Here is a 144,179-nt window from a genome sequence, read left to right as displayed (position 1 = left end):
ATGCTTTAAGAAAAGCTAGAGAAATCTCACAGCTTCCAACGAAGTCTGTATTTTTCAACCAATAATCTCAAGATATCCAAACATGCAACATACCTATACATCTGTCATTCTTGTTAGGGCCAAAAAATGTCCCCGACCTCAGTAGGCCCGAAGATGAAAACACATTCAACAAAGCTCAAAGCCACGACCCAATTCCGATTGGGCCTATAACATAATTCACGTATTGGGTCCGCTCATTACACCTACTAGGTCGCTCACTGCTTGAGCCCAATCAATAAGGCCCCGATTTGCTTAGGCCTCACCATCAGCTTATCTAGGCCTAGGCCCGTTGATCCAAGATCACCAACTGGACCTAGGGTTTACTTAGACCCCAAGGCCATCTACTTCCTATTTCAGTACTATCCGAATACTCTTGAAGAGATCCATCTATATCCTAATTCGTCTAAGATCCGAATCTTAGGCTAAATAAGACTCATTCCCTTGCTAAGGCAAGGGAATCAAAGGCTTTCCTATTCACTAAACCTTAACCGCTATGGACTCGTAGTCCTACTAGGATTCAAAGATCTTACAACTACTATATATGTTGAGGCATGCCCTCTCACAATTCATTCAGTATTACACCTTAAGACCCCTAGTTCTCACCCTTGAAAGCTTTACATCACTGCCGTAGTTCTAGTCTTTGACTAAACTTTTTCGGTAACCCTCTCTTTCCCTTACCTTCACTAAATTAGCCTCATTCAGCCTTGCTGACTTGAGCGTCGGAGTGCCTATGGCAAACACCACCCCGGTTTTTTCTATTGGCTTCATGCTTGTTTCTTTGTGTGTCCAAGTGTAGCGGATTGCTAGTGGCCTCAACTTCACGGGATCATACCACCCATTCCGTAACTGTAGATTTTACTGTCTACAGTTTGGCACCCATCGTGGGGCCTCTGGCAATCATTCATCTCTCAAACACGGCTTAACAAGGAAATTCCTTATGGATGAAAACTCAGACAACACCAACCCTAGTCTCGAGGCCAGGCTCAAAGCTCTCATTGCTTTTATGCAACAACACTCGGACAAAGTCGCAGCACTAGAAGCCGAAAATGCCACCATCCATACTGAAAACGCCTCCATCCGGGTCAAAAACCAGATTCTCAAAGAAAAGGTAAATCAATTCTATAATCTTGAGCTTCAACCTTACCAGGTACAGACTAATCGCTTCCACACACCAGTCATGCCCATGCAGCCTTTCCAGACTCCTAATCCTAGACCGTCTAATGTGGACACCCATTCATCCCAACTCTATTCTTCACAAATGGATGGTTCAGTCCAGAATCAATCTGAATCCGGATAACAAACAAGGCCGCTCTTGGCTGACCCTTTCCAAGCACATGATCAAGGCAACCAAGTAACCCCAAGCCTACCGCAACAAGAACTCATTCTTAGCCTCCCAACTCATCTCCAACCAATCCATCCAGATCAAAATCCACTCGGCTCGACTCACCCTCACGGAGCGAGTGGACTCCCACACCTACAATCCGCCTTGCTCGAGTCCATCGATCCTCACAGACCGAGTGACTCCCAAATAACCCCCCTCACTATTCATGCTGGCTAAAACACTCGATCAATCACGCTCGGAATCACTCAACCCGAAGGGATGAATGGAGATCCAAACTACCAAGTAGCCCATGATGAACGATTCCCCAAACTGCTCCATATAACTCGACTCATCCCAACATGTTGGGTGTGAGTCATATGTGAAACCAAGCCAACTAAGCCAACCTGATGGCCTCTGCCTCACCCTTGGAGCAGATACTGGCTAAAAGACTGGTCGACATGGAAGCAATGATGAGGCACATACCTAGAGTGTCGATCCCAACCAAGAAAAGCCAACCCCACAACTATTCTGATTCACCCTTTGTGGATGCGATTGCTCTAGCAAAGATGCCAAACAAGTTCACCATCCCTAACATGAATCCCTACGGTGGCACAACTAACCCATATGCCTAGTTAGTAAATACGGGTACGGCAAAAAAAGGGTACGGGAATTTTATGGTATAATATGGAAAAGATGAAAAATACGTTTATAAAAATTTCGCTATAAAATTCGGATACGGGAAAAATACGGTATGGGTATATACGGGTTTAATACGATACATTGTCAATAATATGTTTTGAAAAATACGGCAAGATCAATCTTAGTTTTAACACTTTTATGGACTATCTGGTTAAAATCAATATATCATTTCAAATGCAAAGTATTCAATTAACCAATAACACAAATACACAATATATAACTGATATTCAAATTATAGTCTCCAGACTCAAACACAATATTTAGCCAAGATTAAACTATAGTGTCAAACCAAACACATAAGTCATAACAAAACCAAAATTCAAAGTCGAATCAGAGCTCCAAACAAATAAAATACACAAATAATACAACCAAGATTCAAATTATAGTTTATAACAAAAACTCACAAAGTACATAAATAACAATAAGTCAATAACAACTCAAAAAAAAGCACCAGCAATGTCATCATTATCCATTAAGTCATCCATGTAACCCTCAACTGTTGGTGTAGAATTAGCATCTTCGTCCATATGAATTTCTTCATATTCATAGTCTGGAAGCTTCCCCAATTTCTCAAGATCTATAGGTTCCAAGTCGTGACTCATCGTGGAAGTGAACTTATCCATCATCATCGTGTTCATCCTCACATACACAAGTGTGTCTAGCATTTCATGTGACAACCTATTCCTTTTTTTTTTTTGAGCAGCTTCAAAGGCACTCCAATTTCTCTCACATGATGAAGCGCTACAAGGTTGACTCAGAATTCGAATGGCATACTTCTTGAGCATAGGAAGATCATCCCCATTGTAATCCCACCATATTCCTGCAAATGACATAAAAAGCTTTCTTGAATATAAAGAGAGACGCAATGTACAAAAAAGATATTGAAAATTTTTAAAACACTTACGAGGATGACTTGTTTGTAACATCGTTTTTGCCGTTGCAGTAAATAAGGTAGCTGGCCTACTACAATACAACTGAACCTCTCTCATAAATGGATGCTTTTCTTCTATTAGAAGCAGGTTTTCATAAATGAAATTGATGTCATCTTTCGTCTCCCTATCCCCTCTAAAATTTTGTGAGAAAAAGTAAGATGGATTGAGAAAGGCAACTACAACATGTATAGGATGAATGATGTTTTTGACCCAGCGATTCTCAAACAATTCCCAAATTCTCCCATACTTGCTTGCCTCACTATTACATCTTTCTTTGATTGCAACTTTTGCCCTCATCATTGCTTCATATAAATAACCAGCAGTAGATCCATCACCATCAACCAAATGAAGAACTTGAACTCGAACTCGAACCAATGGCTCAATAGTTTTTATAACCTCCTTTCCTCTAGTCCAAAAATCACTCTGGACAATTTCAGTGACCCTTTTACTTGATTCGGTCTTACAATAATCAAAACTCCTCCATTCAGATGAAGCAACAAAGAGTCGAAGTTCATTTCCCAAATCCAACACAGATTGAAGCATTAAAAAATTTGAAGCAAATCTTGTGGCACAAGGTTGTCTCAATTGTCTATCTTTGGTGTACTCTTTCATTGCTGCATGAAGAACTGTGTACCGTGTCATGAACATAACTATTATTCTTGCTTCATCTGCAGCAACTTTTACCCAATTAACTTCTTCATATATGTCTTTCAAAAGAAGCTAAATTCCATGAGCAACACACTTGTCTTATACATTCGAGGATACAATCCAATGAGTATGTCACCAGCAGATGTGAAATTGCTACCATTATTAGTTATGAATTGCACAACATGTTCTTGTCCAATTGATTCAATCACAGAAGCAACAATTTCTTTCAGATAAATCCCAGTTTTTATTTCTCGAGAAACATCCAATGATTTTATAAACACTGCACTGCCAGGTGAATATGCCACAGATTAATGAAAGATCGGTGCCTTATATTAGTCCATATATCAGACATTATAGTGCAACCAGATCCAGATGTATCCTAAGAACGCTTCACTATAGTAACATACTCATCAACACCTTTTCTAGATTCTGGAATTAACTGAGTTCGAAGAGTTGAATAAGATGGAAGCTTGTATGTTGCACCATATTCAGCCACTGCCTTAACAAATTCTCCAAAAGCACTAGTTTGAACAACATTAAAAGCGATATTATTCACCACAAAACACTTAGCAAACATTTTATCAACAAACTCCTTGTCTTTTTTCTTATTCATTAATAGTAAAGATGCTTGACTTTGACGTCTTTGGCTACCCTTAGAAAGTGGTGAAAAAGGTGAATCTGTTTCCTCCTCATGATCATTAGAGTTTAAAGCAGTAGAAGAACCGGCTGAACTTTTTAATTTTTTGTTACTTCCACTTCCAGACATAGCTAAGAATGCACATGCTTGTGTCTCATGATTGACTTCACTACAAATCTCAACATCATGGCCAGTAATTCCCGACAAGTGTGCTTTAATTCTGTAAGCCCCACTACTAAATACTTTTTGACAAAATTTACATTTCCATTTATTCCCTTGGAGCTCCTCAACATGCTCCCGAATTTTATCTTTTTTTCGTACCATATTGGTTTGAGTCTGTATTTACAAGAACATAAAAGAGAACATCATCAAATACAAAAGGAAAAAAGATTGATAAAAAAAAAAATTAATACTATTATTTTTCCGATTTGCTTATTATCAATCTCTACATCTTACTTAGTGTCATAAGGATAAAATATGATTTTGTAAATTATTTTCATGAAAACACTGAATTTATATAAATTGTGTGTAATCAAAATGTCTTTGAAAACACTTTCAGTGTTCGAATTTATAAGTTAACTAAAGAACAAATCATCCCAATTAATACACCCCATCTCAACTCCTAATTAAATAGCCAAATAAGGGCATTAAACCAATGAATTATAGTACCTACTCTTTAATTTCTTCTTTTTAATCATCCCTTGAATTCATTTAAAAAGCACAACTAGCAACTAGCTAAGTAGTAGCTTCTTTTCACATTTAATTTCTTCTTTTTAATCATCACTTTTTCTTACATTCATTTAAAGCAAAACTAGGCAACTAGCTAATTAGTAGCTTCTGATTCACGTTTAATTTCTTCTTTTAATCATCTCTTTTCCTTAAATTCTTTAAAAGCAAAACCAACTAAGTAGTCTGCTTCTGCACCTTTACAACACACAAAAGTCTAAGTGTCTAACAAGAACTGAACAAAGTACAAGAAGCCTTACTCGCAGGAGCACGCAATGGTGTTGCTCAAGGGAAGAGCTACGGCAGACCACAGGAGTGGACTGGATCTCAGTCTGAGAGACGGCAGAAGGAACTTTGTCTGCTGCTCAGTCTGATTTGGCTCACTGGCAGGGACAACACCCTCTTGAGGGACTGCAAAGCAACATATTGATTTGCCTTTTTCGGTTTACTTGATCCTTTACTTACTAGCCTTGTCTGTGCATGTAAAATCACAATCAAATATAAATATAACTCTCACAAGCATTTCATCAACTTTTCAAATAAATCCATCAATCCACCAGCCCTCCTACTACTACTACTCACACACCAACACAAACACAAGCAATCAACCAACGAGATCAAAGAGAAGAGAAGAATGTGTACCTTGAAGTCCCGAACTTGAAGCCTGGAAAGGGAGTTAAAAAGAGAAGAGAAGAAGAGATCAAGACCACGAGATAAAGAAAACTAAAACAACTTTAAACTTTAAAGAGAGCAATCCATTGAAATTTGAAGATTTGATTCTGATTATTTGAAGAAAAGCTGAAAACGTCAAAAGAGTAAAGAGTTACAAAACTGAGGATGAGAGAAAGAGATTTTGTTTAATTTGATTTTGTCAAACCCACCTAAAACGACGTCGTTTGGGGGTGACCAATCAGTTTTTTTTTTTCTTTTTTTTTGGTAATAATTCGCGAATTATATGGATATTCATATTATACGCGTATAATTCGGCAGCCCTTATAAAATACGTAAATATGTGTTTTATATGCGTATTTACTAACTAGGCCCAGATGACCACATTGCCTTGTACACACAGCAGATATTCACAACATCTATACCTCGACAGTTAAGGGAAGCCTGCATGTGTAAAAACTTTGGTTCCAACCTCTCTAGACCAGCCATCCAATGGTATACAAATCTCCAAAACAACTCAATTAGCTCATTTGCTTAGCTCACTAACACCTTCGTCGAGCAATTCGCCAGTAGCAAGAAACTTGAGAAGCTATCAACTCCTATACAGAGTCTACCAAAAGAGGGGAGAGCCCTTGGGAGAGTATGTTAGCAGGTTTAACAAAGGAAAATTCTTCATCCCATCTTGCAATCCCCAGACAACAGTTGATGCCTTCAGAAATGGTCTTCTTCTAGATGGGGAATTATACAAAGACCTCACAAAACTCAGTTGAAATACAATGGAGGATGCCCTAGCTAGAGTCGTAATCCAAATCAGATGGGAGGAGGACAAGGTGAATCGAATGAGGCACACCAGATATGATGACCATCACCAAAGACGGAGTGAAAGAAGGCCAAAATCTGGGCCGTATGAGCCCCATTATCAACCCTCACCTCGCAATTCGAGCAAAAACAAGAAACCATATGATTGCCAGTCAACTAGAACCACAAACAGATCATCTGAATCAAATCAATTCAAGATTTCAAAGTACAACCTCAACATCAAAACATCTCAAGTTGTGGTGATCATGAAAGGGATGGGACCCACCGTGAAGTGGCCAGCCAAGCTCAACCCTGATGTGAAGAGGGACACATCCAAGTGGTGCGAATTTCATGACGACTATGGTCATAACAACGCTGATTGCATTGCTTTAAGATTAGAAGTGGCAACTCTATTAAAGAGGTGACATCTATGTGATTTGTTTACACATAAAGGGAAGAATATAGTCAGCTGGAGAAACTTTAAAGAACCATCTCCCCCTCTTTGGGAACTGACACCAAAAGGTTTCTGCTCCATTATTTTTGGAGGGTTTGAAATTAGTAGGGTGAGTTATTCCTCAATCAAGCGGCACACCCGAGCTAGCCATCACCTAGGAGTCTAGTCTATTCATCCACCTTCTCCGGCACATACCAACCAGATCTTCTAGTTTGAAGATGATGAGCTAGCCACCTTAGCCACCCTATATCACGATGCTCTAGTCATCTCTCTCCAGATTGGCAACATCCCAGTCAAGAGAGTATTTGTAAATGAGGGATCCTCAGCCAACGTCCTCTTCCTTGAAGCAGTGAAAGCCATGGGACTGGATGAGTCAAACATCAACAAACGCCCAACCATCCTGGTTGGGCTTAGTTGGTTTAGTTTTGAACAGAAGTATACCATCGAAGAAATTGCCTTGCTTGTCTATGCCAGTGAAGTCAACAAATAAACAATCTTCCTAGTACTCGATTGCCCCTCCCTTTACAACGTCATCTTGGGTCGACCTTGGATCTATGACATGTGAGCTGTCCCATCCACCTTCCATCAAACCATCAGGTTTCCAACTAAGTAGGGAGTAAGAAAGATTAAGAGCGATCCCAAGGCCTTAAGAGACTGCTACAAGAACAACTTCAAAGGTAAAAGCCACACTTCATAGCAATTACAGAGCCATCCAACCCTTTCGACCAAGCTAGATCAACCAGCCATGGAGGAGTTGGATGAAGTGCAGATGCACCCGAACCACCCTGACCGTAAGACTCATCTAGGCTCTCGGCTCAGGCCTGAGATAAGAGAACGACTCATAGACTTCCTCAAGCAGAATCAGGACTGCTTTGCTTGGTCCCATGCAGACATGGTGGACATTAGTCTAAAGGCCATTGTCCACCACCTTCATGTAGATCCTGATCACCCTTCAGTAAAGCAGAAGCGAATAAAGTTTGCTAAAGAATGCAACTGGGTCATTAATAAGGAAGTTGACAAGCTGCTAAGTAACAGATTAATCAGAGAAGTCCATTATCTTGATTGGCTCGCCACCATGGTAGTTGTGAAGAAAAAGAATGGAAAGTGGAGGGTCTACATAGACTTCAAGATCTAAATAAGGCATGTCCTAAGGATTCCTTCACATCCCCCACATTGACATGATGGTTGACGCGACAACAGGCCACGAACTCCTAAGTTTTATGGATGTCCTCTCGTGTTACAACCAGATTCTGATGCATCCGGACGACCAAGAAAAAAACAACTTTCATCACAGAGAGGAGAACCTATTGCTACAAAGTAATGTCATTCGGCCTTAAGAATGTCGAGGCCACTTACCAGCGGCTGGTCAACAAAATGTTTGTTGAACACCTTGGAGACACAATGAAAGTGTATATCGATGACATGCTCGTCAAGTCTCTCATGGTTGAGCAGCACCTCGACTACCTCAGCCAAGCATTCACTGTCCTTAAAAAATACAACATGAAGCTCAATCTGGCCAAGTGTTCATTCGGGGTCTCATCCAGTAAATTCTTAGGATACATGGTGACTCAACGTGGGATAGAAGCCAACCCTAACCAAATTCGAGCGATCCTGAATATACTATCATCGACTTGCATCAAAGGTGTCTAGAGCCTTGTGGGGTGAGTGGTTGCTTTGAGCCGTTTCATCTCCCGATCTGCTGACAAGTGTCACATTTTCTTCGCCGCACTCAAGAAATCCAATAAGTTTGAGTGGACCCCTGCCTACAAAGAAGCCCTATAGTAGATGAAAAGGTACCCGACATCTCCCCCACTCATTTTCAAGCCTGTGGCTGGGAAAAAGCTCTACACCTACCTAGCAGTCTTAGAAACAACCATCTCAACAATATTGGTCCAAGAAGACAATGTGAAACAGCTACTAGTGTACTATGTAAGTAAATCACTCCTTGATGCCGAGACTCAATATAGTCAGCTGGAGAAATTGGCGCTTGTTCTCATCCAGACATCTAGGAAGCTCAGGCTTTATTTTCAGTGCCACTCCATAATCGTCCTCACCTCTTTCTTGCTTAAGAAGATACTTCACAAGCTAGAACTATCAGGCTGATTCACCCAATGGACAGTAGAGCTCAGTGAATTTGATATATCTTTCCAACCACACACTGCCATCAAATCCCAAGTGTTAGTAAAATTCATTGCAGACTTCACTCCTAACACTTCCGTTCATGCAAAAAAAGAGCTACTATGCATGACTAGTAAGACATCTTCAAAGTGGACTCTCTTAGTGGACAGCTCAAGCAATGTGAATAGGAGTGGGCTTGGCATCGTACTTATTACACTAGAAGGAGACATCATCTAGCATGTCATTCGGTGTGGGTTCAACTGTACAAATAATGAAGCACTAAATGTAGAACTCTTTCTAGCCAAGGAGATTGGAGTGAAAAAGTTGGAGGTGAAGTCTGATTCTCAACTCGTAGCCAACCAGCTGAAAGGGACATACCAGGCCCAAGACTAGAAAACGACAACTTACTTGAACCTGGTCAAAGAACTCCAGTCTGCCTTCGAAGAATTCTCCATCACCCAAGTCCTAAGAGCAGAGAACTCCTATGTTGGTGCCCTTGCCAACCCTGGGTTAGCCCTTCAAGGCTCCTCCCAGTTGTCCATCCCACTATTGTTCCTCCAATGGCCAACTGATTAGAAAAAACATCCAACGAGTGAGTCGCCCAACCCGAAAGAGCCCATAGAAGTAATGGATGTGAACCAGTTGACTCATAAATGACCCACATAATCAGATACTTGGAACATGATAAGCTCCTAGCTAGAGGTGGAAAAGTGACCCGACCCGACCCGGGTTACTAAATTTGGCGGGTCAGTCCTAACCCGCTCGCCAACAAAGGTAGGCTGGGTTAGGGCCGCCATTTTTTGGGGATTGGCTGGCCCAGCGGGTTAGGTTGCGGGTCGGGCCGAGTTAGCCCTTTTATTTTTTTAGTTTTTATGCATTTTTATCTTTCAATATTAAAAGCTATGTTTAAAGTTTAATTTTTTAATGTGAAAACATTTTATAAATATAATATCAACCACGTTTTCAAATACCAAAAATATTGTAATAAAACTAAAAAATTGAAAAATATTTTAGCTTTTGAAATTTATTTTTAAATCATAAATCAAACCCTGCCTAATTTTTTTATCAATCAAAGAATTTCCCTGAATTATCTACAAAAATCTTTTTCATAGATGCAGATTTTGTAATAAATTTTAATGACAACCATTTATTTCCACTCCATAATTATAAATATTTAGTTTTAATTGTCATTTAGTTATTATATGTGATAATTAATTTCATTTGCTTTATTCATTTAATAACAATAATTACTTTTTTCCTTTTATGGTAGTTTATTTATTTAAAAAATTTCAGAAGGCAAAGATTTAAGACACTTTTTAACCAGTGACTGAGGCATGAACTTTTATGTTACCTGTTATCATGTTGGTTACGTGTCAAAATGTCATTGATTTAAGAGGTTGTGTCTCATTAAGCCTGATAACATGTCACATTATAAAAGTTTTTTTTATGAGAATGACGATAAATCAAGATAAAAATGTATAAAAAACATTAAAGGCAACTACCAACCCGGTGGGTTGGCGGGTTCTTTAAAAAAAACAAAAAAGCAACCCGTCGGGTCGCCGGGTTGCCATATAACAACTCGGCCCGCCCGGGGGTTGCATGCAGGTTGGGTTCAACCCGGCCCGCCTATTGAACCCTCTTTAATGCGGGTCGGGTTAGGGTTGACCCGTCTAACTCGGCCTATTGTTCCACCTCTACTCCCAGCCGACAAAAATGAAGCACGTTGCCTGAGAGCCAAAGCTACAAGATTTACCATTTATGAGGGCCAACTCCTTAAGAAATCATTCTCTGACCCCTACTTCAAATGTATAAATCCAGAGGAAGCTAAGTATGTTCTTGGCAAACTCCATGAAGGCGAATGTGGGAACCATGTAGGGCGACGCAGTCTTGCCCACCGGGTCATCACCGCTGGTTATTATTGGCTTATCATGCGTTTTGACTCAGCGTCTTATGTGAAAAAATGTGATAGCTGTCAAAGGTTTGCCCATGTCTCACACCTCCCGTTTGAGCGACTCAATTCCATCCTCACACCTTGGCCATTCATGAAGTAGGGAATGAACATAGTTGGAAAACTCTCTACCGTATCCATGCAACGAGTCTACATGTTGACGGTCACCAACTATTTTACTAAGTGGATCAAAGCCGAAGCACTCACCCAAGTCAGAGACAGAGAGGTAAAAGCCTTCATCTAGAAGCATGTTATTTGTCGATTTAGAATATCGAAGGAAATAGTCACAAACAACGGGTCTCAATTCATCAGCTCAGGCTTTAGAGACTTCTGTGACACGTGGGGAATTAAACTCAACTTCTCTACCACCTGAAACCTCTGGTCGATGGCCAGATTGAATCATCCAACAAAACAATAATGCAATCTTTGAAGAAGCGCCTCTAGAAAGCAAAGAGTGCATGGGCAGATGAACTACCAAGAGTACTTTGGTCTTATCCAACAACAACCCACTCTCCACTAGCAAAACTTCTTTCTCCCTCACGTATGGATCCGAGGCAATCGTTCCCATCGAAGTATTGATCCCCTCCACAAGACTACAATGGTTAGATGAAGAAGCTAATAACCAGAACCTTTGTCATAACTTGGACACAATCGATGACCTTCGTGAGCAAGCCAACATTCACAATGCCATTTACCAACAGCGAACCGCTCGACACTACAACCTTCCTGTTAGAGTGAGAACTTTCAAAGAAGATGATTGGGTCCTCCACATAGTCTTTCAAAACACTAAGGAAATCAACTCTGACAAGCTTGCCCCTACCTGGGAGGGGCCCTACAAGATCACCAAGGAAGTAGGAAAAGGCACGTACAAACTTCAGTCCCCCGAAGGCAGGGATATCAAAAATAGTTGGAATGCAATCCACCTCAAATGCTACCACTTCTAATAAGATTTGTCTTAACATCACTCTTTATTTTTTGTTTTTTGTTTTCAAAGAAGATGAGCGGGTTTGTCCACCTCCTTCACCTTCACCTTCAGTCGACCTCATGGCTAGATTCAATAAAGGAACTATTCAGTGATACAATTACATTCACCTTCTATTTACATCGACTCGGCCACATTGCCGCCTAATTCACCTCTAGTCGGCCTCACAGCCTGGTTCAACTAAAGAATCAATTAAGTTTCACCGTTAGTCGACCTTATGGCCTGGATTCAATGAAAAATTTAACTACAAACTTTCACCTTCAGTTGGCCCCATGGCCTGAGACAATAAAGTATAATTAACAAAATTTCACCTTCGGTTGACCCATACTGACTCAGTACATACGCTTTCACCTTTAAACAATTCAAACTAACTCGGTTACCAGATCACAACAACCAAGCTTACACCTTCAGTCAACTCAGACTAACTCCGTAGTTCATACAGGTTAACACCTTTAGTCGGCTCAGACCGACTCAGCGATTCATAGGCTCACCTTCAATTGGCTTAGACCGACTCAGTAGTTCATACAGGTTAACACCTTCAGTCGGCTCATACTAACTCAATGATTCATAGGCTTACACCTTCAGTCGACTCATACTGATGCAATCTTATAAAATCACCTTCAAATGACACTGCCGACTTAGTTACTTGGCTTCAACTATATCACAAACCTAATCAGTCGACTCAGGCCAATCGAACCAATGTGTAAACTCGGTCAAACTACACTAACATAGCTATAACAATTCACCTAGACAAATTACATCTACAAGGCATTACCTAGGAAAGGGGGTGCAACCCCCACACATCTACTATCAATCAATTCATTCATCCACGAAGAAAACAACATAATGGAAACGCATGTTGAATCATAAAAAGCCTCAAAAGGCTAAGTGTCAAATACAAAAAGGCATGTGCACCCTGGACAAACAAAGGAAACTCAAGCCCTAAAAATACAAGAGAAAAATAAATACAAGTCTAAGAGGCATCGCCCCACATCATCAATACAAGTTGTCTCATCAATCTCCGACTCGGTCACCCTGTCACCTGCCCTGGCAGTCATCCTCACAGCTTGGTCACCAGCATCATTTGTAGTTGACCACCCTAACTGACTGGCGAGGTCAAGTATTTGTTCATCAACCTACTCCTCCGTGTAATCTCCTTGCCCAGCGGCCTCCTTCTCTTCCATCTCCCGCCAAAGCTAGATGTCTTCATCCGAGTTCTAATAGGCAGTGTTCTCGATCTTGTAATCTAGAATCAGCTCTCCTCTGGCCCTGATGATTGCATCATTCCCAATGGTAAGGCACTACCCCCTCAACGACTCAATCTTCGCATCCTTTTTAGCCAGCTCCTTCTTCAGTCACTCTAGTTCAGCTTCGACTTCCTTTAACCACTACTAACTCTCCTGCTTGGCCTTCAGGGTCGTCGCCTCTCTAAATCGCAGGTTGGTATTGAATTTAGAAATTTCTTGGATTTTCTTCTCCTACGCCACGACAAACTTCTTGAAGTGCAAATTGCTCATGAAAGCCTACACCAAATCATTCAGTTAGTGTTTAGTCACACAATGAATACAGTAAAAATAAAAGTCCAGTTCATACTTGGAAAGCGTGGGAAACCCCCCAATCAGCAGCTGCAACTGTGCCCATCTAACTCAATCGACTCTCATTAGTTAGGAACATGAATAAATCGACCAACTTGCTCATAGAAGCCGCATCCAAGTAAGTCGACGCAGTGGCTGGGATACTGAAAGTCAACATCTCGTTCTCCTCATCCAAGACCATCGTCCTAGATGACTCGGCCTCGGTTACAATAGGCTGCCTGGGTGGAGTCACAACCATATCCTCCACCCTCCTCTCTTCCCTAGTCGAAGAGTCCATTTTCCTCTTTTCATAACGTTGCATGTTGAATTCGCTCGTACTCGGGATTGTTAACTTCTTCATAATTCCTTCTGTAATCATAAATTTCTCAACAGTTAGTGGCTTCAGGCTCAACTTGCTAAACAAAACATGATTGCAATTTGCAGTAGCGAATGAGCAGCATGCTCCATGTTTGCTTCAACAAGGGGAAGGGGATACCTAGCTAAACCACCCTAACTCCAACCCACAGGTGACTCGCCCTCAAATTGGCCTCCTCCAATACCACTCGCTAATCTCTCTGCTCCTTGGGAATGGCAAGAATCTTTCTAGTCAACACGTCCAAGCTATCCCCACTCTGCCTTGCTCGATTGAAGTCAGGGTCTACAAAGGAAAAATAAAATAAGACTTTAGTAAACAAAGCATAAGTCAAGAATAAGTTTCTCACCAGTTGCTCGCCAAGTATTCAAGATCTTGCCCTGGCCCCTCTCTCCAAAGACTGCTTCGCCCCGCAAGTAGAAAAAGTGCTCTTTCTAGTTTTTGTCACTCGACCGGAGGTTGGTCACAAGATGGGTCTGGTCCGGTCATGTTTGAAAGTAACCGCATATCTACCCTTGTCCTTGTCACTCTCCTATAGGAAATATGAGTACAATAGCTCGTGCAACCTGAACATCACTTGGTTTTGCACGCAGGGGACCTCTAAGGCCATCAACAGCTTCCACTCATTCGACATGATTTGAGTCGGCGTGATCATGAAGTAGTTCAGCACCTCCTAGACGAGACGAGGTATTGGAAGTCTCAGCCTGTCATGGAACCACTTCTCATAAACACTCACCCAACCTTTTGCCTCTCAATCAACCTTCTCGTACGATTTAGGCACCATAATCTCAACGGAGTCAGGAATGTGGTACATCGTCTTGATCCACCATACATCGTTCTCCTTCAGCAAGGGTGGATAGTCAACATTTAGTATCTCGCTGTCGGGCCGACTCAGCTCGTCCTCGGAACCACCACTAGTAAGATTCATCAAAATCTTCGGACCCATCAGATTCATCAAAATCTTCACCACTCGTCCCTTGCCCATCTGAACTATCTTCACTAGAAGTGGCACCACTCAGCCTAGGGGCAGCCACACTCACTCCTCTTGGTATACCACCCTTGCCCATCTGAACTATCTTCACTAGAAGTGGCACCACTCGTCCTGGGGGCAGCCACACTCACTCCTCTCGGTATGCCAACGGGAATGTCTCCACCCTCTGGCATCACTACCATCGTTAGGGTTCTCTCGTACTCATTTTCATCCTCTATACTTGCCCGACTCGACTTGTCCAACTCTGACTATGACATCAAAATTTAACAACTCCTTATTCCACTAGACCCCAACGACCGAGTGATTCCATGCGATGATGACCAAAAACACTTAGTCAAACAGTCTAACCACTTTGCCCGGTCAGGACAATCGATAGACAATCTCAACCACTTAAAAGTTCTACTTTAGGTACAGAACTGCCCACTCGCCCCGATCGATCGAGTACTCGAAATTTGAACCTGTGGATTAATTCCTAACTCTCAAACATATTCGACCCGGTCAGGATGATCGAGCGGCCACGCCCAAGACTCTAACTCACGATTTGGTCCACCTTACTTGGTCTGGATGACCGAATGCCTTAGCCCCCAATTATTTTGATATGCATCCTTATTCTATCACGGCACTTGACTTGGTCAGACAGACTGAGACGAGCCAAATGAGAGTATCCAATAAACCGAATTCATCTTCTATCCTCCCTAAACCTAAAGAACCCAGAATTTTCAAACTCATACCAAATTCCTTTGCAAATCCCAAATCTCAAATCAAACACTAAAAGAAACCACACCAAATCGATCCTAAATGCACAAAATCTCCTAAACACCAAACCGAAAAACTAAATCACCACCGATTCTACCGAGTTCAAACTAGACAACGTCACGTCTCTATTTTTCAAACTCTTTTAAAAAATCTACCAAACCTCACCTAAACCTCTTCAAAAACACCAGAAAACACAAAGCAAGGCTAGAAAGAAACAAAAAATAGTAGAAGAAAGCAATCTTTACCGTGAAAATGGCCAGAATCTTAAAAAACTTTTCGTTGCTGCGGAAAGAAATTGAAATTGGAAAAGAAAACTCAAAGAAACAGAAATGAGAATGAAGCGAAATGAACAGTGACCTCGGCAATTTTATTGACAAAATCTAGCAAAGGCTACATGTGGCAACCTTCGATTGGTCATCAACCAATACGACTCTCCATTTTCCCACTCAAGCACAAAAAAGAGCTCTCGACTGTACACGTGTCGCGAGATGAGTCACCCAACTTTGTATTACCCATTCAGAATTCAAGACCGCCATGTCGTGCGAACCTTGCAAAACCATGAGGATGTTAACCAGTCGCTCAATTTGACCGACCGAATGGAGTAACCACCAGACGAATAAATTATTTTCCCTCAGCATTCCCATTTCATGGTCAACGCTGTCAAGTCAAACACATCACTTCCACCACTTGGTCCACCTGACCGAGTGAGGTGGCCATGAAGAATTAACTAGCCTCTCCCTGCTTGTTTGGAAATACGCATACACCAACTTGCTTGGATTAGATCAATCAATCGAGGGCACCTTTATGGGATTTTTCGCACATCCTCTCACTCGGTTTGATGCACCGAGTGAGGACACGTTCAAGGGATGTGCCTCACATCCTCTCACTCGGTTTGATGCATCAAGTGAGGACACCTTCATGGGATGTTCCACACATCTTCTCACTCGGTTTGATGCATCGAGTAAGGACACCTTTATGAGATGTTCCGCACATACCCTCCCTCGATTTGATGCACCGAGCGAGGTCTCCGCTTATTGCATTTCCTCACTCAGCCTAATACGCCGAGCGAGAATAGACTCGGCCCACGCTTCATACTATGCACTCGGTCTGGCTCACCGAGTAAGCCACTTACATACAAAGAGTTTTAACTTAGGACCCAGTTCCATGAACTAAAAACTAGCATTTACGTTGGCACTCGCCCTGCCGGATAGGTAGACCAAGCATCCCTTCATGCAGCAATAACTACTCTCTAAGCTAAGTATCCTTAACTTAAGAATGGGGGGAAAACTGTTAGGGTCAAAAAATGTCCTCGGCCTCAGTAGGCCCGAAGACAAAAACACCTTCAACAAAGCTCAGAGCCACGGCCCAATTCCGATTGGGCCTATGACAGAATTCACATATTGGGCCTACTCATTACACCAACTAGGTCGCTCACTACCTAAGCCCAATCAATAAGGCTCTGATTTACTTAGGCCTCACCATCAGCTTATCTGGGCCCAAGCCCATTGATCCAAGATCGCCAACTGGACCTAGGGTTTCCTTAGACTCCAAGGCTACCTACTTCCTATTTTGGTACTATCCGGATACTCTCAAAGAGATCCATCTATATCCTAATTCGTCTAAGATCTGAATCTTAGGCTAAATATGACTTTTTCCCTTACTAAGGCAAGGGAATCAAAGGCTTTCCTATTCACTAAACCTCAACCACTATGGACTCGTAGTCATACTAGGATTCTAAGATTCTGCAACAACTATATAAGCAGAAGCTTACCCTCTCACAATTCATTTCGTATTACACCTTAAAACGCCCCAGTTCTCATCCTTGAGAGCTTTACATCACCGTCGTAGTTCTAGTCTCCAACTAAACTTCCAGTAACCCTCTCTTTGCCCTTACCCTCACTAAATTAGCTTCATTTAGCCTTGCTGACTTGAGCGTCAGAGTGCCTACGGCAAACACCACCCCGATGTTTTTTGTTCGCTTCATGCTTGTTTCTTCATGTGTGCAGGTGCAACAGATTGCTAGTGGCCTCAACCTCAAAAGATCATACCCCCCATTCCCCAACCATAGATTTTACCGTCTACAATTCTCAAGAGAAACCTTATTCTTGAGACACAATGTGCTTCATCACACACACACACACACACACACACACACACCTGCTAACCTAAAATATCAAAAGACTCTAAAACATATGTGTTCTGTACATGACGTTTAAAAACATTAGGTCGTAGTCCTTTAGTTAGGGGATCGGCCAACATAAAATCAGTACTGATGTACTATACAACAATGTCTCCCTTCTTTATTAGGTCATTGACTGTAAGATACTTTATCTTCATATGCTTTGACTCACTACTGATTTTATTGTTCTTAGAAAAGAACACTATCACATTATTATCAAAGTGGATCATTAGTGGTCTTCTGATGGATTTGACCACAGGAAGCTCAAAGATATAATTGTTCAACTATATAGCCTAAGTGGTTGCTTCGTAACAAGCAATGAATTCAGCATACATCGTTGAGGATGTTATCAACTTCTGCTTGACACTCTTCCAATATATGACCCCACCTGTGAGCATCAAAATGTGTCAACAAGTAGATTTCAAATCATTCGAACAACTACCATCTGAATCGAAATATTCAACAGTGATAAAAGAACTTTAAGGTTGTTACATTTATATACTTTAGTTTATACATGTAATACCTCTCATACATTTTATGTTTTTATAAATAAGAAAAGTGGTACTACTCATAAAGTTTATGTATAAAGTTAAGGTGACATTTCCCTTTAATTAATTAATTAACTTCGTATTTTCACTTTTCAATCATGGCTTTGTATATAAACTTTAGAAGAACAGTATTATTTAAATAAATAATTATGAAACAAATAATAATATACAAAGTCTAAGGATATAAAGTATAGTATGATTGAGAGAGTGAAATTATAAAATCAACTTGTTAAATAAAGATAAATGAATTATTAATTAAAAGATAATATCTTGTCGCTTTGTATACAAACTTTATAAGAGCATTACTACTCTATTTAAACAATATATAAAATTTTAATATTACATTAGTAATCATGCGTGCCGTACTAGAAATTTCAAATTTGGTTATAATACTGTATTCCAATATTTCTTACTTCTATTGGAAATATTTAACTGTTAATGTTAGATCATGATAATAATGTTTTTTATATAAAAATAAGGAAGCGCTCATTTGATAACGTTGTTAGAGTTTATACTATCCACTAATGTAAGTGTGCATACAAATTTCCAATGCAAATCTTCACACATAATCAAGATCATAACTTGATATAATTAGCATGTTAAAATCAAAGCATAACCTCTTTGATTACTCTTCTCTTCAACGAAGATTACAGTAGTTTCATGTTCTAATCAAAAGCTACAGAAATATTTCATTTCTAATTGATCCAAATCTATTTTTCCGCTTATGGTCTCTATACATTGATCAATTTTTGCCGCTTTGGTCATCTTCCCTGGTATGTTTATCTTCACTTACTCGTTGTCTTTTACTCTCTAAAATATGTAATGAATTTATGGTTAAGCTAAACCTGAGCAATGGGTTTTCTTGTGATGTCAATTGAGATTAGATTTTATGAGAAACAATTTTAATGAAAAAAATTATAGGATTCAAATTAAAATTAGTAATACATAATAATCTATAAATTAGGGTTTGAGTATCTGCAAATTTTGAAATTTAGTAAGTATGAAAATTATAATATGAATTATGATTAACAATATCATTTTCGGATTTATTTATTAGTTTGATTTTTATTTTTCATTTTGCCGTGCAGTTTACGGGAAGATGGCTGCCAAAGTAACAAATAATTTCTCAAATACCAAGGCTTACATAATTGAACTGCAACAAAACTCCTAATGAAACATCCATTTTCGATTTCTGTTTCTGATCATTTGTGAAAATAGTTGTTTTAGATGAGTATTAAAGATGAGATTTTCCAGTAACTTATGCTACTCTATTGGAGTTACTGTAGTCTGTAAATATATATATTCAACAATGATAAAAGGTTACATTTAGGAGGCGTTTGAATCATATAAACATAATTACTGAGAATATTTAGAAAATGTGTTTGGTTGATTCGAATAAATTGGTGAATAATATTTTGGTTGGAAGAATAAATGCGTGGGTATGTTATATAGATTACTAAATTGTCATCCTTTTTAAAAATTAATATAATAGTATTTATTATTATTATTTTTTGAATCATTTCTTTTAACCCCCTACATTTGAAATTTTGCTAAAACACCACAGCTATATAAAACTTTAATTTGTAGCAAAATTACTCTCACCCACCCCAAGCTCCTGCCGGCAGCTAACCACCACCGTCGGCTGCCGCCAACAGTCAATGGAATGGCGCACGATTGGCCATATATGGTCGACCGTGTGCCAGCAAAGCCAAAAATGGCCATGGATCACAAATCCATGGCCGAAAAACGGCCAGATCTATGGCCATTTCACGGCCAAAGATGTGGCCATGGCATTTCAAGGCCAAAAGATCTAGTCTTTTCACGGCCACAGATCTAGTCTTTTCACGGCCATAGAAACGCTAGGCTAGAAAAGGCCTTACTAGCGCATGACCGGCCAGATCCTGCCGGTCGTGCACCATTACGATGACTTACGCTAGCAGTCGACGATGGTGAGTCACGGCCGACGGTAGTCTTGGGTGGCTGGGGGTATTTTATTAATTTGTAAACTTTTTTTTGGCTAGAGTGTTTTAGCTAATTTCTCAAATGTAGGGGGTTAGGCTAATTGTTATTTGGTAGACATTTGAGGGCAATTATGTCTGAAATGCTTTTTAATTAAAGGCAAAATGGGTAGAAAAATTAGATTACCCCGATAATATTTTAATAACACCCCTTAACAAGGTAATAAGGTTACCCCCCACATTACCAACAATAAATACTATTTGCAATAAAAGATTACCGTAATATTTTATTACTTGCAAACCATACACCGGAATCTTGCAAAATAAATGAAGATTATCCCCATTATCTTATATACCCTCGATCCAAACGGCTCCTCAAATATGATGTCAACTCAACATCAATCATCACTATTAGATCAACAAAGATGAGCAATTCATAAAAAATCTGACCCAATGAATCTGGCCTTGTCATTTAGTCACATTAAGAGTGCGTTTGGTTCAAGGAATGTTGGATTACTGAGAATGTTATATTAATGAAAAGTTAAATTACCTTGAAGATTATTAGGAATTTTTAGGAAAATATGTTTGGTTAGTTGGAATAAATTGGTGGGTATGTTATTTAAATTACCAAATTGCCCTCTTTTTAAATATTAATATAATATTATTTTTATTATTAATTTTTGAATAATTCGGTTTAACTACCAACATTTTAGATTTAGCTAAAACACCTCAGTTTATATAAAATTTTAATTTATAACAAAATCACCCCCACTGTCAACCGCCAGCCACCACCTTCCGCCATCGGAAGTCGTCGAAAGTCGTTGGAAATCGTCGGGAGTCCCCGTGAGTTGTCGATATTGCCATTTTTGACCATATTGATGGAAAAAAAAACGGCCATATTTGAGTAGATCTAGCTGTTAATTGCCAAATCCATGGCCGTTAACAGCCAAATCTGGCCCAGATCTGGCCGTTAACAGCCATGGATCTGGCTATTAAATCCTAAACCCTCTGGCTGAAGATGGCCATAATAGATTTGGCCATTTCCGGCCAGATCTACTCCGATATGTTCGTTTTTTGCCATCAATATGGCTAGAAATGGCCATATCAAAGCCTCTCAGCAACTGTCAGTGAGTCCCGGTGACTTCCGAAGAATTTTGGTGGCAGCTGGTGGTGGTTGGCCAACTATCGATGGTGGTGGCTGGGTGGTAGTGGTGGTCTGTATTTTGTTTTAAATATAAGGGTATTATTGTCTAAAAACTTAATTAAATAAGAGTAAAATTGTAATAGTGGATTAATGTAAATTGATTTTAAAATAAAGGCATTATTGTCTAAAAAGTTTATTAAAAGAAAAAATTTTAAACAAAAATAAGATAACAAAGTAATCTTACAATACCTAAGTAAATGGAGGTAATCAAATTACCTTCAATATTACCAATAGTAACTACTATTGGTATTGGAAGATTACCATAATCTTATATTACTTGACAACCAAACATGATAATCAAATAATATAAGATGACATTACCTAAGTAATCTCATATAACCCCTAACCAAACGCCCTCTAATAGTTTAGGGTGCATTTGTTTTAGTATTTTGGATAGTATTTTTGAAAAAATAAGAGTTAGGTGGTAATAACGAGGTAGATTTGAAAATTACTAAAAACACCCCCTAGGTTTGTTAATTTACTAAACACCCTTATAATAAAAACATTAAAAATTACAAAAACACCCCCACCCACCCATTAAATACCAACAGCCAGCCACCACTGTCGGAGGGTGGCCAGAGTCACCGTATTGACCCACGACTAGATGGATCTGGTCGGTCGTGCGTCGAGATGACCTTTTCTAGCCAAATCCATTGTGGATCTAGCTAAAAAATGCCATATCTACGGCTAGATCTGGCCATTGACGGCCAAATCTGGCCACGTTTGGTCGTCAACAACGGCCAAAGAATTGGCCATCAACAGTCAAATCTTTGGCTGTAGATCTGGCCTTTTCTAGCCAGATTCACAGTGGTCTGGCCAGAAAAGGCTATCTCGGCACACTACCGGCCAGATCTAACCGGTAGTGTGCCATTATACTAGATTCCGACCACCTTTCGACTATGGTGGCTAGAATCTGGCAAATGTGGGTGGTGGGGGTGTTTTTATGAATTTCTAAACTTTTTTTTGAGGTGTTTAGTTAAATTAAAAAACTTAGGGGGTCTAAAAATAATTAAATATAATATAATAGTATTTTCATAATAGGAAAACAAATGTGTATTTTGGAAATGATGGGAATAGGATAGGGGAAAAATATGGAAACAAACGCACCCATGGTATTTTCAGAATAGGGAAACAAATGTGTATTTTGGAAATAATAGGAATAGGAAAGGGGGAAAATAGGGAAACAAATGCACCCTTAATATTTCCCATTCTCTCTATGCTTCTCTCATACACTTAAACTCTCTTTTAACCTTAAGGATGTCGCAATATTCTAATAATGGTGAGAATAACAAAAAGAACTCACATAGTTTGTAAAACTGCCATATCATCCTTTATATTTCTAATGTGCTACTATTTCCACTAGCCCTTCTTAGATGATGTTAAAATGTGCGTGGGTGTATGTGTGTGAGGGATAAGAGGAGGGTCTTGACCATAGATTCGACCGATCACCATATTGATCGACTATCTCCGAGTAGGTCGACTATCATAATTTCTCACATGTATAAACTCCATAACCTTCTGGCACCGTCGATTGAGGGCTAGTAACCCTTTTGGTAAATAAGAATCATTAAGTATCTATATAATTCTGAAGCCCACCTTTGTTATTGATCGCCATTTGGATTCCTTGTAGGATTCTAGTAGGATATTGCTCGCCACGTAGGATCCGGAAGCATACCTTGGTTGAGTGACACATAGGATGTTGGTTTAATGAGATATTAATACATTGCATTGGTATTCTTGGTTTAATAAGATATTAATGTATTGCATTAGTATTCTAGGGTGCGTTTGGTTTATTATTTTGGATAGAATTTTAGAAATAATATTGGGTAGTTGGATAGGGGAGTATTACGAGATAAAATTTAAAAATTTATGAAAAAGCCCATAAGTTTGCTAATTTAATTAAATACCCTAATATATAAAATGACAAAAACACCCTTACCACCTGCAGTGCCAGATTCCGGCCACCACCGTCAGAATCTGACCAGAAAATCGCGTTATGACATAGACCGGTCGGATCAGTGTCGTAACGCGTCGTTATGGCCTTTTCCGGCCAGATCTATGGCCTGCTGTGGCCGCGACGGCCGGAAAAGGCCAAAACGATGGCCATCTTTGGCCGTTAGCTACGGCCAAAGATATGACCGTCGTTTTTGGTCAACGATGGCCAAGATTTGGCCGTCGTTCACAGCCAGATCGATGAACTTCCGACCATATTTGGTCGGCAGGTAGGCCGCTGTACAGATTCTGGCTACCACAGAAAGTGGTTGCCGGAATCTGGCAAGTATGGGTCGCAGGGGTGTTTTTGCTAATTTTTAAACCTTTTTTCAGGGTATGTTTAATGAAATAAATAACTTTATGAGGTCTAAAAGTAATTAAAAAAAATAAGGTAATATTTCTGAAATAATGTGCCAAACATTATTTAGAGAATATGATTGAGAATATGGGCAGAAATAATAAGCCAAACATGCCCCTAAATATTACCACAATAGATACGTGGTTTAATGTGATATTAATGCAGTATTCCAAATGTTCACTTGAAGTTACCAAAAAGGATTTAATATTTAGTTTTAGGGTTTAGATTGAGCCTTTGGGTTGGTCCTTATTTTGCTCGGTTAGAAGTTTTTCCCAAGCTTAATTATGTGTTTCAGATTCCTATTTTGGCTAACAATTTTTCTTTTTTAATGTTTATTAACTTTCTTGCTTTTTGACTATCTCTAAGAGTTTGATATTGTAGAAATTGTTTGAGTTCAATATTTATGGTATCTCAGTTATGATTTTCTTTTGTAAGACTCAAAAAGAGGGTTACTTCTTTTTGCAATGCATAGCTGATTCTTCGTATTCTGTGTTGTAAAGATGGCAATGCAGGCAGATTCTTCTGCCTTAAGTCCCGAAGTAGTTGGGAATGCCTTTGTGGAGCAATACTACAGTATTCTTTGTCAATCACCTGATAATGTTCACAGATTTTATCAGGAATCAAATATGCTAAGCCGGCCAGATCCTTCCGGTGCTATGAGAAGACCATCAAAGTAAGCTGACTGTAACAATATTTGTATATAGTTACTGCTCTTTTAACTGGGTTCACACCATATCAACAAGTCAAACTAAGTCAAATTTCAAGTTAGGGCATAATTGAACCACACAGAAGCACATTCATGTTTGTCCGTATATTTTTATTTTTATTTAATTTATAAGGCGGTTAATTTTGATTTTTTCTTTGTTTTTTTTATGTTAATTGATTTTAATTAATTGGTGTTTTTCCTTTCTGGAGCAGGGCATAAATGACAAGATTTTGTCTATGGACTATCAGAATTTTAAGGTCCAGATATTTTCTGCTGATGCTCAAGGTTCGTATAATAAGGGATTGATTGTTTTGGTAACTGGTTGTTTGCTTGCAAAGGATAATTTGAGAAGGAAATTCACTCAAATCATTTTTTTTAGCTCCACAAGACAAAGGATACTTTGTCTTAAATGATGTTTTCAGATATGCGGATGAAAATCATTAAATGGAAGACAACGAAGAATCTAGAGGGGTTGTAAATAATAAAGCTGATGAAAGTGCTCCAACAGCTCCTTTGGCTGCTGATCCTGGTAGGTTTCTCTGTCCTAAGTTGCATTTTAATTTTTCGGTTGCTCGGTTTCAATTGTGGCATTGCTTTCTTTATTAATGTGTTTGAAAAAAAAAATTATTGTTCTGGTTTTGTCACAGAGCCAATTCATGCTCCCAATAACCATGCTGTGAATCACAATTCACCAACCCCTGCAAATGAGGACACTGAAAACGGCAAAGAAGTCAGTCATCCATTGGACAATGGAAAAGTTTTGGTGGCTGAGAAAGTGGTTGTTCCAGAGCATCCAATCATTTCAAGCCAGAATGATGCCCCTCCGGTCACAAAGACCCTTGCTTCTAAAACACAAGACGAAGTCCCCAAGAAATCTTTTGCATCAGTGGTATGCTAATATATATAGGCATCTTACAAATATCATGATCATTTAACATTTTTAAATGTGTCTTTTCTTATTGATATTTTTCAGGTACATGATTTGAAAAAGAGTAATTCTCCATTTGATGTTGTTCTGAGGGTTCCACCTGTTAAACTTGTGGAACAATCACGGGTCACTGCAGCAGCAGCTATAGCAACTGCTCCTAATAGCAACAATTCCGTGGATAAAAACAATAATAATGCTGGTTTTTATTTCATTTCGTCTACATCAGTAGATTCTTATCTTGTGTGATTTGGGAATTATACATGTACACAGTCATTTCTCTACTGCTTCTGTCTTAATGATTTTCATTGTACATATAGCAGTTAAGGGTCACTCCATATTTGTCGGAAACTTGCTTGATACTGCAACAGTTGGACAACTTAAGGTGGTTTTTGAGCAATTTGGGCCTATTAAACCAGATGGCATTCAAGTTAGAAGTCAGAAGGTCTTTTTCAAACTTATTTTGAGCCCTTCTATATTTTTGGCATGATACTCATTCACATGTTGACATACTTCTTTCTACAGCAAACAGGGAACTGTTTCGGTTTTGTAGAATTTGAATCTGCCAGTTCAGTGCAAAGTGTGCTCAAGGTACAGCCTTTTTCTTCCATTGGTTGTATCATATTTCCTGGTAGTTTGATATTTTTGCTGTCAATAGTTGGGTTCGCCAATCTCTTTCTGCCTTTAATTAACCTTAAGTTTATGGCGTGCAACCTCGCATAGATTCCGTCTTGCCCTTTGTAACTACTTGCTTGAAACTGGCTTATATTCTATAGTCTGGTTCTGTGATCTCCTAATGACTTTTATTAGTTGTGTGAAAGCTAAAATTTGGGATATTTTAGGGCCATCTACCTTTATTAAAGAGTAAACTGAAAACTATTGTTTCTATTGCTTTCTGAGTTGAGAATGGTTTGTTTACATTTTTAGGTGATAATTTCAGATACTTTAAAATCTTTATAAAAAAATTTCTTTGCAAGAGTTGCATCTTTTCAATGCTTGGTTGGATTTTTGTAGGTGCTTTAACCAAAATTTTGAATGTAATGACAAACATAAAATTGAGATGGAGAACATCTGTGGATAATAAGAACTCTGAGAACTTTAAAGATGTTCATAAAATGCTTGTGGACCATAATTTGCATAATGTAGCACATTCTTTTTTTGCCCCTTTTTTTTTCTGGTAATCCTCAGCTGGATGTGATGTTTGTCTTGAAATGAAAGTTTAGAAATGTAATGCATTTTTTTTTTCCTTCAATTTAATGACGTTGCTGCTGAGACAAAATTTGCTATATTACTAATATAAGATGTCCTTTTCTGTGTATATTTATGTTATGTCAGTTATCCTTTTCATGAATTTGTGCTCTATGCACTAAGAATTTTTTGAAGAATGTTGCAAAGCTTCAACTGCTATAATATTATTAGCATCTCTGATTTTTGAAGTTCCTTGATGGTGCTTTGTCTAATATTGAATTGCATTGCTGTCTTAGGCTTCTCCTATTTCAATTGGCAATCGAAGAGCTTCCATTGAAGTAAAGCGAGGTTAGTGGAAGTTCCAAAAATCCATCTTCGGCTCTTACAATCACACCTCTGTCGATTCACTCGCTCTCCATCTCACATGCCACTGCTCTATCACCTCCTTCATGCGACACCAAAATCACCTCCAGATGCGTCACCGTCGTCCTACTTCCGGCACTTGCCGTTGACCTCTCAATTCTTCCACTCCGGTCTTGTGATTTACCGTATTGGTGGCGCAGCTAGAGTCTGTAGTCGCCTCCGCATCGCAACAATCGCCTGACCCTTTCCTCTGCGTCGATCTCCTCTCCGATCTCATCTCCGCCATCGACAAAAAGCCCAAGGTCGGTCGATCTAAATGGTGCGTTTTCTTTCTGTACTCATTATTACTCCAAATGTGATTTTAACTGTTCCCATTTATGAATTATCATTAATTAATTATAACATAAAGTCTCTTTCGTTAGGTGTGCTGGGAGAAATTTGCAAGGCACTTTGAGGTGGAGCTGAAGGAGGTGAAGCTAAGAGATGGATACAATGTAATGGATCCTCAAAAAGCAGTTTAAATGGTAGATGAGACACTATTTCTTTATTCGATTTTGAATCTGCATATTTTGTCTCTTTATATAATCTTATCTACTAATTTTGATGATTAAATAACAATGCAACTATTAGATTACTAATATAAACATAATAGCAAAACTTAAGAAAGAACTTTCATGCTCATATAATGAATTAATCTGAACTTTATATAGGTCAATGTTAGAAAGAAAAACCTAGACCATGCTCACAGATAGCTAAATAAAACACAATAAGTTTCCTTATTTAATTGAATATGCCTTTTGGATGAGCTAATAGCTTGATATCCAATTAATCCAAATTTATTCTGATGTGTATAATACACCGAACAGAATGATGGAGGCCCAGATTGTTTCGCATACTGTCAAGTCTCATGGAGTTAGAGTTGCAAGGACACACATGCATGATTGGCTGATACTTTTGCTTCTTGTGGTGATAATTTCCATCCTCTTGCTTATGCAACCATTTTACCGTTTTGTTGGGAAGGATATGATGATTGATCTTAGATACCCCTTGAAAAGTAACAGAGTACCCTTTTGGGCAGTTCTAGTAAGTTTCCTGCATGGTTGTGCCTACTTTTCAAAAAATAAACCCTTTAGTTTTAAGAATTTAATATTTGATTAATGATGGCCTTTCCTTTCCCTGGGATTATTAGTCGTATGCAGGTGTCTTTCCTTGGTGACATTCCTCATTGTCTATTACCGTAGGGATGATGTATATGACCAGTTTTAGCCACTCCAAACTTTCTTAATGTTTGTATAACACCTCAATAATTGTATAACACCTCAATATCTTATCCATGTTTTAGGAAAACGAATATATATTCCCTTATGAGTGTTTGTAGGAGTTTTGACATGGGTGGTCATGACTGTTGTGTATGCCATTATTTTTGATAGAAGTGCCCTACAACTCATAAATTATACAACTTCTACTGTTCCCTCATTGCAGGTTGGCAATAAAGAAGACATATATAAGCCAACAAATCTTCAATGAATTGATATCTTCTCATGGTCTTACTGATGCTTCTGTGGAAGCTTTCCGAGATTGTGCTCTACAGGTAAGACTTTGTGGGTGGTTTGAGCATTGAAGTACTGATTATAATTAAGCTGCTATACTTTGTTTAGCTCTTGATGGAGGCTTTCCGTTTTAAAGTAGCCGCGTTATGTTTGTAGGTTGTTTTGTTGGGTGAATATCCTGGAGTGAAGGATAGTTGGATGGATGTTATTGCTTCACCAGGGTCGTCTTCTTTACTCTCTGTTGATCTTCGTGGTTCTGATGTCACGGATACTGGGTTGGACCTCTTAAAAGATTGTACCAACAACCAAGCATTAACCTTTAACAATTGTGACATCCTTTCTATTTTTTCCTATTACACGCAGCTAGCTTAAGTTTAATGTATGGGAATTTATATTCGTAAATTTTCTAAAACAGTTATTTAAGAGCTCCTTCTCAGCGATGATTAATGCCCGAATAAAAAAAAAGTACTTATGGTATGTGCATGTTTATGTACTGCAAAAAGAGTGTGATGTGATTAAATTGGTGGTCTGTTTCGACCCTACTGTAAAACTATATATAATTAAAAAATGATTTCATTAAAACAAACTCGACAGGACAGTTTGTAATTAGATCAGTTCATAGATAGATATTGTTTGCTTGTTATAGGTCTTTCTTGCCAATTTGTGAATTATCATATTTAAGATTGTGAGAGAAGGTTGTAGATTAAGTTGTGAACGAAACATTACTTATTACATGTAATACCCCTCATACTTTTTATGTTTTTATAAATAAGAAAAGTGGTACTACTCTTCTGAAGTTTATATATAAAATTAAGTATACAATTAAGGTGACATTTCCCCTTAATTAATGAATTAACTTCGTATTTTCACTTTTCAATCATAGTGTGCCATGTTACTGTATATACTAAGCTTTCGTGTATATAAACTTTGTTAGAGTAGCATTATTTAAATAAAAAATTGTGAAACAAATAATAATAAATATGCATTAGAACAAGTTAAAAAAAAAATCAGTTTTAATTAATATATATATATAAAAAGGCATTAGTTAGATGTTGGATATATCTACTCATATATAATACTTCGATTCACTACTATTAAACTACTAATCAACCAAAGTCAACTTTGATCTATCCATAATATAACACCAAATTAAAAATATTAGTAAATTTTTTATATAGATACAAAAACTTATTACTATAAAAAATATTATAACTTTATAAAGATGTAGTTATAAAAATTGTTATTTTGATTTTTGATTTTATAATTTATGTTTTTAGTAATATATATTAATTTATAATTTATGTTTTAATAGTATATATTAAAACTTCATTTTATTGTTTTAATAATCATTATTGCTGCAATTAAAACAAAAAGAAACGGAAGAAAATAATCCGAACGGAAATACAAGAAACTCCGATCATAATCATTATAATCACCCACTGTCACTTGGACTCGTTCCTCTCCTCAATCTTGACCGGAAACCCACCTTTCATCTTGGCCGTCAAATGCGCCACAAACTCCGGCTCAACACCCTCCTCTATCACTGGCACCACCTTAAACCTCTTCAAAACCCCACTTACTACTCTCTTCATTTGCAAGAACGCCATCTCCTTCCCTAAACAAATCCTCGGTCCTGCCTGAAACACCGGATATGTATATGAATCCCTCCCCACAAAGCTCCACGTGTCCTCTTCTTCCCTCTTCAACCACCTCTCTGGCTTGAACTCGCTCCAGTCTTTTCCCCACAGCTTCTCCATTCTCCCCATCGCGTACGGATGATACGCCACTCGCATGCCCTTCTTCACAACCGTCCCGTCCGGCAATACGTCGTCCTTCTCCGCTACCTTGGAGTCTACAGGAACAGGTGGGTAGAATCTCATGCTCTCGCAGAGTGATGCGTGCGTGTACACCATATCTTTGATGTCTTCATAAACTGGCGTGTTTGATTTTTCTTTGATTTCTTTGAGAATTTCTTTTTCGGCTTCAGGGTGTTTTGAGATGAGCCAGAAGAACCACGTCAAAGCGGCTGAAGTAGTGTCTCGACCGGCGAGTGTGAAGCTGATGACTATATCAGTTACAAAGTCATCGTCGTATTGGCCCGAACTCAAGAATCGTGACAAAAGATCCATAGACTCACCAGGATCTAGTTTCTTTTCTTTTATGATGTTCTTTGAGAATTCTCGGACTTCAGAAGCTGCAAGTTTTAGACGCTTTTCGGAGCCAATATTGAGAAGCCGTTTAATTTTCCAGATTATTGGTAAAGTCGCTCGAAATCTTTCGCTGCTTATTTTAACACCCTCGTCAAAAGCTTGTGCGAATTTGGCTTCTGGAAAAGATGGCAATAGATATTCCGGATCGTACCCGAAAGCGATCTTGCATATATTATCAAAAGCAAATCTTTGAAGAACATCTTGAAAATCGAGCACTTGTTTATTGGCAGCCGCCGTTTCAAGAATGGGAATAAGGCGATCGGAGAGTTCAGTTTCGACTACAGTTTCGACAAATTTACGGAGGGATTTGGTATTGAATTCGTGGCTGGAAATTTGTCTTTGAAACTTCCATTCTTCGCCGTCAATATTGAAAATACCATGACCCAAAAAATCGAATAGAGTTGATCGAAATCCGTCGCCTTTTGGGTAATTGTAGAAGTTAGTTTTGAGGATGTGTTGGACATTAGCCGGATTGGCTGTCAAGATAGTGACCTGGCCTCCTAACCTCTGCAAGGTAAATGTTGCAGAAGGAACATTTTGCAGAATAGAAGTTACCCACTGGAGTAACTGGTTTTGGTTGGCTAGAAAAGAGAAAAAAGAGCCCACTATTGGGTAGGACTTTGGAAGAATTACATTAGTGGAAGGATATGAAGATGATGAACCTTCAGGTTTGGAGTTTCTAGTTCTGGTTATGAGAAAGAAGACGAGTGAAGTGAAAATTAAAAGGAGAAATGAAGTAAGAAGATGAAGCGACATGGGTGATAAAAGATTAAAAATTTGTGATGAATATGAGTTTGATTAGATTTGGATGTGAGGAAAAAGAGAAAAGTGTTGGATTTATAAATGGGGAGAAAGTAATTGATTATTGGAGATTATAAGGTCTGGTGGGGTCTAAACTTGGATATTGAGAATTTGAAATGGGAAAACAAAAAAATCATATTCATATTGATCAAAAGGGAAAACTAAAAGTAAAATAAATTATCTGCATTTTCAATTAATATGAAAAGGACCTGGGTTTCCCCTCTTTTCTAGAAAATATATGCAAGAAACGTATGCAAGATCGTCACTTCCCTGCCACGTGTCTTTCCAAATTCTCTATTTCGACAAGGGAAGTTTTAAGGGTGTCTTTGATAAGAGAATAGTGTATTCCCGAATATATTATAGTAATTGAAGGTAGATTTTTTTAAAGAGTATTAAGAATGTTTTGAGAAATATATTTGGTTGATTAAAATAAATTGGTGAGTATATTATATTAATATATTTGGTTGGGAGGAATAAATTAATGGGTATATTATTAAATTATTAAAGTACTCTCATTTTTTTAATATTAACATAATATTATTTTGTGAATAATTTTTTTGACTTTCTATATTTCAGATTTAGTTAAAACACTCCAACAACAATAAAAGTTTAAAACTTAACAAAATATCTTACCCACCGTAAGCCATTGCTGGTGATTTGCCACTAATGTCGATAGCGGCGATAGTGGAGATCTAGCCGTGAAACAAACAAAAAAATCAACTAAAAAAATCAAAGAATATTAAAAAAAAAATCCGTCAAACCCATCTGCCAAATAAATATAAAAATATTTTGTTTTCAAAATATATAAATTAAATAAGTTATATTAGTTAATTTTATAATTGGTTACAATTAAAATAAAAATCTGAAGAGTCTCTTAATGCAGCAGAGGTTCTGTGGGTCTTGATCGAGGCCACCTTTCTTCTGGGCTTCTCCATCCAAATATGGACATTACTCTCCGCTTCCACCAAGCCCCATTTTACATTTCAAACCCTAGGACCCTAACCCTAACCTCCACTTTCACTGCTACTCCCCTCTCTATCTTTCTCCACCTAAAAAACAAACCCTTCAAGGCCTCCCTTCAAACATTCAAAATCCCAACTCACCGATTTGCCTCACACAATCGCAAAATTTCATCTCACTCAATAGCCGAATTTTATCTCTAATATTTACTGTCTTAAGGTTGTTTGCCAAGTCCCATCCAAAACTTTGCTCTCCCTCAAATTGTCAACCAATAGAACATCCTCAACTGGCTATTATTGTTAGAAAACACGGAAATTCAACACCTAAATAATTACAAATCATGCATAGAAATAGAACACTAAATCAATAGATTTAGGGCTTTAGGAATACATGTCCGACCCATGATGTGTGCAAGATTTGTTAAATCCTTGACTGGTCTTCCTCTCTAGAATCTGCTCTCAATGACGACTTTTAAATGGGTAATGCGTACGCTTTGTTTGGGAGAGGAGAGGAGACCTAACCAATATATAACGTTTTAATGATCCCTTCCATTACGGGGCCAAAAAACCCAAAAGCCTACACTTCTATCATCAACCCAGATTATTAAACAATGAAGTGTATTGACCTATAATATATGATCACATTAAGCCCAATAACATATCTCGTAGGACTAAGTGTGCATTTACTCGGTTTGATTAAACCAAAATAGAATTAATGTTAGCCCATAATTAGAAAATTTTCAAACATTCTACCACTTGGGCTACATTAATTATTTTATTTTATTTTTTTTTTATCTTAAGAAAACAAAACAACTTTGACTCTTGAGTAAACAAAACAGATATTTTATTTTAGAGTAGCCATTGTTTGAATAAAACAAAATAGTCCACATATGATATTTCAACCAAACAATTCAGCCATTATGATTATCAATAATGAACCAAAGTAATCTTTACATCTTTCATAGATATAAGATCAATCCATGATTACAATTACTAATAATCAAATTAACACTGATCACTAATCTGGAAGTGTGGGAAGAAAAACACCCAACAAGCAAGTGATCATAACATGTGAAATTTTCCTGTTAGTCCTCATCAAGATTCCTCTTTAACCTTTATGCTTTAAGAAAAGCTAGAGAAATCTCACAGCTTCCAACGAAGTCTGTATTTTTCAACCAATAATCTCAAGATATCCAAACATGCAACATACCTATACATCTGTCATTCTTTTTGGGCCAAAAAATGTCCCCGACCTCAATAGGCCCGAAGATGAAAACACATTCAACAAAGCTCAAAGCCACGACCCAATTCCAATTGGGCCTATAACAGAATTCACGTATTGGGTCTGCTCATTACACCTACAAGGTCGCTCTCTGCCTGAGCCCAATCAATAAGGCCTCGATTTGCTTAGGCCTCACCATCAGCTTATCTAGGCCTAGGCCCGTTAATCCTAGATCACCAACTGGACCTAGGGTTTACTTAGACCCCAAGGCCATCTACTTCCTATTTCAATACTATCCGAATACTCTCGAAGAGATCCATCTATATCCTAATTCGTCTAAGATCCGAATCTTAGGCTAAATAGGACTCATTCCCCTACTAAGGCAAGGGAATCAAAGGCTTTCCTATTCACTAAACCTTAACCGCTATGGACTCGTAGTCCTACTAGGATTCAAAGATCCTACAACTATTATATAGGTTGAGGCCTGCCCTTTCACAATTCATTCAGTATTAAACCTTAAGACCCCCAGTTCTCACCCTTGAAAGCTTTACATCACTGCCGTAGTTCTAGTCTTCGACTAAACTTTCGGTAACCTTCTCTTTCCCTTACCCTCACTAAATTAGCCTCATTCAGCCTTGCTGACTTGAGCGTTGGAGTGCCTATGGCAAACACCACCCTGGTTTTTTCTATTGGCTTCATGCTTGTTTCTTTGTGTGTCCAAGTGTAGCGGATTGCTAGTGGCCTCAACCTCATAGGATCATACCACCCATTTCGTAACCGTAGATTTTACCATCTACAGTTTGGCACCTACCGTGGGGCCTCTGGCAATTATTCATCTCTCAAACACTGCTTCACAAGGAAACTCCTTATGGCTGAAAACTCAGACAACACCAACCCTGGTCTCAAGGCTAGGTTCAAAGCTCTCATTGCTCTTATGCAACAACACTTAGACAAAGTCATAGCACTGGAAGCCGAAAATGCCACCATCCACACTGAAAACGCCTCCATTCGGGTTAAAAACCAGATTCTCAAAGAAAAGGTAAATCAATTCTATAATCTTGAGCTTCAACGTTACCAGGTACAGACCGATCGCTTCCGCACACCAGTCATGCCTATGCAACCTCTCCAGACTCCTAATCCTAGACTGTCCAATGTGGACACCTATTCATCCCAGCTCTATTCGTCACAAATGGATGGTTCAGTCCAGAATCAATCTGAATCCAAATAACAAACAAGGCCGCTCTTGGCTGACCCTTTCCAAACACATGATCAAAGCAACCAAGTAACCCCAAGCCCACCACAACAAGAACCCATTCTTAGCCTCCTAACTCATCCCCAACCAATCCATCCATATCAAAACCCACTCGGCTCGACTCATCCTCACGGGGCGAGTGGACTCCCACACCTACAATCCACCTTGCTCGGGTCCATCCATCCTCACAGACCGAGTGACTCCTAAATAACCCCCTTCACTATTCATGTTGGCTGAAACACTCGATCAGTCATGCTCGGAATCACTCAACCCGGAGGGATGAATGGAGATCCAAACTACCAAGTAGCCCATGATGGAACGATTCCCCAAACTACTCCACATGACTCGACTTATCCCAACATGTTGGGTGTGAGTCATATGTGAGACGAAGCCAACCAAGCTAACCTGATGGCCTCTGCCTCACCCTTGGAGCAGATACTGGCCAAAAGACTGGTCGACATGGAAGCAATGATGAGGCACATACCTAGAGTGTCGATCCCAACCAAGAAAAGTCAACCCCACAACTATGCTGATTCACCGTTTGTGGATGCGATTACTCTAGCCAAGATGCCAAACAAGTTCACCATCCCTAACATGAATCCATACGATGGCACAACTGACCCAGATGACCACATTGCCTTGTACACACAGCAGATGTTCACCACCTCTATACCACGACAGTTAAAAGAAGTCTACATGTGTAAAATCTTTGGTTCCAGCCTCTCTAGACCAGCCATCCAATGGTATACAAATCTTCAAAACAACTCAATTAGCTCATTTGCTTAGCTCACTGACACATTCGTCAAGCAATTTGCCAGTAGCAAGAAACTTGAGAAGCTGTCAACCAACCTATACAAAGTCTACCAAAAGAGGGGAGAGCCCTTGAAAGAGTATGTCAGCAGGTTCAACAAAGGAAAATTCTTCATCTCATCTTGCAATCCCTAGATAACAATAGATGCCTTTAGAAATGGTCTTCTTCTAGATGGGGAATTATACAAAACCTCACAAAACTCGGATGAAATACAACGGAGGATGCCCTAGCTAGAGTTGTAATCCAAATCAGATGAGAGGAGGACAAGGCGAACCGAATGAGGCACACCAGATATGATGACCATCACCAAAGACGGAGTGAAAAAAGGCTAGAATCCAGGCTGTATGAGCCCCATTATCAACCCTCACCTCGCAATTCAAGCAAAAACAAGAAACCATAGGATTGCCAGTCGACCAGAACCATAAACAGATCATCCGAATCAAATCAATTCAAGATTCCAAAGTACAACCTCAACGTTGAACCAGCTCAATTCGTGGCGATCATGAAAGAGATGGGACCCACCGTGAAGTGGCTTGCCAAGCTCAACCCTGATGTGAAGAGGGACACATCCAAGTGGTACGAATTTCACAGCAACCATGGTTATAACAACGCCGATTGCATTGCCTTGAGATCAGAAGTGACAACTTTATTAAAGAGATGACATCTATGTGATTTGTTTACAGATAAAGGGAAGAATATAGTCAGCCAGAGAAACTTGAAAGAACCATCTCCCCCTCTTTGGGAACTGACACCAAAAGGTTTCTGCTCCATTATTTTTGAAGGGTTTGAAATCAGTGGGGTAAGTTATTCCTCAATCAAGCGACACGCCCGAGCTAGCCATCACCTAGGAGTCTGGTCCATTCATCCACCTTCTTGAGCACATACCAACTAGATCTTCTAGTTTGAAGATGATGAGCCAACCACCTTAGCCACCCCACATTACGATGCTCTAGTCATCTCTCTCCAGATTGCCAACATCCTAGTCAAGAGAGTATTTGTAAATGAGGGATCCTCAACCAACGTCCTCTTCCTTGAAGTAGTGAAAGCCATAGGACTGGATGAGTCAAACATCAACAAACGCCCAACCATCCTGGTTGGGTTTAGTTGGTTTAGTTTTGAACAGAAGTACACCATCGAAGAAATTGCCTTGCTTGTTTATGCCAGTGAAGTCAACAAATAAACAATCTTCCTGGTACTCGATTGCCCCTCCCCTTACAACGTCATCTTGGGTCGACCCTGGATCTATGACATGAGAGCTGTCTCATCCACCTTCCATTAAACCATTAGGTTTCCAATAAGTAGGGAGTAAGAAAGATTAAGAGCAATCCCAAGGCCTCAAGAGATTGCTACAAGAACACCTTCAAAGGTAAAAGCCACACTTCATAACAATTACAGAGCCATCCAACCCTTTCGACCGAGCTAGATCAACCAGCCATGGAGGAGTTGAATGAAGTGCAGATACACCCGAACCACCCCAATCGTAAGACTCATGTAGGCTCTTGACTCAAGGCTGAGATGAGAGAACGACTAATAGACTTCCTCAAGCAGAATCAGGACTGCTTCGCTTGGTCCCATGCAGACATGGCAGGCATTAGTCTAGAGGCTATTGTCCACCACCTTCATGTAGATCTTGATCACCCTCCAGTAAAGCAGAAGCGAAGAAAGTTTGCTAAAGAATGCAACTGGGTCATTAATAAGGAAGTTGACAAGCTGCTAAGTAACAGATTAATCAGAGAAGTCCATTATCTTGATTGGCTCGCCAACATGGTAGTTGTGAAGAAAAAGAATGAAAAGTGGAGGGTATGGATAAACTTCACAGATCTAAACAAGGCATGTCCTAAGGATTCCTTCCCATCCCCCACATTAACAAGATGGTCGACGCGACAACAGGCCACGAACTCCTAAGTTTTATGGATACCTTCTCGGGTTACATCCAGATTCTGATGTATCCGGACGACCAAGAAAAAAACAGCTTTCATCACAGAGAGGGGAACCTATTGCTACAAAGTAATGTCATTCGGCCTCAAGAATGTTGGGGCCACTTACCGGCGGTTGGCCAATAAAGTGTTTGTTGAACACCTTGGAGATACCATGAAAGTGTATATCGATGACATGCTCGCCAAGTCTCTCATTGTCGAGCTGCACCTCAACTACCTCAAGCAGGCATTCACTGTCCTAAAAAAATACAACATGAAGCTCAACCTGGCCAAGTGTTCATTCGGGGTCTCATCCAGTAAATTCTTAGGATACATGGTGACTCAGCGTGGGATAGAAGCCAACTCTGACCAAATCCGAGCGGTCTTGAATATACTATCGATTGCATCAAAGGTGTCCAACGCCTTGTGGGGTGAGTGGCTGCTTTGAGCCGTTTCATCTCTCGATCTATTGACAAGTGTCACCTTTTTTTTGTCACACTCAGGAAATCCAATAAGTTTGAGTGGACCCCTGCCTACAAAGAAGCCATATAGTAGATGAAAAGGTACCTGACATCTCCCCCACTCCTTTTCAAGCCTGTGATTGGGGAAAAGCTCTACACCTACCTAGTAGTCTCAGAAAGAACCATCTCAACAGTATTGGTCCAAGAAGACAATGCGAAATAGATACTAGTGTACTATGTAAGTAAATCATTCTTTGATGCCGAGACTCGATACAGTCAATTGGAGAAATTGGACTTGTTCTCATCCACACATCTAGGAAGCTCAGGCTTTATTTTCAGTGCCACTCTATAATCGTCCTCACCTCTTTCCCGCTCAAGAAGATACTTCACAAGCTAGAACTATCAAGCCGATTCACCCAATGGACAGTAAAGCTCAGTGAATTTGATATATCTTTCCAATCACACACTGCCATCAAATCCAAGTGTCAGTTGAATTCATTGCAGACTTCACTCCTAACATTTTCATTCATGCAAAAAAAAGCTGCTATGCATGACTAGTAGGACATCTTCGAAGTGGACTCTCTTGGTGGACAGCTCAAGCAATGTGAATGGGATTGAGCTTGGCATCGTATTTATTACACTAGAAGAAGACATCATCTAGCATGCCATTCGATATGGGTTCAACTATACAAACAACGAAGCACTAAATGTTAGACTCTTTCTAGCCAAGGAGATTGGAGTGAAAAAGTTGGAGGTGAAGTTTGATTCTCAACTCATAATCAACCAGCTGCAAGGGACATACCAGGCCCAAGACTAGAAAATGACAACTTACTTGAACCTGGTCAAAGAACTTCAGTTTACCTTCGAAGAATTCTCTATCAACCAAGTCCCAAGAGCAGAGAAATCCCATGCTAGTGCGCTTGCAACCTTGGCTCAGCCTTTCAAGGCTCCTCCCAGTCGTCCATCCCATTATTATTCCTCCAATGACCAATTGATTAGAAAGAACATCCAACGAGTGAGTCGTCCAACCTAAAAGAGCTCATAGAAGTAATGAATGTTGAACCAGCTGACTCATGAATGACCCGCATAATCAGATACTTGGAACATGATAAGCTCCCAACCGACAAAAATGAAGCACATCGCCTGAGAGCCAAAGCTACAAGATTTACCATTTATGATGGCCAACTCCTTAAGAAATCATTCTCTGACCCCTACTTCAAATGTATAAATCCAGAGGAAGCTAAGTATGTTCTTGTCAAACTCCATGAAGGCGAATGCGGGAACTATGTAAGGGGACGCTGTCTTGCCCATCGGGTCATCACAGTTGGTTATTATTGGCCCACCATGCGTTTTGACTCAATGTTATGTGAAAAAATGTGATAGCTGTCAAAGGTTTGCCAATGCCTCAGACCTCCCGCCTGAGCGACTCAATTCCATCCTCACACCTTGGCCATTCATGAAGTAGGGAATGAACATAGTTAGAAAACTTTCGACTGCACCCAGATAACGAGTCTACATGTTGACAGTCACCACCTATTTTATTAAGTGGATCAAAGCTGAAGCATTCACCCAAGTCAGAGACAGAGAGATAAAAGCTTTCATCTAGAAGCATGTTATCTGTCGATTCAGAATATCGAAGGAAATAGTCACAGACAACGGGTCTCAATTCATTAGCTCAGGCTTCAGAGACTTCTGTTACATGTGGGGAATTAAACTCAACTTCTCTACCACCCGAAACCTCTGGTCGATGGCCAGACTGAATCATCCAACAAAACAAGCATGCAGACTTTGAAGAAGCGCCTCCAGAAAGCAAAGAGCGCATGGGCAGATGAACTACCAAGAATACTTTGGTCTTATCGAACAACAACCCACTCTCTACTAACAAAACTTCTTTCTCCCTCACGTATGGATTCGAGGCAATCATCCCTGCCGAAGTATTGATCCTCTCCACAAGACTACAATGGTTAGATGAAGAAGCTAACAACCAGAACCTTTGCCACAACTTGGACACAATCGATGAGCTTCGTGAGCAAGCCAACATTCACAATGCCATCTACCAACAGTGGACTACTTGACACTACAACCGTCATGTTAAAGTGAGAATTTTCAAAGAAGGCGATTAGGTCCTCCACAAAGTCTTTCAAAACACTAAAGAAATCAAATTTGACAAGCTTGCCCCTACCTGAGAGGGGCCTTACAAGATCACCAAGGAAGTAAGAAAATGTGCATACAAACTTCAGTCCCTAAAGGCAAGGATATCAACAATAGTCGGAATGCAATCCACCTCAAATGCTACCATTTCTAGTAAGATTTGTCTCAACATCACTCTTTATTTTTTATTTTTTGTTTTCAAAAGGGATGGGTGGGTCTGTCCACCTCCTTCACCCTCAGTCGACCTCATGGCTAGATTCAATAAAGGAACTATTCAACGATACAATTACATTCACCTTCTATTTACATCGACTCGGCCATGTTGCCGCCTAATTCACCTCCAATCGGCCTCATGGCCTGGTTCAACTAAAGAATAAATTAAGTTTCACCGTTAGTCGGCCTCATGGCCTGGATTCAATGAAAAATTTAACTACAAACTTTCACCTTCAGTTGGCCCCATGGCCTGAGACAATAAAAGTATAATTAACAAAATTTCACCTTCGGTCGACCCATACTAACTCGGTACATATGCTTTCTCCTTCAAACAATTCAAACTAACTCGGTCACCAGATCACAATAGCCAGGCTTACACCTTCAGTCAACTCAGACTGACTCAACAGTTCATACAGGTTAACACTTTAGTCGGCTCAGACTGACTCAGCGATTCATAGGCTCACCCTCAGTTAGCTCAAACTGACTCAACAGTTCATACAGGTTATTCAGTCGGCTCATGCCAAGTCAATGATTCATAGGCTTACATCTTCAGTCGGCTCATACTAATGCAATCTTATAAAATCATCTCCAAATGGCAGTGCCAACTTGGCTGCTTGGCTTCAACTACATCACAAACCTAATCAATCAATTCAAGCCAACTGAACCAATCCGTAAACTCGATCAGACTACACTAACACAGTTACAACGGTTCACCTGAACAAGTTACATCTACAAGGCATTACCTAGGAAAGGGGGTGCAACCCCCCACACATATACTATCAATCAATTCATTCATCCACGAAGAAAACAACATAATGGAAACGCATGTTGAATCATAAAAAGCCTCAAACATCTAAGTGTCAAATATAAAAAGGCATATGCACCCTGGACAAACAAAGGCAACTCAAGCCCCAAAAATACGAGAGAAAAATAAATACAAGTCTAAGAGGCATCATGCCCCATATCATCAGTACAATTTGTCTCATCCATCTTCGACTCGGTCACCCTGTCACCTGCCCTGGCAGTCATCCTCACAGCCTGGTCACCAACATCATTTGTAATTGACCACCCCAGCTGAGTAGCGAGGTCAAGTATTTCTTCATCAACCTACTCCTCTGTGTAATCTCCTTGCCCAGCGGCCTCCTTCTCTTCCATTTCCAACCAAAGCTAGATGTCTTCATCCGAGTTCCAATAGGCAGTGTTCTTAGCCTTGTAATCTAGCATCAGCTCTCTTTTGGCCCTAATGATGACATTGTTCCCAATGGTAAGGCACCACCCCCTCAACGACTCAATCTTCGCATCCTTTTTAGCCAGCTCCTTCTTCAGTCGCTCCAGTTCAGCTTCGACTTCCTTCACCCGCTACTGACTCTCCTGCTTGGCCTTCAGGGTCGTCGCCTCTCTAAATCGCAGGTTGGTGTTGGACTTAGAAATTTCTTGGATTTTCTTCTCCTGTGCCACGACAAACTTCTTGAAGTGAAAATTGCTCATGAAAGCCTACACAAAATCATTCAGTCAATGTTTAGTCACACAATGAATACAGTAAAAATAAAAGCCCAGTTCATACTTGGAAAACATGGGAAACCCCCCAATCAGCAACTGCAACTGCGGCCATCTAACTCAGCCGACTCTTATCTGTTGGGAACATGAATAAATCGACCAACTTGCTCATAGAAGCCGCATCGAAGTAAGTCGACGCAGTGGCTGGGATACTGAAAGTCAGCATCTCGTTCTCCTCATCCAAGACCACCATCCTGGATGACTCGGCCTTGGTCACAATAGGTTGCCTGGGTGGAGTCACAACCATATCTTCCACCCTCCTCTCCTCCCTAGTCGAAGAGTCCTTTTTCCTCTTTTCGCAACGCTGCGTGTTGAATTCACTCGTACTCGGGATTGTTAACTTCTTCATAATTCCTTCTGCAATCGTAAATTTCTCAACAGTTAATGGGTTCAAGCTCAACTTGCTAAACAAAACATGATTACAATTTGCAGTAGCGAATGAGCAACATGCTCCACGTTTGCTTCAACAAGGGGAAGGGGATACCTCACTAAACCGCCCCAAGTCCAACCCACAGGTGGCTCGCCCTCAAATTGGCCTCCTCTAATACCACTCGCCAATCTCTCTGCTCCCTGGGAATGGCAAGAATCTTTCTAGTCAACACGTCCAAGCTGTCCCCACTCTATCCTACCCGATTAAAGTCAAGGTCTATAAAGGAAAAACAAAATAAGACTTTAGTAAACAAAGCATAAGTCAAGAATAAGTTTCTCACCAGTTGCTCACCAGACATTCAAGATCTTGCCCTGGCCCCTCTCTCCAAAGACTGCTTTGCCCCGCAAGTAGAAAAAATGCTTATTCCAGTTTTTGTCACTCGACCGGAGGTTAGTCACAAGATGGGTCCGGTCATGTTTGAGAGTAACCGCATATCTACCTTTGTCCATGTCACTCTCCTTTAGGAATTAGGAGTATAATAGCTCGTGCAAGCTGAACATCACTTTGTTTTGCACGCAAGGGACCTCTAAGGCCATCAACAGCTTCCACTCATTCGATATGATTTGAGTTGGCGTGATCATGAAGTGGTTCACCACCTCCTAGACGAGACGAGGTATCGAAAGTCTCAGCCTGTCACGGAACCACTTCTTATAAACACTCACCCAACCTTTTGCCTCTCAATCCACCCTTTTGCATGACTTAGGTAGCCTAATCTTAACGAAGTCAGGAATGTGGTACATCGTCCTGATCCGCCATACATCGTTCTCTTTCAGCAAGGGTGGAAAGTCAACATTTAGTATCACACTGTCGAGCCGACTCAGCTCGTCCTTGGAACCACCATTGGTAGAGGGCAAATATTCGGAACCATCAGATTCATCAAAGTCTTCCCCACTCGTCCCTTGCCCATCTGAACTATCTTTATTAGAAGTGGCACCACTCGACCCGGGGGCAGCCACACTCACTCCCCTCGGTATGCCAACAGGAACGTCTCCACCTTCTAGCATCACTACCATCGTTGGGGTTCTCTCGTACTCATTTTCATCCTCTATACTTGCCCCACTCGACTTGTCCAACTCTGACTATGACATCAAATATTTAACAACTTCTTATTCCATTAGACCACAACAACCGAGTGATTCCATGCGATGATGACCAAAAACACTTAGTCAAACAGTCTAACTACTTTACCCGGTCAGGACAACCGACAGACAATCTCTACCACTTAAAAGTTCTACTTCAGCTACAAAACTACCCACTCGCCCCAACCGATCGAGTACCCGAAATTTGAACCTATGGATTAATTCCTAACTCTCAAACACATTCGACCCTGTAAGGATGATCGAGCGGCCACGCCCAAGACTCTAACTCACGATTTAGTCCACCTTACTTAGTCTGGATGACCGAATGCCTTAGCCCCCAATTATTCTGATATGCATCCTTATTCTATCACGACACTCGACTCGGTCAGACAAACCGAGACGAGTCAAATGAAAGGACCCAATAAACCGACTTCATCTTCTATCCTCCCTAAACCTAAAGAACCCAGAATTTTCAAACTCATACCAAATTCCTTTGCAAATCCCAAATCTCAAATCAAACACTAAAAGAAACCACACCAAATCGATCCTAAATGCACAAAATCTCCTAAACACCAAACCGAAAAACTAAATCACCACCGATTCTACCGAGTTCAAACTAGACAAAGTCACATCTCTTTTTTTTCAAACTCTTTTAAAAAATCTACCAAACCTCACCTAAACCTCTTCAAAAACACCAGAAACCACAAAGCAAGGCTAGAAAGAAACAAAAAATAGTAGAAGAAAGCAATCTTTACCGTGAAAATGGCCAGAATCTTAAAAAACTTTTCGTTGCTACGGAAAGAAATTGAAACGGGAAAAGAAAACTCAAAGAAACTGAAATGAGAATGAAGCGAAATGAACAATGACCTCAGCAATTTTATTGACAAAATCTAGCAAAGGTTGTGGCAGCCTCTGATTGGTCATTGACCAGTACAACTCTCCATTTTCCTGCCCAAGCACAAAAAAGAGATCTCGGCTATACACGTGTCGCTAGATGAGTCACCCAACTTTGTATTACCCATTCAGAATTCAAGACCGCCATGTCGTGCGAACCTTGCAAAACCATGAGGATGCTAACTAGTCACTCAATTTGACAGACCGAATGGAGTAATCACCAGACGAATAAATTATTTTCCCTCAGCATTCCCATTTCATGGTCAACGCTGTCAAGTCAAACACATCACTTCTACCCACTTGGTCCACCTGACTGAGTGAGGTGGCCATGAAGAATTAACTAGCCTCTCCTTGCTTGCTTGGAAATATGCATACACCAACTTGCTTGGATTAGACCAATCAATCGAGGGAACCTTCATGGGATGTTTCACACATCCTCTCACTCGGTTCGATGCACCGAGTGAGGACATGTTCAAGGGATGTGCCTCACATCCTCTCACTCAGTTTGATACACCAAGTGAGGACATCTTCATGGGATGTTCCACACATCTTCTAACTTGGTTCGATGCACTGAGTAAGGACACCTTCATGAGATGTTCCACATATACCCTCCCTTGGTTTGATGCACCGAGCGAGGTCTCCACTTATTGCATTTCCTCATTCAGCCTAATACGTCGAGCGACAATAGACTCGACCCACGCTTCATACTATGCACTCGGTTTGGCTCACCGAGTAAGCCACTTACATACAAAGAGTTTTAACTTAGGACCCAGTTCCATGAACTAAAAACTAGCATTTACGTTGGCACTCGCCCTATCAGACAGGTAGACCAAGCACCCCTTCACGCAGCAATAACTACTCTCTAAGCTAAGTATCCTTAACTTAAGAATGGGGGGCAAACTGTTAAGGCTAAAAAATGTGTCTGGCCTCAGTAGGCCCGAAGACAAAAACACCTTCAACAAAGCTCAGAGCCATGGCCCAATTCTGATTGGGCCTATGACAGAATTCACATATTAGGTCTGCTCATTACACCTACTAGGTTACTCACTACCTAAGCCCAATCAATAAGGCCCTAATTTACTTAGGCCTCACCATCAGCTTATCTGGGCCCGGGCCCATTGATCCAAGATCACCAACTAGACCTAGGGTTTACTTAGACCCCAAGGCTACCTACTTCCTATTTGGTACTATCCGGATACTCTCGAAAAGATCCATTTATATCCCAATTCGTCTAAGATCCAAATCTTAGGCTAAATAGAACTCTTTCCCCTACTAAGGCAAGGGAATCAAAGGTTTTCCTATTCCCTAAACCTCAACCACTATGGACTCGTAGTCGTACTAGGATTCAAAGATTCTGCAACAACTATATAAGCAGAAGCCTGCCCTCTCACAATTCATTCGGTATTACACCTTAAAACCTTCCAGTTCTCACCTTTGAGAGCTTTACATCATCGCTGTAGTTCTAGTCTCCAACTAAACTTTCAGTAACCCTCTCTTTCCCCTTACCCTCACTAAATTAGCCTCATTTAGCCTTGTTGACTTGAGTGTCAGAGTGCCTATGGCAAACACCACCCTGATGTTTTTTGTTCGCTTCACGCTTGTTTCTTCATGTGTGCAGGTGCAGCAGATTGCTAGTAGCCTCAACCTCACAAGATCATACCCCCCATTCCCCAATCATAGATTTTACCGTCTAAAATTCTCAAGAGAAACCTTATTCTTGAGACACAATGTGTTTCATCACACACACACACACACATACTAACCTAAAATATTAAAAGACTTTAAAACGTTTGTGTTCTCTACATGATGTTTAAAAACAGCAGGTCGTAGTCCTTTAGTTAAGGGATCGGCCAACATAAAATCAGTACTGATGTACTATACAACAATGTCTCCCTTCTTTATTAGGTCATTGACTATAAGATACTTTACCTCCATATGCTTTGACTCACTACTAATTTTATTGTTATTAGAAAAGAACACTACCACATTATTATCATAGTGGATCATTAGTGGTCTAGAGATGGATTTGACCACACAAAGCTCAAAGATATAATTTTTCAACCATATAGCCTAAGTGGTTGCTTCGTAACAAGCAATGAATTCAGCATACATCGCTGAGGATGTTATCAACTTCTGCTTGACACTCTTCCAATATATGACCCCACCTGCGAGCATAAAAATGTGTCAACAAGTAGATTTCAAATCATTCGAACAACTACCATCTGAGTTGAAATAGTCAACAGTGATAAAAGAACTTTAAGGTTGTTACATTTATATACTTTAGTTTATACATGTAATACCCCTCATACATTTTATGTTTTTATAAATAAGAAAAGTGGTACTACTCATAAAGTTTATGTATAAAGTTAAGGTGACATTTCCCTTTAATTAATTAATTAACTTCGTATTTTCACTTTTCAATCATGGCTTTATATATTAGGCTTTGTATATAAACTTTATAAGAACAATATTATTCAAATAAATAATTATGAAACAAATAATAATATACAAGGTCTAAGTATATAAAGTATAGGATGATTGAGAGAGTGAAATTATAAAGTCAACTCGTTAAATAAAGATAAATAAATTATTAATTAAAAGATAATATCTTGTCGCTTTGTATACAAACTTTATAAGAGCATTACTACTCTATTTAAACAATATATAAAATTTTAATATTACATTAGTAATCATGCGTGCCGTACTAGAAATTTCAAATTTGGTTATAATACTGTATTCCAATATTTCTTACTTCTATTGGAAATATTTAACTGTTAATGTTAGATCATGATAATAATGTTTTTTATATAAAAATAAGGAAGCGCTCATTTGATAACGTTGTTAGAGTTTATACTATCCACTAATGTAAGTGTGCATACAAATTTCCAATGCAAATCTTCACACATAATCAAGATCATAACTTGATATAATTAGCATGTTAAAATCAAAGCATAACCTCTTTGATTACTCTTCTTTTCAACGACGATTACAGTAACTCCATTACAGTAGTTTCAAGTTCTAATCAAAAGCTACAGAAATATTTCATTTCTAATTGATCCAAATCTATTTTTCCGCTTATGGTCTCTATACATTGATCAATTTTTGCCGCTTTGGTCATCTCCCCTGGTATGTTTATCTTCACTCACCCGTTGTCTTTTACTCTCTAAAATATGTAATGAATTTATGGTTAAGCTAAACCTGAGCAATGGGTTTTCTTGTGATGTCAATTGAGGTTAGATTTTATGAGAAACAATTTTAATGAAAAAAATTATAGGATTAGAGGATTCAAATTAAAATTAGTAATACATAATAATCTATAAATTAGGATTTGAGTATCTGCAAATTTTGAAATTTGGTAAGTATGAAAATTATATTATGAATTATGATTAACAATATCATTTTCGGATTTATTTATTCGTTTGATTTTTATTTTTCATTTTGCCGTGCAGTTTACGGGAAGATGGCTGCCAAAGTAATAAATAATTTCTCAAATAACAAGGCTTACATAATTGAACTGGAACAAAACTCCTAATGAAACATCCATTTTCGATTTCTGTTTCTGATCATTTGTGAAAATAGTTGTTTTAGATGAGTATTAAAGATGAGATTTTCCAGTAACTTATGCTACTCTAATGGAGTTACTATAGTCCGTTAATATATATATTCAACAGTGATAAAATGTTACATTTAAAGGGTGTTTGGATCATATAATATTTTATTATAGGGGTATATTATATTAATAGAAAGAAAGATCACCTTGAAGATTACTGGGAATGTTTAGAAAATGTGTTTGGTTGGTTCGAATAAATTAGTGAATAACATGTTTGGTTGGGAGGATAAATGTGTGGTATGTTATATAAATTACTAAATTGTCATCCTTTTTAAATATTAATATAATAGTATTTTTTATTATTATTTTTTTAAATCACTTCTTTTAACCCCCACATTTGAAATTTTGCTAAAACACTCCAACCATATAAAACTTTAATTTATAGCAAAATCACCCATACCCACCCCAAGCCCCTGTCGGCAGCCAGCCACCACCACTAGTCACCGCCTTCTGCCATCAGAAGTTGTTGAAAGTCGTTGGAAATCGTCGGGAGTCGCCGTGAGTTGCCGATATGGCCTTTTCTGACCATATAGATGGCCAAAAATGACTATATTGGAGTAGATCTAGACGTTAATGGCCAAATCCATGGTCGTTAACTGCCAAATCTCGCCCAGATCTGGTTGTTAACGACCATGGATCTAGCTATTAAATCCTAAACCCTCTGGTTAGAAATGGCTATAATAGATTTGGCCATTTCCGGCCAGTTCTACTCCGATATGGCCGTTTTCGGCCATCAATATGGCCAGAAACAGCCATATCGGAGCCTCCCAATGACTCTCAGTGACTTTCGACGACTTCTGACGAATTTCGGTGGCAATCAGTGGTGGTTGGGCAACTATCGACGGTGGTGGCTAGGTGGCGATGGTGGTCTGCAATTTGTTTTAAATATAAAGGTATTATTGTCTAGAAACTTAATTAAACAAGGGTAAAATTGTAATCGTGAATTAATGTAAATTTATTTTAAAATAAAGGCATTATTGTCCAAAAAATTTATTAAAAGATAAAATTTTAATAAAAATAAGATAACCAAGTAATCTTACAATACCTACGAAAATGAAGATAATCAGATTATCTTTAATATTACCAACGGTAACTACTATTGGTATTGAAAAATTACTGGTGAGAATACCAAACGTGATAATCAAGTAATATAAGATGACATTATCTCAGTAATCTCATATAACCCCCAACCAAACGCCCCCTAATAGTTTAATATTTCTCATTCTCTCTGTGCTTCTCTCTTACACTTAAACTCTCTTTTAACCTCAAGGATGTTGAAATGTTCTAATAATGGTGAGAATAGCAAAAAGACCTCACATAGTTTGTAAAACTGTCATATCATCCTTTATGTTTCTAATGTGCTACTATTTCCACTGGCCCTTCTTAGATGATGTTAGAAGGTGTGTGGGTGTATGGTGTGAGGGATAAAAGGAGGGTTTTGACCATAGATTCGATCGATCGCTATGTTGATCTACTATCTCCATGTAGGTCGACTATCATAGTTTTTCACATGCATAAACTCTATAACCTTTTGGCACCGTCGACGGAGGGCTAGTAACCCTTTTGGTAAATAAGAAACATTAAGTATCTATATATCTATATAATTCTAAAGCCCACTCTTGCTATTGATCGCCATTTGGATTCCACGTAGGATTCCAGTAGGATATTGCTCGCCACGTAGGATACTGAAGCATACCTTGGTTGAATGACACATAGGATGTTGGTTTGATGAGATATTAAATTATCAGTAATACTAGGCTTACACCACCTTCTCACATCATAATGTGGCACTGCCACATCATCAAAAAGCCACGCAATTTCCCCCCAAATTATAAAAAAAATTTAAAAAAAAAAACCCAAAATTTCAGTTCCCCCTAAATCTAATCTCTCTCCCAAAATAAAATCATCTGAACTCTCTTCTTCTCCTAAATTAGAAATCTCTCTCAAAGTTGCCTTACAATCAATCTTCCACCACTGTCATGCACAGCTCCTTTTCCTAAAAAAAATTTCTCTCCAGTACACTTATCTTGATGAGCTGAGCCTCATTATTCCAGGACGAGCCAATAAGCTAAAGAAATCCTGAGAAGATATTCAGAGAAAGTTGAAAATGGAAATCCAAGAGAGTCATCACAGCTGGCACGAATCGTGGTCGGAGACAGACAGCAATCCTAGAAGCAATAGAGTCGGATACAGTGGACCTCTGAGCAGTCCGATAACATCCAATAGCAAGAAGACCCACTGTTACGGCAAGAAGACAACAATCATTCGTGACTCCTCGTCTTCCACCACCGTGGGCTGCAAGGATTTGTGGATATATGGCCAAGACCCATTGTTACGACTTGGAAAATAATTGCTTGTTATGCAGCATTTGAGGCTGCCCTTTAGCTCCTTCTACCTGGAAAAAAGGGTTGAGGGCCCAATATCTCCTGCTAGGAACCGACCTGTTTACAAGGTTTCTGTTACTTGATATCTTCTTCTCCAGAATGCCTTAATATATAGTTGTTCGCTGATAATGAAGAGACTGGTGATGTCACATACAAAGCAGAGTCACCCGACGAAGGGGCTTTTCTTGTTGCTGCTAGGGAGTTTGGTTTTGAGTTTTGTAAAAGAACTCAATCCAGTGTGTTTATCTATGAAATATATCATTCTTCAGGACAGCCAACTCAAAAGTGAGGATATAAATGAATAATTTTCCATGTGGAGCTTTTTTTCCAATTTTTTATTTCACTTGAATTTTTAGTGCTGTAGCATCTTAATTTCTTTTGGGAATCTTGCAGAGAGTACAAAATTCTCAATTTGTTGGATTTCACTAGCAAAAGAAAGCGGATGAGCGTAATTGTTCGTGATGAGGATGGGCAGATTATTCTCTTCTACAAAGGCGCTGACGGGTTATCCTCACAACCTTTTTTAGATTTGGCTTCCTGTTAGAGGCCTTGAATGTGTATATGACTTCCATCTACTGTTTGGGGGCTGTTACTGGTTTCATTTGAGTTTTATAAATGGCAAATGGTAGATATTAGCTATAATTTTTGAACTTTTGCAATCATCTCGTTGTATCCCACCATGCATGAGTTCTTTGCTTGGAATATGCAGCATTATTTTTTATCGGCTATCAAAGAATGGAAGAATGTATGAGGAAGTTACTACTAGGCACTTGAATGCATATGGAGAAGTTGGGTTGCATACATTGGCACTTGCTTATAGAAAGCTCGACGAGTCTGAGTATACATCTTGGAACCATGAGTTTCTAAAAGCAACTCAATATCAATTAGCGAATATCATCAAGTGCTATTGGTTTATACTTTTATTGTGTTTATTTTCAGGTTCGGCATATTCAATCCCACAATTGTTTATGATCATTTGGGAGAAATATTTTCAGCATTTATTTTTGGAAGCCTCATTTTTTGTGTTTTCTTATACATTAAAGTGAGGATTTAAATTTAAGCTTGCTGTAATACATTTGTGTGTGGTTTGTGTGGTTGGTGAGAGGGACTGGCGGTTGGGGGGTGTTTTTGGTGCTGGGGTGGTTGGCTTTGTGGGAGGAGGTGAGGGCTGCATTGAGGCAGCTGGCACTGGGGTCTTTGTGCGTTGCTATAGACTCATTTTCTCCCCTACTGCTATAATTTTTTTACTAGTAGGGGGTTGTTCTTGCTGCTTTTTTGCTGTTGGTTGTCCATTCTTGCTGCTGTGTTGTTGCTTGGATGTTGCTGCTGTGGTTTGTAGCGTGGGGCTATGGCTGATTCACTTCTACAATTGATTTTTTGCTGCTGTTTTATGGGCAGTTTTATGCTCCTGCTCCAGGTGTTTTTTGGGGTCTTGTGTTGTGGCTATTGCTGTTCTCTTCGCTGTGTAAAGACTTTTTTGGTTTTCCATCCCTAGATGGTTTCTTTTGGCTGTTTAAGGGGTGTAAAAGGTGTACATTCTGGCTCCTTTGCTTTCTTTTGTTAGGTGGCATCCCTTGCTTGTTTAGGGTCGTGCACAGAGTATAGGAAGATGGTTGAGAAATTGTAAAAACTTCCTTTTGTTTTCTTGTATTAAGCAGAGAATAAAAAATGTATCTTTGTTGATTGTACTATATTATGTTTTGTGGTTTGATACAAAAGCATTTAGTAACTTGTCATAAATTTATGCAGATTTTTTAACTCAAGACAGTAAGTGATCATTCATAAGAGAGTTATAGATGATTCAAAACAAGTGTTACAAACTTTAAATGATGCATTCATAATCTTTTATTTCCACCCTAATAAGACTTCAATTACTTGCTAGATTTTTTTGTCATGAAACTTAAAATAAAAAGTACATCTAAGAGAAAAATTCATCAATAATGAAATAGAACCTCAATGTTGCATTATAAAAACTTGTACACAACATACATTACAACATATATTATAAAAACGTGTACACAACATACATTACAACATATATTATAAAAACGTGTACACAACATACATTACAGCAGTAAGAAAATAAAGTGATGAGCTGGTTGTTTTTATCAGTATCAGTTCTCTCCTCCGATCAGTTGCAGCAAGCAAAAACCCAATCCAGCCACTAAAAACTTCAACAGTAGCTCATGAAAAGTGAAGGGAAACAGGCCAAACCAAGCTGCTGCCAGCAGCCATGGGACACATCACCCACTGTAGCAGAAAAAAAAAAAAAAAAAGCCAGCCTCCCAACAAGGATTACCCCAACTCATAGTGTTAAAATGACAATTTCATGATGAGGGTCCCTGAATATCTGAATCGTTAGCTTATCAACCACATTCCCCTGTAAAAACACAACATAAGAAGAGAAGACTCTGATATTAATATTAAGTTACACCAGGACACAACTCAAGAACCTTGTTTTATTTAGAATAATATAGTCTACAAACAACAACTATAACAAATTATATTGGGACTTAGAGAGAATGCTGAATAGAGTACTCAAAGTTATATATGAATGAAGGGTATTTGATTTAGCTACTTCTTGCTGAATGCTGCAGTAAGAAACAACAATATGCTTCTTCGGTTCCCTTGGAACAGGCAATCAATCTTCTTGCAGCAGAAATATATGCACTACAGACCAGAAAATAAACCCATGAAGGATTGCATCCGAATCTTCCTTTTACCAACAAAAAAGAAAAAAAAATTGTAAATATGTATTACTAAGTATCCTAAATCATTCCAAACTTATAGTTCTAATTCCCTTAAGAAGGCACACACTCGGGCTTAAAATCATATAAACAACGCCTAACCTTACAGGTGCAACGTTTTGGAACCCAGCAATTGGGAAATAATCACTTTACAGGTGCGGCACTGCTTTTCCAATTATGACCCTAGATTGGGACCTTGTTATAGCAAGTGATATTTTATTGTGTAAGTATTTGCTTTTTCTGCTTCTACATAACTATCATGTGTACTCTAGACAAAGCTTAAACTGATTTTCTTATCAATATAGTCCTGTGCCCATCAGATTCAAACTATTCTTTTGAATTCCTGAGTTTCATTGTTTAATTTCTCTCCTGAAAATGCATCAACGTGTTTCTTTTTTATGGCTGCTTGTAGATGTAAAACAATACCCAAACTTGATAAAAATCTCTTTCCTTTTTACTCAAATCTGACAAGCCAAAAAATAACAAAGCATACATTCTCACGAAGAATGAGCAGAATGATGGTAACATGCTAACTATTTCTTTTTTCTGATTTTATTTCCAAGAAATTAGAAACTGACTGATCATTGCGCTACTTCTTCCTAATTTTTAAAGGAAAATTGGAGAGAGATTTTAGTGTTTGTATTTTGGAGAAACTGAGATTTGATTTGGGATTTGTTTTAGGTACATTGAGAGTTGAAATTTTAGAGAAACTGAGATCGATTTGGGTTTGTTTTAGGTAAATTGAGAATTGAAATTTTGGGCTTTGAGAGAGATTTCTAATTTAAGGGATGAAGAGAGTTCGATTCATATGATTTAGTTTTGAGAGAGAGATTAGATTTAGGGGGAACTGAAATTTTGGGTTTTCTTTTTTAATTTTTTTTTTATAATTTCGGAGGAAATTGCGTGGGTTTTTGATGATGTGGCAGATGATATGGCAGTGCCATATCATAATGTGAGAAGGTGGTGTAAGCCTAGTATTACTGTTAAATTATTAATGCATTACATTGGTATTTTTGGTTTAATAAGATATTAACGTATTGTATTGGCATTCTAAAGATTACCACGTTAGATATGTGATATAACGAGATATCAATATACTCATTGGTATTCTAAAAGTTCACTTGAAGTTACCAAAAAGGATTTAATATTTAGTTTTAGGGTTTAGATTGAGCCTTTGGGTTGGTACTTATTTTGCTAAGTTAGAAGTTTTTCCCAAGCTTAATTATGTGTTTCAGATTCCTATTTTGGCTAACAATTTTTCTTTTTTAATGTTTATTAACTTTCTTGCTTTTTGACTATCTCTAAGAGTTTGATATTGTAGAAATTGTTTGAGTTCAATATTTATGGTATCTCAGTTATGATTTTCTTTTGTAAGACTCAAAAAGAGGGTTACTTCTTTTTGCAATGCATAGCTGATTCTTCGTATTCTGTGTTGTAAAGATGGCAATGCAGGCAGATTCTTCTGCCTTAAGTCCCGAAGTAGTTGGGAATGCCTTTGTGGAGCAATACTACAGTATTCTTTGTCAATCACCTGATAATGTTCACAGATTTTATCAGGAATCAAATATGCTAAGCCGGCCAGATCCTTCCGGTGCTATGAGAAGACCATCAAAGTAAGCTGACTGTAACAATATTTGTATATACTTACTGCTCTTTTAACTGGGTTCACACCATATCAACAAGTCAAACTAAGTCAAATTTCAAGTTAGGGCATAATTGAACCACACAGAAGCACATTGATGTTTGTCCGTATTTTTTTATTTTTATTTAATTTATAAGGCGGTTAATTTTTATTTTTTCTTTGTTTTGTTTATGTTAATTGATTTAATTAATTGGTGTTTTTCCTTTCTGGAGCAGGGCATAAATGACAAGATTTTGTCTATGGACTATCAGAATTTTAAGGTCCAGATATTTTCTGCTGATGCTCAAGGTTCGTATAATAAGGGATTGATTGTTTTAGTAACTGGTTGTTTGCTTGCAAAGGATAATTTGAGAAGGAAATTCACTCAATCATTTTTTCTAGCTCCACAAGACAAAGGATACTTTTTCTTAAATGATTTTTTCAGATATGTGGATGAAAATCATGAAATGGAAGACGAAGAAGAATCTAAAGGGGTTGTAAATAATAAAGCTGATGAAAGTGCTCCAACAGCTCCTTTGGCTGCTGATCCTGGTAGGTTTCTCTGTCCTAAGTTGCATTTTAATTTTTCGGTTGCTCGGTTTCAATTGTGGCATTGCTTTCTTTATTAATGTGTTTGAAAAAAAAAATTATCGTTCTGGTTTTGTCACAGAGCCAATTCATGCTCCCCATAACCATGCTGTGAATCACAATTCATCAACCCCTGCAAATGAGGCCACTGAAAACGGCAAAGAAGTCAGTCATCCATTGGACAACGGAAAAGTTTTGGTGGCTGAGAAAGTGGTTGTTCCAGAGCATCCAATCGTTTCAAGCCAGAATGATGCCCCTCCGGTCACAAAGACCCTTGCTTCTAAAACACAAGACGAAGTCCCCAAGAAATCTTTTGCGTCAGTGGTACGCTAATATATATAGGCATCTTACAAATATTATGATCATTTAACATTTTTAAATGTGTCTTTTCTTATTGATATTTTTCAGGTACAAGATTTGAAAAAGAGTAATCTCCATTTAATGTTGTTCTGAGGGTTCCACCTGTTAAACTTGTGGAACAATCACGGGTCATTGCAGCAGCAGCAGCTATAGAAACTGCTCCTAATAGCAACAGTTCCGTGGATGAAAACAATAATAATGCAGGTTTTTATTTCATTTCCTCTACATCAGTAGATTCTTATCTTGTGTGATTTGGGAATTATACATGTAAACAGTTATTTCTCTACTGCTTCTGTCTTAATGATTTTCATTGTACATGTAGCAGTTAAGGGTCACTCCATATTTGTTGGAAACTTGCTTGATACTGCAACAGTTGGACAACTTAAGGTGGTTTTTGAGCAATTTGGGCCTATTAAACCAGATGGCATTCAAGTTAGAAGTCAGAAGGTCTGTTTCAAACTTATTTTGAGCTCTTCTATATTTTTGACATGGTACTCATTAATATGTTGACATACTTCTTTCTACAGCAAACAGGGAACTGTTTCGGTTTTGTAGAATTTGAATCTACCAGTTCAGTGCAAAGTGTGCTCAAGGTACAGCCTTTTTCTTCCATTGGTTGTATCATATTTCCTGGTAGTTTGATATTTTTGCTGTCAATAGTTGGGTTCGCCAATCTCTTTCTGCCTTTAATTAACCTTAAGTTTATGGCGTGCAACCTCACATGGATTCCATCTTGCCCTTTGTAACTACTTGCTTGAAACTGGCTTATATTCTATAGTCTGGTTCTGTGATCTCCTAATGACTTTTATTAGTTGTGTGAAAACTAAAATTTGGGATATTTTAGGGCCATCTACCTTTATTAAAGAGTAAACTGAAAACTATTGTTTCTATTGCTTTCTGAGTTGAGAATGGTTTGTTTACTTTTTTAGGTGATAATTTCAGATACTTTAAAATCTTTATAAAAAAATTTCTTTGCAAGAGTTGCATCTTTTCAATGCTTGGTTGGATTTTTGTAGGTGCTTTAACCAAAATTTTGAATGTAATTACAAACATAAAATTGAGATGGAGAACATCTGTGGATAATAAGAACTCTGAGAACTTTAAAGATGTTCATAAAATGCTTGTGGACCATAATTTGCATAATGTAGCACATTCTTTTTTTCCCCCTTTTTTTTCTGGTAATCCTGAGCTGGATGTGAGGTTTGTCTTGAAATGAAAGTTTAGAAATGTTATGCATTTTTCTTTTCCTTCAATTTAATGACGTTGCTGCTGAGACAAAATTTGCTATATTACTAATATAAGAGGTCCTTTTCTGTGTATATTTATGTTATGTCAGTTATCCTTTTCATGAATTTGTGCTCTATGCACTAAGAATTTTTTGAAGAATGTTGTAAAGCTTCAACTGCTATAATATTATTAGCATCTCTGATTTTTGAAGTTCCTTGATGGTGCTTTGTTTAATATTGAATTACATTGCTGTCTCAGGCTTCTCCTATTTCAATTGGCAATCGAAGAGCTTCCATTGAAGTAAAGCGAGGTTAGTGGAAGTTCCAAAAATCCATCTTCGGCTCTGACAATCACACCTCTGTCGATTCACTCGCTCTCCATCTCACATGCCACTGCTCTATCACCTCCTCCATGCGACACCACAATCACCTCCAGATGCGTCACCGTCGTCCTACTTCCGGCACTTGCCAGTGACCTCTCGATTCTTCCACTCCGGTCTTTCAATTTAGCATATTGGTGGCGCAGCTAGAGTCTATAGTCGCCTCCGCATTGCAACAATCGCCTGACCCTCTCCTCTGAGTCGATCTCCCCTCCGATCTCATCTCCGCCATTGACAAAGAGCCCAAGGTTGGTCGATCTAAACGGTGTGTTTTCTTTCTGTACTCATTATTACTCCAAATGTGATTTTAACTGTTCCCATTTATGAATTATCGTTAATTAATTATAACATAAAGTCTCTTTCGTTAGGTGTGCTGGGAGAAATTTGCAAGGTACTTTGAGGTGGAGCTGAAGGAGGTGAAGCTAAGAGATGGATACAATGTAATGGACCCTCAAAAAGCAGTTTAAATGGTAGACAGAGAGCACTATTTCTTTATTCGATTCTGAATCTGCATATTTTGTCTGTTTATATAATCTTATCTACTAATTTTGAAGATTAAATAACAATGCAACTATTAGATTACTAATATAAACATAATAGCAAAACTTAAGAAAGAACTCTCATGCTCATATAATGAATTAATCTGAACTTTATGTAGGTCAATGTTAGAAAGCAAAACCTAGACCATGCTCACAGATAGCTAAATAAAACACAATAAGTTTCCTTATTTTATTGAATATGCCTTTTGGATGAGCTAATGGCTTGATATCCAATTAATCCAAATTTATTCTGATGTGTGTATAATTCGCAGAACAGAATGATGGAGGCCCAGATTGTTTCACGTACTGTCAAGTCTCATGGAGTTAGAGTTGCAAGGACACACATGCATGATTGGCTGATACTTTTGCTTCTTGTGGTGATAATTGCCATACTCTTGCTTATGCAACCATTTTACCGTTTTGTTGGGAAGGATATGATGATTGATCTTAGATACCCCTTGAAAAGTAATAGAGTACCCTTTTGGGCAGTTCTAGTAAGTTTCCTGCATGGTTGTGCCTACTTTTCTTAAAATAAACCCTATAGTTTTAAGAATTTAATATTTGATTAATGATGGCCTTTCCTTTCCCTGGGACTATTAGTTGTATGCAGGTGTCTTTCCTTGGTGACATTTCTCATTGTCTATTACCGTAGAAATGATGTATATGACCAGTTTTAGCCACTCCAAACTTTCTTAATGTTTATATAACACCTCAATATCTTATCCATGTTTTAGGAAAATGAATATATATTCCCTTATGAGTGTTTGTAGGAGTTTTGACATGGGTGGTCATGACTGTTGTATATGCCAAATTTTTTGATAGAAGTGCCCTACAACTCATAAATTATGCAACTTCTACTGTTCCGTCACTGCAGGTTGGCAATAAAGAAGACATATATAAGCCAACAAATCTTCAATGAATTGATATTTTCTCATGGTCTTACTGATGCTTCTGTGGAAGCTTTCCGAGATTGTGCTCTACAGGTAAGACTTTGTGGGTGGTTTGAGCATTGAAGTCCTGATTATAATTAAGCAGCTTTACTTTGTTTAGTTCTTGATGGAGGCTTTCCGTTATAAAGTAGCCGCGTTATGTTTGTAGGTTGGTTTTGTTGGGTGAATATCCTGGAGTGAAGGTTAGTTGGATGGATGTTATTGCTTCACAAGGGTCGTCTTGTTTACTCTCTGTTGATCTTTGTGGTTCTGATGTCACAGATACTGGGTTGGACCTCTTAAAAGATTGTACCAACATCCAAGCATTAACCTTTAACTATTGTAACAAAATTTCAGAACTTGGGCTGAAGCACATTAGTGGTGATCCTTTATATTTTTTCCTATTACACGCAGCTAGCTTATTGTAAATTGTTGTGTTATAATTTTATCTTTTTATTATGATGGCCATTTCCATTAATTATATATTCTTTGTTAATGAGGCTGGCGATGTTTTTCTGTTTCCTTGATTTCTGTATGTTTATAAACTTCATCCAATCATCAGCCATGCTGCTTAAGTTTAATGTATGGGAATTTATATTCGTAAATTTTCTAAAACAGTTATTTAAAAGCTCCTTCTCAGCGATGATTAATGCCCGAATAAAAAAAAAAGTACTTATGGTATGTGCATGTTTATGTACTGCAAAAAGAGTCTGTGATGTGATTAAATTGGTGGTCTGTTTCGACCCTACTGTAAAACTATATATAATTAAAAAATGATTTTATTAAAACAAACACGATATGATAGTTTGTAATTGGATCAGTTCGTAGATAGATATTGTTTGCTTGTTATAGGTCTTTCTTGCCAATTTGTGAATTATCATATTTAAGATTGTGAGAGAAGGTTGTAGATTAAGTTGTGAACGAAACATTACTTATTACATGTAATACCCCTCATACTTTTTATGTTTTTATAAATAAGAAAAGTGGTACTACTCTTCTGAAGTTTATATATAAAACCAAGTATACAATTAAGGTGACATTTCCCCTTAATTAATGAATTAACTTCGTATTTTCACTTTTCAATCATAGTGTGCCATGTTACTGTATATACTAAGCTTTCGTGTATATAAACTTTGTTAGAGTAGCATTATTTAAATAAAAAATTGTGAAACAAATAATAATAAATATGCATTAGAACAAGTTAAAAAAAAAATCAGTTTTAATTAATATATATATATAAAAAGGCATTAGTTAGATGTTGGATATATCTACTCATATATAATACTTCGATTCACTACTATTAAACTACTAATCAACCAAAGTCAACTTTGATCTATCCATAATATAACACCAAATTAAAAATATTAGTAAATTTTTTATATAGATACAAAAACTTATTACTATAAAAAATATTATAACTTTATAAAGATGTAGTTATAAAAATTGTTATTTTGATTTTTGATTTTATAATTTATGTTTTTAGTAATATATATTAATTTATAATTTATGTTTTAATAGTATATATTAAAACTTCATTTTATTGTTTTAATAATCATTATTGCTGCAATTAAAACAAAAAGAAACGGAAGAAAATAATCCGAACGGAAATACAAGAAACTCCGATCATAATCATTATAATCACCCACTGTCACTTGGACTCGTTCCTCTCCTCAATCTTGACCGGAAACCCACCTTTCATCTTGGCCGTCAAATGCGCCACAAACTCCGGCTCAACACCCTCCTCTATCACCGGCACCACCTTAAACCTCTTCAAAACCCCACTTACTACTCTCTTCATTTGCAAGAACGCCATCTCCTTCCCTAAACAAATCCTCGGTCCTGCCTGAAACACCGGATATGTATATGAATCCCTCCCCACAAAGCTCCACGTGTCCTCTTCTTCCCTCTTCAACCACCTCTCTGGCTTGAACTCGCTCCAGTCTTTTCCCCACAGCTTCTCCATTCTCCCCATCGCGTACGGATGATACGCCACTCGCATGCCCTTCTTCACAACCGTCCCGTCCGGCAATACGTCGTCCTTCTCAGCAAACTTGGAGTCTACCGGTACGGGTGGGTAGAATCTCATGCTCTCACAAAGTGATGCGTGCGTGTACACCATGTCTTTGATGTCTTCGTAAACTAGTGTGTCTGATTTTTCTTTGATTTCCTTGAGAATTTCCTTTTCAGCTTCAGGGTTTTTTGAGATGAGCAAGAAGAACCACGTCAAAGCCGCTGATGTGGTGTCTCGGCCGGCGAGTGTGAAGCTGATGATTATATCAGTAACAAAGTCATCGTCGTATTGGCCTGAACTCAAGAATCGTGACAAAAGATCCATAGACTCACCAGGGTCTAGTTTCTTTTCTTTTATGATGTTCTTTGAGAATTCTCGGACTTCAGAAGCTGCAAGTTTTAGACGCTTTTCGGAGCCAATATTGAGAAGCCGTTTAATTTTCCAGATTATTGGTAAAGTCGCTCGAACTCTTTCGCTGCTTATTTTAACACCCTCGTCAAAAGCTTGTGCGAATTTGGCTTCTGGAAAAGATGGCAATAGATATTCCGGATCGTACCCGAAAGCGATCTTGCATATATTATCAAAAGCAAATCTTTGAAGAACATCTTGAAAATCGAGCACTTGTTTATTGGCAGCCGCCGTTTCAAGAATGGGAATAAGGCGATCGGAGAGTTCAGTTTCGACTACAGTTTCGACAAATTTACGGAGGGATTTGGTATTGAATTCGTGGCTGGAAATTTGTCTTTGAAACTTCCATTCTTCGCCGTCAATATTGAAAATACCATGACCCAAAAAGTCGAAGAGAGTTGATCGAAGTCTGTCGCCTTTTGGGTAATTGTAGAAGTTAGTTTTGAGGATGTGTTGGACATTAGCGGGATTGGCTGTCAAGATAGTGACCTGGCCTCCTAACCTCTGCAAGGTAAATGTTGCAGAAGGAACATTTTGCAGAATAGAAGTTACCCACTGGAGTAACTGGTTTTGGTTGGCTAGAAGTGAGAAAAAAGAGCCCACTATTGGGTAGGACTTTGGAAGAATTACATTAGTGGAAGGATATGAAGATGATGAACTTTTAGGTTTGGAATTTCTGGTTCTGGTTATGAGAAAGAAGACGAGTGAAGTGAAAATTAAAAGGAGAAATGAAGTAAGAAGATGAAGCGACATGGGTGATAAAAGATTAAAAATTTGCGATGAATATGAGTTTGATTAGATTTGGATGTGAAGAAAAGGGAGTAAAGTGTTGGGTTTATGAATAGGGAGAAAGTAATTGGAGATTATAAGGTCTGGTGGGGTCTAAACTTGGATATTGAGAATTTGAAATGTGAAAACAAAAAAATCATATTCATATTGATGAAAAGGGAAAACTAAAAGTAAAATAAATTATACGAATTTTCAATTAATATGAAAAGGAATCTGGGTTTCCCTTCTTTTCTAAAATATATATGCAAGAAACGTATGCAAGATCGTCACTCCCCTGCCACGTGTCTTTTTAAATTTTCTATTTTGATAAGTCACCTAAAATTGTCTAAACTTTAATTGAATTCAATCCTTTGATAGTGGAGACTGGAGAGTGGACCAAGGAAAGTTTTAAAAGTTAATTGTATTGAATTACGTTTTGATAATTTATTCATTCATTCATTTCTTATAAAATTGAATCAATTTATTATTTGTATAGTGAAGCACCACGTCATTGATATGAAATATTTATTACTAATTTTTTTTTCTTTTTTGATATATGAAGGCTTTCAATTGGTAGATACTAGATAGCAAAGATAAAAATATCATTGTTGTAAAAACCGAATCGGAGGGTAATCCGCTCTGATGATCGGGTTACGATTCAACCGGTCTAACCGATTGGACCGCAGGTTAGATCGGTGATATCATCACACATCATGTTGATGTCAGCATATTTTTAAACAAACAATTTTTTTTTTTTAGATTTTTATTTTTCAATAAGACAATAACCACTTCTATATGAATTGACTCATGTTATTGTACAATGTCAATGAGGTCCGAATTTTAAAAAAATCAGGACATCTACAGGAGAGACTAATTTTAAGAATGAAACTGGAAACTGAGCAGATTCCCACATTAACTTATTTCCACTACTTGGGTGATTACCAAAGCCAATCAAATAGATTTCCACATCAAAGCCAATCAAATAATTTCCACATGAAATTTGAGTTCCTTTACGTGTAAGAAATGGGTAAGATAAAACTAATAAACTTATCAATTTGAGATGACGAAAATATAGGTTTTAAAGAAAGGAGAATAAGTATACAATAAATTGGTAGTTATCATCTGTTATGCCTGGGAACCTAAGGTTGACGTGGCGCCCGGTTAGGTGCGAAAGATCAGACCTCGGGAAGAGTCTACTGACGTTCTGGCGCAGCCGTGTCGTGTGATCATGGTTGCACCCAGAACCTGCTTCTGTCAGAGTAGCGAGTGCACGTAAGCCCAGCCAGGAGTTGTAATGATCCCGCGTGTCCAATCCCTACAGCAAATCACGTGAATTACTCTAAAAGAAGGATTTGCATGGATCATCCCACCAACTTACAAATTCAGTGATCATTACCTCAATGCATCCCACTATAAATGGAGAACTCCTCTCTCATTAAGGGGATTCGCACATATTTACTCTTGATCAGTCTATCTCTCTCTCTCTAGATAAGACAATATTAGATACCTTGTATTACATTGTAAAGTCAGTCAGCTAACGCGACCTGACCCTTATCATTAATACAAACCTCAGTGGATGTAGAATTTGCTACCTTAGCATCCGAACCACTTTAAAACCCCTTTCTCATTGCATTTACTATCTTTTTCTTTTACTTTCACGTGTGCTTTTTGGACCAGTTCAACATCTCACACGTGCGTTTCGTTGGTGTCAAAATCACGCATCAACATCATCAATGCTTGTAAAAAAATTTGGGTCTTTTGTTACTTTCGTAAACCTGTGGATGCGTTGTTACGTCTATCAACTGTTTGAGAATAATGTAGTAACTGCCCAAATTTTAACAGCTAACATCATGTGTGAAGGAAATTTATTCTAAGAAAAATAGTACTGAACAAATCTTGCTTAAAAGGAAACTCATAAACTTGGCAGTATCCAGAAAAAAAGGTAACCGAAAATTGACATCCAGCAACAGCCAAGGGTCAAAAACAACAACTTATGATCAAAGATTCACTCAAGGTAAACAATAGTACTGTTAAAATACAACCACAACAGCTCTATAGATTGAAAAATGTAAAGGGTGTTAACTTAAATGTAAAGGGAGCGAGGAATGGCATTACTTGGATCGAGGAATGGAGCTGTCGTCAACGAATGGAGCTGTCGCCATTGATTTCCGGTGAGGGAGGAAGACGTCGTCGATTTCAGAGAGTTCAGATGCGATTTGGGTGGGATTTCAGAGAGACTAGAAGACAAAGTCGAAACCGTGAGAATTTTGGTAGAGATCAGAGTGTTGCTGAGAATTTTCGTGAGAAAAACTGAGAAAGATTGAAAGAGAAGAAGATGAGAAAGGGCTGCGTGACATTGTCGCGTATTAGGGATTGTTAAAATGTGGACCGGTTTTTCCGCTGGTTCTGTTGGACCGGCAGTTCACTGATATTATCCGGTTTTCAACCGGTTTAAAGCGGCTCACTGTGTAATAGCGGTTTTGAGGTTAACTCGAATCGGACACGTGACTGGTTCACGGTCCAACCGGTTGGACCGGCCGGTCCGGTCCGGTCCGGTTTTTAAAGCAGTAAAAAATATGTCTTAGGATAAAATTTATTATTATTATTATTATAGGAGAATTGAAACTGGAACTGGCCAGTTCTTGTTCCTAAACAAGTTTCGGTTTCGAGTACCTGAGAAAATTACAAAGTGGTCTCTAATAGTTTAAACATGACAAATAAACCCTTAAAAATTTATAAATATACCCCCACCTATTTACAGAAATTGCAAACACACCTTGTAGTAAAAATAACAATTGTTCCAACTTCCAAATGTTGTTCCTAAAATTAAAATTACATAACATTTTAAATATAAATAGCATAAGAACATCTCATGCTTCATGATCTGGAGAATTCTGAATGGATATTCCTTGTTGAACTTGAAATGCTCTAAACTCTACAAAATAAATACATAAAAGTCAATTAGTAATGTTGTGTATAGCTACCATACAAATTTATTAAGAATACCCATAATTGAGAAGAGATACTAAGAAACTGAAGAACTAAAAGTGCAGAGAGTAGCATCATACAGGTATATGTATATATCAACATAATTCACCTCAAGAAACTGGCAGTTCGAACCTTTTTCAACATATAATAACTACTAAAACACCAAGCAGGACACAAGTACACAAGGAGAGTATATAATAGATACATAAAATGAAAGCAAAGGAAAAATCGAACCCAAATAATATACAATTTCAAGAAGTTATGAAAAATGAAAAGGTAGTGAAAATAGATAGCCTTGTGAATAAGTTTTCAAAATCTAGGCTCCTTTTGGTTCACTGTTTAAAAGAGTATTCCATTTTTCCTATTTGGTTGGAACAGTGGAATACACATTATTTGGTACACTTTTCAAATAAAAAACTACCCAAAATAGTATTGAATCAATATTTTACTGTTGGAGAAAAGTTTCCCTGATTACTTTCTTGTCAAAGTTTGGCTTGGAAGGGAAGCAAAAGAGACCGAACACTGCCGAAGATTGCTAACAAAGAAAAGACTTGACAATAGTAGCAAATGGTGCTGAAGAATGTCAAGAATAGATAGAGATAAAAGGATACTTTTTGTATTACTTGTATATTTGTAATGTGTACAAGAACCTATATATACAATGGCTAGAAGTGTAATAAAGGAAATACAATAATACAGTAATGGAAATACAATAAAATCTTAATTACAAAATATTATAGTAATCAATCAATTAGCACATTATCAGTAATTGCTTAATTCCAGCATGAATACCTTCAACATTCCATATTTCATCACTCCCCCTCAAGCTGATGGTTTATATATATATAAAACTACAAGCTTGTGTAATAAATATGAATGTTGACGACTACATAAAGGCTTTGTAAAAATGTCTGCTAGTTGTTCTGAAGTTTGAATGTGCATGGTTTTGATGATCCCTTTTTGAATCGTTTCCCTAATAAAGTGGCAGTCAATCTTTATATGCTTAGTCCTTTCATAGAATACTGGATTTGTTGCGATGTCGTTAGCCGTTTTATTGTCACCGTCTAAAGTAACATGTTTTCCTGTTTGCACCCCTAAATCTTTCAGTAATTCAAGAATCTAAACAATCTCATAAGTTGTTTTAGCCATGACCTGATATTCTGCTTCTGCTGAGGAAAATGATATCATTGACTGCTTCTTTGTTTTCCATGATATCAGAGACCCTCCAATTTTCATGTAGAACCTGTTGAGGGATTTTCTTGTCATAGGACATGTTCCCCAATCTGAATCACAATATGCCGTGATTTCCAAATTTCCATCTCGTGGTAAAAGGAGTCCTAAGCCAGGACATCCTTTTAAGTATTTTAGTACCTTGATTGCCACATCCATATGAGACTACTTTGGCCCATGCATGAATTGGCTTAGTATGTGGACAACGTAGCTTATGTTAGGTCTTGTCATGGTGAGATAAATAAGTCTTCCTACAAGCCTTTGATAATGAGATGGGTCATTTAATAAAGGATCATCTTCTAAGGGTGTTGTCTCATGGTCGTATTGTTGGGATGTGAGTTTAGTGTTTTGTTCTACAAAAATAATGTTGGGCTTGCACACTGATAAACCATAGTCAGATACAAGCTCTAGAACATATTTTCTTTGACTTAATTAGAGATAACCCTGCTGGAGATCGTGCAATTTCAATGCTCAAGAAATACTTTGGCTCTCCCAGATCTTTTATATGAAAATGTTTATTGAGATGCTCTTTAAGGGTACGAATGTCATCCTCATTATTTTCGGTGATCAAGATATCATCAATATAAATAATAAGAGTAATGAAGGTAGTACCTTTGAACCATGTGAAAAGAAAGTAGTCATGCCTGGATTGAATGAAACCCATAGTTCTTAGTGCCTTTGTGAATTTTGCATTCCATTGGCGAGATGCTTGTTTCAAACCATACAAGGACTTGCGCAGACGACATACCATATTCTCCCCTTGTCTGTAAAGCTTGGGAGGAAGATCCATATAAACTTCCTCATGAAGATCCCTATGAAGGAATGCATTATAAACACCCATCTAATGAAGTGTCCAGTTGCGTAATGCAACAACCGAGAGAAAATCCCGTACAGTAACATGCTTGGCTATGGGGGAAAAGGTGTCTTGGCAGTCAAACCCTTCTTGCTAAGTAAAGCCTTTGGTAACGAGACGGGCTTTGTATCGTTCTATTGAACCATCGGCATGATGCTTAATCTTGTAAACCTATTTGCAGCCAATAGGTTTATGGTGAGAGGGACGAGGAACAAGATCCCAAGTATGATTCTGAGAAAGAGCATTGACTTCGTATGTCGTGGCCTGATGCCAATGTGCATGAGGAATTACATCAGAACAGCAAGAGGGCTCTTACTGGACGGAAATCTAACATAATTAGAGGTGGGATAACGAGTGCCTGTGGTAGGCTAGATAGTGGGACAAACATAATCTACTGTCCAAATAAGAGGGTTGATGGCCTTTGTAGATCTGTGTTGAATGGGATTAGAAACCTCAATGGGGTTGTCCATAGGTGGAGATGGGCTGACATGCGGACTATTTGTAAGAGAAGGACAGGTGGATTTGATTCTGAGCTTGTAATGGAAGGTCCTATATTAGTAATGGGATGCATGGTAAAATGTGGTCCTTGGGGAGATGATTCTGAGGGATCTTCCAAAAATGAGGAAGATGACAGAAAGTCACTGCCATAAGTGGTGCTATCCATAAAAGGAAATGAGTCTTCATGAAAAATTACATCTCGAGATACCAAGAACTTGGTTGAAACAAGATCATATAGGCGATAGCTTTTCTGATGCATTGGGTAGCCCATAAATACACATTGAGTTGCCCATAGAGAAAATTTGTCATGTCCCCTAAGATTAGTGGAATAACACAAACATCCAAAAACTCGAAGATGATCAACTACAATGTTCTGAAAACAGGACCGAAACGTTCGGTCGGACAGGTTCGACCGGTAGCCGGTGGCATATCCGGTTTGGTATCCTCTGAAAACTGTTATTTTCAATCAAATCGGATTGAGCTGCGGTTGCACCGTCGGAATAGTGCCGAATCGCGGTCTAATCGTAACTCAATCTCGTTGAATTCTGACATCGTTCAAGGGAGAAAAAAGCACCATTAGACTTGACGACATCTCCACGACAAAACCCAGCCATTTTCAATGGCCATCGTCTAGCCTTCATTGCTCGCCGTCTACCTAAAGTTCATGCGACCGTCGGACTTTTTTCTTGATTCCAACGAGTTCCGGCGCCGATGGAACTCCCTAGCACTACCATCAGATTAGCCGACACCTATACATTAAAAGCCCCATGATTCCAAACTTCGATTGGCCGTCGATCGTCGCTGCTACCACCATCACCAGTCTCTTCACGCAATAGGGGTATTTTGGACAGATTTCAAACCTTAAGGGAGTATTATAGGGGTGTTTTTGATGAATTTCAAACATTTAGGGACTACAATATAATTTTAGAGAATACGATCCAACTGACCGATCTAATCGGTCAAACCAGAAACTGGGCCTTTGAACGGGTCATAGTCCAATCCGGTTTTTGGAATATTGATCAACTGTCGGTGGTTTGCCAAATAGGAGCTCATAGGGTGTCTAACCATTTAGAATTTGACTCAGCATCAGAGTGATCAAGTAGGTTGCCGTGACCACACAGTCGGCCCAAAAGGTAATAGGTATATGAGCTTGGTGTTTTAAGACACGGGCAACTTCTAGGACATGTCTATGTTTTCGTTCAACTATACCAATTTGTTGGGGAGTATAGACACAAAAACTTTCATGAATAATGCCAAGAGATGAAAATAGATTAGAACATTGAGTGTTAAAAAATTTCCGGGCATTATTAGTTCAAATACATTGAACTGAAAGGTTAAACTGGGTTTGGACCATGGACAAAAAATTTCTAATACGAGTGAGAGTCTGTGTTTTGGATTGCATGAAAAATATTTAGTTTTCCCGAGAGAAGTCATCAACAATGGTTAGAAAGTATCTAGAGCCATCGTGATTAGGTGTGTGATAGAGACCCCAAATGTCCAGATGAATTAAAGAAAAAATACGTGTGGTGGAGGATGTGTGTTTGGGAAATGTGGTATGTGATTGTTTTGCAATAGGACAAACAAGAGAATTAGGTTGAGGGATAGATGCACTATGACCTAGACGTTGATGCAAAGTAAAAGAAGTTTTATTAATGTTTATATTACAATTGGAGATTTTATTTGGAGTAACACAAGACATAGAATTTTGTGCATCAGAATCACATATCCAATAATATAAACCATGACGTACATTACCCGAACCCATCAGTTGCCCAATTAAACAATCCTAAAACTCACATACATACATTATCTTGGCATAGTTTAGAGACAGAGATAAGATTAAAACGGAAAGCTGGTACAAATAAAACATCATGAAGGACTAAGTGTGTGGTAAGTTGGACAATGCCTAATTGGGTAGCAGGAGCAATGGAACCATTGGGTATACGAACAGATGTGGAAGATTTAGTAGATGTGTGGGAGTAATGTTTAAGATTACAAACAATGTGGTCACTAGTCCTTGACTCGATTATTCAAATATCATCTTTAATTAAATTGAAACAAAAAGATGTACCTACATAGGATGTGCTGTTGGCCTGGGGATTTTGATTAAGCATTTGTAGAATCTGGTGATATTGTTCTTGGTTGAAAACAGAAGCGGCAACATTATTCCCAAAATTGACAGTTTGACTCACTTGATTAGCTCTGGCAGGACCAAATCTATAGTTTTGAGGGCGACCATGTAATTTCTAACATGTTTCCTAGGTGTGGTTTCTCCATTTGCAATTATTGCAATAGTGATATTTATTGGATTTGGAAGGCCTATGTGAGGAAAAAGAGTTTTTTGTGTGGGCTGAGTTATTAGTGAAGTTTGGGTCGAGTGCAAAATTTTGCATAGGTGAGGGATGAGGCCCATTTGGCCTAATTGGATTAGAGCCTTTGGATGTGAAGAGATGATCTGAGCCATTCAAAGCCCCATATAAATTAAGAGTTTCTCCCCCAATTTGCCCTAGCCTCTCGGTGCCCCTTTTTCCAATCTCCTATCTATTTTCACTCCCCATGGGCTGCTGTAACGCCCCACTTGAGATACATAGCCATTGTTTATGGTATGGCCTAAAGGGTTACTGAATGGCTCCTAAATGAGTTTGTATATTATTCATGTTGTTTGGTTGGCCCTTGGTTGAGTTTATGTTTTGGGTTTGATTGAGTGTTTACCTTGGAATTGATCAAGACTTGGCGGATTTTGGAGTTGTAGCCTTCGCCGGGGCGAGGAAGAAGCTTCGCCGCGATGACGTCGGCTCTAAATTTGCAATGTCGATTTTGTAATTCTTCGCCGGGGTGACAAAGAATCCTTCGCCGCGGCGAAAGGCCGGCTGAGTTTTTGTTTGAGTTTCTAGAGAATTCTTTCCTAAGGGCAAAATGACCATTTTACCTCTAATTAGCAAGAAAAGTGGGGAGTAAAATGTAAGAGAATTTTATGGAGAATATGTTAGAGTGGGGGTGTGAGTGTAATGGATCAAAGGTCAATGATGAAATTTTCAAGAAAGAGCAAGGGCAATATGGGAATGAATGAATATATTTTGAGCTAAAAAGGGTTAAGTGTAATAAACCCTTTCATTTCACCCATTTCCACCGTCTCTTCATCCCTCATTTTCTCTCAATTCCTCACTCAATCTTCCAAGGGAATTTTGAGAGTTTTGAGTTGGAATTTGACAAAGAATTGATCCTAAGCAAGAAGAGGTAAGAATCCCTACTCTAGATATGAGTTTTATTTATGTAAGGGTTAAGTTCTTACTAAGTTTATGCTTAGGAAATAAGGAAAAGCTAAGGTCCAACAAGAGGAGAGAGCTTTAGTGAAGACTACTCATGTATGAGGTAAGTAAATCCAACTCAAGTTAAAGTTTAAACAATCTTTGAGTAGAGATTTCTTTATGCGTGTATATATGATGCTTGCTGAGAAATTGAGTAGAGATATATGTCTACTTGTTGAGAAATTGAGTTAAGATGAGTATTCATGTTGTGTTTGTTGGATATGCTTCCTTCATGAGAAGTGTTGATGTGTGATGAGTTTGAGATGAAATTGGAGGAGATTGAGTAAATTTTTGGGGAGTGTTCTTCTATGATAGGAATTATGTCCATAGAAGGGGGTTTCTTCTCATTTTGGATGGTTAAAAAGAGAAATAGAATTGTAGTTAGAGAGGAGTTTTTGTATGCACATGAGATGTTTGATGAAATGCCGAAGAGAAGCATGAGTATGAGTAGAGAACCTTAATTCTTGCAACATTGCATGTTGGCATTTCTTGAGTGCATTAATGAGCATGAGCCATCCATATGCATTGGTTATGCATTGAGAAATAGCTTGGGAAAGAGTAGAGAATTTTGAGTATAAGTTACACTATGAGTAATAGATTAAGAAAAAGTAGAGAACTTTGTGAATAGACTACTCTAAGAGTTAAGCTATACTATGAGTACTAGCTTGAGAAAGAGATGAGTATTAGCTTGAGCAAGAGTAGAGATCTTTGTGAATAAACTACTCTAAGAGCAAAAGAAGAGAATAGAGTAGGTTGTGCGATGGGGAACCCGTGAGTGATGAGTAAAGTCACGAGAGTGGGTGCTTTGTGATCCCCAGTCGTGCCTCTGGTTAGATGGGATTGTGACCGTCACTAAGAGTGGAACATGAGGTTACAGCCGTGCCTCCGGTAAGATGGGGCCGTGACATTCAGAGAGAGAGAGAATACACTCATGTGGCTAAGGGTTCCGAATCCATGCATGACCGAGTCCGATCGGAAAATAATGAGTAGAATGGTCACGAGAGTGGGTTGGTGCTTTGTGATCTCCACCCGGCTGTGCCTCCGGTAAGATAAGGCCGTAACATACAAGTGAGAAAGAATGAACAAACATGAGAAAGAATAAAGAGAGACAATAAGTAGGGTTACGAAGAGTGGGATGAGTACCCAACCGTGCTTTCGGTAAGATGAGGCCATGACCTACAACAGAAGTTAACAGAGAAGAGTTATGAGAAAGAGAGACAGAAAGAGAATTAGTGGAAGTCACGTGAAGCGGGAGAAGTCCCGGCCGTGCCTCCGGTAAGATGGGGTCGTGACATTTAAGGAGAGAGTTAGTAAAAAAGAATTATGAGAAATAAGAAAGAGATAATAGAGAGAATTAAAGAATGAGAAAGCTTGAGAAAGAATGAGATAGAATGAGAGAGTATGAGAAAGAATGAGAGAGTTTTAGCTAGTAAGAATAGAGAGTAGAAGAAAGAAACATGCAGTTCTTTTGCATTTATTGTATGTACATCTCATACATGCATGCACCATGATTTCTTCCGTGGTTAGTGAGAGTATGATGAGAATAAGAGAGAACCATGATTTTCCTTCATGGTGAGTATGATCAGAATAAGAGAGAACCATGATTTCCTTCATGGTGAGCAAGAATAAGAGAAAAAGAACAGAGAATAAGAGCAGAGAGAAAGAAAGAATAAAAACAGCAGAATAGAGTTAAAGGAGAATAAAAATATTAGAAAGAAAGAGAAAAACAGTGAGAATTAGAACTAGCAGAACGGTAGAGTAAGGAAAGAACCAAAGAGTGAGTTGCGGGGACAGGTAGTAGAGGATTTACTTACTGAGCATTGTTGTGCTCACCCCGTTGTTCTTCCCTGTTTTGCAGGAAATAGAAGCAGCGGTCTGATGGACGTCGAGGAGTGGAGAGTATTGGCACCACTGTCTACCAGCTATGATATTTTGTATTAATTAGAAAGCTTTTAATACGTAGTATTTTGTATTTGTAAAGAATTATATTTTATGAGTAAAGAAAAATTTTGAGCCCACTTTCTTTCATACATTATGTATATCTATAATTTACATAGTATATATTATAAGAATAGTAGTAGAGAGCAGGTGTTACAGCTGCTGTCATTGGTGAGCTACAGCAAAGGTAGAAGCCTCTGTACCTGTGTGAGATTCAGACGAAGCCGATCTTTGGCTTTTGTCTTGTATCGCCAATTGATAAGTTTGGCGGAGAGATGGCGCTGACAAAGTGGCGAGCATTTGAGTACGAAATGGAAGAAAGTTGTCATTCAACCCGATGAGAAAATAAATCAAGCGGTTTTGATCCTTAACCCTCTTGATTTGTTGAAGAATCGCGAAGGACCCCTTAAAAGGTTCTTCAACCATATCAAGCTCATTCCAAATTGTCGAAAGGCGATTGAAATATGTAGTCATCAGCAGATTGTTTTGCTTGATCTCAATGAGATTTTTACGTAAAGTAAAGATATTGGCAAGGTCTAATTGATCATACATTTCATGAAAATTTGCACACGTTTCTTGGGCATTCTCGATTTGAGGAAGGCCAACAACAATCTCCTAGGTCAAGGAGTTGCGAAGCCATGCACAGACTAGGGTGTTACACTGAGTCCAGTGTTGAGAAAATGAAGGATCATCTGGTTGTGGAAGGGTTCCATCGATGAACCCTTCCTTATTTTTGGTTTTGAGGGCACATCAAAAATCTTTGGCCCACGTGGCATAATTTTGAGATCTAGCCAGAGGTTGTTTCACGAGTACCAGCTTGGAGCCGTCCGATACCGACGAGAAAAGGGGATCCCTTGGTTCCGATTGATTTTGGGTGGCTGGAAGGATTTGGAATATCGGGTAAGGATTCTAACCCATTGGTTTAGGATTCTGAACCATATACCCAAAAGGGATTGGGCTTATTTGGGCATTGGATTCGGTTTAGTAGTGTGGGCCTGTTTGGTGGGTTTGAGTCTTTTGTTGATGTGGGCCTGTTTGGTTAGTTGGGTTTGTGTGGGGTGGCTTATTTGTGGTTGTGGACTCTAATATCTCTAGCCCTAATAGAGTTTGGGTTTGATCCATTGTTGGGCGTGGGTTTGTGTTTACAGATTTGGGTTTGGGTGGAAAAGAAAACTAATCCTATTGCCTTGTGTTTGCAGGTGTTGGGAACAACGACTTAAGAGAGGATTGTTGAGGAGGAAGCAATAATGCTTTGATACCATGTAAAAGTTTGGATTGGAAGGGAAGCAAAAGAGACAGAACACTGCCGAAGATTGCTAACAAAGAAAAGACTTGACAATAATAGCAAATGTTACTAAAGAATGTCAAGAACAGATAGAGAGAAAAGAATACTTTTTGTATTACTTGTATATTTGTAATGTTTACAACAACCTATTTATACAATGGTTGTAAGTGTAATAAAGGAAATACAATAATACAGTAATGGAAATACAATAAAATCTTAATTACAAAATATTATAGCAATCAATCAATTAGCACATTATCAGTAATTGATTAATTCCAGCATGAATATCTTTAGCATTCCATATTTCATCATTTTTCTCTTACACCTGCTCATCATGTTCATTATCATATCCTTAAGGGTGCGGTTGCATCTTTCAGCTACACCATTCTGTTCAAGAGTCTCATGCATTGTGTACTAAGGGACAATTCCACAATCTTGTAAGAATTTGGCAAATAATCCATCTGTTATCCTACATCATTGTGTTTGCCATAATACTTTCCACTCGATTAGATCTTATCACCTTGATGACTTTCCCAGTTTGTTTCTCAACTTTAGTCTTGAAAATTTTAAACTTCTTAATAGCACTTGACTTCTCCTTAATCAGAAAGACGTAACCATATCGGGAAAAATATCAATGAATGTGACAAAATATCTATTACTGCATAAGATGGTTGAGTATGGTCCACTAACATCTGTGTAAATGATTTGAGTAGTAGGAAAAATGGTAAATTACGATACCCACTAATAATTGCACAACTTGCATGTATCCTCTGTCAAGCTAAGGTAAGCTCACGAGTCGCTCGAGTCGAGTATTAGGAAGCTCAAATGCAGCTTGACTTGACCTCGAGCCGAGCCCGAGCTACTCGCAAGTGGCTAAGCTCGCTTGACACCTCTATCCACCACTCGTTATCATGTTATTTTCTTATTCTCATCCCTTGTATGGGTTTTCTACAACTCCAAGGACGGACCCAAAATGTATTGTTATAGGGGGCAAGTACTAAGTACTATTCAATGGCATGAGTCAAGAAATGAAAAATAATGGTTTTGGAATAATAGAAAAGGGGAATGGAACTTATAAGAAGCACCTTGAGAGAAAAGAGAAGGATGTGTTTAATGAAAAAGAGTTGAGAGTTGGTTCTGTTTTTAGGCGAGTGAGATTAATTAGCAAAGTGAATTATACAAAATTAGAAAATAAAATAGGACATCTACAATGAGAAATTAGTGAAAAAAATTGTTCAATAAAAAAAAATGTTGATTCTACCTTTAGACGAGTGGAATGGGTCGATTTGCAAAATAAGTTATACGAAATTAGAAAAAAAAAAAAAAATTGAGTGGGGTCAAATCCCCCACTCATGTCTAGGGGTGAGCACGGATAATAGGTAGAACCGGAACCTACCCAGAATCGACACTGTGTAGGTAGGTTTCGGTTCTGGTTCTTACATGTGGAGGAACCGAAACCGGAATCGAAACCTGAAAAAAATAACCTGTAGCGGGTACCCAGCTTGGAACTTACAGCGGGTACCTAGCTTGGAACCTGGGCTAAAATAATGGGGGGTCTATTGTAATTTTACATATAAAAAAATTAAAATGGAAAAAGTTAAATTTTTACAATAACCTAATTAAATAAATATACAATTATACTTATTACATATAAACTACACCATATAAAAAACTTTAATATATTATAATATATGAATATTAAAGTTTTGATTAATTAAGTGTATAATTGAATTAAAACCAATTAAAAATATTTTAATGTTACTAAAAGAATTATTTTTTAATATAATAGTATATTTAATTGAATAATAATATAATATTTAGTTATTTATTTCAATTATCAAGTTTTAAGTATATTTGTAATAAATTAGTAATTAATTAATTATATAAAATAAATTGATAAACATTAATACATTACTAGATAAATGATTACTTAATCAATTATAACATTACGTTATAGTTAAATGATTACTTAATTAATTATAAGTTTATAACATTATATTAGTAATTTAGTACATTACTTAATTAAATAATTAGAAATTTAATTAATTATAACATTATATTATAGATTTATAGTATAATTACTTAATTAATTATAACATTACATTATAAACAAATATTTATTTAATTAAATGATTACTTAATTAATTATAACATTCCATTATAAACATTAATACAATACTTAATTAAACGAAAAAAAATTTAATTAATTAGAATATTACATTAAAGATTTATAGTATGATTACTTAATTCATTATAACATTACATTATAGTATGATCACATAATTAATTATAATATTACATAATGAAATGATTATTTAACGAATTACGACATTATATTATAAACATTAGTAATTTACTATATTAGTACAATACTTAATTAAATAATTAGAAATTTAATTAATTATAACATTATATTATAAATTTATAGTATGATTACTTAATTAATTATAATATTCTATTATAAACATCAGTACAATACTTAATTAAATGATTAGAAATTTAATTAATTATAATATTATATTAAAGATTTATAGTATGATTACTTAATTTATTATAACTTTACATTATATTATAGTATGATCACATAATTAATTATAACATTATATAATGAAATGATTACTTAATTTATTACGATATTATATTATAAACATTAGTTATTTATTACATTAGCCTAATACATAATTCAATTATTATAAATTTAATTAATTATAGCATTACATTATAAATTTATAGTATGTTTACTGAATTAAATGATTAAAAATTTAATTAATTAAAACGTTATATTATAATTAAATAATTACTTAATTGATAATAACATTATATTATATTATAATCACTTAATTAATTATAACATTATATTATAGATTTATGGTATAATTACTTAATTAATTATAATATTCTATTATAAACATTAGTACAATACTTAATTAAATGATTAAAAATTTAATTAATTATAATATTAAAATATAGATTTATAGTATGATTGTTTAATTAATTGTTTGTGTTTTGGTTTTGATTGAGAAATTTTATGTGAATTGTGATGAATTAATTGAATTCAAGTGTTGCCTAGAAATTAAAGAATTTATGAGTCGCATTGGACACAAATGAAGGAGTAGTAAAAAATTGTTAGGGGTGTATTTATAAACTTTTAAAATATTTTTGTCATTTTTAAACTAATAGAGGGTAATTGATTTTTTACAGGGTACCCGGGAAAGGAACCGAAACCTGTATTTTAGGTTCCGGTTCCTTGAATTTAAGAACATGTATTGTACGGTTCCAGTTCCGGTTCCTTTTTTTGGGAACCTGCACTGTGCGGTTCCGGTTCTCCTGAAAAATATAGGATACTCGGAACCGCTCACCCCTACTCATGTCTTCCTGGGTTTGTCTCGTAATGGAATTGGGAAAGGAATAACTATAGGAAATGAGATTTCTTTATTTCCTTCCTGGTTTAGCAAGGAATGCTCATTCTCTGAAAGTGAGGAATCCCATTCCTCCCAAAATTTGGGAGGGATGGGCATTCGAGGTCGAGGAACAATGTCTAGGTAGAAATATTCACTTTATCCCTGTTTCAATTTTTTTTTTTTTTTTTTCCATTTTTTCTCTAATGTAATTTGTTTAAATTTTGATTATTTTATGATTTAATATTAGTAAATTAAAAGATTTTAAAAAATTCATTTACTATTTGTCCTCACCACCATCATCACCATTGTTGACACCACCACTGCTACTACCACCATTCTAGAAACCGTAATCTTCCGGATGTTGACGTGAACGACGATTGTTCGATTTTCATATTTTTGAATTTTTTATTTAAACAAAAAAGAATGCTTTTGCATTTATTAAATAAAATAATACTATAGTAGTTTTATTCATAACAATTAATTTAAATATAAATATTTTATGAAATATTTAAAAATTATGGAATGAGTTTTCTCTAATTAAATTTCAATGGATTTCATTGTGTGATAAAATATACATATTTAATCATTTAAATTTAAGGGTATTTTTATCCAAACAATCACAAATTTTATTCCATTATATCAAATTCCTTTTTACAAGTAAATAATGTAATCCTATTTCATTCCTTCATACATTTTTATTCTTATTTTACAAGTAAATAATGTAATCATATTCCATTCCTTCATATCACAATTTTTTTTTTAATCTATAGGTGGTTTTAAAGTAATTTCAATTAAGGATAAAATTTTAATACATGAATCATAATGATGTTTATTAGATAAAAGATTAGGGGTGAATAGTTCTTAAAATACAAAAGGGAAAATATTATTTTTGAAATAATAATAAAAGGTTTATGATAAGTGTAAGTATAATCATAATTTTTATTTTGTCATGATTTATGCAAAGAATAATTTGTGGGATAATATAATAATAAATGGGACATCAATAGCATAACTTTAGAAACTTATTTCAAAACTCTCTCTTACAGTTCATCATATTATCTAATCTTACTATATAATTTCATATTATTTAATCCAATAATATAATAAAGTCGAATTTTAAATTTCTCTGTATCATGTTAATATTTGAAAGAAGCTGGTATTTGTGTGTTATGGATGTAGTATAAATGTTAAGTTTTCTAGTATTCAACTGTCACTGACAAAACTCTTCTAAGAATTCTCTTACTTTACATGATCTTTTTCTGAGAAGACATTCTATGAAAAACATGTCCTTAGGTAAGAGTTGATGGGGAGAAATAAATGAATACAAATTTTGTAGAAAATGATAGATTAATTGCAGGTTGAAATTTTTTCCATAGCTGTATTATGAACAGACAGCACAACGATATCAAAAGCAAAGCCAGAGTAATTTACAATAGGCTTACATCTTTGTATCCTAAAACTTGTATCAATTTACAAATTCCTACAAATACATGCAACATCACTAATTCATCAAGAACAAACTAATTGCATTTTTTTTTCTTTTTCATTTTTCTCTTTTCTTTGATCCTACTTTTTGCCCCAACTACACAAGACATGAAACATAAATGTAGTGCAAAAGCAGAATCTTGAAAAAGAACATGGCATGCATATTTTGGGGCAGAGCTTAATATGGAAAGATGTTATGTAAAATAAAAATGGCATCACTGAGAGATGCATTAAAAGAGAAATCTAATTCCTGATCTTTGCAGCTCAAGTATATATTTTGTCAATATGCTTACCCTGTAATGATTCATGTAAACTCAAGGAACAGATCTGCATCTACCCTGTATCCCAATTCTTCGTATTTCTTTCAGCTGACGAGCGATTTCTTGAATAAATGACAGCCCCTCATTCCCATTCTGAAGAAAGTTAAAAGTACGCTCAAGAAAGTTGCAATCATCCTTAAGTGCTTTCAACCGGTCACTGAGGTCTGAAATTTCATTTTCATGAGCAACCAAATCATTTTCTCTACAACGAGTGAAGTCTTGTTTCCCATTTGAAACCAAGCTGTTTCCTCTACTAATAACTTGATCTTCACCAAGTAAAGCATTCAATCTTTCTTGAGCAGGAATGCTCTCATTAGATACAGGCAAATCTTTTTTCATTGACAAACCCTTCTTTTGTGTCCAACAACTTAATGAATTCCCCTCATCATCAAGATGTTTTCCTTGATTGTGCTCAACGTTTGCTGCTGCTTCAGAATATGGACCGTCAGACAGGTCATGCACAATCCCCTCATGAGCAAACATATGAAATTTCCTCTCCAAGCTATCCAAAAATTGCAGAATGTGTAATTTTTCATCTACAAACTCTGACCATGAAATTGTGTCGATATCAGGTTTATCTCTGTCTTTAGAGACCTCAGAGTGCATTGAGTTACAAGGTACTAAGTTGGCATTACCATTAATATGGTTCAAACTCAAATTCTCTCCATTCACATTTTCCTTTTTTAAATTATGATTCTCCACCTGTATAGTCCGCATCATTGGCTCATTTAGGTAACTTAACCGATAATATTCAAGATCTGCTTCCAAATCTTGTATTTCCTTATCCTTTTCAGCCAGGAGAGTATTAGCTTTCTCCAATTCCTCGAGATCATACTCTGCTTGTTCTTCCATCATTCTTAAGTACTGTAGAGCATCCATTTGGAGGGCTGCCTTCTCCTCTTGCAACCTAGTAATCATGGCCATTGCCTGATTTGCAGCGACCGCTGAAGCACTTCTTTCTTCATCCAATTCTTTATACAAAGCATTCATGCATTTACGATCATATTCAACCTGCCTCTTTAACCGATCAATAGTACTTTCACCTTCGATTTCACTAACAGTACTTCCATCCAATGATTCAAGACTAGTAGACTCAGTTCTCTCTGCCAAAATGGACTTCTGAACAGTTTGAATTCCATTAGAGCTAGAAGTATCAGTCATCTGGAATTCATCACCACAACCTTGCACATTGTTACTCATATTTTTCACTGGTAAATTAATCCCTTCAGCAGATGACAGCTTCAGATTTTGAGCATCTCTATCATGTTCCTCAATTGATTTTAGTGCAACAAGTCCAGTTGTTGCTCTTTCCTCACCATTGACAGCCTTCTTACAGACATCACCCCGATCCTCAGAAGTTGGACTTACAGGAGCAAGGTTACTCAAAACCTGATCATTTTTAGTACCCACTCCAGCTGTTGTATATAGCAACTTCAATATTTCCTCATGAGGGTTGATGGGAACATGTTGAGTATTGGTTGTTCTGGTAACATTTGCTGCAAAAAACCGTTTTAGCTAAAAGGACCAGTCATATAACACGTACATAGAGATAAAGAGCAGAGAGAGTGAGCTTACCCTTCCTTGGTGGTACTTCAACAGGAACATTTGCAGCCTCATAAGATGGGTTCATATCAACTAGAGATACAGGGTCAGCAATTGCAGCAGGATTGATGCTCTGACTGATTGGTGATATTCCAGTGGGAACTTCGGAAGTGTTAGATGGTGGGAAAATATCATCTAGTGAAATAAGCTCTGGCAGCGGATTAGAATACGTTTTCTGATGAGAATGCTGCCAGTTAAACTCAGCCAGGTCATGCCAACTAGACACATTAGAAGTCAAACATTTTATATCATGGGGTTTGCCAGCATCATCCTTTGCCTCATTTGTATCACGAATTACACTATTACCATCATCATGATCGGGGGATAAGAACTCTGACTCCAAATTGGAAGCGATTTTCAGCTCACTGGATTGAATCTGAGATAAAGAATCAGAACAACTTCTTCCGACAAGACAAGATCCAATGGATTGTCCAGAAAATTTTCCCCTCGTTTTCTTCATGCCATCCTGGCGGCTTAAACATGGCACAGAAGGATTAGGTTTAGCTGCCCTGGTTCCAGGTGATTTTAGCTGGGGTAGCCTTGGCAAGTTTTGTCTTGACTTCCAAGGCTTATTGCAGCATGAACACAAGCTCTTGCTCCTAGAACTAGGAATAAAATCCTTGTTTGGATTTGAGCTTGGAGAACCACAACCAACAAGATCAAACCCCAATTTTCCAAAAAGTAGCCTGTGCATATCTAGGTTGGAATTATTTTTTGTGGAGAAGGACAAGAGACAATCATCACACATTGCACAGCCATCTCCAAGCTTACCATGCTTATGGCAACAAATTAAAGATGATATCTCCAATCTGTGATTGCTGCAAATAAGATTCCGATAAAATTCAGGCCTCTCATTGCCCAACACATGATCAAGCCTGGAGCACAAAATGCAAGGTGATTGCAATTTGCAATAACCCGCAAATTTTGTCAACAGAAATGAGTAGACAGCTTCAATAAGCAGCAGAAAAATCAAGACCCATTCACAAGCTGTAGATGTAAGTATTGTCGTAAACCCTTGCATATTCCTCTGTGCTTTAACGTATGACATCCCTTTTGCAGCCATTACCACCAAAATCAATCTAGTAGACCATAAGTTTCCTATTTGGTTGAACAAAGAAAATCTTTACTCGATCAGAAACGTAGATGTTCCAGACCTCCCACTGCAAAGTGGAGAATCGCATCCTCATTCTACCAGCAAGCTGCTACACGTTGAGAAAAAAATAAAAATAAATCATTCAGTAATTGGAAAATTGGAAAAAAAAATAATAATAAATACTGTGTGCTTTTAGACAACAGAGAGGACCAAGAGACATCCAATTTTCAAAACTTATGATAGATTCAACTAACTAGGAAAACAAATTCAAATTCAATTAACCTTCACAGATATTGACAAATAGACATATTTGATTCTTTTTTCCAGGAAAAATGAAAAAACATATAAAAAAAAAAAAAGGTACAAAAACAGGTAGGTTAAACCCAAATCTAAAAATTTCTAATCAATAAAGAGCCGAATGTTTAGTATCAACCAACAAAATGGCATATTAACAATCATGAATAAAACCAGAAGTAGAACTTCAACCAACCCAACAGTGAAAGAGAAAATCCACAACCTAACTCATTAAAGTTACAAACCAAACCCAGATTTAATGCGCATTACAAGATCCATTATCCAAACCAGAACAATCCATTTCTCTACCCATATAAACAGAGCCAAAATGTCATCAAATTCACCCAAAAAAAAAAAAAAAACCCACAATGCACGCTGCAATTATAAATAAACAAAAAGGCTTAAAACTTGACAATGTAATAGAAAAAAGGAGAAATTTTTACCTGGTTCTCAGCAACTTTATGGTGGATCAAATGGGATGAAGAAGAGAATGAAAAATGATGAGAAGTCGTTGTCCGGGAAATGACAGACCGTTGAAACCAACTATTTGATTTTTGTGGGTCGCCAAATAAAGGAAAATTTATCTTTTTTTTTTTTTAACAAAATAGTGAAAATATAAAACAATACATGTGGTATGTTTAACTTTCAATTATCACTTATTTATTTCTCCATATCTAATTCTTCCATCTATTTACTCTACACCATTTAAGTTGCATTATAATATAATAATAATTTAATAAAGAAATTACAGGATTAAATACCCATTTAAATAAAAACTATTCATTCAATAAGTTAATAATTAATATCAATAAGGAAATATTGATTATAAATTCCGAAGCTTTGTAGTTGTGGAGGGTAAATCTTTTCTTTTTCAATTCAATCATTGGGCCATAGCCCATGGATCTAGACAATATGAAATCTAGAACAACAATCCGCAATACATATTTCAGGTCGAATTAGACCCGACTTGACCCGATCATACCTTTCCTCTACTCTGCCTATCTCTGACTGAACCGAAACCGATACTAAACTAAAACGACCCATCAAATCTCTGAAACATCCCAGATTCTGTAACTCGTAAAAATCAAATCTTTTATATGAAGGGTCTCCTCCGCTCTTTCCATGTAAAATGAATAAGAAAAAAATCGATGCTTTCTCAAGCTTGTTGCTTCATTCTTGTTTAATTTCTTGTGTTGTTTATTTGATAAGTCAGAATGTGTTTTTGATTTTTTTTTTTTTTTTTTCCGCAGAGGCTCGGAGGTGTTAGATTTTATGCCGTGTTTGGCAGCAAGGACTTGAAGATAGATGGGGTTAAGGATGTTATAGCTGTTGCTTCTGGGAAAGGCGGTGTTGGCAAATCCACCACTGCAGGTATTTCCAACATTTTTTAATTAAAATTATTTATTTTTATCTCTTTGAGCATGACGGGTTTAGTTAATGTTACTTAATAACATGAATGAATGATTATTGTAGAAATTAGTTGAAATAAACTAATTCTGTAGCATTGTTGTTTGGATTTGTGCAGTTAATTTGGCTGTTGCGCTTGCTAACAAGTGTCAATTAAAGGTGGGTTTACTTGATGCCGATGTGTATGGACCTTCGGTTCCGATCATGATGAATATCCATCAAAAGCCTGAAGTCACTGAAGGTGACACATTTGTGTTTTTTTTCAACGTGATTAAATTCAGTTGCTTTCAGTTGTAATTGATTGTTTAGGATGTGTGTTAGTCAGCAGCTAACCTCAGTAGGGAAATTAATGATGAATATATTGCTCTTAATTTGCCACAAATGTAGTTGCTATTGTAAGCTGCATCTGGAAATGGATGAAATTTTGTTCTTAGCGTGTATGAGTTCTTAAAAACAAAAATAGCAATAAACGATCGTTTACTTTTTTGAATGGTGTTTGGGTTTGCATTGGTATTCTCAATCTTCAAAAGTTCTTCAATTAATGGTGTCCAACTTTGGTGGTTGAAATCTTCAATAAATTGGTTTAGATATCTCTCATCTATAGTAGTTTCAGTATTCTTGCCAAGGTGGATTTCTCTGTCATTTAATAAAAGTATGAAATCTTGGATTACTAATTGCTGGAATACTTGGCAATTTGGATCATTCAAGAAAAAAGTATTTTAGAAAAATTCAAGAATTAGAGGAACTAGATATGAGGAAGAAGCTGCTTAACACATTCTCATTACTTCAAATGATTATCTAATTTTATCGATCTTCTATTTCAATAAAATGGACCATATATTCCTAGCAAAAAATAGAATGGATCTCATAGAGTAGAATTGTTAAAACATTCAATTTTTTATACAAGATCTTATATAATAGGTAGGAACTTTTGTTATCAAATTACCCATAATGCATAACTTTTCTTAATGTGTTCATATGCTGCGTCATAATATGTATTGGAGCTCCTATAAAAAAAAATATAATAAGTATGTGAGGAACACTTAGTCAAACAGTGAGCCTTGTAGAATATTGGTCTTTCTCAAAGTTAGTAGAGGCATTAGAACCACTATTTTAAAACTAAAGGTTAGTTTAATCTTACCTTGGTTTTCAACCTCTGCTTTTTTCTCTCTTTCTCCATGCACGAGTGATTGAAAACAACATGCTTTGGATAATGAGTTTAAGTCTTTTCCTCCTTCTGTAATACTTCAACTATAGTAAACAATAATTACACACATTTTTGATGGAAAGTTTTTGGCTTATGGTTGCACAATATTCTACAAGATACTTTTATTTTTTAATTGTCATTTATTTTTTTGCTATGAAACGAGAAAATATAGTTGTCCACAAAAAGGACAAGCACTGCTAAGCAACCAAAAGGACTCCAAAAACTGGAAAGAAAAAAAAAAGTTTAATTCGGCCCTAATCGTAGGAACATATATAGCCCCTATACTGAACTCAAAAACTTCCCAAATTAGGTTATCAAAGCTTACCAGTTATGTTGAATAAAGAAGAGACTTCCTAAAGCTCAAAAGAAACAGACATCCATTGAGAAGCCCAAAAGTTTAGTCTGTCCCACAATGAAGAAGCTACCGCCTGCAAAATCTTCAAAAATATAATTTCGGTCAAGCCTTTTATTTTTTTTGGGTTTACAATTATATAAAATTATGATGCTAGTGTACTCTTAGCTTCATTTCACATGAGCTGAAGATTTTAAACATTATGTGTTCCATTTGGGATTAAATTTAATATGGCTACTTAATTAGTGGTTTTATGATGCTTATTTTTTCTCCTCTTGCTTGAAGATATGAAGATGGTTCCAATTGAAAATCATGGTGTTAAGTGTATGTCAATGGGATTTCTTGTGCCGGAAAACAGCCCAATTGTGTGGAGAGCTCCCATGGTATGTCTACTTGTCGTCCAAGGATCTAGTCAATTACATGCTAATTGTTCCGTGTGTGCTGTTTTGCAAAATATGGTGTTTGACATTGATGATGAAAAATTATAATCCTAATTATTGGATTTCTCTGTATCTCACAGTTTGACTCTGCTGTAATAGCTGTTTGCTGTTCATCAGTTTACTATATGCAGTTACATAGTCTATAACTGATTGTTTATGGCAAGACTGTGCTGTCTTCTTCTCATTTATACATATTGATTTTTCCGGAAATTGAATTCACTATATGCTTGCAGGTAATGAGTGCTCTTCGTAAAATGTCAAAGGATGTTGATTGGGGAAATCTTGACATTCTTGTGATAGATATGCCCCCCGGAACTGGTGATGCTCAGTTAACTACAACGCAGACACTGCAATTATCAGGTTGATAAAATGAAAACATTCTTTTTTGCTTTGCTGATGTCTGCATTTTATGGACTTGTATAGGCTTGGAATTACACAGTAGTTGTTGAAAGATACTGATGTCCTTTCATTATATAAATGTATTTTTCTGCTGGCTTTTTTTTGGAAGAAGTGGTTTCACCTCACACACTGCACTATGATTAGAAAGTTGCTCAGCAACTGTTTTTAACTAAATTGACAGTGTTAAGCTTTCACTCAGTATTAAACTTACATTACTGTGCTTAACTGTAACTTCTTGCTTGTGATTTATGGAATTACTATTCAGCTATTTTCTCATTCTTGGAAACTAGCATTTTCAATTGTACTAACATGGGATTTGAAATGATATGTAAAACTATTGTAGATCCTCTGTTTTTTTTTTTTTTTTTTTTTTTTTTTTTTTTTTTTTTTTTTTTTTTTTTTTTTTTTTTTGTAATGCCAAGTTCTGATTATTAAAGCAACTTCATGCCTTTTTTAGCGCAAATTGAAAAAAAATCCAATTTTTTAAAATCGTTTAGTCATTTGTGTTTTTCTTCTCGTATGCAAAATATAAAGTATTAAGTCATACTATCTTTCTTCTTGTATACCCCGAGAAAGAAAAAATGTAAAAAGATGGTTTTAGGTTTTTCTGTTTTCAAGGGGTAGTTCTGCTTAAATAAAATTGTGAATTGGTGTTTTATGACTTTTCGGTTGGCTGCAGGTGCAGTGATTGTCTCAACTCCACAAGATGTTGCATTAATAGATGCTCGTAGAGGAATTGCAATGTTCTCTAAAGTTTCAGTTCCTGTATGTTTTTTTCTTGTGCAAATCTCTCGTATTGGTTGCAACGTGTTGAAAATTTTGCATGGTTCATCAGTTCAGTTTTGTGAAATATTCATTTAGATGAATCATATGATTGGATAAATTCAAATTCATATAAATTTTGAAGGGTGCAAGGTTTAATTATTAAAATTTGAGATTTGTAGTTTGTCTGAACTTTCTTACTTGAAATGAAGTAAATGCTGCTTGTAATTACCCATTCTTCTTTTTCTACTTTTAATGAAGATTGTGATTGCTTTTACAGATATTGGGGCTGATAGAAAACATGAGCTGCTTTGTATGTCCACACTGTAGTGAGCCTTCCTTCATTTTTGGGAAGGGAGGAACTCGAAGGACAGCTACTGAAATGGGTCTGAAAGTTATTGGTGAGGTATATCAATTTTCTATCTTTTATGTTTCTTTGCTTTTTTTTCTTTTAATTGTCTAGGGTGCCAGGATTGAGATTAGGGGTAGGTGTTGTTTATGAATTGAATACTTAATATCATTTAAATGCAAACATAGCTTGTAGATATGGACCTAGATTAAAGATGATACAAGTTCATCAGCTCAGGAAAATGAGAGGATAGTTGTATACCTACTCCAGGTACCTAGAAATGAAAAATTGAGAGATATAATAAATACAAAAAAGTAGCTGACTTTGGAGCTGATAAATGGTAGATACTCATCACTCTATGCGATTTTCAAAATTTTTGGATTGTCTACTTGTTGAATAGATGGAGGAAAGAACAGCCTTATGCTTAGATCGAGCAAAATTCCTGATTTTTCATGGTCTTATTTACAGCCAAATTCATTATTAAGGGTTGTCTTAAATTTATTTGTTTACTGCCTTCATGCACATGATGCAATGCAATTGAAGTATACAATGGCAGGCTAGATGTGGTACAATGGTACATTAATATGTTCTCACTGTTTCAGATACCACTAGAAATGGATATCCGAAAAGGTTCAGATGATGGTGTACCTGTAGTAATATCAGCACCTGATTCTATTGTCTCTAAAGCATACAGTGAAGTGGCTGTTAATGTGGTCAGAAGACTCGAGGAAGTGGCGCAAGAACAATAACTTCAATCCGGAAACTAATTCTGTGCGGCGCCTCACTTATTCCGTTGAGCCATACTAGCAGATATACTTGGTCAAGGTTTTATAGCCTCACTAACCTCTAAATTACGGATGCAATTTTGAATCTTTTTCACTATAGAAGAGAGCAGCACAGTTGTTAGAATATCAACTTTGATGTCTTAAGGTGTAGGAGAACATGGAATGCAGTCAATGGTTGCAGCCCGCTGGCATTGTTCCATTACATACTGCTTATGTTGCAGCCAACTGCTATTACAGGTGAAAGTTTATGTAAAGAACAGAGCTGTACATGCTTCTCATTGGACAGTCATAATTTATAGTTGCAGTGTTTGTTGAGTCAAATTATGCAGCTTCAACTTGGTTGCATTTGATCATAATGAAAGAATATATTCTTTAATGATAAAAGAATTTCTGTAATATTCATAACATACACCTCTCAAAGTGGATGCATTTTCTTATTGTTTCAGATTCCAATTTATATGGTCAATAAAACAGTCCCAAAGCCAAAAGTAGTCAGTCAATTCAAGACTCATTTCATCCTTATGGTAAAAGTCGGGAGTATATTGTACTTATTTTTAGTACTAGTGGAATAGGATGCAAGCAATTTAGTGAAACTTTTCTATAAAAAGCCATACCCCTATTTTCTTAAGAGTAAATTATACCAACAATTATTTGTCATAAATTTTCTTTCACAATCCTGACGTGACAGTTCGCAATTGGTTAGTTTGAAATTAATTAGTATGACCCATGTGGGNTGTGCAGTAGTTAACATCTATCTCTCTTTGGATCCTTTTTGTTTGTCTACCCTTTTGCCGTGTATAAAAACATGAAAAGAGAAAGCCTATCTTCCTTTTTGGCGATTATCTTATTACTAATTCCATCACTTGCTCTCTTCCACGCAAATTTTTGATTCTCAATGCTCTTTATTTTGCTCATTCTTTCGAGGACACTGTTAAAGTTTACACTACAATCCAACTTGTGTGCTAGAGAGAAGTGAACAGCAATGACAGATTAAAACCATTCATGTGCGGCAAAGGGCTTTGTGTGCAGCAAATTAAAACCATTCGTGTGCAGCAGCAAGAGAATTGTGTGCTAGAGAGAAGTGAACAGCAATGATAGATTTGAGAGTTTGTGTGCTAGAGAGAATCTACAGCAGCGATAGATTTCTAAAAGGGAGTGGAATGGGGTTTTTTGGGGATACAAGTTTTAAACCAGTGAAAACACCCCGATTTGGGGTGTTTTATAAACCCCTTCAAAATACACTACACTGGTTTTGGGGGGTTTTTAAACCCCTCAAAACCAGCCTATTAAAAATCTGGCAAGCGGAGGTTTTTAAACACCTCAAAACTAGTTTAATTAAAAACCCCCCAAAACCAATGAAAAAAAACTCCCAAGCAGACCCTTATAGTAAAAGTCGGGAGTATATTGTACTTAATTTTAGTACTAGTGGAATAGGATGCAAGCAATTTAGTGAAACTTTTCTATAAAAAGCCACACCCCTATTTTCTTAAGAGTAAACTATACCAGCAACTGTCACAAACTTTCTCTTACAACCTTGACGTGACAGTTTATAATTAGTCAGTTTGATAAGACTCATATGGAACCTATGTGAGATTTGTTATGAACTGATCAATTACAAGTTATCACATTAAGATTGTTAGAGAAAATTTTTGAGAGAGGATTGTTAATGTAGTATTATTCATTCTCTTATTTATAAAACATATATGGTACACCTATAAAAGAGGTTCAATTAAATAAAACATATATGGTACACCTATAAAAGAGGTTCAATTTTTTTATAAAAGTAATGGTTGATATCCAAATACAATATAAATCATTTTTAGTACAAAAGAAGTCAATTTTTTTATAAAATTAATGGTTGATATCCAAATACAATGTAAACCATTTTTAGTACATTATAAAATCCGTTTAATGTCACAATCATGAAACTATCAAAATATCATATAAGTATTACTGATTTCAATTATGCTAAATTTGAGAACAACTTAAAAAATTTGAAACATCCAACTTTTTATTTTTTATATTTTATTCATTTCTAATAACATATGAATATGACAATATAGTATCACATACTTTTTTATTAAAAAATTCGCATAACTATTTGTATCTCATCATAGTACGAATGTAAGTGTAACATATCTCAAAGGACCCAAACCCTCACTTTTTACGCAAAAATTGAACTTAAAAAGGAAAAAAAAAGAAAAAAAGAATGAAGCTATTTTTGGAAAAAGAAAAAAAAAAAAAAAAAGGAACAAGTATTAATTTTCAACGTATAATAACCAAAAATAAATAAAGCAATAGGATAATTCAAAAGCTGAAAGATTCCAGAATCAAACAGTGAAAATGAACACTTGGAAGTTGAATTTCTTTTTTATTTAATTTAAATCCTCTCATTTCTTCTTCTTTCTTTCGCTCTTCTTCTTCTTTCTTTCTGGGTCTGAATGCATCACCAAACAATAACCCTAAAATCTCCACTCTCTTACCATGTCTGTTCACAACACTCCGCCGTCTTACCCAAAAACCCTAGACTAACAAAGCTCCCTAATTTCCCGCCAATTTCAGCTAAGAACAGACCCAGTTCTTCCACGTTCTACTGCTACGGAATTGGAACCGGAATCTCTGCACCTAACCACGCTTCCGATTCTCAATACGGCAACTTACACGATTGGAAACTGAGGAGCACTGGAGTTAAAACTATTGATGTTGCCACCTTGGGTAATCTCTGCGTCGATATTGTTCTCAATGTTCCCAAATTGCCCCCGCCTTCCCGCGACGACCGCAAAGCTTATATGGACCACTTGGCCTCCTGTCCACCAGATAAGGTTTTTCATTCTTATTTTTTTTTTATTTTTTTTTCTAAATTTCAATACAATACTTAATAGCTGTTCGTATTTGAGTAATTGAATTCCAATATTGTATTTGGTTATTGTTTGTCTATAAAACCAGAGTTTTGCATTAGAAGTGCTTTATGAAAATCACTTTTTAGAGAATATGAGGTAAATAAAAGCTTCTCTAGAAACCATATTAAATGAAAAAAAGTCTGCCAAATTACTTGTCTATTGGATGTATTTCTGACTTAAAAAAGCACTTTTCCTGTAATTATTTGTCCAATAAGCTCTTCCAAACACACTTCAAGTGCTCGTATATAAGCTATTGTTATATGTTTTTGTGTATAGAAATACTGGGAAGCTGGTGGAAACTGTAATATGGCTATAGCAGCGGCAAGATTGGGACTTCGATGTATGAGTATTGGTCATGTAGGTGACGAAATTTATGGAAAGTTTCTAATAGATGTGCTTCGTGATGAGGGAATTGATGTAGTTGGAATGAGTGAAGATACTGATGTTGTTGACCGTTCTAGTGCCTCATATGAAACCCTTTTGTGCTGGGTTCTTGTGGACCCTTTGCAAAGACATGGCTTCTGCAGGTATAATTCAACTGAAATTTCTTAATTTTTTTGGTTTTTAAGATATTTCCTTGCAGTCTTGTACAAGTCATTTCTATTTGTTTAATGGTTTTTTACCACAATTGTTTTTAATATTATATTTGTTTTATCAGTCATATTATCTGCCTTTGTTTTTATCAGTCGAGCTGATTTTAGAAAGGAGCCTGCATTCAGCTGGATGAACGCACTATCGAGCGATGTAAAGATGGCGATTAAGCAGTCAAAAGTCCTGTTTGTTAATGGTTATGGTTTTGATGAGCTCTCCCCTAGTCTGATATTATCAGCTCAAGAGTATGCTGCTGAAGTTGGGACGTCAATATTTTTTGATCCTGGACCACGTGGAAAGAGTCTTTCTAGAGGAACGGCTGAAGAACAAAGAGCCCTTAGCCATTTGTTGAGGATGAGTGACGTTCTTCTTCTAACATCTGATGAGGTCTAACTTTATGCATTCTTAGTTGTATGAGACCACGTTTTGATATTATTGTTTTTCTTTTCCTTTTTTTGATCTTTTGGTGCTCTGGTTGTGGACATTTCTTTTTTTGTATTTCTTAGGAATGAGGTTGTTCCAAAGATGGTCTTTCTCAACCTTTCCTTTGTTAACAGCCTTTTGTTCCTCTTCCCATGGTCCATTAGATCTTGTTCACTACTGTAACCTGACCTTTTTGGGTCATTGTGGTTTCGTACATAGGCATGACAATTTGTATCTCCTGTCAAAGTTCCAGACTAACCTCACTCCAATTGCAGAGTGTTTTCCTTCTTTTAAACTAAGATGGGAAATGCAGGGATGCTATCCAGCAGTCCCTTAGGCAGTTAGGCTGCAAATGGGTTTAGACTGTCCTAACGCAACCTATCTTGGTATATTTTACATCAATTTCATTGATTTTATTATCCTAAATAAGTACTAAGGTATTAAGGCTTTCTTTTTCCTTATGCAGTGTCAGGGTATTTCTTTCTTCTTCTGCCTTTTTTTCTCTTTTCCTTTTTTCTTTTTTGGTTTGTGTCACCGATGCTTTGGCATTTTCATCTCTCTCTCTCTCTCTCTCTCTCTCTCTCTCTCTCTTGCTATCCACCATCTTGATACTCATTTCTTTAGTACATAAGCCATCCTTCATGTTGCTCAAGTGCTCTCCTCCCTACCAATCTCATTTTCAAATTCCTAAGTCTTATAGAATCACCTTTTTCTTCTTTATAAGAAAGTTTCACCTTCTTTGTAACAGTTAAACATCAGCTCTACCATGATCTCATGTTGACAGTTTTGACAAATTGGTTTTTGGATATTTATTGAATATTGTCTTTAACATTCTTGGTACATGCCTTCTTTTATTATGAAAGATTTATCTCTATCTCCCCTTGTTATTGTTAAAGAGTTTTTACAAACATAATTTTTGCAATATGTTTCAGGCTGAATCTTTGACTGGCATAAGATACCCAATTCTGGCAGGCCAGGAGTTACTCAGGAAGGGCCAGCGCACAAATTGGGTGATTGTTAAAATGGGTTCTAGGGGTTCAATTTTGATCACAAAGTCAAGCATATCATGTGCACCTGCATTCAAGGTATCAATTTATGCCAAATCTTCTTAAATTAAGATGCATAAAAACACTAATTTTACATTTTTAGTGTTTTCTCATGATTAACCTAAGTCATGTATTGTATTTTGCTTGCTCTTACAACATTGTGGACTTTCTGTGACAAAGTTTCGCTCAAAATTTTTCAAGATATTATGTGGAAGAAAACATTAATGAGAACCTATTTTCTGTTAATACCTTTTTGAAAGATATTTATTTATGAGCTCCCTCAAGTTCTACTGAATTAACCCGCATGAATTTCTTTTACATGTTTATATTTTGATAATACAACAATATGTTGATTTGTATTTGAAACATGACCAGGTGAATGTAACAGATACCGTTGGATGTGGAGATAGTTTTGTGGCTGCTGTTGCATTTGGTTTTATACACAATATGCCCACAGTTAGTACATTAACAATTGCAAATGCAGTAGGTGCTGCAACTGCCATGGGTTGTGGTGCTGGTAGAAATGTGGCGACCTTGGGCCAAGTAATAGAACTTATGAGGGCATCCAACCTCAATGAAGATGGGGAGTTGTGGGATGAACTACTTAATGAAGATGTGCATGCCCAGGAAATTACGTTTCTTTCAAAAATAGGCATAAATGGAAGCACAAACCACTTGAACCGTGTGGACCTGCAAAAGGTGGTTTCTGAATTGCTGCTTAAGCTTGAATATGCTTGGCTGGAGGGAAAAGTGTCATCTTGATGTGAGGGACAATAGGTTTTCAGTTACTAATTTGAATTTATTGGAACTAATTCATTCTATTGGTTCTACTGAGTTTGATTGCACTGGTAGTTCCACTCCTGTGGAAGGAGGCCTGATTTTTGACAATTAGCACATGTCAGGTTCTTCTCAATTTCTCTATTGGTGTCAGGATAAAATACACATTTAGAAAAGCTTCGATTCAAGTCAGAGTTTGCAAGATTGCTTAATTTGCCGTTTATATTTATTTTTAGTGAGCATTTATACTAATGGTTTGTCTGATGATATTATAGTGGCTATTGGAATGAAAGAGTTTCTTCTGAAGTAGGGATTGGGCAAAGGTTTTCATCATACCTATAACTATGTAAAGATGTTCATTTTTTGCACCATGTACATGAATGCTTATCAAGCAGGTAATTTACATGATCTGGTTCTGTTAGTATAATGAGATATTTATCAGATAGATAAAAATAAGTAGGGTGTCTTATCTGTTATTAAATTTTGAAATTTCATATGCTGTAGTTGGAGTGCCTTCTTAAAATTTTAAATCTTATACTGAAGCAATACTCGTTAGAAACAATCTTATTTTCTGGATGCATTAGAAGTATTCATAGAGAAAAGAAGAGTATGGATGAGGAACAAGCTGTCCAATTTATTTTAAATGATGCAGTGAGGATCATTTTCGTAGTACAGAGTCTAGTTTTTTTTTGAAAGACGAACTCGACTTTTACAAAATTCGTTGTAATGTTTAAAATCCAAATTATCTATATCTGAGTTGTCTGCAGATATAAGGTTTCAAGTTGTGTTGAAGGTAGGTTTGTGTGCTAAGATTTGATATGCAAGATCCATCAAGCAGAGGCCTATTATGAATGATAACATGTGTAATTATGTTGAATTTATGTCAGACAGCATTTGAGCATATGTGTGTAATCTTATATTTATAATTGTAGAAACACTTTAGAATGACCTCTTTACTTAATCTCTGATATATTGCATTTATCTAATTTTATATGCTCCTGACTCCTGGGAGATATTTAAGTAAAAAATACGCCTTAACGATTATTAGAAACTATCAAATGCCCCCTTGCTCAGGACTTTGTGATATGTGATATTTAATTAAATTGATCGAAATTGGGGGTTTCTGATTTTTTTTCTCAGAGGTTTTACGATATTTCTTTTAGAGGGGTATTTGTAAGGAGTGTTTGTGATATTTATAGGGATTTTTTAGAGGTTTTATGATATTTTTTAAAGGTTTTTTTTTTTTATATTGGTATTCTCATTATTTAATACTTTCCAAAATGGGTGAGGCTTTTTTGACTTAATTATCTCTCAGAGGATGAAATAAATCCTTAAAAAATTGTGATTATGCTAATTGTTCTGCATAATGTATGCCGGATTAAATTTCCTGGTAAATAAATAAATAATCTCAGCCAACGGCACCTTTTAAAGACATTTACCGAATACATCCTTTTGCGAAGCTTTAGTTTCCTGTTAAATAATTATTGGAGAACCCATGGGCAATCATGACTTTTAATGCCATTTTTAATTGTTGGAATTCTATTGAATGGAAAATGATATGATGTTGGAATACTAAATGAAGGTTGGAATGGAATATGATTCCATTGTGTATAAATGTATTTATCAAATGTGATATTAAAAGAATGGAATTAAATGTGTAATCAGGGTTTAATTTTTAGGGATTGCAAAATTAATTCTTATATATATATATAATTATAGATTTTGTAATATTATATAGCATGTTTTCTAATATTAAGCAAGGATATTAAGAGGAATACCTTCTAAAATCGACATTATTTAATGTTCATAAACACACTTTCACTTCACTTATAAAAACTTATTTAATTTAGCCTTAGTTCGTGATTGTTATAGCTTGTTCTTTGCTGATCAACTTTAGCAATAATTAACTTTTGATAGAAGTTTTTTCTACCCAATACAAAACCTCTATTACTTTGGTACTTGATTTCTCGTCAATTGTTGATCATAAAAAAGTTAGGGTTTCTTGTTTTTAACTGATTTCTGACTGATTTCAATAACGAATCTTTAATCGGTTACCACCATTTGATCCATCGGCCTTCACTCTACAAAATCTCTCTTACCCTAATTCTTGATAACTCATCGAACACCGACTGAGAAAGTGAAGTGTATTTTGGGTATTAACAAAATATAAACTTTGGGTGGGAAAGTAATATTTTGAAACCTTTTGGTGGAAAAAAGTCGTTTACTCTAAAATAGATCATGTAAGAAGTAGATTATTTCATAATCATTTTTTTAAATGTGTTTACCAAACAAGTTTTGGATGATTCTTTTAGAAATAAGTAATCTGGTAAAAGCTTTAGCAACCCCAAACTCACCCTAATTAACTTATCATGTAATTATCTTAAAGTTTATTTTCAATAAATGGTGACATAATGATAAAATAAAGATAAACTTTCACACAATCCTAATTTTCACCTTGGTCCAGACAAAATTGAAGGCAATAATACAGTGGAACTAGAATTTTCTTCCGGTTGATGACCAATTTCAGGTAACTTTCTTGGTGGCAATGGATTGAAGAAGTTATAATCCAGATTCTGCTCAACCTCATTAACACCTTCCGAGACCTTAACTACCATTGCCATGGAAGGTCTCTTGGTGAAATCACTTTGCAAACACCAAGCAGCAAGCTTCATGGTATTCACTACTTCTTCTCCATTTAATTGCATATTCTCATTGTATTTGTCAACCAAATCCATTAATTTTCCCTCCTCTGCCTTCTTCTTGAACAGGTTTAGCAAATGCATGTCTTCCTCAAGCAAAGAGCGATCAAGATTTTTGCGTCCGCACAAAATCTCCAATGTTACAACTCCAAAACTATAAACATCTACTTTTTCTGTGATTATTGAGTTAAGCCATTCCGGAGCCATGTAGCCTCGAGTTCCTCTCATCGTTGTCATAACCTCGTCCTCATTCCGGTCGATCAGTTTCGACAACCCGAAATCGGAAACTTTAGCATTGAAGCTGTCATCCAAGAGGATGTTTTGAGGCTTTATATCCAAGTGAACAATCTTCTGCCTGCAATCTTCATGGAGATAGGTTAGTCCTTTGGCTATGTGAAGGATGATCTTCTTTCTTTGCTGCCAATCAAGAATGGTATTATTGAAAATCCACCTATCCAGAGATCCATTCTTCATGTATTCATAAACAAGAAGCCTATGAGATTTCTCAGCACAAAATCCAATCAGTCCCACTAAATTTACATGTTGAATGCTTCCAATAATTTCCACCTCTGTTAAGAAAGATTTCTTGATTTGCCCAAGTCCTTCAAGAAGTTTCACTGCAACTTTCGTACCATCATTTAGAGTCCCCTCAAACACTGTCCCAAATCCTCCCTTGCCGAGGATCCTTGTGAATTTCTCCGTCACGTTTTCCAGTTCTTCATAAGAGAATCTTCTGGGCAATCCCGGGACTTGATCTAAATAATCTTCCTCAACATCATCAAAATTTTTCTTCCAAAAGAAGAAGACCAAGATTCCAGTTACCAAAACAAACAAACCAGCAGCTCCAAGGCTTAACCCCAATATTTTCGGGTCTTGTCTCGACTTCTTTCCACTTCCACCGGGACTAGGACTTGAGACATTCTGAATCTTCAAATATGCAGTAGAGTTATAATGAGTCTTTGATTTGTCATTATTCATCATCGAGAAGATTTCAGAGGGTAAATAACAATCTCCATAAGAAGAATTATCAGAATACCGAAAAAAAGCAGCTTTGCAGGAGCAATTCATTAGACATTCTTGTTTACATTTTTCTGAATCTATGTTTTCGCGGTCTGAGTTAAAGGTAAAGTAAGTAACATCTTTAAGCTCAATAAAACTGTGATGTGCTGAATATTCGCATGATATGGGAGTAATCTGAGAGCACCCAGCCGTTGACTGGCTATCATTTTCTTGCTTGAAATAGGTGGCTAGCCCATCCGACGTGGGACATCTACAAAATACATTAGAACAGATCCCATATTTTCCGCAAACCATAGGATAATTGCAGTCTCCTAAGTACCCTGTTAAGAGATCTGCCACTACTTTCCACTCACCATTTTCCCACTCATAAACATTTAAATGCCCATCAGGCCGAAGTCTCATGTACTGAGCTGATGATGCCTCAGGAATAGAATAAAAAATGTGATCAGGCTTATCACTTATCTCAGAGGAATTTAAGAACAAAGATAAGCTTCCATTCATAAATCTAACATAGCTTGTTTCAGTAACATTGAATGATAAACTATTTTGAACATAGACTTGTCGAGGATTAGACTCCACGAAAGAAAACAATCCTTCATTTGTTAAAGAAAGCGAAAACAAACCTTTAGTCCAATTTGTTAAAGAAACACTAGCCGCGAGTTTCCGGCCTAGCATCAACTTCTGGCCGGGAACCAATGAGTCGGTGGGATAATCAAAGGATTGCCAAACTGTTGAATTATTATTGTCAAAAAGAACGAGGTTGCCCGTTTCTGTCAAGTTCAAGCCCACAACAGATTTTCCACCCGTATTTGTTGACCATGCTATTTTCCCATCAGCATCGCGCAATACCAAGTCTCCATCAAAGGTTAGCTCTAAGGTTGCGTTGATTCGAACAGGATGATGGCCGTTAGCAGACCAAACAACCTGCGGGAATCCACTGGCAGGAAGAGTGATACCGGAACCACTATTGGTCTGAACAATGAAGATGGCGAAGAGGTAATTGGTGTCACAGTTTCCATTACAGTAGAAGCCACAGGCATATCTTGGGCCAAAGCTTCCCCTGAGAAGGATGGCTCTCACTGTCGATCCATCGGTAAAAGGTACCGAGTGAGGAGCTGATGGGCTATTTTTCCATAAAGTAGAGAGATTCGCTGTCGGATAATCAAAACTTTGTGCGTTAACTAAAGAAGAAAAAATTGAAAAAAGACTAAGAAGCAGAGAAATGAAACACCAATTGCAGCTGATATTCATGGCATATGATTACAAGATGATTGAGATCTAGAAAACAAATTGTGTAAGATTTGTTGTAACAAAGTGAAACTTCGAATGCAGGTCAATGGGGTTAATAAAAGTTACCAAAAATATCTCTAAACTTAAAAGGGGGAGCGACAATTTCCCACCCACGGTTTGGCAAAATGACACTTTCTCACCCATCAAGTTTCAAAATGACACTTTTTCATCCTTTGTCAGGTTCTATTAATATTGGACTAAAAGATAAAAATATCTTTAAATAGTTTATTATAAATTAAAATTTAGTTAAGTTAAAGCCTTTACTCAAGTATAAAGATACCTTTTTTCTTTTATTTATTTAATTAATTAGGAATATTAACTATTAAGATTTTCTATGTTAATTAATAAAAATGAAAAACATTATATTAGTAGATTATTGAATAATAGTGATGAGATATTTATGACATTATAAATAAATAAATATTTAGGTCATTTAATTTTAAACAATTTCATAACATTAGTCTTAACCATTTAGTTGGGGTTAGCTATTTTTTCTTTTTTGACTTTTTAATATCTTGCTTTTTGGCTAGTTCAAAAAAAAATTTATAAAGTCAAATATTTAAGGGTATTTTCGTCTTTTCAGTCAAATATTAACAGAAAACATAACAGATTTTGATAAAGGGTGGGAAAGTATCATTTTAAAACTTGATGGGTGGGAAAGTGTTATTTTGCCAAACCTTGGGTGGGAAAATGTTGTTTGTTCTCCCAACTTAAAACGAATGATTAATGAATCAAGTAGGTCAAGGGTTATTGTCAGTTGAGAAATATACAATATAAAAATGAGCAACACCTGTTGGTCCAAGCGAGCAGGATAACGGCAAAGCCAGAAAAAAAGATGAAGAGAAAGAAAGATAAATTAATGCAAAAGATAAGAGCCAACATTATTGAATAGGGGAAACGGTGGAACAAAAACATTGAACTACTTGATTGGAAAAATCCCTTTTTGTTGACTATAAATTAATGAATTTATTGTGTTGTCCTCGTTAGAAATGAAACAAGGGTAAATTGAAAAAGGGTTGGGTTCAAATGGTATCACTCTAAAATAAAAATTTATTTAATTTTAATAAAATGCAAAGACCTAACACCACTTTACCCAAATAAAATGGATAAATATTATAAAGTACCCTTATAGTTTTAAAATCTATCTAAAATTAAATTATAAATAGTTTTATCATAAACTATTCCCAAAAGCTAAGGTGGCAATTGGTAACTTATGTGATAGCATTGTATAGTGCTAATCACAAAATAACTCTGAATGAATAAAACTAAATTAAATATTTATAATATGTTTGTTTATAAATTTTTAATTTATGATTATAAGTATTCAGTGATTGTTTTAAAAAAGTTAAATATATGAAAATTAGTATTTTTATATAAATATTCTTATCAATGTTAAGTATGATGTATTTATAGTTTGAATTACATATCATGAATTTGACAAAATATAACAAAAATATTTTAATTTTACAAACAATAATGTTTTGCTTATAATGAGTCATACAAATAACAAAAATTACATAAAATTTATGTAAAATGACTACTCTGTCTTTTGTTTTTTGTCTGTTTGTATGACTGAGTTGTAAACACAACATTGCTCTTTTACAAAATAATAATTTGACTCATTAATTGTGTGTATCCACTATGTTTGCTATAATGAAAGTAAAATAAGAACGTAAATAAAATAAATTAATAATGATTGGGGTTTTAAGTGATTATAAATTAATAATGATTGAGGTTTTAAGAATTAAAAAATTATAATAATGGTATTCTTTTAGAAGTCATTTAAGACAAATAAACAAATATTTATGGGGCGTTTGGTTGGGGATAACGTGAGATTATTGAAGTTTGGGGTGGAAAAAAAAGATCGAAAACCAAACCGAACCGAACTGAAAACCGAGCCGAACCAAAAATCAGACCGAACCGAACCGAAAATTTGGTTTTTCTTAAATTTGGTTTGGTTTTCAGTTTAAAAAATTCATAAACTGATTAATCGATTTGGTTTTCGGTTTACAAGTTTTTTTAAACTAGTTAACTGAAACCGAATTCTAAAATTGCTTTCAAAAAATAAATAAACAAAAACCCTACATATTAATTATAATTAAACTTCCTAAATCCCACCATCACCTTTCTCTTTCATCTACCTTTTCCATCATTTTTAGTCTTCTCCTCTACTTTTCTCTTTCATCCTCTGCACTTTTCTCTTTCATCTTCATCTTTGCTCCTTCATTTCTTTTTTTCACTTTTCACTTTTTTTCGTCTTTTTCTCCATCTCTTCCCCTTCAGTTTTATGATATTATCTTTCTTTTCCGTCTTATCTTATCTTCTCTTTCTTTTCTTCTCTTCCATTTTTCTCTTTCTCTTTCGTCTTTTTCTCCAATATTCAAGTTTATTTGATTTATGAAGATGTAAGAAATTTGGATGGCTTAATTTGACTTCTTTGATGGAGAATAATATATATTCATTATTTATATCAAAACTTGCAGGTGAATACGTAAATTTCTCTTTGTTCTAGTAATGAATACTACATTTGGCTACAATTTTAGAGTAGAAGTTCTAGTGATTGTCAAAACTTTCTAAGTTATTCTGATTTTAAAAATTGGTTCAAAACTGGTTAACCGGTGAACCAAACCGTATATTCGATTCGGTTCATAACCAGTTTAATCATATAATCGATTCGGTTTTGGTTTAAGTTTTTTCTTGAACCAAAAAACCGGTTCGGTTTATAAACTACCTTATATGGTCCGGTTAACCAGAATATCCTATAAGATTTTTAAAGCACACAGTTTCAATGAAAAACACTACACCTTTTCATTGATCTTTGAATCAAATATATACAAGTGCAGGAGCTATTTTTGGTAACTGCATATACACGGAAACTAGAATTGTGCAAGAATGAAATTTACAATAAATGAAAATATTTACAGTAAATGAAAAACAGCTAGGATTCTATATTTGAGCTTGATTCGGTTGACTTGGCTGATTTGGAGCTTGATTCAATTTTCTGGCCATGATTGTTGCAATCCTCCTTAATACGCCCCCGCAAGATAGGGCTTCCATCGGCAAGGCCAATCTTAGATCGAAGAAGTTTAGTACGTTGCCTAGACAGTGGTTTGGTCAGCAAATCCGCAAGCTGGTCCTAAGTGTGAACATGTTTGACCTGAAGAGTCCCTTTTTGAACCAAGTCACAGACAAAATGAAGGTCTATTTGAATATGCTTCATGCGTCAGTGATAAACTGGATTAAAACTTAGATGAGTGGCACCAAGGTTTTCACATAATAGAGAAGGAGGATCTTTGAGGGGAAAACCAAGTTCATTGAGAAGACCAAGTAACCACATTGTTTCCGAGGCTACATTAGCTAATGATCTATATTCAGCTTCTGTTGAGGAGCGTGCAACAACCCTTTGTTTCTTTGAGCTCCAGGAGATTGGGTTGGTACCAAGAAAACTAATGTAGGCTGAGGTAGAGGAACGATCATCAACATTCCCAGCCCAATCAACATCGGAGTACGTCATGAGATGCCAATAAGTGTCCTTTTTTAGTTGAATGCCGTGAAAAATGGTTTGCTTCAGATATCTAAGTAACCTTTTTGATGCTGTCCAGTGTGTAATTGTTGGCTTGTGCATAAATTGAGACAACTTGTTAACGGCAAAAGATATATCAGGACGAGTAAGTGAAAGATATTGAAGACTCCTAATAACTCGTCGAAATTCAGTACTATCAAAAGAAGTTGTATCATCAACCAATTTTAAAGATGTACTAGTAGATAAAGGAGTTGAGACATCCTTAGCACCAACCATGTTGGTTTTGGACAGCAAGTCACAGATATATTTATGCTGGGACAGAAACAAACCTGCACGAGTTGGGATAACTTCCACACCCAAAAATTAGTGGAGAGGGCCCATATCTTTCAAAGAAAATCTAGCACCAAGTTGCTGAATGATAGAGTGCACAAAGTTGGAATCATTTCCAGTAAGCACAAGGTCATCCACATAGACCAAAAAATAACATATAATGGAACCACTCCGATAAATAAAGAGAGATGAATTAGCCTTAGAGTTATGAAAACCAAGGTGAAGAAGAGCATCCCGGAGAGTGGAGTACCATGCCCGAAGGGCCTGCCTAAGACCATAAATTGCTTTGCGTAATCTGCACACATAATTTGGTTTGGACATATCTTTGAACCTTGGAGGTTGACTCATATAGACATCCTCAGTAAGGTCCCCATGCAGAAATGCATTGTTCACATCCATTTGTCTTAAAATCCAGCCTTGCATAACAGCCACAGTAAGAACAGATCGAATAGTGGTAGGTTTTACAACGGGACTAAAAGTCTCTGTGTAATCAATCCCGGGTCTTTGATTATATCCTTTCGCAACAAGACGGGCTTTAAATCTATCTATCAAGCCATTAGCCTTTCGCTTAACTTGAAAGACCCACTTACAACCCACAGGATTAGAACCAACTGGAGGGGGAACTAAATCCCAAGTGCCATGTCTCATAAGAGCAGTGAGCTCTTCAGACATGGCGGCACGCCACTGGGGAGTGGATAAGGCCTGGGTCACACACGTTGGTTCAAGACACGGGAGAAGGGAGTGTTTGGTGACAACATTGAGTTGTTTGGGTCTGAAGATGTTGTTCATAGATCTGGTGGTCATGGAGTGTGTGCGTCGTGTGGAGGTGGGAAGTGTCTCAATGGGTTCAGAGTTGAAAACAGGGGAAAGGGAAGGGGACGATAAGTGAGGAGCAGATTCATAATGGGATTCAAGCACATTTAAAGGCAAAATAGATGTAGAATCCAATAGAGGTTGAGAATCTAGAAATCCATTAGAAGGGGATATACGGGTATTACCTGGAGGAGATGAGACCGCGGCGGAGACACTTTCCGAGACCACTGGGACGACGTGCGATGGAGCCCGTGAGGAGACTGCAAGTGCGAACGGAACGACGTCGTGTGGGTGTGGCACAGCAGGCGGAGAAGAAGACGCAGTCAAAGTGGAATAAAGGGAGGCTAGGGTTCGAGCTTCATAAAAAAGTACATGCCGAGAGGTGTATATTTTCTGGGTAATGGGCTCAAGGCATTTGTACACGTTTTGGGTGGTAGAATACCCAATGAAGACACACGGGTTGGACTTGGCTGGAGTTTGTGTGTGTTATAGGGCCTGGTAAGTGGAAAACAGAGACACCCAAAGGATTTTAATTTGAGATAATTGGGCTTTTGGCCAAAAAGAGCCTCAAAGGGTGATCTATGTTGAAGAAGAGGGGTGGGTTGACGGTTTATGAGGTAGGTGGCAATGTGGAAGGCGTGGGGCCAATACGAGAGAGGAAGATTGGCATCATGAAGTAAGGTAAGACCAGTCTCAACTAAGTGACGGTGACAACGTTTAGAGACACCATTTTGTTGAGGTGTGTGAGGGGCAGTAGTGTAGTGACTAATGCTATGGAGAGAGAGAAACGATTTGAGACTAATATATTCTCCACCATTATCGGAATAGAACAAGTTTTTTGAATTGGGGGAAAATGGTCTTAACACAAGATTTTGCATTGATGGGATAGAACCACATATACTTTGTGTAATGGTCAATAAAAATTAAATAGTAACGAGAACCATCTAGACCAAGACAATGAGCGGGTCCCCACAAATCAGTATAAATAAGATCTAGAGGAGCATGACTTTGAAAACTCGTGGACCGAAAAGGTTGTTGATGGGCTTTATTAATAGAACAAGATGAACACAAAGAGTTTATTTTTTTATTCATAACAGGAAGAGAAATTTTTTTGACAAGATGTTGGACAACTTTAAATGACGGATGTCCAAGACGCCTGTGCCACCCATCAAACGAGGTTCGTTCATGCACGTTAGCCACCATTTGTGAAGAGGAGCCCACCAGTGATCTTGGAAAAATGTAAACGCCACTTTCACATGCACCTCTTAGTAGGGTCGCCCCCGTGATTCGATCCTTCACAAGAAAATAAGAAGGGTGAAACTCAACAAAAACATTATTTTGAGAGGTAAAATGATGAACGGAAATCAAATTCTTGCAAATGTTTGGGACACAAAGAGTATCACGAAGAATAAATGTTCGGTTTGGGGAATTTAAAGTCAATGAACCAATATGTGAGACGGCCAAACCCGACCCATCACCAATAACAACTTCATCAGTGTCATCATACTCAGAATGAATAGATAAATTCGCCAAGTCACCAGTGATATTGTGAGAGGCAACGAAGTCAAGAAGCCATTTGTGATCCTGTTGATTTGATGTAGTTGCACAATTTACCGTGACTTCAGATGGATGAATCTGGGGACAAGACTTTGCAGTGTGGCCCATTTTGTCACAAAATTGGCATTTTGGCTAATAACGACGTTGGTTGGTTGTACGAGAAAGCTTGTGATTTTGGTCTTGAGAGTTGCGGTTCTGGCCTTGAGGCCGAAAGGCCCATTGGCCTTATAAGTGCCTTTTGATTAAGACCCACCAGAGGCACCAGACTTTGGCGTGTCGCGATGAGAGAAATTTGCAGAAGTGACAAGTTGCTGGGTTCTCATCTCCAGACGCCGCAGGTAGCTTTCATGTCCCCAAGGATGTCGTGCAGTTCTTCGAAGGCCAAGGATGTTTCCCGGGCACGAATCGGCGCTGCAATTTCCCTGAAATTAGAACCCAATCTGTTAAGAATATAAAGGGTAAGATCATCATCAGAGATGGGATGATCGATAAGGGCGATTTCATCGGCAAGGGCTTTCACTGCATGCAAATAATTAGGAATGGAACGAGTTCCTCGCTGAATCAAGGTAAGTTCTTCCTTGAGTTGCATGGCTCGGGTTCTAGATTTACTGGCATACATGTGATTGAGTTTCTTCCAAGCCTCATGAGAGGTGTTGGCAGTGGCGATTAGGGGAGTAATGGTGGTGGAGGTGGAAGCCAGAATAGCACTCAGGATTAATTTATCCTGACGAACCCAGTGAGTTTTATATAACTCGGTGGAAGGGGTGCCGATAGGGGAGGGACACTGAAGTTCCATTGACATAGTCAAGGAGATTATAGCCTATAAGGAGAGCTTCAAATTGTGCTCTCCATTGAGGAAGGTAGATGGTGTCAATTTTTCATTGATTTGTGTAGAAATATTGAGAGAGATGAGAGCATTTTCGGTGGGTGAGATGGGATGAGAGTGGGGTGGATGGGGAGATGTTTGTTCCGATGAGGAGGTCATCTTAGGGAAGAGGATCTGGTTGCTCGTGAGAGTTTGGCTCTGCTGATACCATATAAGATTTTTAAAGCACACGGTTTCAATGAAAAACACTACACCTTTTCATTGATCTTTGAATCAAATATATACAAGTGCAGGAGCTGTTTTTGGTAACTGCATATACACGGAAACTAGAATTGTGCAAGAATGAAATTTACAATAAATGAAAATATTTACAGTAAATGAAAAACAGCTAGGATTCTATATTTGAGCTTGATTCGGTTGACTTGGCTGATTTGGAGCTTGATTCAATTTTCTGGCCATGATTGTTGCAATCCTTCTTAATATATCCCACCATCAACTGGAGTTATGTCATCTTATATTACTTAATTATCACGTTTGGTTATCAAGTAATATAAGATTCCAGTAATCTTTAAATACCAATATTAGTTACCATTGGTAATATTGGAGGTAATCTGATTACTTCCATTTTTTTAGGTATTCTAAGATTACTAAGGTAATTCTTTTTTTTTTTTTTGTTACAATTCTATTCCTTATTAATAAAATTTTAGGATAATAATGCCCTTATTTTTAAATTTATTTACATGAATATGACTTTTACTATTTTACCCCAATTAATTAACTTTTTGGACAAAATTATTCTTGAATTCAAAACAAATTGCAACACACCCAAGCCACCACCCTCATGGCCCCACCCACCTGCCGCCGACAACCACCGCCGCTGCTGTCGCCAGAAGAGCATATGGAAGGCCAAAAATGGCCGCTATGCGCCGATATATCTGGCCAGATCTCTGGCTAGAAATGGCCATACGGTTCACGAAGGCCATTTCCTGCCTTCCGTGCATCGTTAGGTTGCCAACTGTCGGCGACCTGCAGTGGTTGCTGGCAGCTGGCAATGACTGGGTTGGTGGGGGTGCTTTGTTGATTTTTTAAACTTTTATTATGAGATTGTTTTCGCTAAGTTTTTAAATGCAGGGGGTTAAAATAATAAAAATAATAATAAATATTAAAAAATAATATAATAATAATATTTAATTAGAGGACAATTCAATCATTTAAATAATATATCCACCAATTTATTCCTCCCAACCAAACATATTAATATAACATACCCACCAATTAACCAAACACATTTTCTTAAAGATTTTCAGTAATTTAATTTTCTAGTAATCCAACATTCCCAGTAATCTAACATTTTCTAAACCAAAAGCACCCTTAGTCTTAAGTAAAAAGTAGCTTTTTTATTAAAAAAAAAAAAAGACTGATTATTAGTTTAAGTGGTAAAATCAAACAATTAATAAATATTTGAATATAAAAGATTTAATTTTTTTTTTTTAAGTTTTTATAGATGGAAACAAGCATGTCCGAACTTCGTTGAGTTTGAGTCAAGGTTGACTTTGTCAACGTTACAAAATTGCAAGAAGAAAAAACAGTTTATGAAGTCTGTCTCGACATTCATTTTCTACAATTACAAAATTACCCTTATTAAAATTGAGTCAAAGTTGACTTTTTGAGCCATTACAAAGTTGTCGTTGACAAACTAGAACTGTCGGGATAAAAAAGGCACTTTTGAAGTCTTTCTTCACGAAATTGCCCTCACCAAAAGTTGTTTTCTAAAATTGCGTCAAAGTTGACTTTTTGACCCATTAAGAATTTACAGTATTTCACATTTGGTGCATGTTTGGCGTATTGCATAGTACAAAACTAATATTATAATATTAAATAATATAATACAATATTTGGTTGAAACTTTGTATTGTATTAACTAATACAATGTGAAAGAGATGTATTGTATTATTTCATTTACTTTAATTGTTTTTAACTGATTATTTAAAAATTTAATTTCAAAATAATTGAAAATTTGTAAATTAATACAATACAATACAATGATATATAAAACATTCTATTATATTTTGTATAGTATTATATAATTATTTTTTGATACAATATTACATATAATACTATTTCCATACACTATTGTTAAAGGGAAAATCATTGTGTTCACACAAGCTACCACGTGTACGGCCAAAAATCAATATCGTTAGGGTTTTGTTAGGGAAAAGTGTTCTTACGATAGATGAGGTGGTGAATGAGCATGCCCAACCTAACCCTAGAAACAGTTATAAAGGCTACATGTCACATTCCCCTTGGTCCATATGTCAATAGATTCGGGAAACCTTAATATTATATAAAAGAAAAGATATTTCCTCTCTAGGTAAGTTCCACTATTCACGGCAATGATTTCTCTCTAGGAAGGCATTTGTTACAATGATAGATGTAAGGCATTGAAAGAATTATATTTTCAATGAGTGTCAACTTTTTTGGGTATGAGTTGCTCTTAAGTATGTTCTTGATCAGATCTGATAATAATCGGGGGCAATGTTATCACAAGATCAGCATTACTTTGTGCTACCATTGATTAACATGAGATGCTAATGGTTGGATGGCAAGACTCATATCATAAGGCACGAGTGATGAGGTGATTCATTAGAGAATGAAGCATCGAATGTGACGGTCGAACGAGTGATCACATGGGTATTATATCCTCAGTTAATGATAATCTTTATGTGCATTAGTGTCACGTTATCCTTAGACTTGAGATGTGATCATGCCTTGTGCATAGGTGCTCGTGGTTCTTCAGTACATTATCACTAGAATGCTCATATATAGTGTATAGTGTTTATTGGTCATGAGTTAATCATGTATGGAATTAGATGCGTATTCAATAAGGAATATGATGGCTCAAATATTATGAGCTTGAGTGTTCCAAGGGATCAACGAATGTGGAGGAAGTCTTTGGCCAAAGCATTTGTGTTTTATGAATAGTTTCGTAGAGACACAATTACACGTTCAAGGTGATTCAAATTATGTGATCAAGTTAGGGACTTGACTATACAATGGTCCGCACTTGATTAGAACACGACGTCGGAGGAAATGAGGTAACATGACTAAAACACTCATTTTTACAGGTTCATATGATTCGACTTCATTCATTGATTGGGGGGGTGGGGTTTGGGGTTGGTGGTTATGACATATTGTACGGTGTCACTCATGGTCTGTAAGGAAGATGGATTTAAAGAGTTGATATTTACTTTACTACTAATCCATAAATGAACTTAGAAAGGTCACACACATTATGGATTTCTAAACTTGATGGGAATCAGGAATTTTCTTATTAAATAGTTAATGAGAATATTAAAGTTTCCAAAGAGTCCTAGTTGGACTAGATTTTAGAATAATCAATTACAAGGACCTATTTGACTAATTAGTAAAATTGGTTAAAAGGCCATTCTTGTAACTGGATAAATTAATTATTAATTAATTGTTGATTAATTAATTAAATTCAATTAAAAACTTAAGTCCAAATAAGGAAGCTTTATAAATGAGTTTAATAATTAATCTTGGACCCAAATTGGGCTAGCACCCAAATAGGCCTAGGATTAGTTACTAGTTAACCCAACAGAGAATAACTTGAACTGGAATAAGATATTCCAAAAATAACCCACTAATCCACCTTTGAGTGGCTATTTAAAGGAGACTTAGGGTTCATTATGACATAACGTATGAGATAACAAAAGACGAAAAATTATAAAGAGAAAAAAAAAAAAAAAAACCTAGCCCCCAAATTAATACACATCCAAGAAGATTAGCAACTTGTTTGCTATTCTTCTTAGCATTTAATCTTCATATTCTCTTTCATTCAAAACAAGAAATTGTTCTTGATTCCATTGTAGTGGGATAATCCCCATCAACATGAGATCCTATGTGTATCGATCTAGAGGTACCACACTTGGGGTAGTTTGAAAGTATTTGACGAGGAGAAAAATATAGCAAAGGAGTCGGTAATACTTCATTTATCTATTTTGTATTTTATGTTCTTCATATTGAAATATGAATGCATATTTATTTATGATACGATATACATATACATATGTTATTTGCATTAAAATGTCACTATCACAATCTTAATGGTATTATGGGGAGTAAGTTTTAAAATTTGGGCAATTGGGCGCTTCCACTAAACATTCCTAAACCCAACAGTGGTATCAAAGCCATAGGTTGTGGCATTTTAATAAAAATAAATGTCTTATGACATTTTGGGATTCTCTGTAACAATGCTTTATTTTTTGGTTAATTTATGCCCTTAATGACAATATTTTTGGCTCAAATTTTTCCTATTGATGAATGATTCTGGAAAATCTGAGCTAGATCCAATATTGGGAAGGTTGATTTTCGGCCAAAACACGCAGCGCTTGGAAAACAGTTTTTGTTCATATGTTCAGGGGGTTGTTTGACAAACATTGAAAGTTTTGGGTTTTTATGAAAATTTTCAAAACAGTTCTCAATTAGGGATTTTATTATATCATAAACAATTAATAATAAATAAATAAATAGAATCATAATTTCATGCAAAATTTAATTTTCATAAAATAAATTCTATTTAACTTTAGTTATTTAGAATTCAAATCAAAATCAAAATCTGATCCTTGGAAGTTATCTTTTGAACACTTGTGATTTTCATAAAATTTACTCTTTTAAAATTTCAAGTATTGATAATTTTCATAAAAACCCAAAACTTTCAATGTTTGTCAAACAACCCCCTGAACATATGAATAGAAACTATTTTCCTAGGGCTACGTGTTTTGGCAAAAAATCAACCTTCCCCATATCGGATCTAGCTCGAATTTTCCAGAATCATTCATCAACCTGTTAACTATATTCAGGAAAAAGTTTAGCCAAAAGTATTATCATTAAGGGCATGAATTAACCAAAAAATAGAACATCATTACAGAGGATCCCAAAATGTCATAAAACCTTTATTTTCATTAAAACACCACAACCTATGGCTCTGATACCATTGCTGAGGATGAAAGGTTTAGCGGAAAAAGTGCTTGGTTGCCCATATTTTAAAATTTCCTCCCCATAATGCCATTATGATCATGGTAGTGACATTTTAATACAAATAACACATGTATATGTATATATGTATCATAAATAAATATGCACATCATATTTTGATATAAAGAACATAAAGTACGAAATAAATAAATAAATAAGCGAAAAAGTTACCAACTCCTTTGCTATATTTTTCTCCTCATCGAATATTGTCCAAGTACCCTAAGTGTGGTACCTCTAGTCTCTAAATCGATACACACACAATCTCACGTTGATGGAAATTATCCCACTACAATGGAATCAAGAACAATTTCTTAATTGGGATGGTAGAGATATGGGGATTAAACACGAAGAAGAATAGCAAACTAGTTGCTAACCTTCTTGGATGTGTATTTGGTGGCTAGGGTTTTTCTTTTCTCTCTTTTATAATTTTTATTCTCTCTTACGTTCTATTATAATGAACCCTAAGCCTCCTTTAAATAGTTACTCAATGTTGAGCAAAGATAACATTTTCTCCTTCAAATCAGTATCATAAAAGGTTCATGAGCAAAGGTCTTGCCTTAAATCCTCCTTTTTAGCTCATCTTTTGTATTCATCCTTTTTCTATCCATGGACTTGAGCCTTAGAGAGCCCACCTCAACAAATCCCACTATTGGCTGAGCTTCTAATCAGTTTTGTATGTTTGGCAAGTTTGAAGGTGGAAGAAAGGAGTTACTCCTCTGTGAAGGAGAATTTAAACCTCGTTAACTTTTGATTTTCCTCAAGTCGGTTTTTGGGTGGTAACAAATACAATTTTATCTTATACATTATTATACAATTCATCTCACAAAATTTCTCTCTCTCTCTCTCTCTCTTTCTCTCTCTCTCTCTCTCTCTATATATATATATATATATATATTTTTTTTTTTTTTTTCTTTTTTTTAATTCCGAGGACAAACGTCACAAACCCATATCTGGTGCATTGCTAGAAGTGCCGGGGTCGTGGCGGTGGAGCGTCACCATGGAGTTCTCAATACAGAGGTATTTCTCTGTAAGTTCATAAAAGCGGGTGCGAGAAACATCATCCTCTGATTGCAGCTCCTTCCACAAATTTGTCTGTGGACGAACTCCCACTATGATGAGAGTCTGAGTGGACTCTTCGGGAGTGTGAGCTACTTTATGGAGCTCTCAGTGGAATCTGCCGATGTAAGATTGGTGGGATTCATCCCTCTCTTGCCTTATGTTGCTGAGGTAGCTCAAAGGCATTGAGAACTTCCTGTTTGCTTGGAAGTGTCTCAAGAATGTCGAGCTAATCTAATTCCACAAGCTGATTGATCCCGCTGGGAGCGACCTGAACCATCGCTTGGCATGAGATGTAAGAGTTATTGCCAAGCATCGACATTTTTCCAAATCAGAAACTTGATGAAGTTCTATCAGGTCGTTGAATTCGTATAAATGATCCTACGGATCAGAATTTCTATCGAACACCCGCATATTGGGCATTCTGAATCTGGACGGGAGAGGGGCGGCTAACACAGTCGGAGAAAGGAGAGACGCTTCTGCGACCTGCCCTCGCTCATTTTGTTTAGCTTTTAGCTAATCCAGAGCTCGCTGTAGCTCCTCAATCTGAGGCAGCAGAGCCATCTGGGGATTGCTTTCTCCCATGCGGGTTCGACCTTCGCGATTGCGGTTGAGGAAAGTCTGGAGGTCAGATTCCTCCTCGCGTTGACCGACAATTTTGGCCGCTCTCAACACACGCTGGCTAGAGTCATGTGATGGTGATGAATGGTCTGGGGAACCTTCCCGACCTCCACGATGGTACAAACTGACCCGCGGACAGTAGGAACTTCCCGTACCATGACGATCAGGGTCGTCATTATGGTAGTGATGGGAATCGCCCCGCCTCGCACTTTTGTGGGAGTGCTCGTGCGATATGGCATGGGACAGCTCGAAATGTGACCTGTCATTGAGTCTTTGCGCCACGGTTATTCTACCCGGGGTGCGGTCGGTGTTTGCCGGTCCCTCGGGTCCTCTAGGCCCATTGTTTGCCACCTACTTTCCCTTCCTTTGATGCTCTGCAGTGCACGCGGCATGGGCTATTGCCCTTTTCCGCACGCTCATGCGACTTGTAGGGGTTTTAGGCGGTGACACCACCTCATTTGATTCGAGTGGTGTAACCCGATGCAAACGGTCCAACCTTTGATTGACCGTTTAAAGAGTATTGTTGAACCTCTCTAGGTAGCTCATGACGACTGGGTCAAGCCATGAGCTTGAAGGAATATCCTCCACGAGATTTTGTTGAACTCGAAAGTGTCTTCTTGCGCCTGGGGGATTTCTCCCTCACCACTGTTGGTTTGCTCAGATTCGAATCTGCGAAGCACATCGGGAATCGTTTATAAGAGTGCTTCGAAACGCACACGTGCCTGACTTCCCCCGAACCGATGAGTCAAATGATTGCCCAAATCCTGGCGCCAAAAATCATCACACTTTCGGATGACGAACTATCCGTCGAAGGGCGCAATCATGTCCGACCTCTCAAGCCATTTGCTATTGGACCGATTAGTTAGAGATTCTCCTGATGAAGGATGAATACTAAATTCGGCCCTTCCTCTAGCGTCAAACTGTTGATGCCTGATTTTGACACCAACTAAACGCACGTGTGAAATGCTAAGCTGACTCCAAAAACATACGCGAATGGGGGTATAAGAATGGATAAGAGATGGGGAACGATGTTTAAAGCAATTTGGATGCTTAAACAAGGGACTCCTACGTCCACTGATATTGTATTAATATACTGAGGTCAGGTCGCATCCAATGAACTGACTTACAAGTGGTTACAAAGAGACAAGAAATATGCTATTATAGAGAGAAATTAGCTAATCCCATAAACGGGAGAGGAGTCCTCTATTTATAGTGGGATGGATTGAGGTAATGATTACTAAATCAGGAAATGGGTCAGATTTCCGTCCAAATCTTTCCTTGCACCCCATTATTCACATGCCCGAGTGATTTACTCGATTCTTGTAGGGATTGGACACATGAATCACCTCCAACCTTTTACCAGCCTGACGCACACTTACTACAGTAGTAGGAGCACGCCTCTTGCGTCAGCGCACGATGTGGCTGCACTTGAGTGACACCTGAACTTACCTAAGCTCTGAACACTTGTGCTGACAGGGCTTTTGCATCAACCCTACTTTTCTAGGCATAACATAAGAAAATCAACATCTTTCTCCAACTCTAAATTATTTGATTCCAAATTTCCAATTTTTTTTTTTTTCCTAAATTGACAATTTTCTCTAACCCATTTTTCCCCCAGTCGTCAACCAAGTGTGTGTTTGAGATTGCTGCAACTCAAGAAATTATCAATTGAGTTTTAAGCTACAACAATAAAAGTTTTTGGTAAATAGTTTTAAAAGTTGATTAAGTTTGAAGCTAATTATAAAATGATAAGATTTTTAAAAGAATTCCAAAAGCTAGGATGAGTAGCTTTTAAAAATCTAATTATTTCTAAAGCTGATTTTACCTTGTAAAATTACAAATACACTTATATATAATTTCTCAAATTACAAAATTAATTTAATTAAATAAATCGTTTATAAATTAAAAATAAATTGAAATATGAGAGGTTATTGCTGTTACTGGTGGTGGTTAATGGTGGGTCAACACCATTGACCAAAAATTGACCGAGAGTCAACGGTGGTACATTAAATCAAAAATCGATTCCATAGGAACTAGAATCTCCTAATATGTAGGAATCTGATGAAATCACCGTATTTAGACACTTATTTTGGCCGTAGGAGGTATCTAAAGGTTTGATCTTCTTTATTGGCCAAAATAAGCATCAAAATTTGGTTTTATCGGATTTCATGTAGATCGAGAGTTACAAAAATCTCAAACTAGCCCTAACACAACTTGCACTTTAAAATTGGTTTGGTTACAATTTCTTATTATACTCTGAAACAGATTTCTTTTGTTTTGTTTAATTGTATATACCGTAATTGTATTTTTATAATAATTTTCTTTTAAACTTATTTTATAACAAATTTTTTTTTGTATATTATTCTAATTCTATAAAATAAAAATTAATCATTTTCAAATATCCTTCATCAAACAATAAATTTTAGTTACACATTCACAATTTTAATCATTCATCAATAATCAATTGTTAAAATTAAAAAAAATAATACAAATATTGAATAAATTTGCGAGTAATGACTAATATAACCTTCACTCGTAATTTGTGTATTTCGAATAATATCAACACATCAAATTGAGCTTCTCTCCACCCAAACCACGAGTAATCATAATTTATTTCATAGCTTGTTAGAAAAAAATACGAGCAAAGTCACTCATAAATTTTTTTTTTTTTTTTAAATCTTGACCAAGAGTAATAGTCCCAACTGATATGTCATCTTATTTGGTAATATGGTACTAAAGATGACAATAAAACCCAACGAGGTCAACTACCTGGAAAAACTTGTTCCCATCAGATAGGGATTACCTAGAATACTCTAAGGTTGGGATTAGGGTGGAGAAAGTTTTCGTTTTGATACCAAGGACGGATACAGGGGCGGGTAAAGGTGTCTACCCACAAAACTCGTAACCCCATACATGTCCCCAGTTAATAATTTATTAATATATGAATGGTTTTCATTTACTTTATTAAATATAAGTTATATAAATATAAATTGTATAAGTTTTTGTTCATTTAAAATTAAATTAAAAAATTATAAATATATTGATTAATTGTTTAATATATATGTTAGGTGTGGTTTTCTAAGTTAAACAACGTTGGTCTTTAATATTAAAGTTCAATTTTTTTTTTCTCTACGTCTCACAATGACCAATAGTTAGTTAAAAAACTTCCCTATAATAATCTAATACACCTCTAAAGAGTATTATAATTATTATTAACTTTACTTTTTTATTTAAAAAAAAAAAGATGAAAAATATGTTGAAATTTCTAGGGAAGGGACAAGTACAAGGANATGATATAAATTGTAAAATTATACCCTTAATCTTGGCTCATGTAAACGATCCTTATATTATATTTTTCATTGTTTCCGCTGCGTATATGGGACTGTTTACTAACACGGGGTTGATCTCGTTTAAAACATGATGACAGAATGACCAGAAAGCCGCGTAGGACCGATACCCTATTTTACTCAATTTTTCAGCCACCGATAATGGATTTCCATTTCGGGTGAATCGAGCACTAGATTTTGAGCTTTTTCCTTTTTGTATAATCAATAATAAGTTTAGCCAATTAGTAGAGTTGATCTCATCAAAAACCTGATGACAAAAAGGAGCAGAAAGCCGCATAGGCCCGATGCCCTATTTTATTTAGTTTTTGAGCCACCGATAATGGATCTCGATGGTGGGTGAATCGAGCACTAGTTTTTGAGTGTTTTATTTTTTGTATAATCAAAAAAGACCCCCCGGGCGGGGAAAGAGCCGGCTAATAAGAAAGAGTATAGTTACAGCGCATGAGAATCAGTGGATTCCTCTAACGAACTGCTTCCCTTTAGGAGTACTTGCTTGGCCGCATGGAAAGCTTTGCTAACCGCTTAGAATTCTTCTAACGTGCGACTGCACTTCCTGGGGCGTAGAAAACCACATAGGCCCGATACCCCGTTTTACTGTATTTTTCAGCCACAGACAATGGATGCCGATTGTGGGTGAATGAAGCACTATTTTTTGAGTGAATTATTTTCTGTATAGTCAATACTGAGTTTAGGCAAACAGTAGGATTGATCTCATCAAAAACCTGATGACAGAACGAAGAGAAACCAACATAGGCCCAAAACCCATTTTTTCTCGGTGTTTTGGCCATTGATAATGGATCTCGATTTTGGGTGAATCGAGTACTAGTTTTTGAGCATTTTCTTTTCTGTATAATCAATACTGAGTTTAGGCAAATAGTAGGGTCAACCTCATCGAAAACCTGATGACAAAAGGAGCAGAAAGCGCATAGGCCCGATGCCCTATTTTACTTAGTTTTTCAGCCACCGATAATGGATTTCCATTTCCAGTGAATCGAGCACTACTTTTTGAGCATTTTATTTTTCGTATAATCAATTCTAAGTTTATGCAAAGAGTAAGGTCGATCTCATTGGAAACTTGATGACAAAACAAGTAGAAAGCTGCATAGGCCCGATACCCCATTTTATTAGTTTTTCAGCCACCGATATTGGATCTCGATTGTGGGTGAATCAAGCAGTATTTTTTGAGCATTTTGTTTTCCGTATAATCAATACTGATTTTAGGAAAATAGAAAGGTTGATCTCATCAAAAACCTGATGACAAAACGAGCAAAATGCTGCATAGGCCTGATACCCCGTTTTACTCAGTTTTTCAACCGCCGATAATGGATGTCGATTGTGGGTGAATCGAGCACTAGTTTTTGAGCGTTTTGTTTTCCACATAATCAATACTAAGTTTAGGAAAATAGAGGGGTCTATCTCATCAAAAATCTGATGACAAAACGAGCAGAATGTCGCATAGGCCCGATACCCCATTTTACTAAGTTTTTCAACCACCGATAATGGAGCTCGATTGTGGGTGAATCGAGTAGTAGTTTTTTAGTTTTTTCTTTTTTGTATAATCAATACTGATTTTATGCAAACAGCAGGGTCAATCTCCTTGGAGACCTAATGACAAAACGAGTAAAAAGTCAGATAGGCCCGATGCCCACACTTTACTTAGTTTTTTAGCCACCGATAATTGATTTGATTGTGGGTGAATCGAGCACTAGTTTTGAGAATTTTCTTTTCCGTATAATCAATACTAAGTTGAGACAAAGAGGAGGGTCAATCTCATTGAAAACCATATGACAAAACGAGCAGAAAGCCGCATAGGCCGGATACCCTGTTTTACTCAATTTTTCAGCCACCGATAATGGATTTCCATTTCGAGTGAATTGAGCACTTGTTGACAAACCGAGTAGAAAGATGCATAGGCCCAATACCCCGTTTTACTCAGTTTTTCAACCACTAATAATGGATGTCGATTGTGGGGGAATCATGCACTAGTTTTTGAGTGTTTTCATTTCTTTATAATCAATATTGAGTTTAGGCAAACAGTAGGGTTGATCTCATCAAAAACATGATGACAGAATGAGCAGAAAACCACATAGGCACGATACCCAATTTTACTCAATATTTCGGCCATCGATAATGGATCTCGATTGTGAGTGAATCAAGCAATAGTTTATGAGCATTTTATTTTCCATATAATCAATACTGAGTTTAGGAAAATATAAGAGTCAATTTCATCGAAAACCTGATCACAAAACAAGCAGAATGGCCCGTAGGCCCGATACCTTGTTTTACTCAAGTTTTTAAGCCACCGATAATGAATCTCGATTGTTGGCGAATCGACACTAGTTTCTGAGCATTCTATTTTATGTATAATCAATACTAAGTTTAGGCAAATAACGGGGTCGATCTCATTGAAAACATGATGACAAAATGACCAGAAAGCCGCGTAGGCCCGATACCCTGTTTTACTCAATTTTTTAGCCACCGATAATGGATTTCCATTTCGAGTGAATCGAGCACTAGTTTTTGAGCATTTTCCTTTTTGTATAATCAATAATAAGTTTAGCCAAATAGTAGAGTTGATCTCATCGAAAACCTGATGTCAAAAGGAGCAAAAAGCCGCCCAGGCCCAATGCCTCGTTTTACTCAGTTTTTCAGCCACCGGTAATGGATTTCCATTTCCAGTGAATCGAGCACTACTTCTTGAGCATTTTATTTTCTGTATAATCAATTCCAAGTTTATGCAAAGAGTAGGGTCGATCTCATTGGAAACTTGATGACAAAACAAGCAGAAAGATTCATAGGCTCGATACCCCATTTTATTTGTTTTTCAACCACCGATATTGGATCTTGATTGTGGGTGAATCGAGCACAATTTTTTGAGCATTTTATTTTCCTTATTATCAATAATGATTTTAGGAAAATAGAAGGGTTGATCTCATCAAAAACTTGATGACAAAACGAGCAAAATACTGCATAGGCCTCATACCCCGTTTTACTCAGTTTTTCAGCCACCGATAATGGATGTCGATTGTGGGTGAATCGAGCACTAGTTTTTGAGCATTTTTTTTTTCCACATAATCAATACTAAGATTAGGAAAATAGAGGGGTCTATCTCATCAAAAACCTGATGACAAAACGAGCAGAATGCCGTATAGGCCCAATACTCCGTTTTACTAAGTTTTTCAGCCACCAATAATAGAGCTCGATTGTGGGTGAATCGAGTGGAAGTTTTTTAGTGTTTTCTTTTTTGTATAATCAATACTGATTTTATGCAAAGAGCAGGGTCGAACTCCTTTGGGACCTGATGACAAAACGAGCAGAAAGTCGCATAGGCCCGATGCCCTACTTTACTCAGTTTTTCAACCACCGATAATAGATCTCGATTGTGGGTGAATAGACACTAGTTTTTTAGAACTTTCTTTTCTGTATAATCAATACTGAGTTTAGACAAAGAGGAGGGTCAATCTCATTGAAAACCAGATGACAAAATGAACAAAAAGCTGCATAGGCCCGATACCCTCTTTTACTCAATTTTTTAGCCACCGATAATGGATTTCCATTTCGAGTGAATCGAGCACTAGTTTTTGAGCATTTTATTTTTTTTATAATCAATATTGTGTTTAGGAAAATAGTAGGGTTGATCTAGCAGAGCCCCTGATGACAAAACGAGCAGAAAGCCGCATAGGCCCGATACCCCATTTTACTTAGTTTTTCAGCCACCGAGAATGGATCTCGATTGTGGGTGAATCGAGCACTAGTTTTTGATTATTTTATTTTCCATATAATCAATACTGATTTTAGGAAAATAGAAGGGTCGATCTCGTCAAGAACCTGTTGACAAATCGAGTTGAAAGTTGCATAGGCCCGACCTCGTTTTACTCAGTTTTTTAACCACTAACAATGGATGCCGATTGTGGGTGAATCAAGCACTATTTTTTGAGTGTATTATTTTCTATATAATCAATACTAAGTTTAGGCAAATAGCAGGATTGATCTCATCAAAAACCTAATGATAGAACGAAGAGAAGCCAACATAGGCCTGATACCCCTTTTTTCTCTGTTTTTTGGCCATTGATAATGGATCTCGATTGTGGGTGAATCGAACGCTAATTTTTGAGCATTTTATTTTTCATATAATCAATACTAAGTTTAGGCAAATAGTAGGGTCAACCTCATCAAAAACCTGATGACAAAAGGAGCAGAAAGCCGCATAGGCCCGATGCCCCGTTTTACTCAGTTTTTCAGCCACCGATGATAGATTTCCATTTCCGGTGAATCAAGCACTAGTTTTTGGAATTTTCTTTTCTGTATAATCACTACTGAGTTTAAGAAAATATATGGGTTGATCTCATCGAGAACCTGATGAAAAAACGAGTAGGAAGCCACATAGGCCCGGTACCCCGTTTTACTCAATTTTTCAGCCACTAACAATGGATGTCGATTGTGGGTGAATCAGGCATTAGTATTTGAGTGTTTTCTTTTCTATATAATCAATACTGAGTTTAGGCAAACAGCAGAGTTGATCTCATTGAAAACCTGATGATAGAACAAGTAGAAGGCCACATAGGCCTGATACCCGGTTTTACTCAGTATTTCGGCCATCAATAATGGATCTCGATTGTGGGTGAATTGAGCACTAGTTTTTGAGCATTTTCTTTTTCGTATAATCAATACTAAGTTTAGGCAAATAGCAGGGTTGACCTCGTCGAAAACCTAATGATCAAAGGAGTAGAAAGTCGCATAGCCCCAATACCCTGTTTTAATAAGTTTCTTAGCCACCGATAATGGAATTCGATTTTTGGTGAATCGAACACTAGTTTTTAAACGTTTTCTTTTCTGTATAATCAATACTAAGTTTATGCAAATATCTGGGTTGATCTCATTATAAACTTGATGACAAAGCAAGAAGAAAGCCGTATAGGCCCGATACATCATTTTACTTAGTTTTTCAGCCACCAATTTGGGATCTCGATTGTGGGAGAATCAAGCACTAGGTTTTGAGTATTTTCTTTTCTGTATAATCAATACTCAGTTTAGGAAAATAGAAGGGTCGATCTCATCAAAAACTTAATGATAGAATGAGCAGAAAGCCAAATAGGCCTGATACCCCATTTTACTCAGTTTTTTAGCCACCGATATTGGATCTCAATTGTTGGCGAATCGAGCGCTAGTTTTTGAGCATTTTCTTTTTCGTATAATCAATACCGAGTTTAGGAAAATAGAAGGGTTGATCTCATCGAAAACCTAATGACAAATCGAGCAAAATGCCACATAGGCCCGATACCCCGTTTCACTCAACTTTTCAGCCACCAATAATAGTTTCCATTTCGGGTGAATCAAGCACTAGATTTTTAGCGTTTTCTTTTCTGGATAATCAATACTGAGTTTATGCAAAGAGCAGGGTTGATCTCATTATAACCTTGATAACAAAACAAGCAAAAAGTTGCAAAGGCCCGATACCCCATTTTACTTAGTTTTTCAGCCACCGATATTTGATCTTGATTGTGGGTGAATTGAACACTAGTTTATGAGCGTTTTCTTTTTTTATAATCAATACTAAGTTTAGGAAAATAGAAGGGTTAATCTCATCAAAAACCTGATGAAAAAACGAGCAGAATGTCGCATAGGCTCGATACCCCGTTTTACTCATTTTTTAAGCCATCGACAATGGATCTCGATTGTGGGTGAATCAACCACTTATTTTATAGTGTTTTCTTTTCCATATAATCAATACTAAGTTTAGGAAAATAGAAGGGTCGATCTCTTCAAAAACCTGATGACAAAACGAGCAGAATGCCGCATAGGCCCGATACCCTGTTTTACTCAGTTTTTCAGCCACCTGTAATGGATCTCGATTATGGGTGAATCGAGCACTAGTTTTGAGCATTTTCTTTTTTGAATAATAAATACTGAGTTTGTACAAAAAGTAGGGTCGATCTTGTTGGAAAATTGATGACAAAACAAGCAGAAAGTCGCATAGGCCCGATACCTCATTTTACTCAGTTTTTCAGCCATTGATAACGGATCTTGATTATGGGTGAATCGAGCACTATTTTTTTAGTGTTTTCTTTTTTGTATAATCAATACTTAGCTTATACAAAGAGCATGGTCAATATCCTTGGAGACCTGATGACAAAACGAGCAGAAAGTTGCATAGGCCTGATGCCTTATTTTACTCAGTTTTTTAGTCACTGATAATGGATCTCGATTGTGGGTAAATTAAGCACTATTTTTTGAGCATTTTCTTTTTTGTATTATCAGTACTGAGTTTAGGAAAATACAAGGGTCGATCTCATCAAAAACGTGATGACAAAACAACTAGAAAGCCGCATTGGCCCGATACCCCGTTTTACTCAGTGTTTCAGCCACTGATAATGGATCTCGATTGTGGGTGAATCAAGCACTAGTTTTTGAGTGTTTTGTTTTCCTTGTAATCAGTACTAAGTTTAAGAAAAGTGCAGGGTTGATCTCATTGAAAACTAGATGACAAAACGAGCAGAAAGCCGCATAGGCCCAATACCTTGTTTTATCCAATTTTTCAGCCACCGATAATGGATTTCCATTTCGGGTGAATCGAGCACTAAGTTTGAAGTTTTTTTTTATTTTTTGTATAATCAATACTGAGTTTAGGAAAATAGCAAGGTCGATCTTGTCGAATACCTGAAGACAAATGAGCAGAATGCTGCATAGGCTCGATACCCTGTTTTAGTTTGTTTTTCAGCCACCAATAATGGATCTCGATTGTGGGTGAATTGAGCACTAGTTTTTGAGCTTTTTCTTTTTCGTATAATCACTACTGAGTTTAGGAAAATAGAAGGGCCGATCTCGTCTAGAACTTGATGACAAAACGAACAGAAAGCTGCATAGACCCGATACTCCATTTTACTTAGTTTTTCAGCCATTGACAATGGATGTCAATTGTGGGTGAATCGAGCACTAGTTTTTGAGTGTTTTCTATTCTGTATAATCAATACTGAGCTTAGGCAAATAGTAGTGTTGATCTCATCGAAAAGTTAATGACAGAACGAGTAGAAAGCCGCATAGTCCCGATACCATGTTTTGCTCAATTTTTTGGTCATCGATAATAGATCTTGATTACAGGTGAATCGAGCATTTTATTTTCTATATAATCAATACTAAGTTTATACAAAGAGCAGGGTTGATCTCATCAAAAACCTGATGATAAAATGAGTAGAAACCCGAATAGCCCTGATACCTTGTTTTACTCAGTTTTTCAGCCACTGATAGTGGATGTTGATTGTGGGTGAATCGAGCACTAGTTTTTGAGTCTTTTCTTCTCCATATAATCAATTATAAGTTAAGGCAGATAGAAAGTTTGATCTCATCAAAAACCTGATGACAAAATGAGCAGAAAGCCGCGTAGGCCCGATTCCCCGTTTTACTCAGCTTTTCGGCCATTGATAATAGATCTCGATTGTGAGTGAATCGAGCACTAGATTTTGAACATTTTCTTTTTCATATAATCAATACTGATTTTAGGCAAATAGCAAGGTTGACCTCGTTGAAAACTTGATGACAAAAGGAGCAAAAAACCGCATAGGCTCGATACCCTATTTTACTTAGTTTTTCAGTCACCGATAATGGATTTCCATTTTGGGTGAATCGAGCACTAGTTTTTGAGTGTTTTATTTTTTGTTTAATCAATACTATGTTTATGCAAGGAGGAGGGCTGATCTCATTGGAAACTCGATGACAAAACGAGCAGAAAGCTATGTACGCCCAATACCTTGTTTTACTCAATTTTTCAACAACCGATAATGGATTTCCATTTCGGGTGAAGCAAACACTAGTTTTTGAACATTTTATTTTCTATATAACCAATACTTGGTTTAGAAAAACAATAGGGTCAATCTCATAAAAAAAAAACTAATGACAGAACGAGCAGAAAGCCGCATAGGCCCGATACCCAGTTTTACTAAGTTTTTTGGTCATCGATAATGGATTTTGATTGCGGGCGAATCGAGCACTAGTTTTTGAGTGTTTTCATTTCCATATAATAAATATTGAGTTTATGCAAAGAACAGGGTCAATCTTGTCAAAAACCTGATGACAAAACGAGCAGAAAGCCGCGTAGGCCCGATACCCCGTTTTACTTACTTTTTCAGCCACTGACAATGGATGTCGATTGTGGGTGAATCGAGCACTAGTTTTTAAGTGTTTTCTTTTCAGTATGATCAATCTAATTTTAGGAAAAAAACCAGGGCCGATCTTGTCGAAAACCTAATGATAGAACGAGCAAAAAGTCGCATAGGCCCGATACCCCGTTTTATTAAGTTTTTCGGCCATCGATAATGGATCTCGATTGTGGGTGAATCGATCACTAGTTTTTTAGTGTATTCTTTTCTATATAATCAATAAAAATTTTAGGAAAATACGAAGGTTGACTTTGTCAAAAACCTGATGACAAAAGGAGCAAAAAGCCACATAAGCCCGATACCCCGTTTTACTTAGTTTTTCAGCCACCGATAATGGATTTCCATTTTGGGAGAATCGAGCACTATTTTTTCAAAGTTTTCTTTTCCGTTCAATCAATACTAAGTTTATGCAAATAGGAGGGTCAATCTTGTTGGAAACTCGATGACAAAACGAGCAGAAAGCGCATAGGCCTGATACCCTATTTTACTCAATTTTTCAGCCACTGATAATGGATTTCCATTTCAGGTGAAGCAAGGACTAATTTTTGAACATTTTCTTTTTGGTATAATCAATACTGAGTTTAGACAAACAACAGGGTCAATCTCATCAAAAACCTAATGACAGAACGAGCAGAAAGCTGTATAGGCCCGATACCCAGTTTTACTCAGTTTTTCGGTTATTGATAATGGATCTTGATTACGGGCGAATCGAGCACTATTTTTTGAGTGTTTTCATTTCCATATAATCAATATTCAGTTCATACAAAGAGCAGGTTCAATCTCGTCGAAAACCTAATGACAAAACGAGCAGAAAGCAGCATAGGCCTGATACCCAGTTTTACTCAGTTTTTCAGCCATTGACAATGGATGTCGATTGTGGGTGAATCGAGCACTAGTTTTTGAGTTTTTTATTTTTTGTATAAACAATACTGAGTTTAGCCAAAAACCAAGGTCGATCTTGTTGAAAACCTAATGACGAAACGAGTAGAAAGCTGCATAGGCCTAATACCCCTTTTTACTTAGTTTTTCAACCATCGATAATGGATCTCGATTATGGGGGAATCGAGCACTAGTTTTTGAGTGCTTTCTTTTTCGTATAATCAATACTAAGTTTAGGCAAACAGTAGGGTCAATCTCGTCAAAAACCTGATGACAGAACAAGCAAAAAGCCACATTGGCCCAATACCCCATTTTACTCAGGTTTTCGGCCATCGATAATGGATCTCAATTATGGGTGAATCAAGCACTATTTTTTGTGTTTGTTATTTTCCATATAATTACTATTGAGTTTAGGCAAATAGTAGGGTCGACCTTGTTAAAATCCTGAAGGCAAAAGGAGCAGAAAACCACATAGGCCCGATACCCCGTATCACTTAGTTTTTCAGCCACCGATAATGGATTTCCATTTTAGGTGAATCAAGCACTAGTTTTTTAGCTTTTTGTTTTCCATATAATCAATACTGAGTTTATACAAACAGCAGGGTTGATCTTGTTAGAAACTCGATGACAAAATGAGTAGGAAGCCACATAGGCCCGATACCCCTTTTTACTCTATTTTTTAGCTATTGACAATGGATCTCAATTGTGGGTGAATCAAGCACTAGTTTTTGAGCATTTTCTTTTCCATAATCAATACTGAGTTTAGGCAAATAGAAAGGTCAATCTTGTCAAAAACCTGATGATAGAACGAGCAGAAAGCCGCATAGGCCCGATACCCTATTTTACTCAGTTTTTCGACCATCGATAATGGATCTCAATTGCGGGTGAATCGAGCACTAGCTTTTGAGTGTTTTCTTCTCCGTATAATAAATACTGAGTTTATGCAAAGAGTGGGGCTGATCTCGTCGAATACCTGATGAAAAAATGAGCAAAAAGCCACATAGGCCCGATACCCCTTTTTACTCAGTTTTTCAGCCACTGACAATGGATGTCGATTGTGGGTCAATTGAGCACTAGTTTTTTGGTGTTTTCTTTTTTGTATAATCAATACTGAATTTAGACAAAAACCAGGGTCGATCTCATCGAAAACCTAATGACAGAACGAGCAGAAAGCAGCATAGGCTCGATACCCATTTTACTCAATTTTTCAGCCACTGATAATGGATTTCCATTTTAGGTGAATCGAGGACTAGGTTTTGAGCATTTTTTTTTTTTTTTTTTTTTTGCATTATCAATACTGAGTTTATATAAAGAGCAATGTTGATCTCGTTGGAAGCTTGATGACAAAACGAGCAGAAAGCCGCATAGGCCCGATATCCCGTTTTACTTAGTTTTTCAGCCATTGATAATGGATCTCGATTGCTAGTGAATTGAGCACTAGTTTTTGAGCGTTTCCTTTTCTATATAATTAGTACTGATTTTATGCAAAGAACAAGGTTGATCTCATCAAAAATCTAATGATAGAACGAGCAGAACGTTGCGTAGGCTCGATACCCTGTTTTACTCAGTTTTTCAGCCATCGATAAGTGATCTCAATTGTGGGTGAATCGAGCACTAGTTTTTGGGTGTTTTCTTTTTCGTATAATCAATACTAAGTTTAGGAAAACAGTAGGGTCGGCCTCGTCAAAAACTTGATGATAAAAGGAGCAGAAAGCCGCATAGGCCCGATACCCTGTTTTACTCAATTTTTCAACCATCAATAATGGATTTCCATTTCGGGTGAATCGAGCGCTAGTTTTTGAGCGTTTTGTTTTCCGTATAATCAATATTGAGTTTATGCAAAGAGCAGGGTTGATCTCATTAGAAACTTGATGACAAAATGAGCAGAAAGCCGTATAGGCTCGATACCCCGTTTTACTCAGTTTTTCAGCCACCGATAATAATCTCGATTGTGGGTGAATCGAGCACTAGTTTTTGAGTGTTTTCTTTTCTATATAATCAATACTGAGTTTAGGCAAACAGTAGGGTCGATCTCGTCCAAATCTTGATGACAAAACAAGATCGACCCTACTATTTGCCTAAACTCAGTATTGATTATACGGAAAAGAAAAAACTCAAAAACTAGTGCTCGATTCACCCACAATCGGCATCTATTATCAATGGTTGAAAAACTAAGTGAAACAGAGTATCAGGCCTATGAAGCTTTTTGCCCGTTTTGTCATCAAGTTTTCAATGAGATCGATCCTATTCTTTGCATAAACTCAGTATTGATTATACGGAAAACAAAATGCTAAAAACTAGTGCTCGATTCACCCGCAATCGAGATCCATTATCGATGGCTGAAAAACTGAGTAAAACAGGGTATCAGGCCTATGCGGCTTTTTGCTCGTTTTGTCATCATGTTTTCAACGAGATCAACCTTGCTATTTTTCTAAACTCAGTATTGATTATAGGGAAAATAAAACCCTCAAAAACTAGTGCTTGATTCACCCACAATCGAGATCCATTGTCAGTGGCTAAAAAACTAAGTAAAACAGGTTATTGGGCCGGTGCGGCTTCCTGCTCATTTTGTCATCAAGTTTCCAACGAGATCGACCTTGCTCTTTGCATAAACTTAGTATTGATTATACGGAAAAGAAAACACTCAAAAACTAGTGCTCTATTCACCCAAAATGGAAATCCATTATCGGTGGCTAAAAAACTAAGTAAAACGGGATATTGGGCCTATGCAGCTTTCTGCTCCTTTGTCATCAGGTTTTCGACGACATTGACCCTGCTATTTGCCTAAACTCTGTATTGATTATGCCAAAAAGAAAATACTCAAAAACTAGTGCTTAATTCACCCGCAATTGAGATCCATTATCGATGAAATACTCATTTGTCGTGTTTTCTTTGATTGAATGAATAGTTGAATGAATGTTTTTCTTTGTTGAAGTTGCTGGAATATTTATGCTTATGTTGACACATGAATGGAATGCTTGTTGTAAGGGGGAGCTTTCGCTCAAAAATGGAAGTTTTTTTTTTTTTTTTTTTTGTTAAACTTGTTGAAAGATGGAGTTTTTGCATTTTCATATATTTTGTTAAACTCAATTTTGCTTAGTTTTGTCATCAATAAAAAAGGGGGAGATAGCTGAGCCCTTATATGTTTTTATGTGCCAAAACTAATCAAAAGAATGTTTAAGGACTAATAATGTTCAAAGGTATGACATAAGTCATAACCTCAAAATGAAAATGCAGTTTTCCAGGTGGAGCACCTGTACTTATCAATGGAATGCTGATTCCCATTCAACTCGCATTAAAAATAACTCATAGTCAAGCCATTCCATGAAGGAACGACATCATTCCATGATGACATTCCTTATTTTGCCAAAATTGAGCATACTTCCAGTCAAGCCATTCTAAAACAAACACCTTGTTACGTCAAGCCATTCCAAACATAACAAAGGACTTATTCGAAGAAGCTAACACACGTTCGCGACCTAAAGCAAAATGACCGTTCCAAAGGAACGAATGACCATTCTTGAAGATCATCGTTCTTGAAGATCGCTCCCACATGAACGAGGTCGCTTATGATTCTGGAATCTTGACACTCCTTGTGATCTAAAGAGGAACGCTCGTTCCATAAGAGGAATGCCCATTCTATCTTAAGTCAAGATTTTTGGACTTAGAAGATTTGAGCTCAAGTAAATGTTTTGGGAAATTGAAGTCAAAATAGAACTACCATGATGAAGGCATGTTCCCAAAAAATATCAACCCATTCAAAGAAGGAACGACACCATTCCACAAAGTCATTCATAGTTTTGGAATCTCTGGACATTAAATGGCCCATGAAGGAACGATTGTTTTTGTGAGAGAACGCTCATTTGTGATAGGGAAACGACCATTCCAAAACCTAAATTTGATCAAAAAGTGACTATCAGGAACGACCATTCACAATAATGGAATGACCGTTCCTCTAGGTTCTATAGTTTCACAGAAAGCTGCAGCACTATATTAATGAAGCAATGACTCTAATTTATTTTAGGGGTTGGCGAAGACATAAATATAAAGAGTTATTGCAAGAGAAAGAGAGAGAAAACAGTGTAACAATCAATTATCATTATTGAAAACCCTAGAGCTTAACCTTGAACAAAAATTTACTCTCTCATTTGTTGGATTTATTACAAATCCTATAAACAATAGCAAAAAAATAGCAACTAAACAAAAAGCAGCAAAATAGCAACTTAATAGCAACAAAACAGCAACGTCAAGGCGTGCAAATGCACTGTCCTTAAGATCAGATTTCTGCCCCATTGGAAATATCATCCTGGTACAAATGGCTCAGATGTAGACCAACCTTCAAGATACAATGATGAGCTTTTAGTTAAAGTGCACTCTTTAATAGAAGCTTAGAACAGTATAAGGCAACATAGGAGTGATGAGGGAAAGCAGGAAAGAATAAAAATGTAGAAGCAAAAATGAATTCTCACAAGTGAAAAGATTGTGTTTTTCAAAAGCAAATAAACACCCCTTTTTATACTTGACAATCAATCCATAACAGCCCAGCTTAAATTCTGTAACAGCCTTTGAAATTGCCACCATTATACTTCAAATTAATACAAGAAACTGCCATGATTTGAATTGCAGTAACCGAAACAATTTGCTTTCAATTAAAACAAAAAATTGCAATTGCTTTTAATTGCATAACAGTCCAAACGTTAATTAAACAATTGGTATTTTGAAATACCATAGCGGCCTAGCTTTTATAACAATCCCCCACATATTTCAAAATAACCAATCACCACTGATTATAGAATTTAATGTTTATGAGTTGGTGTCTTTCAGACTATGAAACAATCATTGAGTAACTAAACGTTATAGAAATTTGGTGAAACTAAGTTTCTATGAACCAAAAATTTCATTATGTAATTTAGAGGATTAGTTCCTTAGAATAAATTCTCTACATTGTATACTGTTATGCAGTTTGGCACTTTATGGCCTTATGCTAGCCTAGATTTCATGAGTGCTCTGGAAATGCATGCCTAAGCTCTCATAGGAATCAACCCAATTCCACACTCACATAGGTGAACCTCCATAAGGTGTGAATTGTAGTTTTTCACATCACTATTTATGTTGGCTTGGGATTTCATTAAGAGTAATTCTACTCAACCTTATTCACTAAAACCATTATTATCTTGCCATAGAGAGGATTTTCTATATAAAATTCGATAATACTTATCAAGACAACAAGTGACTAGTTATTACCCTTATGTACCTACTTAATGGGATCTCCAATCACATAGGTAGGGTTACCATCACTCTTGCCTTATGCTTTAGGTGTTAGAGTAGGTGCCCTAGAGCCAATCAATTATTGTAGGATTGGCTTTTTATAATAATGTTCATTGATCAATAAAAGGCATTTTATTCGGTATCGCGTAAATCATTATTGTATGTTTGATATATGTCCTTAGAATGGTAGAACCGAGACGAGGGTATCAAGTGTTTCAAATCTTGATAGTGAGAACCCTATGAGCACATATGGTGGCCATTCTAGAAACATCCGTAGCCCTAATATTATTCTAAATTAAGGGCACAAATAATACGGTAAGGCTATCATAGTGTTGAACAACCCTGTCGAAAGGCAGTGACTGATCTCACTTGTCAAGGTTGTTTGGTGACAACCTAGTGCAGCACATGAGTGCTTACTGTAGGCAAGTTCACTGGACTAGCCCACCAGAGGATTCCATAGGGATGGTAACCCCAGTCTCTATGGAACAAATCCTCTAACGAATAGTGGTGCATGTGATCCTTAGACTTGAGATCATCGGAGCGCCTTGTGCACCGATTGGTGTAGTTTGACACTAGCCAAACACAGTTCTATTCAGAGCTGTTAATACGGTAGTGATTGGCTACATCAAGGAGTGTATCAAGACTATGGTGGATCGACAAAGGATTCATCACTCCCGGGTACGGGGGGAAGTTATCTCATGGCAAAATTCAGTAAATGGCAATGACACTAAAACTGTGGCCACGATGGGATTGTGTTATTGCTCTATCTAGATTATTACTTAGGTCATTGGTCCAGTAACTAAATACATACATATCGAGAGTAACTTAGGTTGACACTATTTCTATGCCTTGGTCTCATTAAGATAACAGATGATGAAAGGATTGGATTGTACGGTAACCATATCGTTGATAGGTAGCTGCTTCATTGAATCTGAATCTATCGGGTGGCCATGATGCCTTGTAAGGGCCAATATTGGTCTATGGGTAGTGAGACGATTAATTGGTGTTAATCGTGATACTACACACTACCGGTATGATAAGGAGCCTATGGGTCACACATATAGAAGATAATTTAAGAGCCAGTTTATAAGAAAGACGTTTTCTTTTTTTTAGGTGAAAGAGTATTTTGGTAATTTCACAGTGCAATTAAATTTGCTGAGGTCGTAGCCTTTATTTAATTTGTTAATAAAAATTAAATAAGTGAAATTATATTTAAATATGTGTTCGCATATATTTAAATGAATTATTGTTATTGTTAAATGTTAATATATATATAAAATATATTAATTTAATTTAATTTAAATAATAATTAAAATATCTAAATGGGGCTGTTTGGATATAGGGGTTGTTTGGGTTGGTGCCCAAGCCTATTCCATGATGGAATAGGGCATAGTGTGCACTATATAAGTGCAACACTTTGTGAAATGATTTAATTAATTTCATTTCATTCAAAAGAAAAACCTCCAGCCCCCTTTTCTCTCCCACGCTAGATTGCCTTTTTTCTTGAAACAAAATTTGCTTGATTTGTTCTTGGTTCTTAAGGCTAAAGAGGATCTAGCAAATCCCTCTTTAGTTCCTTAGGATTATCTTCGTGTGGACTACATTGGTTCAATCCTACTCTTGGGTCGGTAGCGAAACCCGTTCAGAGACAAGTTAGAGGAGCCTCCAAACGTGCATATGATTTCTTAACTCTAGACTGAATTTTCTGCAGATTCTAATATAATGTATAAACTGTAAATTTGTGCCCTGATCTTGGTTCTAAGGAACGATCCACATTGTAAATATTTTTTGTTTTTCGCTACCATGACTTGATCGTTTCCTAACATTAGGCATAATTCTCATCCCCTATGACGTGTATTCTACTAACCTCCTACTTAGTGGTTTAGTAGAGGATCGGCCAAATTTACCTCTGAATTCACAAAGCTAAGCTCACTATCCCAGATTCTAGTAGCTGTTTTATAATGGTATGTCTTATCCGGATACGTCTGCTTTTCCCATTATAAATTTTGCTCTTTGCTCTCGCTATTGTGGCCTAACAATCACAATGGATTGATATTGAAATAGGAGGGCAAGTTTCAATGGGAAGATTTGTTAAGAGATTCTTTAACCATTTAGCCTTAGAACATGCCTTTTCTAAGGCGATAAGCTCAGACTCCATGGTAGATCGAGCTATGCAAGTTTGTTTAGAAGACTTCCATGACACAACACCTCCACTAAGTGTAAAGATATCACCACTTGTGGATTTTATTTCATCTGAATCTGATATCCAATTGGCATCGAAATATCCTTCTAATATAGGTGGTGTACTTCCAAACGTTAGCCCATAATCAATGATGCCCTTCAAATATCTAGCAACTTTTTCTAATGTTATTCAGTGATTCTTATCATGACTATGAGTATATCTACTCAATCTAGTGACAGCATAAGCAATATCAGGCCTCATATCATTCATTAAGTACATAAGGCTACCAATAATTTGGGCATATCTATTTTGACTCACACTGTGTTGTGTATTTTTCTTAAGTTGAGTATTTCCATCATAAGGAGTTAAGACAGGTTTACTTTCTCAATACCCAAATTTCCTTAAGAAATTTTCAACATAGTGTTGTTGTGATAACTTAAGACCATCATTTATCTTAATGATTTTAATCCTAAGAATAACATTTGCCTTTCCTATATCTTTCATATCAAAATTTGAGGCAAGAAACTCTATAGTCTTATGTAACGCCCACTTGAGGTACGTAGCTAATGTATGTTCATTTTGCCCTTAGTGTTGATTGTTTGCCCTTAGTTAAACTTTTATGTTGTTGATATTGCTTGGTTGGCTCCTAATTGAATTGATATGTTGTTTTGGTTAAGTGGTTGCCCTGAATTTGGTGAAGACTTGGCAAAATCTTGGAGTTACAGACTTCGCCGGGGCGAAGAAGAATCTTTGCCGCGGTGACGAGGTTCTGTAATTTTTCGCTGCGGTGAAGAGCCGGCTAAACTTCTTGATGAAGTTTCTAGAGAATTTTTCCTTAGGGGTAAAGTGACTATTCTACCCCTAATTAGCAGGAAAAGTGGGGAGTGAAATGTAAGAAAATTTCATGGGGAATACATTAGAGTTGGGGTTGTGATTGCAAAGGGCAAAGATGGAATTTCCAAGAAAGTGTAATGGAAAAATGGGAAAGGATGCTTGATAATATGAGATATTATGGGTTTAGTCTTATAAACCTCCTCATTTCTCTTCTTCCACCGCCATTGCCATCCTTCATTTTCTCTCAATCCTTCACTCAATTTTCCAGGGATTTTTAAGGGCTTTTGAGTGGTTTTTGACAAGGAATTGATCCTAAGCAACAAGAGGTAAGAATCCTTGCTCTAGTTATGAGTTTTATTTATGCAAGAGTTGAATTCTTATTAAGTTCATGCTTAGGAAATAAGAGAAAGTTTGAGTCCAACAAGAGTAGAGAGTCTTAGTGAAGATTACTCAAGTATAAGGTAAGTAAATCCAACCCAAGTTAAGGTTTAAGAAATCAATTGAGTAGAGATTTCTTTATGTATGTATATGCTATGATTGTTGAGAAATTGAGATGAGATTGGTGTTTATTTATGCTTGTTGTTGAATATCTTTGGGTTATGAGAAGTGTTTTGATTGTATGATGATGGATTGAAGTTTGGTTGAAATTGGAAGAGTTCAAGAAAACTTTTGGGAGGGTTTTTCCTTGACAGGGATTGTGATGATACAAGGGAGTTTTACTCCCATTTTGGATGGTTTAAGAGACAAGTAGAATTATAGTTAACTTAGAGTGTATGTATGCATATTAGTTGTTTGATGAAATGCCTAAAAGAAGCATGAGTATGAGTAGAGAACCTTAATTTATGCAACATTGCATATTTGCATTTCATGAGTACATTTAAGAAAGAATTCTAAGCATGAGCCATCCATATGCAAATAGTAATATATGTGTAGTAACTTAAGAAAGAATCATGAATTGTGAGAGTAAAGCACTCTAAGAATAAAGGGAAAGAAAGAATAAGCACTAGAGAATAAAAGAAAGAAAAGTGCTAAAGAAGAGAAAAGAAAACGTTGTGCGATGGGGAACCCGTGAGTGATGAGCAGAATATTCCTACATATACGCCGCCTTCAGTAAGCGGCCTGAGAAAGAAAAGAAGGAAGTGGTATAGCCCGTGAGAGTGCATGCGGATGAGGGCTATACCCGAAAGAGAGAATACACTCACATGGCCAAGGGTTCCAAATCCATGCATCAACCGAGTCCGATCGGCATAGAATAAGAAAGAATAAGAATGAGAAAGAATGAGAAAGCATGAGAAAAGAATAGAAAGAAAAGAAATGCATAAAAATAGAAAACATAATAAGAAAAACAGAAGAAAAGAAAGAGAATGCATTCTTATGCACTACTGCATGTGCATTTCATTTATGCATTGTTATCATGACTTCTATCATGATTTGAAAGAATAAGAGAGAAAGAAAGAACAAGATAGAAAGAAACGGAAGAAAAGAGTAGAGTAAGGAAAGAATGAAAGAGTGATGCACAGGGATAGCGGTGTAGAGGATTTACTTACTGAGCCTTTTTGTGCTCACCCCGTTGTTTTCTATGTTTTTGCAGGAAATAGGTGAGGATGCAGTCGGATGGACGTCGGCAAGCGGAGAGAAATAGCTACACTGTCCACCATTTTGATAGTTTTTTGTACATGTTATTTTGTACTATGTAAAGAATGTATATATTAAGTAAAGAAAAATTTGGGCCCAACTACTTTCTATGAATTACACATATATTTTTATTAAGTATATTTTATGAGCATATTAGCAGAAAGAAAGCATTACATCTTAATTATCACATCCATATTAGCATTGACATAGACACATATTATCACATTAGTGTTGTCTTCAAATGATTTAGAATATACACATTTATCTGAACCATTAATTGTAAAACTATTTGAGACTAACACTTGGTCAAACTTCTCAGCCCATTGTTTTGGTGCTTGTTTAAGTCCATAAAGAGACGTTACCAATTTGCACACTTTATGCTCATTACTTGGGATAACACAACCCTCTGGTTGTTGCATATAAATTTCCTCATCTAGGTCTCCATTAAGAAAAGTTGTCTTTACCATCATTTGATGTATATGTAATTTGTAAATTGCAACTAAAGCACTTAACACTCTAATTGATGCTATTCTTGTTACAAGAGCATAAGTGTCAAAATAATCTATATCTTTCTTTTGTGTATAACCTTTGGCAACTAATCTTGCTTTGTATTTATCAATTGATCCATTAGTCTTTAATTTCTTTTTAGATATCCATTTGTGCCTTATTGGTTTAGTTCCTGGAGGCAAATTTGTTAGAGTAGGTGCCCTAGAGCCAATCAATTATTGTAGAATTGACTCTTTGTAATAATGTTTATTCATCAATAAAAAGGCATTGTATTCTATATCGTGTAAATCATCATTGCATGTATTGATATATGTCTTTAGAATGGTAGAACCATGACGAGGGTATCAAGTGTGTCAAATCTTAATAGTGAGAACCCTATGAGCATATATGGTGGCCATTCTAGAAACGTCTATAGCCCTAGTATTATTCTGAAGTAAGGGCATAGATAATACGGTAAGGCTATCATAGTGTTGAACGACCTTGTTGAAAGGAAGTGATTGATCTCACTTGTCAAGGTTGTTTGGTGACAACCTGGTGCAACACATGGGTGCTTGCTGTAGGCAAGTTCACTGAACTGACCCACCAAAGGATTCCATATGGATGGTAACCCCAGTGTCTATGGAACAAATCCTCTAACGAATGGTGGTACATGTGATCCTTAGACTTGAGATCGAAATGCCTTATGCACCGATTGGTGTAGTTTGACATTAGCCTAACACAGTTCTATTTAGAGCTATCAATACGGTGGTGATTGGCTACATCAAAGAGTGTATCAAGATTATGGTGGATAGACAAAGGATTCATCACTCCCGGGTACGGGAGAAGTTATCTCACGGCACAATTTAGTAAATGGCAATGACACTAAAACTGTGGCAATAGTGGGATTGAGTTGTTGCTCTATCCAGTTTATAACACGGGTCATTGGTCCATTAACTAAATACACAATATCGAGAGTAACCGAAGGTTGACACTATTTATATGCCTCGGTCTTGTCGAGATAACGGATGATGAAAGGATTGAATTGTACAGTAACCATATCGTTGACAGGTAGCTATTTCGTTGAATCCGAATCTATCGGGTGGCCATGATGCCTTGCTAGGGGCCAATCTTGGTTTGTGTGTAGTGAGACAATTAATTGGTGTTAATTGCGATACTATACACTACCGGTATTATAAGGAGCCTATAGGTCACACACATAGAAGATAATTTAAGAGCCAGTTTAGAAGAAGGGCGTTTTCGTCTTTTTAGGTGAAAGGGTATTTTGGTAATTTCACAGTGCAATTAAATTTGCTGAGGTCATAGCCTTTATTTAATTTGATATTAAAATTAAATAAGTGAGATTACGTTTAAATATGTGTTCACATATATTTAAATAAATTATCATTATTGTTAAATGTTAATATATATTAATTGAATTTAATTGAGATAATGATAAATTAATATTAAAATATCTTAAAGGGGGTGTTTGGAAACAAGGGGTGTTTGGGTTGGAGCCCAAGCCCATTCCATGATGGAATAGGGTATAGTGTACACTTAGTGTGCACTATATAAGTGTACACTTTGTGAAATAAATTAACACACTCATTCATTTCATTCATTAAAAAGAAGAAAAACACTCCAGCCCCTAAAACACTCTCCACGCCAGATTGCTTTTGCTTGGAATCAAAGATACTTGATTTTTCTTCTTGGTTCTTAAAGGCTAAAGAGGATCTAGCAAATCCCTCTTTAGTTCCTTGAGGTTATTTTTGTGCGGACTACACCGATTCGATTCTACACTTGGGTCGGTAGCGAAATATGCTCAAAGACAAGTTGGAAGAGCCTCCAAATATGCGTATGATTTCTTAAACTCTAAACTAAAATCTGCAGATTCTTATTTAATATATATAAACTGTAATTTTGTACCTAGATCTTGGTTCTAAGTAACGATCCATGTCGTAATTATTATTATTATTATTATTTTTTTCTGCTGGGTAACTGGATCGTTTACTAACAAAATTAACTACTTCCCATGTATGATTACTCACAATGGAATTAATTTCATTATTTACTTCCTCTTTCCAAAGGGATGCATCACGAGAAGTCATTGCTTCTTCATAAGTCTCAGGATCATTCTCTGTAAGAAAGACATAGTGATCATCACCAAAAATTTTGGCTTTTCTTATTCTCTTACTTCTTCTTATTTCTAACTTTGGACTTTTAGAAGTATTCTGAAGAGTTTCATTTTGAGAAGAACTCTCAAAAGTTTCATTTAGAGGTATTGGGTCCTACCTTTTCCTTTTAGGCAGGAATTAGGACATTAGCAAAACACCCCCCACACTTTAAAATATTTCAGGTTAGGTACATGCCTTTCCAGAGTTCATATGGTGTTTTGCTCTGTTTTCTAAAAATAATTATGTTTTGTATGTAACAAGCTAAAAGCATAGCTCCACACCCCCCGCCGCGCCCCCCCCCCCCCCCCCCCCCCCCCCCCCCCCCCCCCCCCCCCACCCCCCGCCAAACAAATTCAAAGGTGCTTCAAAACTAATCAACATACCATTAACCATTTCTTTTAAAGTTCTGTTTTTCCTTTCAGCAACTCTATTAGACTATGGAGAATGAGGAGGTGTAGTATCGTGTATAATACCATAATTTCTACCAAAGGAATCAATGTCATTTAACTCATATTCATCTCCTCTATTCATTCTTAACCTTTTAATTTTCTTATTGAGTTGATTTTACTTCTCAATAAGTATGCTCTAGTACATATAGAGTAATTATCAATAAAAGTTATATAAAACTTTTTTCCTCCTCGTCATGGTTTGTTTCAAATTTCCAAGATCATTATGAATTAAACTGAGAAGCTCATTTTCTCGTTCTAGAACTAGTTTACAAGCTTTTTTAGTGGATTTAGATTCCACACACACATCACATTTATCAATATTTGAAATATTGACATTCAATAATAAACCAAGTTCTTCCATCTTTTTTAGATAGCCATAATTCGCAGGACCTAATCTACCATGCCATAAATTTATTGAATCAATAACATAAGCAAAAGAAGATGCATTTTCATTCATATTAATATTAAGTACATTGAGTTTAAATAACTCTCCAAAACAATACCCATTCCTAACAAAAGCCCTATTGTTCGACATTACAATTTTGTCATCCTTAAAGGAGACTTTCACTCCAACCTTTCCCAATACATAAACAGATACAAGATTATATCGAATGTTTGGAACATGTAAAACATTACTTAGAGAGCGGGTTTTCCCAGATGTAAGATTGAGAAGAATTTTCCCCTTTCCCAAAACAAGAGTAGAGCAGGAATCACCAAGGTAAACACATTCTTCTCCATCCCTTACTAGTATGTATTCATAGAAAGAAATTCTATCTCCACAAATATGCTTTGTGGCCCTAGAATCAATTATCCATTCTTTATTTTCAACAATCATGTTCACTTGTGAGACAACCACAATAGCAATGACATCATCTCCCTTAACTAGATTGGCTCTATGAGGATTTTTGTTGTCTCCAGTTTTTTTGTATCTACATTGCCTAGCAAAATATCCAGTTTTCCCACACACAAAACAATGTCTTTTCTTTTTGAAAGTGTTGGGATTCTTGTTGTTAAAAAATTTCTTGTTATTGTTCTTAAAACTCAGTGGTTTCTTGTTCTTAGATTGAAGTGGAACCACTTGGTTTTCAACAACATTAGCTTTATCTTTATGCCTATTTGTTTCCTCAATCCTAATATGTACTATCACATCTTCTAGGTTCATTTGCTTCCACTAATGTTTCAAACTTTTCTTATGATCTCTCCATGAATCTGGAGGTTTCTCAATAAGCATCTAGCCACAAAAGTTTCAAGGAGAATTATTTCTTCATTTTTCAAGTCATTTATTAGTAAATGATAGTCATGGACTTGCATGGATACCTTTTTTTCTTCTACCATTTTAAAATCTAGGAAGTTTCCTGTAGCATATTTTTGTGATCCAGCGTCTTCAACAACATATTTATTTTTTAATGTTGTCCATATCTCATGTGTGGTCTTATAAGTGCAATAAACATCATAAAGCTCATTCGATAATGTACTAAGGATAGTATGGTGACATACCTTATTTCCTTTCTTCCATGTGTCAAGTTTTTGGTCAAAATTGTCCACTTAAGGTTTTGGTTCTTATGTTGTGAGGTACTCTGCAAAACCGAGCACATATAGGTAGTCGAATACTTTTTCTTACCACCTCTTGAAATGAGATCCGGCAAAGGGCTCAATTTTGGAGATGTCAGGAAGTGACTTGGCATAGAGAATTTCAGCATCCATCTCGGCAAAATTGTCCTTAAGATCAGATTTCTGCCCTATTAGAAAAATCTTCTTAGTGCAAATGGCTCAGATGCGGACCGACTTCTAGGATACAATGATGAGCTTCTAGTTAAAGTGCAATCTTTAACAAAAGCTTAGAACAGTATAAGGCAACATAGTATTGGTGAGGGAAAGCAGGAAATAATAAAGATGCAGAAGCAAAAATGAATTCTCACAAGTGAAGAGATTGTGTTTTTCAAAAAAGAATAAACACTCATTTTTATACTTGACAATCAATTCATAACAGCCCAGCTTTAAATTTTGTAACAGCCTTTAAAATTACCACCACTAAACTCCAAATAAATACAAGAAACTACCATGATTTGAATTGCAGTAACCGAAGCAATTTGCTTTCAATTAAAACAAAAAACTGCAATTTCTTTTAATTGCATAATAGTCCAAACATTGATTAAACAATTGGTATTTTGAAATACCATAACGACCCAGCTTTTATAACATCATTTGTACTCAACCTTGTATCCTTAGAGAGAAATTTGAAACCTATTGTGTGTATCAACCTAGATTAGAGGAAAAACAATTACAAACATATTTTTTCATTCATATTAGAGGCAAAATTTGGGGCAGCAAAGCCGGTTAACCGAACCGGTTTGGTCATTTTTTGAACCGAACTAGAAAACTAGTTCAAGTAGAAAGTTGAACTGAAAATGAACTGGATTACTACTTGAACCTGTTTTAAACCAAACCAAATAACCGGTTGGAAAAACGGTTAATCGATTACGAATTGATTTTTAAATAAAAAAATTAATTTAAAGACACAATCTTTTTTTTCATCTAAAAAATTAAAATTTTCTGTAAATTTAGGGTTTCAAAGAGTACTAGCTAGATCAGGAAGAATTTGAGTAAGCCTAAGCCTATCAACTTGGGTATAACCTTTCTTAAACAAACCCTTAGTCCAAGAAGTCGGCTTTTGAGTCGGAACTTTGGCTGAAGTTTTAGCATCAGAACATGATGAAGAAGCATCAATGATACATGACTAGAAGGAACACCAATCAATAATTGCTTACCTTACTAAAGTACCAAGCAAATAAGATGACAATGGGAACACACCTATGGCCACTCACTTGGAAGACTAGGGAGTGTTAGGGTAGGTGCCCTAGAGCCAATCAAATTGTAGCATTTGACTACTTGTAAAAACATGTTGCTATTAATAAAAGGCAATTTGACTACATTATGTCTAACTATATTATGTAAATCATATTTTGGATATGTTATAATATATGTCCATAGAATGGTAGAATGTTGATGAGGGTATCAAGTGCTTTAAATCTTTATTGTAAGAACCTTATGATCACATTAGATGCCCATTCTAGAAATCGCTTGTAGCCCTAGTATTATCCTGAAGTAAGGGCACAAATAATACGATAAGACTATCATAACGTTGAACGACCTTATCGAAAGATAGTAACAGATCTTGCATGTTAAAGTTCTTTGGTGACAACTTGATGCAACGCATGAGTGCTTGTAGTTGACAAGTTCACTAGACATGACCAACCAGAGGATTTCATATAGATGGTAACCCAAATGTCTATGGAATATATCCTCTAATAGATGGTGATGCATGTGATCCTTAGACTTGAGATCACTAAAGCACCATGTGTAAATTTTGGTATAGTTTGACACTGGCCTAACGTAGTCCTATTTAGGGTTATCAGTATAGAAGTGATGGTTATGTTGGATCAACACAGGATTCATCATTCTTGATTACAAGAGAATTTATCTCGTTGAGTAATTCAGTAAATGACAATGACTACAAAACTGTGGCCACAGTGGAATTGAGTTGGTGCTTAAGTTCGATTAAGTCATTAGTTTGACTTACCAAATATGAACATATCAAGGTAGCATATTTGAAGATGACGTTATTTCTATACTTCAAACCTTGATGAGATAATGGATGTTGAAAGGATTTTATTACATAGTAACTATACCATTGACAGATAGCTGATATGCTAAATTTGAATCTATCGGGTGGCCCTAATGCTTGGCTAGAGGCCAATCTGAGTCTGTGTGTAATGAGACAATTAATTGAGTGTCAATTGCAATATTACTCACTGCCAATATGATAAGAAGCTTACGGGTCACACACTTAAAAAGACAAATCAAAGAAGATTTGTAGTAAGGGCATTTTCGTCATTTTAGGGTGAAGGGTATTTTGGTAATTCTTACAGTACAATTAAATTTGCTGAAAGTTGTCACCTAGAAGGTTGTTGCCTATGTCTAATTTTAATATTAGATTTTAATTTGTAAGATTACTTATTTATTCAAATATATCTATTGGTGTAAATATATTAAAAGAATAAATAATCCTTATTTAAATTAATATATTTGTGTATATTAATTTTAAATAGTGAATTATTATTGTATGATTAAAATAATAATAATAAAATACCAAAATGACCTTTTCTTGGGCACTAAGTAAAGTCTAATTATTTATTTATAAACAATGGATATTAGTGGAAATTAAAGGGAATATTCCTTAGCATATGCCAAGGGAATATTAGGGTTAGGGTTAGGGTTTGCCTATAAAAAAGAGGCCTTAACCCTCATTTCCCAATTAACTAATTCTTGCCTCCCAAGCTAAAAGTTGTAGAGAGAAAATTTCCTAGAAAATTTTCTCCCTTTTTTCTTCTTTGTATCTTCACTCTCAAACTAGCAAATTGATTGTGTGGGTTTTGTTGTCTTTGTGTGGATCACCGTTAGTTCCCATCTCTTCTTGAAGTGCAAGCGTTTTTCCTTCAATCAAAATCGATGGAGCCTCCAATCGAAGGTTTGATTATAACAATTCTTTAATCTTTTATGTATATTTGTTTTGAATCAGTTATTAATTAACATCAATCTATGATTCGGGATTAAATGAGTTTCGAATAAAAATTTTGTTTATTATTCCGCACTTTATTCAATTAAAACCCTATAGAGAGAAGACATCGACTGATGAAAAAAAACTAGATAGAATCTACTCACTTGGAAGGATGGATCAAGTCAACAAAAGGGTCCTTCCTCGAAATAAAAATAAAAACAAGTACTTGATTAAATGCCAAAGAGCCAACTCTCTCCTCCTTCACGTTGTTACTTGTTGTTGCTGTGCGAGAGAGAGAAGAATTAGGATTTTGAAGAGAAAATTAGAAAATTTAAGTTTAGGATTTAAAAAAAAAAAAAAATGAAAAAACCGGTTTCGGTTAACTAGTCTTTAAAATTGGTTGAACGGTTATTTGAACTGAAAAATTGGTTTAGCTAATTTTTCAAACCGAAACTGAACCGATTTTCAAAAAACTAGTTTTTCGGTTTAGTTTTCCACCCCTAGGCAAAATTCTTGTGTTGGCGAAATCTGATTCTAGTGGAACTTCAAGGAGGTTGCCTTGATGAAGTGGATGTATGAGGCTCTTGATCAAAGCTCTGAACCACTATAAATACCTGAGCATCTCTCTTCTTTCAACTCATTTATTATCTATTGCACATTTATTGCTCATTATCATTGTTATTAATTGTTCATTGCATTTGGTAGCTGAAGTTTTGATTTTTCTGCATTAATTTTATGAGCTCCTATTCACCCCCCTGTAGGAATATTTGCCATATTAGGGTTTTACAAAAATAGGTCAATAAAATAAACCATTAGGTCGACCAAATGAGATGAACAGAAATCATATTGAATTAACTTTTGACACTCTAAAATTACAAAAACATGTTACCAAAATTGTTCAATCAAAATCAAAGAGCTTTCACCTGTTTTTTTCATTTTTCTAATTTAAACCCTTGCTACACTAGTCACTCTATCTTTGTAGATTGAGTTTCTTCGAGTTATAGACTTGTTTATCCACTCTATTAAGGGAGTTATATTCTAAAAATAATTCCATTTAATTGCACCTTATGGAGCAATTGTGTATAAAGGTTTAATAGCACCTAGAGCAAAGTTATTTCTATTTGATTTGCTTGGTTAAGTGATCAACCAAAGGGAATAGTTGAATACTTCAAGGTGGATAACTTGGAGGAGTGGACGTAGGTTAGGTTAGGGCCGAACCATTACATATTGCTTACATTTGATGCTCTCTTCCCTTTTTTCTTTACTTTGTGCAATTTACTTTATACTTGCTTGCTCATAATTGTTCACACTCACAAATTGCACTAGAAGAGACCTTAAGTCATTAGTGAGCTAGAATTTATACATATAGTTGAAAATTGACCATAAGTGCTTTAAAGTCATGATTCTTTGATCACATTCAAAAGTGCATATGAAATTTCATCTCCTCCGTGATGATCATTGTCGATGAAAGTGTTGATTTTCTTTGAGCACAAAGTTGTATATAGATGACTTAGAAAGTTGTCACGTGTAT

At 36.7% G+C, this 144,179-nt stretch overlaps 9 protein-coding genes and 4 long non-coding RNA genes across 18 annotated transcripts; 8 read left to right on the top strand and 5 right to left on the bottom strand.

Annotated features, from left to right (window-relative positions):
* Positions 1-2,496: 2,496 nt before the first annotated feature.
* On the bottom strand, positions 2,497-4,600 carry LOC116136849. Its single transcript, XM_031422519.1, has 4 exons — positions 4,047-4,600; positions 3,734-3,924; positions 2,964-3,659; positions 2,497-2,879 (listed from the first exon to the last, which is right to left on the bottom strand). Exons 1-4 carry the CDS (start codon positions 4,598-4,600, stop codon positions 2,497-2,499), a joined length of 1,824 nt encoding a protein of 607 aa, XP_031278379.1.
* Positions 4,601-24,408: 19,808 nt separating this feature from the next.
* LOC116135316 lies at positions 24,409-25,709 on the top strand. Its single transcript, XR_004128870.1, has 4 exons — positions 24,409-24,577; positions 24,823-24,867; positions 25,258-25,499; positions 25,584-25,709. It is a non-coding gene; the product is annotated as an uncharacterized LOC116135316 (long non-coding RNA).
* A 177-nt stretch (positions 25,710-25,886) lies between these two features.
* On the top strand, positions 25,887-27,154 carry LOC116135310. Its single transcript, XR_004128869.1, has 3 exons — positions 25,887-25,980; positions 26,061-26,126; positions 27,020-27,154. It is a non-coding gene; the product is annotated as an uncharacterized LOC116135310 (long non-coding RNA).
* Positions 27,155-27,534: 380 nt separating this feature from the next.
* On the top strand, positions 27,535-28,881 carry LOC116135379. The gene is made up of 4 exons (XR_004128886.1): positions 27,535-27,580; positions 27,953-28,169; positions 28,569-28,677; positions 28,793-28,881. It is a non-coding gene; the product is annotated as an uncharacterized LOC116135379 (long non-coding RNA).
* Positions 28,882-30,005: 1,124 nt separating this feature from the next.
* Positions 30,006-31,626, bottom strand: LOC116136309 (cytochrome P450 94A2-like). Its single transcript, XM_031422024.1, has one exon. The coding sequence runs from the start codon at positions 31,600-31,602 to the stop codon at positions 30,079-30,081; it is 1,524 nt and encodes a 507-aa protein (XP_031277884.1). The 5' UTR covers positions 31,603-31,626; the 3' UTR covers positions 30,006-30,078.
* Positions 31,627-54,777: 23,151 nt separating this feature from the next.
* Positions 54,778-55,875, top strand: LOC116136841 (nuclear transport factor 2-like). Its single transcript, XM_031422512.1, has 4 exons — positions 54,778-54,946; positions 55,063-55,078; positions 55,191-55,506; positions 55,625-55,875. Exons 1-4 carry the CDS (start codon positions 54,780-54,782, stop codon positions 55,873-55,875), a joined length of 750 nt encoding a protein of 249 aa, XP_031278372.1. The 5' UTR covers positions 54,778-54,779.
* A 46-nt stretch (positions 55,876-55,921) lies between these two features.
* LOC116136833 (nuclear transport factor 2-like) lies at positions 55,922-57,589 on the top strand. Its single transcript, XM_031422505.1, has 5 exons — positions 55,922-55,950; positions 55,997-56,106; positions 56,225-56,349; positions 56,430-56,495; positions 57,388-57,589. The coding sequence occupies exons 1-5, from the start codon at positions 55,922-55,924 to the stop codon at positions 57,442-57,444; spliced, it is 387 nt and encodes a 128-aa protein (XP_031278365.1). The 3' UTR covers positions 57,445-57,589.
* A 76-nt stretch (positions 57,590-57,665) lies between these two features.
* Positions 57,666-59,051, top strand: LOC116135364. 4 transcript variants are annotated; one of them, XR_004128885.1, is made up of 4 exons: positions 57,666-57,756; positions 57,877-57,978; positions 58,320-58,541; positions 58,922-59,051. It is a non-coding gene; the product is annotated as an uncharacterized LOC116135364 (long non-coding RNA). The 4 variants fall into 4 exon arrangements; XR_004128884.1 differs by having other exon boundaries at positions 57,685-57,773; positions 58,320-58,424; XR_004128877.1 differs by having other exon boundaries at positions 57,685-57,773.
* Positions 59,052-60,551: 1,500 nt separating this feature from the next.
* On the bottom strand, positions 60,552-62,251 carry LOC116135832 (cytochrome P450 94A2-like). The gene has a single exon (XM_031421548.1). The coding sequence runs from the start codon at positions 62,146-62,148 to the stop codon at positions 60,625-60,627; it is 1,524 nt and encodes a 507-aa protein (XP_031277408.1). The 5' UTR covers positions 62,149-62,251; the 3' UTR covers positions 60,552-60,624.
* Positions 62,252-79,210: 16,959 nt separating this feature from the next.
* LOC116136286 (probable myosin-binding protein 4) lies at positions 79,211-82,987 on the bottom strand. Of its 2 annotated transcripts, none has more exons than XM_031422010.1 (3): positions 82,902-82,987; positions 81,045-82,270; positions 79,211-80,965 (listed from the first exon to the last, which is right to left on the bottom strand). In XM_031422010.1, the coding sequence occupies exons 2-3, from the start codon at positions 82,132-82,134 to the stop codon at positions 79,464-79,466; spliced, it is 2,592 nt and encodes an 863-aa protein (XP_031277870.1). In that variant the 5' UTR covers positions 82,135-82,270; positions 82,902-82,987; the 3' UTR covers positions 79,211-79,463. The 2 variants fall into 2 exon arrangements, with proteins under 2 accessions (XP_031277870.1, XP_031277866.1); XM_031422006.1 differs by having other exon boundaries at positions 81,045-82,273; positions 82,902-82,978.
* Positions 82,988-83,429: 442 nt separating this feature from the next.
* LOC116136025 (iron-sulfur protein NUBPL) lies at positions 83,430-88,145 on the top strand. Of its 2 annotated transcripts, none has more exons than XM_031421762.1 (8): positions 83,430-83,582; positions 83,709-83,829; positions 83,984-84,106; positions 85,710-85,807; positions 86,098-86,224; positions 86,943-87,028; positions 87,306-87,426; positions 87,977-88,145. In XM_031421762.1, the coding sequence occupies exons 1-8, from the start codon at positions 83,556-83,558 to the stop codon at positions 88,012-88,014; spliced, it is 741 nt and encodes a 246-aa protein (XP_031277622.1). In that variant the 5' UTR covers positions 83,430-83,555; the 3' UTR covers positions 88,015-88,145. The 2 variants fall into 2 exon arrangements, with proteins under 2 accessions (XP_031277622.1, XP_031277616.1); XM_031421756.1 differs by having other exon boundaries at positions 87,306-87,431.
* A 2,413-nt stretch (positions 88,146-90,558) lies between these two features.
* Positions 90,559-94,188, top strand: LOC116136423 (fructokinase-1). The gene is made up of 5 exons (XM_031422137.1): positions 90,559-90,981; positions 91,336-91,586; positions 91,746-92,037; positions 93,006-93,158; positions 93,495-94,188. Exons 1-5 carry the CDS (start codon positions 90,601-90,603, stop codon positions 93,879-93,881), a joined length of 1,464 nt encoding a protein of 487 aa, XP_031277997.1. The 5' UTR covers positions 90,559-90,600; the 3' UTR covers positions 93,882-94,188.
* Positions 94,189-96,245: 2,057 nt separating this feature from the next.
* Positions 96,246-98,924, bottom strand: LOC116136951 (G-type lectin S-receptor-like serine/threonine-protein kinase SD2-5). Its single transcript, XM_031422639.1, has one exon. It carries the CDS (start codon positions 98,864-98,866, stop codon positions 96,347-96,349), a length of 2,520 nt encoding a protein of 839 aa, XP_031278499.1. The 5' UTR covers positions 98,867-98,924; the 3' UTR covers positions 96,246-96,346.
* Between the last annotated feature and the right edge of the window lie 45,255 nt (positions 98,925-144,179).

The sequence above is a fragment of the Pistacia vera genome, unplaced genomic scaffold, assembly GCF_008641045.1.
Source record: "Pistacia vera cultivar Batoury unplaced genomic scaffold, PisVer_v2 Contig109, whole genome shotgun sequence".
NCBI classification, from domain to species: domain Eukaryota; kingdom Viridiplantae; phylum Streptophyta; class Magnoliopsida; order Sapindales; family Anacardiaceae; genus Pistacia; species Pistacia vera.
The sequence above is the reverse complement of the archived record's forward strand: the minus strand, read 5'-3'. Positions and strand labels throughout refer to the sequence as shown.

Bases quoted from the DNA above. Each gene is read 5' to 3' on its own strand.
- LOC116136849 (XM_031422519.1), bottom strand. From the start codon at position 4,600: ATGGTACGAAAAAAAGATAAAATTCGGGAGCATGTTGAGGAGCTCCAA. The intron at 3,660-3,733 runs GTGTGTTGCTCA...AAGTTGCTGCAG, and splicing joins TCCTCGAATGTATAAGACAA to ATGAAGCAAGAATAATAGTT. The intron at 2,880-2,963 runs GTAAGTGTTTTA...TGTCATTTGCAG, and splicing joins GTTACAAACAAGTCATCCTC to GAATATGGTGGGATTACAAT.
- LOC116136309 (XM_031422024.1), bottom strand. From the start codon at position 31,602: ATGTCGCTTCATCTTCTTACTTCATTTCTCCTTTTAATTTTCACTTCA.
- LOC116136841 (XM_031422512.1), top strand. From the start codon at position 54,780: ATGCAGGCAGATTCTTCTGCCTTAAGTCCCGAAGTAGTTGGGAATGCC. The intron at 55,507-55,624 runs GTAGGTTTCTCT...GTTTTGTCACAG, and splicing joins TCCTTTGGCTGCTGATCCTG to AGCCAATTCATGCTCCCCAT.
- LOC116136833 (XM_031422505.1), top strand. From the start codon at position 55,922: ATGTGTCTTTTCTTATTGATATTTTTCAG. The intron at 55,951-55,996 runs GTACAAGATTTG...TGTTGTTCTGAG, and splicing joins TTCTTATTGATATTTTTCAG to GGTTCCACCTGTTAAACTTG. The intron at 56,107-56,224 runs GTTTTTATTTCA...TTGTACATGTAG, and splicing joins TGAAAACAATAATAATGCAG to CAGTTAAGGGTCACTCCATA.
- LOC116135832 (XM_031421548.1), bottom strand. From the start codon at position 62,148: ATGTCGCTTCATCTTCTTACTTCATTTCTCCTTTTAATTTTCACTTCA.
- LOC116136286 (XM_031422010.1), bottom strand. From the start codon at position 82,134: ATGGCTGCAAAAGGGATGTCATACGTTAAAGCACAGAGGAATATGCAA. The intron at 80,966-81,044 runs GTAAGCTCACTC...GGTTTTTTGCAG, and splicing joins TGAAGTACCACCAAGGAAGG to CAAATGTTACCAGAACAACC.
- LOC116136025 (XM_031421756.1), top strand. From the start codon at position 83,556: ATGAAGGGTCTCCTCCGCTCTTTCCAT. The intron at 86,225-86,942 runs GTTGATAAAATG...GGTTGGCTGCAG, and splicing joins GCAGACACTGCAATTATCAG to GTGCAGTGATTGTCTCAACT. The intron at 87,029-87,305 runs GTATGTTTTTTT...TTGCTTTTACAG, and splicing joins TCTCTAAAGTTTCAGTTCCT to ATATTGGGGCTGATAGAAAA.
- LOC116136423 (XM_031422137.1), top strand. From the start codon at position 90,601: ATGCATCACCAAACAATAACCCTAAAATCTCCACTCTCTTACCATGTC. The intron at 90,982-91,335 runs GTTTTTCATTCT...TTTTGTGTATAG, and splicing joins CCTCCTGTCCACCAGATAAG to AAATACTGGGAAGCTGGTGG. The intron at 92,038-93,005 runs GTCTAACTTTAT...AATATGTTTCAG, and splicing joins TTCTTCTAACATCTGATGAG to GCTGAATCTTTGACTGGCAT.
- LOC116136951 (XM_031422639.1), bottom strand. From the start codon at position 98,866: ATGAATATCAGCTGCAATTGGTGTTTCATTTCTCTGCTTCTTAGTCTT.